The sequence below is a fragment of the Ranitomeya imitator genome, chromosome 8 (genome assembly GCF_032444005.1).
Source record: "Ranitomeya imitator isolate aRanImi1 chromosome 8, aRanImi1.pri, whole genome shotgun sequence".
NCBI classification, from domain to species: domain Eukaryota; kingdom Metazoa; phylum Chordata; class Amphibia; order Anura; family Dendrobatidae; genus Ranitomeya; species Ranitomeya imitator.
The window spans coordinates 173,320,806-173,464,984 of NC_091289.1; the positions used below are offsets into that span (position 1 = coordinate 173,320,806).

A 144,179-nucleotide genomic window follows, 5' to 3' on the forward strand; every position below is an offset into this window, starting at 1 on the left:
AGAAAATAAAACTTTGAATTTACAAAGATTACAAGAAACAAAAGAAACGGATATGTAAAATCAATTGTACCATTAGAGCGAGCCGGCGGCGAGGAGACCAGTGATGGAGATCTACTCATTTCTGCATTCTGGGCATCAGCAGACATTCCTGCACTGCAGAACGGACGGAGCGATGACAAAGAATTATCACAAAAGTCGTTATTCCTGATAAGAGACGAAGATCGATGCCATAAAAGCAAATACGGTTTTATAGACGTCATTCCTGGACTTCCTTCTACGTTGTCGCAGATTAGAAAGAGACTGGATCGTTAGTCCCATCCCTGGTGTGTACTGGGCGAAGGAAATAAATGACATCACATACAAGGAGCACAATGGAGGATTTCATACTCTGGAAATTTACTGAGCATTGGTAGTAGGAGGCCGTGTTTACCTTTATATCTTATCCCTTTCTGGAATGTTTTATTTCGTGTTCTGCCCATATTAAATTTATTGACATTTTCTATAATCCAATGTGACTTTGAGTCTGATTGTAGATGGTCAAATCATTTTACTTTCTTTTATCCTGTGTATTATAATCATACTGTGCTTTGTTCAAAATGGCAAAGTAAAGGCAGCATGAAACTAGGAGTAGGCACTGTCTTTGATAAAGACAAGGAAGGGCACGATCCAGCTCACCCGACTAAAGTTGACAGCAATCCTCGACCCGGATATAAAAAACCATTCCTGCTCGTTGGTGGCAGATGAAGTAGACGACAGTGAGAATCCTGGGTTTTTAATGCAAAATGTGCAAAATAACATAAAATGAGCTTTTTTCCCACGTTTCGGACCGAGTCATAGCCCTAACCAATGGATCATTAAAAAAGGTTTGATCCTCCAATGGGAAGGATGAAGGATCCTGTTTGAGTGATCCATGAGTAAAGACTATGACTTAGTCCGAAACGCGTCGGAAAAAGCTCATATATATTTTTTTCCATTACTGAGAAGATCCTTTTTGATCTGAAATTACAATAAAGTTTTTGCCCATTTTTCTATACAAGTAACAGCTGGATTCTCCCTATAGTCTACGTTGAAAGTGCTTTGTGCCTGATTATTGATGTACACGTAGTACAAGAGCCATCTATAAATATACATGTCGGGTTAGTCCTGTGGGTACAACCACAACGGCGCGGGTTAGAGCCTTGCGCCTTCCATCCGCTCGCCCTCCAAACTGGACAATTGCACCATTACGGTCTTCAAGTGAAGCGACCGCGCAGCATAACGGCAACGGTAGGAAATGATTATGTGCAAAGGAAAGGCAAGGAAACGGGACTGAAAAATAAGGACAACGAAGCGACTCCATTTGTGCGACGTCCTCCTAGGAATACGCTCAACAAGAAATTCCTGTTTGACGCACGGCCGCCATGCCAGGCACCGTCACTTATAGGGATCCTCAGCATGGCACTTTGCCAGTCTATACAGTCACTTCCCCATTTATCCAATTCCGGGTGATGACTCACGTCATATATGGGAGGTTAAGATAGGGCAACGCTAACGCAGGCAGGGAACGTGCTGCTATCCAGGCCAAAGTGTAACGTAAGCCGTCCCTCCACCCTGATCCCATCCCTAAGGCGTGTGACAGGTACACAGAACAGCGAGGCGCCATATAACACAGGGGTACCATGCTTGTGTCTTGTGCACTACAAGTTTCAGCATGTCCTGCTAAATACAAGCTTGCATACAGCAACAACCTCTAATTTGAAGTTTGATAAACTAAGGAACAAAGTGGCGGTCCCCAATCTCTCAGGGGGTATTTCTATACTGAAATATATGGAGATGATTTTTGCAGAATAAAGACACTGCATTCAAGCGTTGGTCTCATGATGGCGCTGTTGCATTCCTTTTTTTAACCCTGCTGTTCTGTTGGTCAAAAATGACCGACTTTGAACTTCAATATTCTTTAAAATATTCAAGATGCTGCTCTGAAACCCGTGGCCGACCGACCCATCCTCATTTAAGTCAATCAACCACAAGTTTCAGAACCGCATCTTGAACACCCCAAAAAATACCAAAGTTCAAAATAGGTCTCCCCAGACCGAACAGAACAGCAGGGTTAAGGGGTTGGTGGGACCCCTGCTAACAATGTAAAAGGCAAATACCTCTAAACTGAGTAGTGGTCTTTTATAGTCCCTGAAATAAATGAGTTATGGATCCCGCCAGGTGACCTAACACAGTATAGAGGGACGTTCATTGCTTCACGAGATAAGTTGTTCTTGAAAGGGATTTCCAAGATTACAAAAATAGCGCCATCCCTGTCCGCAGGTCATGTGTAGTACTGCCGCTCCGCAACCAGAGAAGTCTTGGTGGAAGAATATGGCCGGCCGCACAGATCCCGGACCTAAGCCCCATCCAACACTGACCAGTATAATGTAGACTGTGAGCTCGGCCTCCCCCCAACATCAGGGTCTGACCCAACAAATGTTCTGAAGAGGCAAAAATTCCCATTGACCCCTCCAAAATCTTGTAGAAATCCTTCCCAGAAGAGCGGGAGCCGTTCTATCTGCAGAGGGGCGACTCCATACTAATGTCTGTGGATGGAGAAGCTCCTGTGCTGTACTGTGGGGGGCACATACTTTGTCCATACGCCGCACACACTAACATTAATCCTCCTCATTGCTCCAGTATTAGGAAAAAATATGCGTTTTACGTCTAACAGTAACATAAAGGGCCACAATGGATGAATGAATTTACTGCGGACTTTTTCCCGCTGCTGATTTGGTATTTTTAGAATTAAACGCCCCGGACAGTTAACGTCCATCATTGTAAAATCGTCTTCAGCTCTGACAAAATATAGAAAGCAATAGAAAAAAAAATAGGCGCTAGGGGCTTAATTTTCAGAAATGCATGTCTAACACGTGTGTAATAACCAGTGCACATGCAGAAGGGAACAGCTCCTGCGACCTCCCAGATGCCCCATTTATCTGGGCAGCGGCGTTTCCCGGGCAGTGAACACGGATTACAGGCGCTTAATGGGTTTCCATTGAAATCTTCCCTCAGGTTTGTAATTAACTTTGCACACAAGCTTGTGTCATGAGTCACAAATTACGCTCTGTTCCTGCAACATCCCCTCTCTCTTCCTCTGCATGTTTCAGTAGACCTCTGCTGTATTCTTTTTTTTTTTTCTCCCATAGACTTGTATTAGTGCCGGTGGATTGCTCCGGACGACATTGCGTTTCGTCTGTTTTTCGCTGGATCCGGCAAATCTGCCGTTTCTGGAAAAAACATCCACAGCAACGTTTTTCGTCTCCGGCACTTCCGGCTGTTTGCTAGAATGGGAGCCGGAAGGTGGCGGATCCGGAAAATGACGGATTCCGTTTTTTTAAACTGAGCATGCACCAAATTTGTTTTATCCAATAATCTAGACATGCTAGCCAGATCCGTCGAAAAAATGGATTCGTCGCATCAGTTTTTCACAATCTGCGCCGGATCCGGTTTTTCCAACATTCGCCGGATTGTGCCTGATGCAAAAAACCTGATGTGTGAAAGTAGCATAAGGCACATTAGATCAGCATCCTGGGTCAGCTGGTGGGCATTAGTTCAGGAAGAAGGACCAGGGCATGCGCTGACCCTTTAAAAAAAACTGGGCCTCAAAGGGCAGCACCATCAAAAGTCCTAGCCAGATAAGCATATTGGCAACCATACAAAAGCAGAGGAGCGGGGCACAGAAGCTACAAAGGGGGTATGTGCACACGTTGCAGATTTCCTGCGGCTCCGCAGCGTTTTTTGCGGTGCAGAAACGCTGCAGAGCCACAAGTGATTTAGCATACAATGTAAATCAATGTGAAAAAAAAACACAAAACGCTGTGCTGATGGTGCGGAAAATTCCGTGCGGAAACGCTGCGGATTAAAAGAAGTAGCATGTCACTTCTTTTTTGCACCCATTCCATTATATAAATCCGCAAAAAAATCATCAGCAACTCTGCAACAAAAATGCACAAAATCCGCACAAAAAAACACGACAAATCCGCACCTGCGTTTCCTGCCAAGAGATGTAGAATCCGCACCAGAAATTCCTAAGCCTAATCAGCAACGTGGGCACATAGTCAGAAAGTGCACAACCTATGAAAAGGGGTTATCTAAAAGTGAACTGTCCCTTTAATTTTACTAATTGTCACAATAAAATATGTAATTTAATTTAGCAATAATTTTAGCTATGAAAGGGCTGTCTGTTGATGCGATATCATGGCGTAAATAATGCCGGAAATGTTTTCCTGCTTTTTTCACGCCATGTGATCCCATTAGCAAAAAGTAGTAATTATCATGTGTAAATGCAAATGCATAAAAATGTCCGGAATTAAAAAAAAAAATCACATTGAATTTTATTTTGTAATTGGCTACTATGGTTGCGGTAGAACTCTGCAGAAAAGCGGCGATATAAAGAGGTTCTGCAGAAGCTGCATTGCTAGTTTTCTGATATTCAATTCCACTTTTGTATCTGATCCGGATTCTTTAGATCCTCCGCTACATGCAGTCGGCGCTCTCCTGCAGAGTCGGCGCTCTCCTGCAGAGTCGGCGCTCTCCTGCAGAGTCGGCGCTCTCCTGCAGAGTCGGCGCTCTCCTGCAGAGTCGGCGCTCTCCTGCAGAGTCGGCGCTCTCCTGCAGCCCCAGCATGCTGTCACCAATGGAGCTTGCACTCTATGTGTAAGGATGTGAGTGGCACACAGCTGACGTCTACAGGGCAGGCTTCAGTCTGTACGTCAAGGTAGCTCCCAATCAGAGAGCTGTGAGAGGGCAGAGCTAGCCCTGCCCAAGCCTTGTGTGTGACAGTCCCTCAGTCCCCGCAGCTGTGTCTATCCTCTGCACTCCTCTAGAGAGACTGTGCTCAGTGTCAGGCCAGCAGCATGTCTAGAGATACAGGTGGAGGGTGAGTACTCTCTCTATATACTGACTATATGTACTGTGCCCACTCCAGCCTCAAGGGCCTGGGAAAGAAAGCAGAGCTGTGCACCCTCCAGCACACAAGGTGTTAACCCTGATGAATTTCCCTGTAGCGATCCCGTAATGTCTTCGTAGTTATTAATTTATTGCATTGCGTAATAAAAGCTGCGCTATATCCCTGAGCACAAGTTTATGTGGATCCAGTTATATAAACTCCGACACTGGGTAGAAGAGGCTGGAAATGGAAACTAGTCAACAAATGTATCTAGGAGGAAAGCTGGTATTTAGGATGTCGATCTGTTACTGCAAAAAAGTGTTCTATGTCTGCGACCAATGTGCACTGGATGAGTAGATTGCAAGCTCCATGGTCCACAAGGCTGCCATGTAGATATACGTAGGACTGTAGATTGCAAGCTCCATAGTCTACAAGCCAGCCATGTAGATATACGTAGGACAGTAGATTGCAAGCTCCATGGTCCACAAGGCTGCCATGTCGATATACATAGGACTGTAGCGCATTAAGTAGATTGCAAGCTCTATGGTCCACAAGGCTGCCATATAGAAATACATAGGACTGTAGATTGCAAGCTGTATGGTCTACAAGCCAGCCATGTAGATATAGATAGGACAGTAGATTGCAAGCTCCATGGTCCACAAGGCTGCCATATATAGATATACGTAGGACAGTAGATTGCAAGCTCTATGGTCCACAAGGCTGCCATATAGAAATACATAGGACTGTAGATTGCAAGCTCTATGGTCCACAAGGCTGCCATATAGATATACGTAGGACAGTAGATTGCAAGCTCTATGGTCCACAAGGCTGCCATATAGATATACGTAGGACAGTAGATTGCAAGCTCTATGGTCCACAAGGCTGCCATATAGAAATACATAGGACTGTAGATTGCAAGCTCTATGGTCCACAAGGCTGCCATATAGAAATACACAGGACTGTAGATTGCAAGCTCTATGGTCCACAAGGCTGCCAGATAGATATACGTAGGACAGTAGATTGCAAGCTCTATGGTCCACAAGGCTGCCATGTAGATATAGATAGGACAGTAGATTGCAAGCTCTATGGTCCACAAGGCTGCCATATAGATATACGTAGGACATTAGATTTCAAGCTCGATGGTCCATAAGGCTGCCATGTAGATATAGATAGGACAGTAGATTGCAAGCTCCATGGTCTACAAGGCTGCCATTTAGATATAGATAGGACAGTAGATTGCAAGCTCCATGGTCCACAAGGCTGCCATATAGATATACGTAGGACAGTAGATTGCAAGCTCTATGGTCCACAAGGCTGCCATATAGATATACGTAGGACAGTAGATTGCAAGCTCTATGGTCCACAAGGCTGCCATATAGATATACGTAGGACAGTAGATTGCAAGCTCTATGGTCCACAAGGCTGCCATATAGAAATACATAGGACAGTAGATTGCAAGCTCTATGGTCCACAAGGCTGCCATATAGATATACGTAGGACATTAAATTTCAAGCTCCATGGTCCACAAGGCTGCCACATAGATATACGTAGTTCCGCTCAGTTCGCTGCTTTTACTGTCATGCATGAAGTAGATTGCAAGCTCCTAGGTCTAAACTCTATAGACAGAAATGAAAGTGTTTGCCCTAATCTGTGTTTCTGATGAATACTGTAAATGTTGGTTTTCTTTGGTTTTCTGTCCTCTCCAGTCTTCGGAGAAGGTCTAAGAATTATCTTAGAAATGTACATTGTGGCCAATGCAAATACTCAGTTGTATAAATATTTACAGGTTTGGAAACAAAGTTGCATCATAAATAATAAATTAGTCTGATTTACCAACGATTGTTCCCAACGCACGCATATCTGATATTTTTTTTTTATGTATTTGGGGCTAAATCTTTGCAAAGTTAGAAACTTAAATGGATTCTCTCCATTTTTATTTATTTTATTTTTTTTTAGAGGAAACCTTTCACCATGTTTTCCCTATATAAATTATTTCTACCAAGTTTTAGACCTCTTTTATAGCACCAACTCCTGTATGAGAGGCCGGCAGCTCCACATAACTAGGAAGACGCATTTTATAATTGTCCTGCGCCATTTGCTAATTGGCACCGAGGAGTCCGATGGGCGTCTCTGAACCGTGCTCCGTGCCTCCTCTGTGCCTGCAGTAGCCGCGTCTCCTGCAGCCCGTTCAACCAGGGCCAACATATCATTGGTGCAACCTCTGCAGCCTCACAGGGGCCCAAGAGACAATGGGGCCACTACCACCTCAGTTGTGCATTATGGTGAGATGTTTGGCTGCAAAGGGCCCATATATTGTTTTTTGCACAGGGACCTTTACTGTCTGTGTCCACCAGTGTGTTCAACTCTTGCGCCTGCGCTGTAGGAACAAGATTTACGCAGGCGCAACTGACTGTGTGGACGATGTAGGAAATATAATCCACCTCAATTAAGTAGAGGCGGCGACTATTTACACTGAAGAGACACCAGGAGATGCCCAAGGTCAATGCTGATTAACATCAGGACAATTCTATAAAAGTTTTGTCCTACATCTGCAGGGCCAAGGTTGATGGAGTTTTCTTAAGGAAGTCTAAAAGTTGGTGGATACGTTTTTTTTCTTAATTCCTTTTTGTTTCAAGGATTCCCCAACAGAGTTTCCTTTTTCGGATCCGCCAGCAATCAATTGCAATCTGTAGAAGAGTCAGCAGTAGGTGTTTCCCGTAATTCTCCTACAGCACTCCCAGAGGAGAAATGAAGTATTACACAGTTCTCATTCAAATCAATGGATATGCAGGGTCCTCCAAAATAAGTTATTCTTAGATTTGACTTCCTTTAAGAGTTCTAGAGTCTTCATACAATCATTAATAAGTATAGCCTCTTTTTTTCTGTACTTTTTATACTCCAGCAATGCAATTATCCAACTTCAAATGGCCAAAATTGAGTGCATGGCATAAACTACAAGGGAATAATGTCCTTTTATCATGGTCTCGTTAAGAACCTACGCTTGGCGCTGTCCTGGTAACAGTTCCTGAGCTGTGCTCTCATGGTGGTGGGCGTATGTGGGCGCACACTTAGGAGTAATATTGTACATAAGTACAGATAATGATGAAAGGAGCTGTAGGGTCATCGGGTGCCGTCAACAGCAAGAGAAAATTGTCTGCGGTGACGAGAGCTCGCAGTGGCTGTAATAAAATTTGTACTGCAATGTAATTCACATATTAATCAATCGATGGTTTCGGGATATTTGTTTTTCCCAGCCGAATAAGTAAATGTTACATTAAATGCATAAATAATTTATAGATACATTTTAGGCAGGGCTTAAAAAAGTTGTCAATGTGTTAGGTCTCCATGTTGATTAATTATATACTTGCTGTGATCTGTTGGAAAACTTGGAAGCAAGTATTTCATTTTCCTACAGCACCCCCACAGGTGGAGTAAAGTATTACATAACTTTCAATTAAATCAATGGTTTGTCCTAAAAATGGATGGATGTGTAAAGTCCTCCGGACACATTTTGTTATTTCTTTCCGCTTACTTTAAAAGGAGAAAAAAAACTTTTTTGACTTTTTTTTTTTAAGAGATCCTTTAAAATAATCGAGTTACACAGGCGTCCTGGTAAGATGTGACCCCTGGGTTGTAATTTTTTACGTGCTTGTCTCTGGAGATACACACATAACTTGCCCATTTAATTGGCATAGATACATAAATCCTACATTCTCAGAGTTAAAGGGAATCTGTCATCAGGATTTTTCCACCTAATCTGAAAGCAGTATAATGTAGAGGCAGAGACCGATTCCAGTGATGTGTCACTTACTGGGCTACTTGCTTTTTAGTTTTGATAAAATCGCAGTTTTATCAGCAGGAGATTATCACTAGAGGACTAGTAAACCTGCTGCCATGTAGTCCTCCATATTCATGAACTGTGTATAACCCAGCCCCTATCACTGCTTTTTGCCTATGCACAGTGAACACAGCTGCCAATTAGCAGTGTGGGCTGGGTTTAAACACCTCTCAGCTTTCAGAGAACTGGTTGAGAAAACTTTTATCAAAACAAGCAGCCCAGTAAGTGATACATCACTGGAATCAGGATCTCTGTCCCTACATCAGATAGGGTGATAAAAACCTGCTGAAAGATTCCCAGGATGTGAAAATCTTAGCAATTAGTGCACATAATGGTAGAAAGGTGTATATTCTGCGGTTTTCCATAATAGTAATGTAGCAGAGCTGAATTTGTCACTTGCTCGTAACGCTCAGCCACCTTTTGTAAGTGCATCAATTCTCTGCCTTTTCCGGCTGCTGATAGTGAGATCAATACTGATTAGATGATTGCTGGACGTGTAGGCGAATGCATTAGCTGTGTACACTCCTGATATGTCCATATGAGAATCAATACATAAGACGCTGCTGCATCCTCAGACCTCCATGATCCCATCAGAGGGACCCCCGGAATCTGCTCTCCACATATGGGGCAGACGGAGCTGCTGCACCCCAATAGGGTCCATCATCTCTGCACCCACAATAGTTAAGCCTTTCATCACAGTCATCGATAAGTTTGGTAATATGGCACAATGGTTGACCTGTTATGGTCGACTCGACTTTACCAGGGAATGGAAGTACAGCGACGCTCCCCACTTTATGTATGTTTGCATTAGGATTTAACCTTTGTCCATTTTTACTTACAAGATGCAAGAGAAAAAAAAAAAGCAAACAATGCTCAGATCCTTCTACAGCTCACAAAGCCGGTGATTGGCAGGTTATAAGGAAGAGACTGACAGAAAAATAAAGATTAGACTCAGGGATCCTCCGATGTCCGTTCACTTAAGTATTGACAAATGTGGAAAAATGTCCACTGACAAAAGAGCAGTGGAAAAAAAAAGAGCAGGAGGGAGGAAGAATTATGCATTCACCTTTTTGTGTTTAGAAACTGAGAGTTACCGTAATCGCTTGGTAGAGATTTGTTTTCAGCGATGATGGAGTTAGAGTGGCGTTAGAGTGGCGTTAGAGTGGCGTTAGAGTGGAGTTAGAGTGGCGTTAGAGTGGCGTTAGAGTGGAGTTAGAGTGGCGTTAGAGTGGCGTTAGAGTGGCGTTAGAGTGGCGTTAGAGTGGCGTTAGAGTGGCGTTAGAGTGGCGTTAGTGGCGTTAGAGTGGCGTTAGAGTGGCGTTAGAGTGGCGTTAGAGTGGCGTTAGAGTGGCGTTAGTGGCGTTAGAGTGGCGTTAGAGTGGCGTTAGAATGGAGCCTTTTGTGTTTATTACTACAATGAATCATTTTGGCTAAACAATAAAACGTGAAAGTCAAACGAGCTGAATTCTTTTTATAAGCACGGTGTGATCCCGAGACAGGAGAAATGTTACGTAGCATCTGTGATACATCTACACAAGAGGGGACAGCTATGAGGAGGGGAATAGTGTCAGCGGATGGATAGATATTGGATACATACACACGTGGTCAAAATTGTCGGTACCCCTCGTTTAATGCCAGAAAAACCCACAATGGTCACAGAAATAACTTGAATCTGACAAAAGTAATAATAAATAAAAGATCTATGAAATTGAGCAAATGAAAGTCAGACATTGCTTTTCAATCATGCTGCCACAGAATTAAAAAAAAACAAAACTCATGAAATAGGCCTGGACAGAAGTGATGGTACCCCTGAAAACAATGTGACATAAAGGACATGTTAAATTGCGGTGTGTCCACTAACGAGCATCACAGGTGTCTACAATCCTGGAATCAGTGCGTGGCCGGTTTATAGGGCTACAGATCCTCACTGTGCAGTGTAGTGACACGGTGTGTATCACACTCAACATGGACCAGAGGAAGCGAAGGAAAGAGTTGTCTCAGGAGGTTAGAGAGAAAATTATACACAAACATGTTAAAGGTAAAAGTTATAAGACCATCTCCAAGCAGCTTGATGTTCCTGTGACTACAGTTTCACATATTATGCAGAACTTTATGATCCATGGGACTGTAGCCGACCTCCCTGGACGTGGCCTCAGGAGGAAAATTGATGACAAATCAAAGAGACGGATAATACGAGTGGTAACAAAAGAGCCCAGATAAACTACTAAACCGATTAAAGGTGAACTTCAAGCTCAAGGAACATCAGTGTCAGATCGTACCATCCGTCGTTGTATGAGCCAAAGTGGACTTCATGGATGACGACCAAGGAGGACACCATTGTTGAGAAAAAAATCATAAAAAAGCCAGACTGGAATAATGCCAAACTACATGTTGACAAGCCACAAAGCTTCTGGGAGAATGTCCTATGGACAGATGAGACAAAAATGGAACTTTTTGGCAAGGCACATCAACTCTACATTCACAGATGGAAAAATGAAGCCTATCAAGAAAAGAACACTGTCCCTACTGTGAAACATGGAGGAGGCTCTGTTATGTTCTGGGGCTGCTTTCTGCATCTGGCACAGGGTGTATAGAATCTGTGCAGGGTACAATGAAATCTCAAGACTATCAAGGGATTCCAGAGAGAATTGTGCTGCCCAGTGTCAGAAAGCTTGGTCTCAGTCGCAAGTCATGGGTCTTGTAACAGGGTAATGACTAGTGATGAGCGAATATACTCGTTACTCAAGATTTCCCGAGCACGCTCGGGGGTCCTCCGAGTATTTTTTAGTGCTCGGAGATTTAGTTTTCATCACCGCAGCTGAATGATTTACATCTGTTAGCCAGCATAACTACTGTACATGGGGGGATTCCCTAGCAACCAGGCAACCCCCACATGTACTTATGCTGGCACAGATGTAAATCATTCAGCTGCGGCGAAGAAAACTAAATCTCCGAGCACTAAAAAATACTCGGAGGACCCCCGAGCATGCTGGAGAAATCTTGAGTAACAAGTATATTCGCTCATCACTAGTAATGACCCAAAACACATAGCTACAAACACCCAAGAATGGCGAAAAGGAAAAATTGGACAATTCTCAAGTGGCCTTCTATGAGCCCCGACCTAAATACTATTGAGCATCTTTGGAAAGAGCTGTAACATGCCGTCTGGAAAAGGCCACCTTCAGACACGAGACAACTGGGAAAAGCAACTTTTATTTGATCATTTTCATACATTTTTTATTTATTATTACTTTTGTCAGATTCAAGTTATTTCTGTGACCATTGTGGTTTTTTTCTGTCATTAAATGAGGGGTACCGACAATTTTGACCACGTGTGTAGATATTAGATAGATAGATATTAGATAGATGGATGGATAGATAAAAAAGCATCGAGCAGCCCTGTCGGACATCTAGCTTGTAATTAGGATTTCTTCTAATCACAATTAGGAGCTCGATGTCCGGCTGTTCTTTAAGGGAAACTTGTGGCAATATTGTTAGAGGTGATCGCTTGTGGAACTACTGGTCTCAGCAGGAATTATAGCAACATCATTGATTGAACACACCGATGCTGAAATTCTTAGAGATGCCTCCAAATTCTTGTAGAAATTCTTCCCCGGAGAGCGGGAGATGTTATATCTGCAAAGTGGGGAGTAAGCCCCATATTAATGTGTATGGATGTAGAATGGGAGGTGAGAGACGCTCCTGTGTTGTAATGTGGGGGGCACATACTGTACTTTATCCATATAGTGTAATGTGGGGGGCACATACTGTACTTTGTCCATATAGTGTAATGTGGGGGGCACATACTGTACTTTGTCCATATAGTGTAATGTGGGGGGCACATACTGTACTTTGTCCATATAGTGTAATGTGGGGGGCACATACTGTACTTTGTCCATATAGTGTAATGTGGGGGGCACATACTGTACTTTGTCCATATAGTGTAATGTGGGGGGCACATACTGTACTTTGTCCATATAGTGTAATGTGGGGGGCACATACTGTACTTTGTCCATATAGTTTAATGTGGGGGGCACATACTGTACTTTATCCATATAGTGTAATGTGGGGGGCACATACTGTACTTTGTCCATATAGCGAAATGTGGGGGACACTTACTTTGTCCATATAGTGAAATGTGGGGGCACATACTTTATCCATATAGTGTAATGTGGGGGGCACATACTTTATCCATATAGTGTAATGTGGGAGGCACATACTTTGTCCATATAGTGTAATGTGGGGGGCACCTACTGTACTTTGTCCATATAGTGTAATTTGGGGGACACATACTGTACTTTATCCATATAGTGTAATGTGGGGGGCACATACTGTACTTTGTCCATATAGTGTAATGTGGGGGGCACATACTGTACTTTGTCCATATAGTGTAATGTGGGGGGCACATACTGTACTTTGTCCATATAGTGTAATGTGGGGGCACATACTGTACTTTGTCCATATAGCGAAATGTGGGGGACACATACTGTACTTTGTCCATATAGTGTAATGTGGGGGGCACATACTGTACTTTGTCCATATAGCGAAATGTGGGGGACACATACTGTACTTTGTCCATATAGTGTAATGTGGGGGGCACATACTGTACTTTGTCCATATAGTGTAATGTGGGGGGCACATACTGTACTTTGTCCATATAGTGTAATGTGGGGGGCACATACTGTACTTTGTCCATATAGTGTAATGTGGGGGGCACATACTGTACTTTGTCCATATAGTGTAATGTGGGGGGCACATACTTTGTCCATATAGTGTAATGTGGGGGGCACATACTGTACTTTGTCCATATAGTTTAATGTGGGGGGCACATACTGTACTTTGTCCATATAGTGTAATGTGGGGGGCACATACTGTACTTTGTCCATATAGTGTAATGTGGGGGGCACATACTGTACTTTGTCCATATAGTTTAATGTGGGGGGCACATACTGTACTTTGTCCATATAGTGTAATGTGGGGGCACATACTGTACTTTATCCATATAGTTTAATGTGGGGGGCACATACTGTACTTTGTCCATATAGTTTAATGTGGGGGGCACATACTGTACTTTGTCCATATAGTGTAATGTGGGGGCACATACTGTACTTTATCCATATAGTTTAATGTGGGGGGCACATACTGTACTTTGTCCATATAGTTTAATGTGGGGGGCACATACTGTACTTTGTCCATATAGCGAAATGTGGGGGACACATACTTTGTCCATATAGTGTAATGTGGGGGGCACATACTTTGTCCATATAGTGTAATGTGGGGGGCACATACTTTGTCTACATAGTGTAATGTGGGGGGCACATACTTTGTCCATATAGTGTAATGTGGGGGGCACATACTTTGCCCATATAGTGTAATGTGGGGGGCACATACTGTACTTTGTCCATATAGTTTAATGTGGGGGCACATACTGTACTTTATCCATATAGTGTAATGTGGGGGCACATACTGTACTTTATCCATATAGTGTAATGTGGGGGCACATACTGTACTTTGTCCATATAGTTTAATGTGGGGGGCACATACTGTACTTTATCCATATAGTGTATTGTGGGGGGCACATACTTTGTCCATATATTATAATGTGGGGGACACATACTTTGTCCATATAGTGTAATGTGGGGGGCACATACTTTGTCCATATAGTGTAATGTGGGGGGCACATACTGTACTTTATCCATATAGTTTAATGTGGGGGCACATACTGTACTTTGTCCATATAGTTTAATGTGGGGGGGGGGGCACATACTGTACTTTATCCATATAGTGTATTGTGGGGGGCACATACTTTGTCCATATAGTATAATGTGGGGGACACATACTTTGTCCATAAAGTGTATAATGTGGGGGACACATACTTTGTCCATATAGTGTAATGTGGGGGGCACATACTTTGTCCATATACTGTAATGTGGGGGGCACATACTTTGTCCATATAGTGTAATGTGGGGGGCACATACTGTACTTTGTCCATATAGTGTAATGTGGGGGGCACATACTGTACTTTGTCCATCTAGTGTAATGTGGGGGGCACATACTTTGTCCATATAGTGTAATGTGGGGGGCACATACTGTACTTTGTCCATATAGTGTAATGTGGGGGGCACATACTGTACTTTGTCCATCTAGTGTAATGTGGGGGGCACATACTGTACTTTGTCCATCTAGTGTAATGTGGGGGGCACATACTTTGTCCATATAGTGTAATGTGGGGGGCACATACTGTACTTTGTCCATCTAGTGTAATGTGGGGGGCACATACTTTGTCCATATAGTGTAATGTGGGGGGCACATACTTTGTCCATATAGTGTAATGTGGGGGGCACATACTGTACTTTGTCCATCTAGTGTAATGTGGGGGGGCACATACTTTGTCCATATAGTGTAATGTGGGGGGCACATACTGTACTTTGTCCATCTAGTGTAATGTGGGGGACACATACTTTGTCCATGTACTGAATATTATACCGCCAGACTGTACTCAGGGGAGATTGCTCAGTACGGTGGATCGTCCCTGCTTGGTTTTTCCTGTTATTTCGGGTTGGATCGGCACCGCCTGGATCTGTTTTTGGCCTCCATAGAAGACATGCTGTGTGTGTAGATACCATGTGATCCGTAGGTAACAGACAATATTGAGTTTTTGGGATCTGACTCTTAGGGTACCGTCACACAGTGCAATTTTGATCGCTACGACGGCACGATTCGTGACGTTCGAGCGATGTAGTTACGATATCGCAGTGTCTGACACGCTCCTGCGATCAGGGACCCCGCTGAGAATCGTACGTCGTAGCAGATCATTTGAAACTTTCTTTCGTCGTCTAGTGTCCCGCTGTGACGGCATGATCGCATGGTGTAACAGATATCGTATACGATGTGCGCATAGTAACCAACGGCTTCTACATCGCACATACGTCATGAAATTATCGCTCCAGCGTCGTACATTGCAAAGTGTGACAGCAGTCTACGACGCTGGAGCGATATTGTTACGATGCTGGAGCGTCACGGATCGTGCCGTCGTAGCGATCAAAATGCCACTGTGTGACGGTACCCTAAGTCACTTCCCTCTGGCGCTGGTTCCCGTCTTTGTGATAAGTACATATTATCTTTCTTACGTGTTTGCACACTTGATTTCACCGCAGATAATATATTTCTGGCCCATTAGTAAAGCCGATCTGTTCTTCCCAAGCCAATCCTGGGCAAACAGGTGCCGGTGTGCGGCCTGTACTGTACGCCCTAAGTGCTGACATCGGTAATGAGCGGCGGCACTCCAGATCAGTCTCCATCTACCGGCAGCCAGAGAGCCGCGGTCCGTCAGCCCAGTATGAGACGCACAATGTACCTCACCTCAAGTAAAGAAACCACAATGCAAAAATCTTGCTTATGAAATATCTGTCTTGTGTACACAGCTCCTATGCAGACCTATGTGTCTCCGTGGTTACAGACTAAAAACAATGATTCCCAGATGATAAATTAATCCTATGGGAGAGGTGGGATTTGCACGCCCGAGAAAATCCTCCATTCACTTTTATCTCAAGAAAACAAAGAATGTAAAGCTGTTTTCTAGTTCCGGAAACCCCCTGCTAACAAAGCAAACTCTGCTCTACTCACCCTCCCTGGGTCCAGTGTTAAGTCTTCACTGCTGCTCCCAGTGCCTGTTATTGTCTGCAATCAACAGCACTGCAGCCAATCACTGAGCCCCGCAGCTCTGTCAGCGTTGATGGGACGAGCCGCTGAGAGCCCACTGATTGACTGCAGCGCTGTCAGTGCTCATTTGTCATTGATTACAATCGTTTTCCTGTTTCACAATAACCCCTCTCACTCCAGCTAGACTTTGTTTTAAAGAAATAAAATTTGCTTTGCACCCCGTACCCTGGTCCATCTCTCAGTCTCCATCATTGCTCCCGGTATCTGTTATTGTCTGCAGCGCTGACGTCATGACAGTAGTTCTGCAGACAATCACTGAGTTCAGAGCCTCTGAGTGGCTCATGCCTTTAACTCGGGCAGATGCTAAAGTCACTGATTGGCTGCAGCGCTTTTTAGGTGACATCAGATCTGCAGACAATAACAGACACCAGGAGCTACGGTGGAGATTTAGCTTTGGACCAGAGGAGGGTGAATAGATCTTTTTTCTTTGTTTTTTTTTAAATAAACTTCCGCCTGGGAACCAGGTTTGCTGATGACGGATCTTGGATTATGTTTATTCTGAGTTTTTTGAGACGTTTAAAAGAAAAAAGTTTTTCAAGCGGATGTCAATTCACGAAATGCTCTTTTGTGGGGGAGTTTTTTTTTTTATCAGTTTTTCTTTTTATCAATCAGCATTGAAGAAATTGATTCCCCATAGAAATTAAATGTTTTCCAAGCTGAGTAGAACTTTCTGCAGTCTATTTATGTCAATTTGTGACAGTGCGCAGTGGGCACACAGACAGGACTCCGCTCTACGTCCACCGCGAGTGGGTGATCCCGTGCCATCTAGATTGTTATCTGCTTCTTCCGACAGCGCTACTGAAAGAAGCGGATGAGAATCTAGTTGGCGCATGACGAAGACAATGAAAATCACATATTTGCAGCCCACCCGTTCTGCAGATAGAGGGGAATCCTGACTGTGTATGTATTGCGCACTGTAACTGTTTGGCAATCTCTGTCACACAGATTCACTGCAAAAATTTCTGCTCACCTTGGAAAATCCCTTTAAGAAGATGAGTTATCCAAGTTTTTTTAAGCGTTTTTTTTTAGAAGGATTTTGGAGCTGCAAAGTAACTTAAAGGTTCAAAAGAGGAAAAAAACACAAAAAAAGTAAAATCCTTGATGACTGTTTTCATGCCGCAACAGATTTTTTCTACACCGCACATCAAGTTTGAGAGCCATATAAATGATGATAAAGCAGACAAGTTATCAAAGTTATATTTCCGAAATGTCACTTTTTATGTCTCGTCATCTTATTTCTCGCAGAATATTGATTCACAATGAGACGGATCCTGTGATGTCAGGTGACGCCTCATTAGCGGCCCAATTATACTTGTATTTTAAATGGCGTTGACATTTCTTCAGATACAAACAGGATCTTCATGTGACTCGATGTTTGCTAAATTTACAAGATAATTTCAACGTGCAAAAGATTGTGCAGGCTACCTCTGCAGCTCCTGTATTTGCCTTGGGGGCAGTAAAAAGCTCTCATAACTTCAGTTCACATAAAACTGTCATATAGTGCCAAGATAATATACCCAAATATAGACAAAAAAGCAGTATTCAAATAATTCCAATATATGTTACCAAAAAATATGTAGAATACAAATAATTTCACCATTTAGTGCTAAAATAATATGCGGCATTGTCAAAATACTGCCAAATAGTAGGCAAATAATATGCAGTAGTAAAATATCATCCTATTATTTCCCATATAATATGCAGTGTTCAAATAATATCACAATGTAATTTTCCACTAATATCTAATATACTGCCATTTAGTGGCCAAATAATATACAGTAGTAAAGTAATGCCATCATACCGCATCCAATTAATAGACCTTAGTCAAATAATACCACAATATAGTGTAGATGTAATATTCAGAATTGAAACAATACTAACATATAGTGTCCTTATAATATGCAATATTGAAATAATGCTAACATATAATGTCCATATAATATTCAATATTGAAATAATACTAATATATAGTGTCCATATAATTTGCAGTGTTAAAATATTTCCACTATATATTACCAAAACAATATGTAGAATTCAAATAACACCACCATATAGTGCCCAAATTATATATAGTATTGGCATAATACTGCCATATAATAGCCAAAAAAATGTAGCAGTAAAATAATGCCATCATACAACATCCGCATAAGATGCAGTAGTCAAATAATATCACCATATAGTGGCCACGTAATATTCAGTTTTTAGATAACAATGCTACAGTGCCAAAATAATATACAGCTTTCAGATTGGAAGTTTATGAAAACGAATGTTTAGGGGCGATCTTATTACAATGTACAAATATATGAGGGGACAGTACAGAGATCTTTCTAATGAGCTTTTGAGCATCGGGGCCTTTGATGGGGACAAGGGGGACATCCTCTACATCTAGAGGAGTGAAGGTTTAATCATAAACTCAGATTCTCTACTGTAAGAGCAGTGAGACTATGGATTCTCTACTATAAGAGCAATGAGACTATGGATTCTCTACTGTAAGAGCAGTGAGACTATGGATTCTCTACTATAAGAGCAATGAGACTATGGATTCTCTACTGTAAGAGCAGTGAGACTATAGATTCTCTACTATAAGAGCAATGAGACTATAGATTCTCTACTGTAAGAGCAGTGAGACTATGGATTCTCTACTGAAAGAGCAGTGAGACTATGGATTCTCTACTGAAAGAGCAGTGAGACTATGGATTCTCTACTGTAAGAGCAATGAGACTATGTTTCTGCCACATGATGCTGTAATGTTTGATTCCTGACAAAGTTCAAGAGGGGTCTGGATGCCTTTCTTGATAAATTTAATATTGCAGGTTATGGTCACTAGATTTTGTGCTGGATCGTTGATCCTGGGAACCAGTGTCATTGCCATATGGAGTTCTGAAGGAATTTTTCCCCTAATATGGAGCTACAGGTACTTCTCACAAAATTAGAATATCATCAAAAAGTTAATTTATTTCAGCTCTTCAATACAAAAAGTGAATCTCATATATTCTATAGAGTAATTACAGAGTGATCTATTTCATGTGTTTATTTATGTTAATGTTGATGATTATGGCTTACAGCCAATGCAAACCCAAAAGTCATTATCTCAGTAAATTAGAATACTTTATAACACCAGCTTGAAAAATGATAAATGATTTCAAAATCGGAAATCTTGGTCTACTGAAATGTATGTTCAGTGTTGTGAATTCTGTGGTCATGCTCCCTCCTGTGGTCATGAGTGGTACTTCGGCTGGTTCTGTCTATGAGCTTCCTCTGGTGGATGTGAGTGGGGCTGCGGCTTCTGAGTTTCCTTCCTCAGGTGACGAGGTTAAGTCGTTAGGTGCTGCTCTATTTAACTCCACCTAGTTCTTTGTTCCTGGCCTCCAGTCAATGTTCCAGTATTGGTCTTGCTTTCTCCTGGATCGTTCTTGTGGCCTGTCTGCCCTGCATGAGCTAAGTTTTGCTTGTGTTACTTTTGTTTGCTATATTTTTTGTCCAGCTTGCTATATTGGTTTTTCTTGCTTGCTGGAAGCTCTGAGATGCAGAGGGAGCACCTCCGTACCGTTAGTCGGTGCGGAGGGTCTTTTTGCCCCTCTGCGTGGTTGTTTGTAGGTTTTTGTGCTGACCGCAAAGCTATCTTTCCTATCCTCGGTCTATTCAGTAAGTCGGGCCTCACTTTGCTAAAATCTATTTCATCTCTTTGTTTGTATTTTCATCTTAACTTACAGTCATTATATGTGGGGGGCTGCCTTTTCCTTTGGGGAATTTCTCTGAGGCAAGGTAGGCTTATTTTTCTATCTTCAGGGCTAGCTAGTTTCTCAGGCTGTGCCGAGTTGCATAGGGAGCGTTAGGCGCAATCCACGGCTACCTCTAGTGTGGTATGATAGGATTAGGGATTGCGGTCAGCAGAGTTCCCACGTCTCAGAGCTCGTCCTATGTTAGTAACTATCAGGTCACTTTGTGTGCTCTTAACCACTAGGTCCATTGTGGTTCTGAATCACCTGTTCATAACAGTTCAGTAAATGCCCTCAATACTTGGTCGGGGCTCCTTTTGCATCAATGCGGCATGGCATGGAGGCGATCAGCATGTGGCATTGCTGAGGGGTCATGGAAGCCTAGGTTGCTTTCATAGCAGCCTTCAGCTCGTCTGCATTGTTGGGTCTGTTGTCTCTCATCTTACTCTTGACAATACTCCATAGATTCTCTACGGGGATAAGGTCAGGCGAGTTTGCTGCCAATCAAGCACAGTGATACTGTTGTTTGTAAACCAGGTATTGGCCCTTTTTGCAGTGTGGACAGGGGCCAAGTCCTGCTGGAGAATGACATTTCCATCTCCAAAAAGCTTGTCGGCAGAGGGAAGCATGAAGGGCTCTCAAATGTCCTGGTAGACAGCTGCGCTGACTTTGTTCTTGATAAAACACAGTGGACCTACACCAGCAGATGACATGACTCCCCAAACCATCACTGATTGTGGAAACTTCACACTAGACCTCCAGCAGCTTGGATTGTGGCCTCCACTCTTCCTCCAGACTCTGGGACCTTGATTACCAAATGAAATGCAAAATATACTTTCATCTGAAGACAACATCTTGGACCACTGACAACAGTCCAGTTCTTTTTCTCCTTGGCCCAGGTAAGACGCTTCTGGCGTTGTCTATTGGTCATGAGTGGCTGACACAAGGAATGCGACACTTGTAGCCCATGTCCTGGATACGTCTGTGAGTGGTGACTCTTGAAGCAATGACTCCAGCAGCAGACCACTCCTTGTGAATCTCCCACACAAGTTGCATGACCTTTTCTTAACAATCCTTTCAAGGCTGCGGTTATCCCGGTTGCTTGTGCACCTTTTTCTACCACACTTTTTCCTTTCACTCAACTTTCCATTAATATGCTTGGATACAGCACTCTGAACAGCCGGCTTCTCTAGCAATGACCTTTTGTGGCTTCCCCTCCTTGTGGAGTGTGTCAGTGACTGCCTTCTGGACATCTGTCAGGTCAGTAGTCTTCCCCATGATTGTGGAGCTACTGAAACAGACTAAAGGACCTTTTTACATGCTTAGAAAGCCTTTGCTTCCTGGGCTTCCATAACCCCTCAGCAGTGCCACAGGCTGATCGCCTCCATGCCACGCCGCATTGACGCAGCAATTGGTGGAAAAGGAGCCCGGACCAAGTGTTGAATGCATTTACTGAACATACAGTTCAGTAGACCAACATTTCCGATTTTGAAATCATTTATCATTTTTCAAGCTGGTGTTATAAAGTATTCTAATTTACTGAGATAATGACTTTTGGGTTTTCATTGACTGTAAACCATAATCATCAACATTAACAGAAATAAACACATGAAATAGATCACTCTGGTTGTAATGACTCTATATAATATATGGGTTTCACTTTTTGTATTGAAGAACGGAAATAAATTAACTTTTTGATTACATTCTAATTTTGTGAGAAGCTCCTGTATTAATGTCTTGGGCTTTTTTTCCTTCCTCTGGATTAACATGTTAGGCTATAGGTTGAACTCGATGGACTTACGTCTACCTTCAACCTTATACCTATGAAACTATGAAAGCTAGTACCAACATATAGTGCCCAAATAATAACCAAAATTCAAATAATACTGACAATTAGAGGTGAGATAATATGCAGTATTCAAATACAACCACATAGTGACCCAAAAATATCCAGTATTCAAGCAATACTGCTACTCTATGTGTGGCTCAGATAATATACAGTATTTACATACCACCAAATAGTGACCAGAAAATATGCAGTGTTCAAATAATACTGCCAAATGGTGCCTACAAATATGTTGTAGTAAAAAAATACCGCCATATACCGTAGTTCTCAAGTAATAATACAGTTTTATTTCCGTATTATACCAATAGCACTAAGTAATACTTGGTCAATGTAGTTTACTTGTAAAGTTTCCATTATTGGGAGCCCCTCACAAAATGGGGGGGCCCTGGGTATTTGCCAAGTTTGCAACCCTGTGGCCAACTAATAGAGGTCGTGTTTGGTTTGGATGACTAAACAATTAACGGCGTAATATGTGTATGTCTGGGCTGTCAGTGATCTGCGGCTCATCCTGCACTGACCCTTGTTTACCAACGGCTGGAAAACTCAGAAATACCAGAAGACTGATGTACAGTAACATTACCCTGATCTCTGGAGTGTCACACTGTGCAGTTATGAAAACTGGGCAAACTGGTTTTACTGGTGTTATTATTATACAGGAATGAGGAATATGACACACCCCTATATCCCGTGTGTGCAGGGTGAGGGCCCGACCGCAGCACCACTAGGCGGTATATACTACCGTTACCATATAACACCCAGGCCTTGGCTGCCAATTATAGACAAAGGCATGAGGAGGCGTAGGAGGTGACAGTTCAGGTGGCAGTGCCCCATTCTGCTATCTGGTATGACACATCACAGCTGCCGGTGTTCACACACACCCTGCGCAGCGCACCGCCTCTGTGACGTGTCACCAGGACAGACTGTGCAGCGACGGAGCGCAGCTGGGATTACTGCAGTGTCAGTGTTTACAGCAGACATCCTTCTAGGACTGCGACACATAGCACCACGGACCGTGATAATATGGCCATCTCATTGCTGCACGTTCTGCTCAAAACCGTCCACCCGATTATTTGTTCTAGGGTCTTAAGATACATTTTTCGGTTTATTTCGAAATTAATATTTGCAACTTGGAGGGCGGTGGCGACCAAGAGACTTCGGCCACACAGTGGACGTGGCTTGTGCTGTTGTGTGATATTGTTCCATTTTCCTGCCCCCAAAAAGAATGAGCACTTATCACTGGCATTTCATTTTTCAAATTTTTCAACAAGCTTCAGACACATTCCACAAATATCTACATTTTTAACTTGTGTAAATGTCCTAGTTCTGCTGAATCCGGCGATGTTCTCCTTTTGTTTCTGCGCCTCTCCTTTCCTGAGATATGGCCCCGTTTTCCCTTGTATATAAATCTATTCTTGTTAGACAACTAGGCGTGGTCAGCAAGAAGACGTCCCAGAAAAGAGATGAGGATTGCGCCCACTTGGCTAAATAGTCTAAACTTACATACAGGGAATAAGAGGCCGTATCTCAGGAACGGAGAGGCGCAGGAACAAAAGGAAAACATCGTCAGAATCAGGAGAACAGCGACATTTACACCAGGTAAAATATATTTACAGTTTTATGAAAACCTGTTTTTTTAACCCCTTCCCAACTTGTGATGTAATAGTTCAACACATGCTTAGGTGCCAGTGTATGTTGCAGGCTCAGGAGCTGAGCAGGCATGATACCTGAGGAGGTGCCAGCTGTGGAAGACTACTGACATTTTCCTGTATAATGGAGAAATCTCAACTCGCCGCGCTTTAATTATTGAAATGCCGCAGTCTATCGCTGACCGTGACATTTAAATGATGAGATTGGCAATGTGCATCTGCACCGGCTCCCGTTGGACCCCAACAATATGATCATGGGATGCCTATGTGTTATCATTGCAGCTAGGAGAGTGCCGAAGACCCCCATCACTGCCATCTTAGTCCTCCTGTGAAGCACAGCCCGTGGCTGAGCTTCATAGGAGAACGTCATGTCAGCAATATGTTGCAACACTACCATATAAATTAGTATTGCAGTATGTAGAAGAACCAATCAGATGCAGGCTCAAGTCCCACAGGGGGACTAAAAATAAAATATAGTAACAGATAGAAAAAATAAAAGTTTAAAAAAATCTATGACTTATTACACATTTCCTTCTTAATTATAAAGGAATGTAAAAATAATCATATTGGTATCATCACATCTGTAATAGTGCCATCTATCAAGTTATAACATTTATTAGCCCCTACAGTAAATGCCATTTTTTGGTCACCACATTTCCTTAAAATATTTCAGTACCCCAAAATTACAGCAATAAAAATATAGTCTTGCCAAGCAAAAAAGAATGCCAGAGGTTCATTCACAGCAAAATAGAAAATTACGCGTCTCAGAAAATGGCGATAAACCAATATATATATATTTTTTTGCAAATATTTGGCAAATATATATATATATATATATATATATATATATATATATATATGTGTGTGTATATATATATATTTATATATATATAACACAATACATGTTTGGTTCGTATCACAATAACTGTGCTGACATGGGAAAGCATATTGTCATTTAATTTTTTACAATGAACATTCCGAAAACAAAATCCAAAACCAAAAACAATGGCAGAATTATGTTTTTATACCTTTTCATCACATTTTTAATTTTGTCCCTTTTTTCAGTGCATAATATGGTAAAATGGTATGGTAAACAATGTGACAGCTCAACTCCTCCCTCTCCCTTCACAATCACCGTTGCACACGCTCATTAGTTGCTTCAATCTAAAGTGTAGGGTTTGGATCAGTCTGTTGCTGCTAATGTGCATGTCAATTTCCTGAAACAACAGGAAATACGAGTCTAAAAAAAAAATCCCTGGTGGCCATCCATTGTGAAAATTGCAAGATTTTACATTTTTATTTTAACACAGATCGTGATAAGGAAAAAAATAAAACATTGCTAAAATAATAACAAAAAATAATTTAAGACAAAAATCTCTTGCAACAATAAATAATTTTCTATGTCATATTTCTCTGAGCGCTTTGAGAATCTTTTCTCCAAGATTTACAGAAATGAGCTGATAATTTACTAATATCAGCATTAATGGTATGTGTGACACAAACCGATGTTCCCACTTATGCACGGCGTGACTAATTATATTACACAGTGTCAGTGATGCTGGGAGTAAGGTGGCCGGGGCAGGACAAAGCAGGTGATATTATTCTGTCCCATTTCTAGCATGACTTCTCCATCAAAGCAGAGATTTTGTACATTCTAGACTTTATTACAAAGCTGAGATTTAAAAAAAAAAAAAAAGGTCTGAAACAGCGCCATTCTATTCTGCTGGATGTGTCTGGTATTACAGCTTAGTCCCATTCAAGTGGCACAAGGACTTTTTTTCTTGGTGTTCTTCATATCCCAGTGTCTGATACAAGTCATTGACAGTTTACAGGTCTTGTCCAGAGAGGACTAGCAACTGAGAGTCATATTTATAAAACTGTCCAAAAAAAAAAAAGAAAAACTGTCTTTGTCACTCCATAGCAGACAATCACAATGTAGCTTTAGGTAGAGAACCTTCTTCCTATGAAAAGAAGTTCTTCAGCAGCTGCGCTGTGTAATATTGTGCTTTAGCTGTTGCTGCTCAATGGTGTACAGGAACATTAACGTTTATCTTAAAAAAATAATAAAAAATAAAGAAGTGCTGCAGCAACTGAGGTGTGCATTCTAAAGAATATTGCAACCTTTTAGGCTAGTTTCACACAACCACATTTTCTCTCTTCTGGTCCGCTATGATCACACTCTGAGTGTGACCCAATTTTTTTAAGATGAGAAAATGGAAAAAAATGTTTCCATCTTCTCCGTTGTGTCAGTCCGTGATGTCATCTGAGTGAAGTCTGATTTTCTTTTCACGGACTCTTTAGATCCAAATATGGGCTGCAAATCGAGCATTCTGCGACTTTTTTGTTGGACAGGCTCTGTCCGAAGAAAAAAATCGGACACCTTGAAATTTTGCATTTAGTCTCGTTGCTTTTATGAACAGAATGGTAACAGTCAAAATAACTTCGTCATCCCCAATGTAATTGTTTTTATATCTCCTGCTGATGACGATTATCATCCTCCGTTTAACAAAGCTTACGGAATTTTTTTAATTATTGTCCATGATGTTTCCAGAATTTAAAGGGTTCCTTTGGCTATAAGTGCACCTGAGACTGCTATTATTATAATGATTGTTACTAATATGATACATATTTACAAATGTGATATGTGATTGTTACTAATATGATAGTTAAAAATATTCTGTGATTGTTACTAATATGATATACAGTAGTTACAAATATAGGTGATTGTTACTATTATAATACAGATTTACAGATATAATATGCCATTGTTTTTAATGTGATCTGTTTACAAATACAATATGGAATTGTTGCTAATATGATACAAACATTTATATATCAGCTGATATGGTCTCACCTTTGACTGTCCAGGCAGGTAAACTCGGACTTGAAGAGCTCTCTGTCAGAATGTATGACCGCACTGGATATGTTTTTGAACAACAAGTTCCAGGAGGCCCTCTCCTTCCTCCAGGCCAAGTAAGTATCACAACCTGGGCTTCATCACAAGCTCGGTTATGTTTCAGGACTACTTCACGCTCTCAGTATTTGCCTTATAGGAATGCATATTTGGATGGGTTTTTTTTATCTGTTTTCCATTTTTTATCTTCAGCTTCTTCTCCAAATATGGGAGACATGAAGGCCTTCAGTAGGTTCCCCAGCTGCCACGACAGCACCATTGGCACACCACATTCATGTTACGAGGAGACTGATGACAGTGGCGTAACTAGAGTTTGATGGGCCCCCGTGCAAAATTTGGACCTGGCCCCCCATCCCTCATGTTGATCAGAGTATGGGCCCTTGTACTGTTCTAAATCCTATAAAGATTTGTGTCCCCACTTTATCATGTTGTAAAGTCCCACTTCCTGGGCCCCTTTAATTTATATATGTCCCCATCCCGGGCTACTGGTATATATGTACCCCATCCTGCACCCCCCCCCCCTTCCCAATATATATGTCCCTCCCATCCTGGTATATATGTTCACCTTCCTGGGCCACTTCCTGGTGTATATGTCCCCCATCCTGGACCCCTTCTTGATATATATGTCCCCCATCCTGGTATATATGTCCCCCATCCTCTGATTGGCCGGTGGTGTGTATTGCGGTGCAGGGACCCGGCGGGTGTCTACACCACAATGCATTTCAGCTTAATGTGAGGCCTCGGTCTCACATCCAGCTGACATATGCGTTGCCGTCAGCGGGCCCTTTTCCCGCATGGACCCAGTCGCACCCTGTGCGACCGTGATCATTCCATCCCTTCAGATGAGGATTAGGTCCCTCATTTCCAAACTCTTACATGTCGCTGTAATGGTATCAGTGGAATCTTAGAGGTTAAGCTGCTGTGATCGGAACTTGCTCTGATCACAGCAGTTAGGCTTGGCTGCCAGCTGTATAACACAGCAGACTCCCAGGCGGTATGGAGTGAGTTCAGCTTCTGAGCCTGCTCCATACATGACGGGCACACATCTGCCTTATATGAATGGTGAAACTTGGGCAGAGTGGACCTTGTACCCAGGCATTTGCCCAGGTGCTGACACCTGCACTAAATATAATGTAACCCACCTGGTTCACTTAATACCCATCCTTGGTCCAGAAAATATCTAATATGCGTGGAATAATTAACCCTATATAAGATTTGTTCTTCAAAACTTTGTGTATTTTTTGGGGGGCGAGTTACTATTCATAAAATATGACAGGGTCATTAGCCATTTAGGACATTTTTTCCTTTTTTTGTCTGGTTTATGAAAAGTGGGCATAGAGAAGTGTAGAGGTGGAATAATATAAGATATCTGCGCCCAGTTTTTCTTAAAACTTACACATATGACAAAAGGATGTGATGGGGGCGCTATTATGCCCATGGCCCATTTTTGGAGGGATTTTATGATTTATTTTATTGTATGAAATTATGTCATCCACTTGGTCTTGTTTGTACCGGATGAAGTACTATAATAATCGATGAGTATGCTCTTTTAATTACACAGGTCCAAGGACAGTATGTACCATATTCTCACCTATGCCATCATACTGGAGATGCAAGCCATGATGACATTTGATACTCAGGACATAATGAACGCTGGGACCACTATGAAAGCGGCTCAGGCAGTATGTCAGAGGTTGGTATACAAAGTCAGCTTTGTGTGACGTATAACAGAGGAATGATGGCAAACAACAGGCGCTGCAATGAAAGAACCTGTCCAGAGAGGACCGGACTTTGAGAGTCTTTTTTGGACTTCTTGGAGAGTCTTCCTGAATAAATCAGTAGACTGCACCTCTCTGCTGACCGTGATTCAATGGCGTATTTTTTTATGTAGAGAATAATGTGACATAAATCCAGTTTCCTTTTTTTTATCATAATTTTTTGACCTTATGAATTTGCAAAATCTTTAAAAAGCTTCACAAGACTAAACATTTTTGAGGAATCAAACCTTACAAGGGTTTGGAAAATGTTCTATAAGCTAGGATTCTGTTAATTAGAAATAGGATCCTCGGGGGCGGAGTTAAAAATACTTGTGGGTTGAGCTAAGATGTTAATAACATTTATGTTATTAAATCTCTTGGGCAGGGATTTTTTTTTGTAAATAATAAATGTTATCAGGTGGACTATATATAATGAATTGGCATAATTTAGTCCTTAAACAATGTAATAGATGTGCGTATATAACGTCCAAAAAAGTAAAGGATCCAGCTTCCATATATATATATATATATATATATATATATATATATATATACAGTGCCTACAAGTAGTATTCAACCCCCTGCAGATCAGATTTAGCAGGTTTACACATTTGGAATTAACTTGGCATTGTGACATTTGGACTGTAGATCAGCCTGGAAGTGTGAAATGCACTGCAGCAAAAAAGAATGTTATTTCTTTGTTTATTTTTTTTTTTTAAATTGGGAAAAGTTTTTTCAGAGGGTCATTTATTATTCAACCCCTCAACCCACCAGAATTCTGTTTGGTTCCCCTAAAGTATTAAGAAGTAGTTCAGGCACAAAGAACAATGAGCTTCACATGTTTGGATTAATTATCTCTTTTTCCAGCCTTTTCTGACTATTTAAGACCCTCCCCAAACTTGTGAACAGCACTCAAACATGGTCAACATGGGAAAGACAAAGGAGCATTCCAAGGCCATTAGAGACAAGATCGTGGAGGGTCACAAGGCTGGCAAGGGGTACAAAACCCTTTCCAAGGAGTTGGGCCTACCTGTCTCCACTGTTGGGAGCATCATCCGGAAGTGGAAGGCTTATGGAACTACTGTTAGCCTTCCACGGCCTGGACAGCCTTTGAAAGTTTCCTCCCGTGCCGAGGCCAGGCTTGTCCGAAGAGTCAAGGCTAACCCAAGGACAACAAGGAAGGAGCTCCGGGAAGATCTCATGGCAGTGGGGACATTAGTTTCAGTCAATACCATAAGTAACGCACTCCACCGCAATGGTCTCCGTTCCAGACGAGCCCGTAAGGTACCTTTACTTTCAAAGCGTCATGTCAAGGCTCGTCTACAGTTTGCTCATGATCACTTGGAGGACTCTGAGACTGACTGGTTCAAGGTTCTCTGGTCTGATGAGACCAAGATCGAGATCTTTGGTGCCAACCACACAGGTGACGTTTGGAGACTGGATGGCACTGCATACGACCCCAAGAATACCATCCCTACAGTCAAGCATGGTGGTGGCAGCATCATGCTGTGGAGCTGTTTCTCAGACAAGGGGCCTGGCCATCTGGTCCGCATCCATGGGAAGATGGATAGCACGGCCTACCTGGAGATTTTGGCCAAGAACCTCCGCTCCTCCATCAAGGATCTTAAGATTGGTCGTCATTTCATCTTCCAACAAGACAACGACCCAAAGCACACAGCCAAGAAAACCAAGGCCTGGTTCAAGAGGCAAAAAATCAAGGTGTTGCAGTGGCCTAGTCAGTCTCCTGACCTTAACCCCTTTACCCCCAAGGGTGGTTTGCATGTTATGGACCGGGCCAATTTTTACAATTCTGACCACTGTCCCTTTATGAGGTTATAACTCTGGAACGCTTCAACGGATCCTGGTGACTCTGACATTGTTTTCTCGTGACATATTGTACTTCATGATAGTGGTAAAATTTCTTTGATATTACCTGCGTTTATTTGTGAAAAAAAAGGAAATATGGCGAAAATTTTGAAAATTTCGCAATTTTCCAAATTTGAATTTTTATGCAATTAAATCACAGAGATATGTCACACAAAATACTTAATAAGTAACATTTCCCACATGTCAACTTTACATCAGCACAATTTTGGAACCAAAATTTTTTTTTGTTAGGGAGTTATAAGGGTTAAAAGTTGACCAGCAATTTCTCATTTTTACAACACCATTTTATTTTAGGGACCACATCTCATTTGAAGTCATTTTGAGGGGTCTATATGATAGAAAATACCCAAGTGTGACACCATTCTAAAAACTGCACCCCTCAAGGTTCTCAAAACCACATTCAGGAAGTTTATTAACCCTTCAGGTGTTTCACAGGAATTTTTGGAATGTTTAAATAAAAATGAACATTTAACTTTTTTTCACAAAAAATTTACTTCAGCTCCAATTTGTTTTATTTTACCAAGGGTTACAGGAGAAAATGGACCCCAAACCTTGTTGTACAATTTGTCCTGAGTACGCCAATACCCCATAAGTGGAGGTAAACCACTGTTTGGGCGCATGACAGATCTTGGAAGCGAAGGAGCGCCATTTGACTTTTTAATGCAAAATTGACTGGAATTGATATGGGACGCCATGTTGCGTTTGGAGAGCCACTGATGTGCCTAAACATTGAAACCCCCCACAAGTGACACCATTTTGGAAAGTAGACCCCCTAAGGAACTTATCTAGAGGTGTGGTGAGCACTTTGACCCACCAAGTGCTTCACAGAAGTTTATAATGCAAAACCGTAAAAACAAAAAATCATTTTTTTTCACAAAAATTATCTTTTCGCCCCCAATTTTTTATTTTCCCAATGGTAAGAGAAGAAATTGGAACCAAAAAGTTGTTGCACAATTTGTCCTGAGTACGCTGATACCCCATATGTGGGGGTAAACCACTGTTTGGGCACATGGGAGAGCTCGGAAGGGAAGGAGCGCCGTTTGACCTTTCAATGCAAAATTGACAGGAATTGAGATGGGACGCCATGTTGCGTTTGAAGAACCACTGATGTGCCTAAACATTGAAACCCCCCACAAGTGACACCATTTTGGAAAGTAGACCCCCTAAGGAACTTATCTAGATGTGTGGTGAGCACTTTGACCCACCAAGAGCTTCACAGAAGTTTATAATGCAGAACCGTAAAAATAAAACAAAAATTTTTTCCCAGAAAAATTATTTTTTAGTCCCCAGTTTTGTATTTTCCCAAGAGTAACAGGAGAAATTGGACCCCAAAAGTTGTTGTGCAATTTGTCCTGACTGCGCTGATACCCCATATGTGGGGGGGATCCACCGTTTGGGCGCATGGGAGGGCTCGGAAGGGAAGGAGCGCCATTTGGAATGCAGACTTAGATGGAATGGTCTGCAGGCGTCACATTGCGTTTGCAGAGCCCCTAATGTACCTAAACAGTAGAAACCCCCCACAAGTGCCACATATTGGAAACTAGACCCCCCCACAAACTTATCTAGATGTGTTGTGAGAACTTTGAGCCCCCAAGTGTTTCACTACAGTTTATAACGCAGAGCCGTGAAAATAAAAAAAAAAATCCCCCCAAAATTATTTTTTAGCCCCCAGTTTTGTATTTTCTCGAGGGTAACAGGAGAAATTGGATCCCGAAAGTTGTTGTCCAATTTGTCCTGAGTGCGCTGATGCCCCATATGTGGGGGGGATCCACCGTTTGGGCGCATGGGAGGGCTCGGAAGGGAAGGAGCGCCATTTGGAATGCAGACTTAGATGGAATGGTCTGCAGGCGTCACATTGCGTTTGCAGAGCCCCTAATGTACCTAAACAGTAGAAACCCCCCACAAGTGACCCCATATTGGAAACTAGACCCCCCCACAAACTTATCTAGATGTGTTGTGAGAACTTTGAGCCCCCAAGTGTTTCACTACAGTTTATAACGCAGAGCCGTGAAAATAAAAAATCTTTTTTTTTCCCACAAAATTATATTTTAGCCCCCAGTTTTGTATTTTCCCAAGGGTAACAGGAGAAATTGGACCCCAAAAGTTGTTGTCCAATTTGTCCTGAGTACGCTGATACCCCATATGTTGGGGTAAACTCCTGTTTGGACACACGGGAGAGCTCGGAAGGGAAGGAGCACTGTTTTACTTTTTCAACGCAGAATTGGCTGGAATTGAGATCGGACGCCATGTCGCGTTTGGAGAGCCCCTGATGTGTCTAAACAGTGGAAACCCCCCAATTATAACTGAAACCCTAATCCAAACACACCCCTAACCCTAATCCCAACGGTAACCCTAACCACACCTCTAACCCAGACACACCCCTAACCCTAATCCCAACCCTATTCCCAACCGCAAATGTAATCCAAACCCTAACCCTAACTTTAGCCCCAACCCTAACTGTAGCCTTAACCCTAACTGTAGCCTTAACCCTAGCCCTAGCCCTAACCCTAGCCCTAACCCTAGCCCTAACCCTAACCCTAACCCTAACCCTAGCCCTAGCCCTAACCCTAGCCCTAACCCTAGCCCTAACCCTAACCCTAGCCCTAACCCTAGCCCTAACCCTAACCCTAGCCCTAGCCCTAATGGGAAAATGGAAATAAATACATTTTTTAAATTTTTTTTTATTTTTCCCTAACTAAGGGGGTGATGAAGGGGGGTTTGATTTACTTTTATAGCGGGTTTTTTAGCGGATTTTTATGATTGGCAGCCGTCACATACTGAAAGACGCTTTTTATTGCAAAAAATATTTTTTGCGTTACCACATTTTGAGAGCTATAATTTTTCCATATTTGAGTCCACAGAATCATGTGAGGTCTTGTTTTTTGCGGGACGAGTTGACGTTTTTATTGGTAACATTTTCGGGCACGTGACATTTTTTGATCGCTTTTTATTCTGATTTTTGTGAGGCAGAATTACCAAAAACCAGCTATTCATGAATTTCTTTTGGGGGAGGCGTTTATACCGTTCCGCGTTTGGTAAAATTGATAAAGCAGTTTTATTCTTCGGGTCAGTATGATTACAGCGACACCTCATTTATATCATTTTTTTATGTTTTGGCGCTTTTATACGATAAAAACTATTTTATAGAAAAAATAATTATTTTTGCATCGCTTTATTCTGAGGACTATAACTTTTTAATTTTTTTGCTGATATTGCTGTATGGCGGCTCGTTTTTTGCGGGACAAGATGACGCTTTCAGCGGTACCATGGTTATTTATATCTGTCTTTTTGATCGTGTTATTCCACTTTTTGTTCGGCGGTATGATAATAAAGCATTGTTTTTTGTCTCGTTTTTTTTTTTTTTTCTTACGGTGTTTACTGAAGGGGTTAACTAGTGGGACAGTTTTATAGGTCAGGTCGTTACGGACGCGGCGATACTAAATATGTGTACTTTTATTGTTTGTTTTTTTTTATTTAGATAATGAAATGTATTTATGAGAATAATATATTTTTTTTTTTTTTTCATTATTTAGGATTTTTTTTTTTTTTTTTTACACACTTGTAAAATTTTTTTTAACTTTTTTACTTTGTCCCAGGGGGGGACAATACAGATCGGTGATCTGCCAGTTTGCACAGCACTCTGACAGATCACCGATCTGTCTGAGAGCAGTGCAGCGTTACCAAGTGCCTGCTCTGAGCAGGCACTTGGTAAGCCACCTCCCTCCCTGCAGGACCCGGATCCGCGGCCATCTTGGATCCGGGACTTTCTGCAGGGAGGAAGGTAGGAGACCCCCGGAGCAACGCGATCACATCGCGTTGCTTCGGGGGTCTCAGGGAAGCCCGCAGGGAGCCCCCTCCCTGCACCGCCGGCACATCACGATCATGTTTGATCGCGGTGTGTCGGGGGTTAATGTGCCGGGGGCGGTCCGTGACAGCTCCTGGCACATAGTGCCGGATGTCAGCTGCGATAAGCTGCTCCCCCCGTAAGCGCGGCCGATCGCCTATGACGTACTATTCCGTCCGTGGGAAGTAAAGCCCACCCCACACGGACGGAATAGTACATCTAATGGCAGAAAGGGGTTAACCCAATTGAAAACTTGTGGAAGGAGCTCAAGATTAAAGTCCACATGAGACACCCAAAGAACCTAGATAACTTGGAGAAGATCTGCATGGAGGAGTGGGCCAAGATAACTCCAGAGACCTGTGCCGGCCTGATCAGGTCTTATAAAAGACGATTATTAGCTGTAATTGCAAACAAAGGTTATTCCACAAAATATTAAACCTAGGGGTTGAATAATAATTGACCCACACTTTTATGTTTAAAATTTATAAAAATTTAACTGAGCAACAAAACTTTTTGGTTTGTAAGATTTATGCATCTGTTAATAAATCCTGCTCTTGTTTGAAGTTTGAAGGCTCTAACTTATTTGCATCTTATTAAACCTGCTAAATCTGCAGGGGGTTGAATACTACTTGTAGGCACTGTATATATATATATATATATATATATATAGATGGATGCAGTCCTTCAAGCTCATGGAAGTCACACAAAATATTAAATATGACTCTAATAGCACCACAACTTCATTCACCAATATTATGCAACATATATTTGTATTTTAAGTTAAATATTTGTTTTAATATCACATTACTTTCTGTGGGTGACAAAACTTTAGCCTTGCCAAAATCTGACCATTCTGTGTCCATTAACTGATCAATATTTCTGCATTGATGCCAATTTATTTTCTTAACCTAAACCACATTTCGGAGGGTTTCAGCTTTCAAAAGAATAATTTATACAACCAATGGATGAATTTAACGTCAGGTTATAAGCTTTTATTTACATAACATGGATAAGCGACATAACTTCTGTCATGGAGTGTATACTGTACGCAGCATCATGTGTGGCCATTATGCAGTATGGAGCATCATGTGTGGCCATTATACAGTATGGAGCATCATGTGTGGCCATTATACACTATGGAGCATCATGTGTGGCCATTATACAGTATGGAGCATCATGTGTGGCCATTATACAGTATGGAGCATCATGTGTGGCCATTATACAGTATGGAACACTGTGTGGCCATTATACAGTATGGAGCATCATGTGTGGCCATTATACAGTATGGAGCATCATGTGTGGCCATTATACAGTATGGAGCATCATGTGTGGCCATTATACAGTATGGAACACTGTGTGGCCATTATACAGTATGGAGCATCATGTGTGGCCATTATACAGTATGGAGCATCATGTGTGGCCATTATACAGTATGTACTGTGTGGCAATATTTTTTGTTCATAATTATTGTTTATGAAACAGTGTGGTCAGCAGTGCTAAATGGGTGTGGTTGGGGCGTGGACATGGGTGTGACTAGTTGTGAAATGGGTGTGGTCAGAGGCGTGACCTAAAATTTGCGTGCCGCAAACTTTGTCCCTCTTTGTTGGTGTCGGGGAACTACATGTCATTGATGGTATCATGAATTCACAGGTGTACTGCTCCGTATGCCACGATCACATCGCTGGTAGATGTGCACAATCATGGCAATTATCCAAAACACACATATATGTTGTATTTCTGAAGAAGAACAAAGTGAAAATTGTTCAGCGGCCGAGTGTCTCCTGATCTGACCCCAACCGGACACCAACGGGGCAGTCTGAAAAGACAAGTTGTCATTACCCTCCATCCATCATCCAGGCTCTAAAAGAGCTCGTTCTAGAAGAGTAGGAAAAGATGGATGCTGCAATATGTCGCCAACTTGTTCATTCCAGGTCTAGAAGACTTCGTGCTGTTTTTAAAAATCATGGAGGTCATAGAAAATACTAGATGTAGTAGATTTTATGTGGGGCGTATTCATTTTAGCATCAGCTAATTTGAGTAAAACTGAAGATTTTGTAATGAAAGTTATGTTATTAATCTTACTTGCGTGATATTGGTTAAAAAATGTTCTATGAAACTCAATATTGTCAAAGTTATGGAAATTGATCATGATTATTGGAAGATGTGAGTATATGTTTGTTTCCTTTCCTATATCAGCAGTCCATTTCTGCCAGGAGTCTCTACAGTTACTGGGTGATTACACCTGTGACTGAATCTCCAGCTGTTCGTGTTTTCCATGAGAAATCTTAAGAGAAAACAAAGTGATACAATATAATGATGTCATTCATTTCAAGGGCGATCATAAGCTCCAACATTTATTAAGCTACCCTTGACCAGCGTCAAGTTTGGTATTCTGTGACAGCCGGATCAGGGAACTGTTTATTCAGCCGTCGGCCAATTCTCTACCCGTCATCCTGGGCGTTCCAGCTGTTTACTAGACCTCTACGGTGTCATGACATTGCGGGGGTCAAGTCAGCACCAGAGGTGCCCAGAATACCCGGTGTAGATTTGCCAGCACAAAAGTGAACGCTGAGCTGGTCCGGCTGGAACGGAGGAAGAATCTGGACACCAGACCAGGGTAGTTGGACTCTTTTTAGCTCAGTTTCAATGATCCGCAGTAATTTTGGGGGAAACCTGGTTGCAAGTGTTCTATGGCAAAAACTGGATTACCAAGGAACTAGATATTTTCCAAATTTTTCGACATGTCTGTTAGAGGCAATCAAGTAAATATCCGGTGCCTTGGTGATTCAAATTTCCCATTCAATCAAGTGACCAAATTAAAAAAAATCACCTACAAAAAAACTGCAGATCCCCAGGAGAGATGCAGGGATTCCAATGCAGAACTAGCAAAAGTGTTCAAATTCCTTCCAGTGCCAGCACAGGAAAATTAAAAATGGTGTCCACTACTCAGACAACCAATCTCAATCCCTATGTTCACTCCCCTCAGTAAAATAATAACATATAGTCTCCTCTCCGGTGCCGGCGCCGTTCCAGTGGTGTCGGCACTGGCGTTCCCAGGGCTTGCATGACATAACAATGTCCCTGTGGTCAATGAGCGCTGGCTTCACTCTCCTAAAGACGTAATTGACATCCGGAAATAGGGAGAGATCATCCACACCTCTTACTTCCTCCGTATGTCTGATTTGTCCAAAGGCCGGGAGAGTGAAGCTAGTGTTTTTTGGCCTCAGGGATTGCATGACATAAAAATGTCACACAAGCCCCGGGAGAGACAGTGCCAACACCGCTGAAATGGCACCATCACCAAAGGGGAGTATAAGTGTTATTATTTTATTGGGGGAAACATAAGGAATCAGAAGGGGTTTTCTGAATAGTGGACGGCCCCTGTAAGTATCACAACTGATTTTAGAAGGTTTGCATAAAACATTATTATAGAATGTTAATAAAAAGGTTTATCTGCTTTGGATACTTTTTTTATGGAAAGCGAGCCTATCAATTAATGAATCATCATAAAAGTCCTGGTTGCATCCTATTTGTCTTTCGCTCCGGTGTCTCACGCTGTTTGTGGAAACGTCACTGTGTAAACTTCCCGCATCAATGTGACAACCTTGTGCTTCATCTTCCCACCAGATTCAGGAAGAAATCTACCGTTGCAGACTCTTTCAACAATTTAGTCCACGGCCAAAGTCTAGATCAGTTCACGGAAGGTATCAGTATTCTTCACGTCTTAAATCTCTCGCCAACCATTTTTGCTTCCCAGGTTTCCATTGACAATTAAAGAGGTTTTTCAAAAATTGGTAGCGTACCTTTAGGCTAGGGTCACACCACCGTATTTTCTCTCATCTGAGAGAATTGGGAGGATTATGCTAATCACAGTCTGATCAGAGTGCGAGCATAGCATAATCCCATTTTCTCGGATGAGGAAAGATGGAAAAAATGTCTTCATCTTCTCCATTTTGTCAGTCCGTGAAAATCTGACTGCACTCAGATGTCATCAGAGTGCAGTTCCATGTTTTCCACAGACTCATTGACTTGTATGACCGAGTGTCATCCGAATATCGGATGCAAGTCAAACATGTTGCCATTTTTTCCTCGGAAGGACTCTATTCAAAGAAAAAAATCAGACATGTGCATGGGTCCGAGTGCAATCTGATGTTTTGTTGGATCGCAGTCACACCAAAGATACGGTTATGTGAACGAGCCCTCTGCTAAGGCCATTGTTATCAGATTAGAGAAGATCCAACTTTTGCCAATAAATAATGATGGAGATGCCAGGAAATAACTGTATTTTTGGTGTTTTTTTGTTTGTTTTTTTACTGTTTTTCACTTATTCTTTTATTTTGCTAGTTTGTAAAGTCTGTTTCATAAGTGTTTGGGGCTTTTTTGTTTTCGCCATTGTAGGCGAAAGTTTAGGGGTTTCCAGATATATTTGGCTCATTCATCAATTTCTACTTAAATTTTTTGTTACCCGTGGACATTTTTAACGCTAAAATGTTGCAAAAAAAAAAAGTTTAAAGACAAAAACAAAGAGCGTTTTTGATTTTGGGTAAAATTCAGGAAGCAGGTGCGCCACTTTGATGACTTTTGCACAAAAAATGTCAACAAATATCACAAGGTAAAATAAGAAAAGTGACTTTTTAGAAAAGCCTAAGTGATGAATTGCTGCTTCAACGGATGATTCTGATCTGATTGTTCTGTGTTGCAGAGGAGATCCACGCAGAGGTGTGCTATGCCGAGTGTCTCCTCCTGAGAGCCGCCCTCACGTTCCTGCAGGTCTGACATGTCAGTGTTCTACTTTAGTCATTGCAGATAATAATGTTATATCCGTAATTGCTATCTAAGGTCATCGGAGTGTAAGGCTGTGTTCACACGCTGCAGTTACAATGTGGCTTTAAACTCGCTGCAGCTTTTACATTGTTTAACTGCACAATCGAGATTCATTGAAACAGTAGAAAGATGGCAGAAGTGCGGAGCCGCTGCGGTGTAAAGCCACATTGTGACCGCTGCATGTGAACACAGCCTAAGTACCGGCAATGAGCCCATAGTGCAATGATTGGCGTTCATTGTCCTAATGAGTTGTATCAAGATTTTCCCTATTCCTGGGAGGCAGCACCTTGCTTCAACGTATCGAAGAACTGTAGAACAAGACGAACGGTAAAATTAAAGATTGACAGATCTTCTCCCGTCTTATTAATTGAAAAGGGCAATTAAAGTCCAGACTATAACTGTCAAATAATTACTGCAGGATGAAAACATGGTCAGCTTCATCAAAGGCGGCATCAAGGTCAGAAACAGTTATCAGACGTACAAGTGAGTATCACTAGAACCTAGATATCGCTTCATATACAGCAATATATAGTCATGGGCGAAAGCGTTCAAGAAAATGAAGTATTTCTCCCAGAAAATTATTGCAATTACATCGTTTTGTTACACACATTTATTTCCTTTGTGTTTATTGGAACAACACCAAAAAAAAGAGTGAAGAAAAGGTAAATTGGATATAATTTCACACAAAACCCCCCAAAATGGGACTGACAAAATTGTTGGCACCCTCAGCTTAACATTTGGTTGCAGACCTTTTGGAATAAATAACTGCTATCAAGATGAGAGACACCAGACCTAACAATGCAGACGAGCTGAAGGCTGCTATCAAAGCAACCTGGGCTTCCATAACCCCTCAGCAGCTCCACAGGCTGATCGCCTCCGTGCCACGCCGCATTGATGCAGTAATTGATGCAAAAGGAGCCCCGACCAAGTATTGAGTGCATTTACTGAACATACACTTCAGTAGGACAACATTTCAGATTTTGAAATCATTTATCATTTTTCAAGCTGGTTTTATAAAGTATTCTAATTTACTGAGATAATGACTTTTGGGTTTTCATTGGCTGTAAGCCATAATCATCAACATTAACAGAAATAAACACGTGAAATAGATCACTCTGTAATTACTCTATATAATTTATGAGTTTCACTTTTTGTATTGAAGAACTGAAATAAATTAACTTTTTGATGATATTCTAATTTTGTGAGAAGCTCCTGTAGCTCCATATTAGGGGAAAAATTCCTTCAGAACTCCATACGACAATGACACTGCTTCCCAGGATCAGCGATCCAGCACAAAATCTAGTGACCATAACCTGCAATTTTAAATTTATCAAGAAAGGCATCCGGACCCCTCTTGAACTTTGTCAGGAATCAAACATTACAGCATCATGTGGCAGAGACATAGTCTCACTGCTCTTACAGTAGATAATCCATAGTCTCATTGCTCTTACAGTAGAGAATCCATAGTGTCACTGCTCTTACAGTAGAGAATCCATAGTGTCACTGCTCTTATAGTAGAGAATCTATAGTCTCACTGCTCTTACAGTAGAGAATCCATAGTCTCACTGCTCTTACAGTAGAGAATCCATAGTCTCACTGCTCTTATAGTAGAGAATCCATAGTCTCACTGCTCTTACAGTAGAGAATCCATAGTCTCACTGCTCTTACAGTAGAGAATCCATAGTCTCACTGCTCTTACAGTAGAGAATCCATAGTCTCACTGCTCTTATAGTAGAGAATCCATAGTCTCACTGCTCTTACAGTAGAGAATCCATAGTCTCACTGCTCTTACAGTAGAGAATCCATAGTCTCACTGCTCTTACAGTAGAGAATCCATAGTCTCACTGCTCTTATAGTAGAGAATCCATAGTCTCACTGCTCTTACAGTAGAGAATCTGAGTTTATGATTAAACCTTCACTCCTCTAGACGTAGAGGATTGTCCCCATCAAAGGCCCCGATGCTCAAAAGCTCATTAGACAGATCTCTGTACTGTCCCCTCATATATTTGTACATTGTAATAAGATCGCCCCTAAACATTCGTTTTCATAAACTTCCAATCTGAAAGCTGTATGATGTAAGATGGTGTGATAAAGTATTCTAATTTACTGAGATAATGACTTTGGGGTTTTCATTGGCTGTAAGCCATAATCATCAACATTAACAGAAATAAACACATGAAATAGATCACTCTGTGTGTAATGACTCTATAGAATATAGGAGATTCACTTTTTGTATTGAAGACCTGAAATAGAATATCATCATTAAGTGAATTTAATTTTGTGAAAAGCACCTGTTGCTCACTATCAGTGAGATAAGTAATGTCATGGGTACATAAAATTCCTAAACTTACTATAATGTATTAATATAAAACTATATGAAGGTGCTAAGATGAGAATAGACTTTCTATTATCAATATATATACGATCCACCAATGGGAAAAAAAGTGATCATTTATTTTTTCGCTTCTATTTGTTTCTGTTCTTTCAGGGAGCTCGATTCTCTGCAGAAATCTTCCAACCACATAACGGGAGAAAGTCACTGCCACTTTGAAGGTGGAGTGAAGTTGGGTGTTGGAGCTTTTAATTTGGTATGTAATTTTGAGAATCTGACCTGGACTATATGCGGTCAGTGTGCTCCCTGCGTCTGAGTGCATCATTCACAGTACTTTCTAATGGATTTCTCTATTCTACAGCCAAATCTTCTTTTATGAATTTCTACAATTTCTTCTGTACTATTGGACAAAGCATTAGATTGGTTTATTCAAGGGTGCTGCTCTTCAGACGAGTGATCGAATCAGGTTGAAATTTATTAAATGCTAAAAAAAAAAATATTTTGCCACTAGATGGCGCTCACTGTATGTGAATATAGTTTAATGGTAGATACATAAATAACTGTGCAGTGAGCTCCCCCTTGTGGCGACTGCAGGCAGCCAAAATTTTATCATGTAACCCAAAAGATGTGCAAAGAAGCGCTGTGTATTTGAGCTCAGTAGCAAAAAGACTCCGCGGTATGTGTGTTTTCCCGCCTTAGACTTGTATTTAGACTTAAGATGATTAATGAGAAGACACAATCAATCTATATAAATATATAACTAACCCGTGCAGTACAAGGAGGCGCTGTCAACTCCAACTGCAAAAAAATATTTTTTTTATGTATCTTATTATGGTCTAAACTCCATTTTTCTTATACAGTGAGGAAAATAAGTATTTGATACACTGCCGATTTTGCACGTTTTCCCACCTACAAAGAATGGAGAGGTCTGCTGTAATTTTTATTGTAGGTACACTTCACCTGTGAGAGAATCTAAAAATAAAATCCAGAAAATCACATTGTATGATTTCTACATAATTAAATTGCATTTTATTGCATGAAAATAAGTATTTTATAATAGACCAACCAGCAAGAATTCTGTCTCTCACAGACCTGTTACTTTTTCTGTAAGAAGCCTCCTACTCTGCACTCATTACCTGTATTAATTGCTCCTGTTTGAACTCATTATCTGTATAAAAGACACCTGTCCACACAATCACACTCCAACCTCTCCACCATGGCCAAGACCAAAGAGCTGTCTAAGGACATCGGGAAGAAAATTGTAGACCTGCACAAGGCTGGGATGGGCTACAGGACAATAGGCAAGCAGCTTGGTGAGAAGACAACAACTGCTGGCACAATGATTAGAAAATGGAAGAAACACAAGATGACTGTCAATCTTCCTTGGTCTGGGGCTCAATGCAAGATCTCGCCTCGTGGGGTAAAGATGATTCTGAGAAAGGTCAGGAATCAGCCCAGAACTACACGGGAGGATCTGGTCAATGACCTGAAGAGAGCTGGGACCAGAGTCTCAAGCATTACCATTTGTAACACACTACGCCGCCATGCAGGGCACACAAGGTCTCCTGCTCACATCAGCACAGGTCCAAGCCCGTTTGACGTTTGCCACTAACCATTTGGTTGATCCAGAGGAGACAAGGGAGAAGGTCATGTGGTCAGATGAGACCAAAATAGATCTTTTTTGGTATCAACTCCACTTGCCGTGTTTTGGAGGAAGAAGGATGAGCACAACCCCAAGAACACCATCCCAACCATGAAGCATGGTGGGGGAAACATTCATACTTTGGTGGTGCTTTTCTGCAAAGGGGACAGGACGACTGCACCGTATTGAAGGGAGGGACCATGGATGGGGTCATGTATCGTGAGATTTTGGCCAACAACCTCCTTCCTCAGTAAGAGCATTGAGTTTGGGTCATAGTTGGGTCTTCCAGCATGACAATGACCCAAAACACACAGCCAGCATAACTAACGAGTGGCTCCGTAAGAAGCATTTCAAGGTCCTGGAGTGGCCTAGCCAGTCTCCACATCTGAACCCAATAGAAATCTTTGGAAGGAGCTGAATCTCAATGTTGCCCAGGGACAGCCCCGAAACCTGAAAGATCTAAAGATCTATATGGAGGAGGGGGCCAAAATCCCTGCAGCAGTGTGAGCAAACCTGGTCCAGAACTACAGGAAAAGTCTGACGACCTCTGTAATTTCAAACAAAGATTTCTGCACCAAATATTAAGTTCTGTTTTTCTATTGTATCAAATACTTACCGTATATACTCGAGTATAAGCCGAGATTTTCAGCCCAAATTTTTGGGCTGAAAGTGCCCCTCTTGGCTTATACTCGAGTCAATGTGGGTGGCAGGGTCGGCGGGTGAGGGGGTGAGGGCGCTGAGGTATACTTACCTAGTCCCAGCGATCCTCGCGCTGTCCCTGCCGTCCCACGGGCTTCTGTGCTGCAGCTTCTTCCCCTCTTCAGCGGTCACGTGGGACCGCTCATTAGAGAAATGAATAGGCGGCTCCACCTCCCATAGGGGCGGAGCCGCCTATTCATTCCTCTAATCAGCGGTGCCGGTGACCGCTGACAGGAAGAGCTGCGGCACCGAAGACCAGGCAGAGGGACAGCGCGAGGATCGCCAGGACTAGGTAAGTATAGCATATTCACCTGTCCTCGTTCCAGCCGCCGGGCGCCGCTCCATCTTCCCGGCCGGCGCCTCCATCTTCCCGGCGTCTGCGCTCTGACTGTTCAGGCAGGGGGCGCGATGACGCATACAGTGTGCGCGGCGCCCTCTGCCTGATCAGTCAGAGCAGAGACGCCGGGAAGATGGAGGCGCCGGAACGAGACGCCGGGAGCTGCAATCAAGGGAGGTGAGTATGTGGTTTTTTTTTTTATTGCAGCAGCGGCGGCAGAGATTTCTATGGGGCACAATGAACGGTGCAGAGCACCGTATATGGCACAGCAATGGGGCACAATGAACGGTGCAGAGCACCGTATATGGCACAGCAATGGGGCACAATGAACGGTGCAGAGCACCGTATATGGCACAGCAATGGGGCACAATGAACGGTGCAGAGCACCGTATATGGGCACAGATATGGGGCACAATGAACGGTGCAGAGCACCGTATATGGCACAGCAATGGGGCACAATGGACGGTGCAGAGCACTGTATATGGCACAGCAATGGGGCACAATGAATGGTGCAGAGCACCGTATATGGCACAGCAATGGGGCACAATGAACGGTGCAGAGCACCGTATATGGCACAGCAATGGGGCACAATGAACGGTGCAGAGCACCGTATATGGCACAGCAATGGGGCACAATGAACGGTGCAGAGCACTGTATATGGCACAGCAATGGGGCACAATGAACGGTGCAGAGCACCGTATATGGGCACAGATATGGGGCACAATGAACGGTGCAGAGCACCGTATATGGCACAGCAATGGGGCACAATGAACGGAGCAGAGCACTGTATATGGCACAGCAATGGGGCACAATGAACGGTGCAGAGCACCGTATATGGGCACAGATATGGGGCACAATGAACGGTGCAGAGCACCAGATATGGCACAGCAATGGGGCACAATGAACGGTGCAGAGCACCGTATATGGGCACAGATATGGGGCACAATGAACGGTGCAGAGCACCGTATATGGCACAGCAATGGGGCACAATGAACGGAGCAGAGCACCGTATAAGGCACAGCTAGGGGGCACAATGAACGGTGCAGAGCACCGTATAAGGCACAGCTAGGGGGCACAATGAACGGTGCAGAGCACCGTATATGGCACAGCAATGGGGCACAATGAACGGAGCAGAGCACCGTATAAGGCACAGCTAGGGGGCACAATGAACGGTGCAGAGCACTGTATATGGCACAGCAATGGGGCACAATGAACGGTGCAGAGCACCGTATATGGCACAGCAATGGGGCACAATGAACGGTGCAGAGCACCGTATATGGCACAGCAATGGGGCACAATGAACGGTGCAGAGCACCGTATATGGCACAGCTATGGTGCACAATGAACGGTGCAGAGCACTATATGGGGCACAGCTATGGGGAAATAATGAACGGTGTAGAGCACTGTATGGCACAGCTATGGGGAAATAATGATCTATTTTTATTTTTGAAATTCATCGGTAAATGCTGCATTTCCACCCTAGGCTTATACTCGAGTCAATAAGTTTTCCCAGTTTTTTGTGGCAAAATTAGGGGGGTCGGCTTATACTCGGGTCGGCTTATACTCGAGTATATACGGTATTTCATGCAATAAAATGCAAATTAATTATGTAGAAATCATACAATGGGATTTTCTGGATTTCATTTTTAGATTCTGTCTCTCGCAGTTGAAGTGTGCCTACAATAAAAATTACAGACCTCTCCATTCTTTGTAGGTGGGAAAACTAGCAAAATCGGCGGCGTATCAAATACTTATTCTCCCCACTGTACATAAAGCACCAAATTCAACAGAGTGGAATGAACAAAAAAAGATTTGGATTCCCTGAAGTCACCACTAGAGGGAGCTTTACTGCATACTGTTTTTTTGGTTTTTTTTTAAATGGATTTTCCATTGCCCTTCTTCATTTTACATATATCTCTAGTTTAGTAAAAAAAAAAAAGAATAGCTTATCCCCCCACTGATCCCCCACCACTCCTCTTCCGGAGTGATCGGTAGTGACTGCTGCAGGCAGTCAGTCAGTGGCTAAATCTGTCAAGTGCTGATCATGCTGGAAGAGAAGTTGAAGAAAGGCGGACACAGGAATTGGAGGAGAGGAATGGCAGGGGATTGAAAGGTAAATATATGCTATATCTTTATCATACTGGGGCCATTTGTAAAGTTAAAAAAATAGGTTGAAAATACCTTTAAGTTTAATGTATACCAGTATGCAGTAAGCTCTTATGCTCCCCCTAGTGGTTGCTGCAGATAAACAGAATTTTATCATCTAGGTGTACACTGGGAATTTACTAAGCGCAATATTACACTGAACTTCTGACTCTTTTATTATTTAGTAGCATTGTAGGCAAGAAGTTGAATCCTACACTGTACATTGTAGGCTAGAAGTTAAATCCTGTAGAGGCGATCCACTGATCACAGATGGATGTCCCCTTAGGAGGCTAATAATTAAAAATGTCAAAAATATTTTAAAAAAGAAAAAAAAATGTATGTGTGTGTTTATTTAAATTAATTCTCTTTTGCCAAAAAGCAAATTGCAAACTGCAAAAAAAAATAAAATAAACAAAAATGCCACACTGCACTTGGTATTGTTGCTTGCCTACAAAATAGAAGAACAAACCAGCTCACCCAGGCTCTAGGATTGGTGCTGTTGCTTGCGTATCGTTACTCGAACTAACTGAATATGAAAAAATATTTATCCTATAATATGAAAAAAAAAATCAAAATGTGAAATTTGATGTTTCCCGATCAGTGCACTTCCCAGAAAAACTGCAATAAAAGGATAGATTCTGGGTGTCACAAGATGGCGGCACAAACCAATTTTTTTTATGTTCTACCAGGGGGCAGGGGGTTTAACATGATTAAATGCAAAAATAAAAAATTGCATATTTTGTGTCGTACATAGAATTCATGGGACCCCATAGCAAAAGTCCTAATTGGAAGAAAGGGAGGAAAAGCCAAAAGTGCAGAAATGAAAATTGTGCGCATCTCCGCAGGGTGAAGTCTCTAGAAGGCTCTGTGTATGCTGTGATGTCACCTCCATATACCGTGTGCACACATCACATGCTGTTGGTTTTTGTAGAACTTTAAACACAAGGTGACAGAGGGAAGGAAGATCTGGCAAATATTTACCGAGCCGGATAATGGCCGGTCGGGGCCTCGGGAGCCTCTGAGCTGTGACCTCGGCGTCTGCTGAGCATTAGGCAGCTTGTTTTTACTCTTTTTATGAAATGTATTTATATTATTTATTATTATTATTTATTTATATAATAATAATAATTTAGTGATCACATACTGCACCCACAAGTGTGTTCTATACAATAATGAAGCAAAATATTGAAGAAAAGTGAAGTGGGTCCAGTATGTGGATTGTTCCCCCCATTCCAGTCTATGGGGGACGGGCGGCATCACTAATGGAGGGAATGTAAACTATTTTACGATACCAGTGTAAACCAATGTAGAATAACTCGGCAGGAGTGTGAATAAAGCCGTATTCAGTCTGTAACGAAACCATCAGTAAAGGATTATTACACATGAAACCGTTTCCTGGACACCGACCTCTCTACAGCCGTGAGTGGGGAGCGCGCTCCTGCACCCGCATGGGTCGCCTGCTGATCGAAAGTCTCTGTGCTGCACTACGGCGGGTGCTGATTTGTACCGCCCAAGTGAAAAAAAAAATTTGTAAAAAAGCACCATCTAATAATACGATTTTTTTTTTCCATTCGTTTTTGAGATCGCTGTTTTTTTCCTCCTGTGTCCGCAGCTAATTACTATTAGAAGTCTGTGTACACAAGGAGGTAATGCGCAGTGAAAACCATCATTTTTAGTTTGTTATGAAAATGTGAAAGGGATTTTCTGGTTTTGGACTGAAAAAAAATTATACTGGGCTTCACTCACCCTCCCCAGGTCCGAAACCTAGTCTAATCCGCTGCTCCCGGTGTCTGTTACTGTCTGCGGCGTCACGTCATCAGCGCTGCAGCCAGTAACTAGGCTCAGCCAATAGCATGAGCCAATGAGATCACAGATTGTCTGCAGCGCTGCTGATGTCACATCAGCGCTGCAGCCAATAACTAGGCTCAGCCAATAGCATGAGCCAATGAGATCACAGATTGTCTGCAGTGCTGCTGATGTCACATCAGCGCTGCTGCCAATAACTTCAGCCAATAGCATGAGCCAATGAGATCACAGATTGTCTGCAGCGCTGCTGATGTCACATCAGCGCTGCAGCCAATAACTAGGCTCAGCCAATAGCATGAGCCAATGAGATCACAGATTGTCTGCAGCGCTGCTGATGTCACATCAGCGCTGCAGCCAATAACTAGGCTCAGCCAATAGCATGAGCCAATGAGATCACAGATTGTCTGCAGCGCTGCTGATGTCACATCAGCGCTGCAGCCAATAACTAGGCTCAGCCAATAGCATGAGCCAATGAGATCACAGATTGTCTGCAGCGCTGCTGATGTCACATCAGCGCTGCAGCCAATAACTAGGCTCAGCCAATAGCATGAGCCAATGAGATCACAGATTGTCTGCAGCACTGCTGATGTCACATCAGCGCTGCAGCCAATAACTTCAGCCAATAGCATGAGCCAATGAGATCACAGATTGTCTGCAGCACTGCTGATGTCACATCAGCGCTGCAGCCAATAACTTCAGCCAATAGCATGAGCCAATGAGATCACAGATTGTCTGCAGCGCTGCTGATGTCACATCAGCGCTGCAGCCAATAACTTCAGCCAATAGCATGAGCCAATGAGATCACAGATTGTCTGCAGCGCTGCTGATGTCACATCAGCGCTGCAGCCAATAACTAGGCTCAGCCGATAGCATGAGCCAATGAGATCACAGATTGTCTGCAGCGCTGCTGATGTCACATCAACGCTGCAGCCAATAACTAGGCTCAGCCAATAGCATGAGCCAATGAGATCACAGATTGTCTGCAGCGCTGCTGATGTCACATCAGCGCTGCAGCCAATAACTAGGCTCAGCCAATAGCATGAGCCAATGAGATCACAGATTGTCTGCAGCACTGCTGATGTCACATCAGCGCTGCAGACAATAACAGACATGAAGAGCAGTGTCGGAGAATCAGACCTAGACCCAGGGAGGGTGAGGAAAGCTATTAAAAAGAAAAAATTTGCAGTGGGTGAATAGGGGTTCTCAGACATTGAAAAAAATAATCTTTTTATGTAAAAAGTTGATTTAAACAATTGCTGATTTTTGATGATCGATCACTTCTCGGTATTTTTTTATTTTACATACATGATGATCTCACACCTACAATTCTCTCCTTCTAGACACTATCGATGTTACCCACCAGGATATTGCGACTTCTGGAATTTGTCGGATTCTCCGGTAACAAGGTGAGAGCCGCGTCAGTCACTTCTCAGAATCCTCCGAGGTGAAGAATGGTGGTATCTGCCCTCCGCTCGTTTGACAACTATGTTTCTAAACATCCAATATGCTGAGAGCAGTTGTCGGTGCCCTTCCCCCACTCAGGCAGGCCATACCTAGTGTGGGTTAGTCCAGGTAGTGTAGTACTGACTGTATACAGCGGTCTCTATATGTTTAGTGACTTCTCTGTCTATTGATGGTCCCCAGGAATATGGCCTGAGACAGCTCCAGGAGGGGGCCGCGGACCACAGCTTCCGGGCCTTACTGTGCACCCTGCTCCTTCTTTGCTATCACACGTTTATGAGTTTTGTGCTGGGTAAGCTGATCTCTTTCATACCGGCTGTGTATCTGCAACACAAAATCCACCTTGCATAGACGTTACCATTGTAAATTAAATTGAGTTCTCCATTTCCTGGTCCAGGTACCGGCAAAGGAAACATCGAAGAAGCAGAACAATTGCTAGAACCGTATTTAAACCGCTACCCCAAGGTATGGTCAGGGGGGATATCCGGGGTATGATCCGTAGTCACAGCCCACACTGCATGCATTGTTACATAGATCTCTTATTAGCCTCATCTCCATCCCCACCCCCCCAAAATAAAAATGTTAGGTGGGGTAAGGGCAGATAGTAGGAGTCACAGAAGTAAAAATACCCCACAACTTTTAAACTCGGGAAAGGGACGTGTTTTGAAGCACATACACAGAAAGTTGGTGTTCTCACCCACTAATGCCTAAAAAAAATGCCCCCACCCACAATATGATACCTCACAGTGAATCCCACCTCATAATTTGCTTTCATATTACCCCCCATGAACAGAATGACCCCACAGCAAGCTCCAACAGTATGTTGCCCCCACATCCCCCCATACAGTATGATGCCCCACAATATCTTCCTTTCGATTACCTGCGCTGTCTGGAAACTGGGGCTTAAATGCACAGGGTGAAAGATAAAGAAGGGAGCTGAGGGCCCCTAGTTCCACCATTATATTAAACAATATCTGTATCCTGAGAATGCAGATACTGTTGAGATCTGAATGCCCTAAAGGGGGCGGTACCACTTGGCATTGAGTCCCCCACAGCTAACATGACTCAGATTGGCCACGTTATCTGCCACTATGGACGGTACGCCCCTCTCCCCCCCAAACCCATGTCTTAGACCTGATGAGTCTGGTGTATTTACTTTGAAAAATCTGTGTCCTAATGGCTGTGTAATCCTGTTTTAATGATCAAACTCAGTCTTTACCCACCTAGTCTGATTGACAACTCAGTGTCCCTCCTCCCTGCTGCTAAATCTCCACCCACTTAGCCTGACTGGCAGCTCCTCAGTGTTCCTCCTCCCTGCTGCTGAATCTCCACCCACCTAATCTGATTGGCAGCTCGTCAGTGTCCCTCCTCCCTGCTGCTGCATCTCCACCCACCTAATCTGATTGGCAGCTCCTCAGTGTCCCTCCTCCCTGCTGCTACATCTCCACCCACCTAATCTGATTGGCAGCTCCTCAGTGTCCCTCCTCCCTGCTGCTACATCTCCACCCACCTAATCTGATTGGCAGCTCCTCAGTGTCCCTCCTCCCTGCTGCTACATCTCCACCCACCTAATCTGATTGGCAGCTCCGCAGTGTCCCTCCTCCCTGCTGCTGAATCTCCACCCACCTAATCTGATTGGCAGCTCGTCAGTGTCCCTCCTCCCTGCTGCTGCATCTCCACCCACCTAATCTGATTGGCAGCTCCTCAGTGTTCCTCCTCCCTGCTGCTGAATCTCCACCCACTTAACCTGATTGGCAGCTCCTCGGTGTCCCTCCTCCCTGCTGCTGCATCTCCACCCACCTAATCTGATTGGCAGCTCCTCAGTGTCCCTCCTTCCTGCTGCTACATCTCCACCCACCTAATCTGATTGGCAGCTCCTCAGTGTCCCTCCTCCCTGCTGCTGAATCTCCACCCACCTAATCTGATTGGCAGCTCCTCAGTGTCCCTCCTCCCTGCTGCTACATCTCCACCCACCTAATCTGATTGACAGCTCCTCAGTGTCCGTCCTTCCTGCTGCTGAATTTTAGCACAGATTTGAGCACAGGATTAAATCAGTGTAAATCTAGTAATTTACCGGCACTAATTTTATACAACTACATAACAAAGAAATGTTACATAAAAGACCCTTGGAGTGTGAAGATTATTAGATGTTGGCTCCTGTTTGATTTTATTGCCGTAGTTGTCACATCAGTTATTTCACTGTGCTGAGAATGATATTACTTTCTATCATCAGGCTTCCAACCCTTGTTTTTCTCCCTAGGGGGCCATATTCCTGTTCTTTGCTGGAAGAATTGAAGAAATTAAAGGCAATATTGACTTGGTAAATGAGTAACCTTATAATAAGACTGGGTGACAATTCACATGTATTATCAAGGTGGAACAGAATCCACCATCAACTATTATAGGAAAACTTGTAAAAATCATCTGCTCCTACTACAGTAATCAATATCCCCCTAGGGTGACAATCTCTACATCGAAGCAATGTCCCAATTCATTGTGTATACCTGTCCATTTTGCTCTCTCATTTTTAGAGCCCGTCCCCTTATATCTGTCCATGGACTATAACCTATATGTTGATGGACCCTCTTTTCTAATCCTTGATGATCCCTTTAAGGAGGACTTGAAACACCATATTATGGCTTGTATAGTCAAGAGTGTCCCTGTGCGGTTACCACTGCTGTCGTAATCAGCCGGCCATCTAAGACTATGTTCACATGTCCAGTAGTGATCAGTTAGAATGGATCCCGCAGCAAAAAAAAGTTGTGCAGACCCAACTTTTTAGTTTGTTTTCAAATAACTTCCCCATCGCGGTGGGTCCAGCCTTCGATCCTGAAATCCAGTGCTTGGAAGAGCACCATGTGAATGGAGCGACCTTGGATCATGTGCTCTTCGCTCCATTCATTCTTATGGAAGTGATGAAGACCACCCGAATGCAGCTCTTGGCAATCTCTGGTGGTCCCATTAAGAATGAATGTATTGGAGTTGCTCATGATCAACCACCGCTCTGTTCACACCGGGCTCCCGATTCTGGAGGTCAGTTTGGCACCTAGAGATTGGGAAGTTATTCCCTACCCCATAGAGAAGGGATGACTCTCAAACTTGTCAATTCCATCTTATGGGGTTTTCAAGATGGAGGAGCCATGATGAAGACATTTTTATCTAATCAGCAGTAGGGAAGCAATGGTCGTATCTCCTCACAGGGTGCCATGTTCTTCTTCTTCCAGGCTATTCAGAGATTTGAGGAATGCTGCGAGGCTCAGCAGACCTGGAAGCAGTTCCACCATATGTGTTATTGGGAGCTTATGTGGTGCTTCACCTACAAGCAGCAGTGGAAGATGGCGTATTTTTATGCCGATCTCCTTAGCAAGGAAAGTTCCTGGTCAAAGGTATGTAATCGACGAAAATGGAGAAACCAACCAGCATCTGTAGTCCTGGCCCAGATCTCATATGTACAAAGAGATGACATTCCCGGAATGGAAAGTCTATAGCTGCAATGGTGGAGATGTACTGAATATACTGACTGCGCAACCTCATCCAATACGTACAGTTACCTGGTTATGGTCTTTGATGTCTTTTTTTCCTAAAATATGGTGGGACGGGCCCATCAGAGGAACCTCAAAGGTTCAGCAGAGCATAACCCCAATTGGAGCCGATTGCCAAGGTCGCCGAATTCACAAATAACCATTACACCTTATTGATGACGTGCCCGGTTTGTGAACTCTCAGAACTCCATTGACATTGAAGCCCATGGACCTCAATGCAAGATCTCCAACAAAGCTCAAACGATCACGTTTCTTTACTAGTACTGTTCTCCACAAATGGACCAAATAAACCTCAAGTGACAGAGATGACTTAGCTGCTGCACCCATGATAGTCTCTCATCATCTCAGCTTCACATCCTGTAGAACTGGAAAGTGGCCACCCCGTCTAGGTAAATCTCCAGCCTATATCTACCTGTATGATCCAGATACTTACCCTCAGTAGCCGCACAACACCTGAAAATAATGGTTTCATATTTGCCGCTGGGCCCCCTTATTGTACCAAATTCTACCCAACACTCTAATTATTATGAGCCTAGGTATAAGCACAGTTGTTTCACCGGCTTCATCAGGGTAATCAGATCAGTGGCCGAATCCCCTGATGAAGCCCTGGGTGAACTCCGGTGTCGGGGGGAATATTTTAATCAGGATATACAGAAATTAGGCAGCGTTATGTAGGTGCTTACTTTACAAGTTCATCTTAATAAATATAGGAATCCCTTCAGGGATCCATTTAGTATAGCGACTATCTCCATTCTTGCATAAACTGACGATCTGGATAATTTTTATTGCAATTTGATATTTATTGGGAATACCCAGCAAATATAACAAGAGCGGTAAAATAAGGTATTGGTTTACCTTCGGGCAAATCTGTTTTCATCCATTTTGTGCAGGGCCTATAAGTCTCCTTACACAGGCATGTCATTCTCCATATGGAGAAATGTTACCTCTTAGACCCCAGTCAGAGGCCTCTCATACAGCCATGGTAGGGGCAACACCCCCAAAACACGTGTCTGCAAATTGAGATTATGGTTTGGCTTTTATCCGTAGTCATATGGCAAGGCTCGTTAAAAGGTATTGATTTTTAGGATTGCCACTTCCCATTGGTGGCACTGGAATTCAAGTCCTCTTCCTTTCTGAAGAGGCCATTTGCGCCATTTTGGTAGCAGACATGTAATAATACTAACATCTGGAACCTGGTGATTGCACTATGACCTGTCTACCTCCGCTAGATGGAAGAAGCATAAATCTTGACTGCTGGCCATTAGAGGAAGAAACCATTGGTACCCTTTTATTTCACGCCACTGCTGCGCCTTTTTTTTTTTTTTTTTTAATCCTGGACAGTCTGTCTACAAGTCAAACTCTGTCCATATATCCGATCAGGGTTTCTTTAGCACTAAAGAAAAGTTGGAAAGAAGGTTTCCGGATCTGATATATTTACATGTCTATTAATGACATTTTTATACATCTATTATCTCATGAATGATTGATAAAAAATGTATTTGCTGTGTAAATAAACCAGGAATAACAGAGCATTGTATTGAGAAGCAACTTTTATAGGACCATAAATAGTTGAAGTGATGACAAACTATAGAACATAGTGGTGGATTCTTTGTTCACTATCCATCACAACGTTGTGTATAGGATGTCTGATAATATATCATTTATAATTAACCCTGTCCTACCTGCTATTTTTACCTCCCAGGCGACATATGTCTACATGAAAGCTGCTTATCTCAGCATGTTTGAAGAAGACGACACAAAGCCTTTCGGGGAGGATGAAGTTAAACTTTTTAGGTTTGTTACAAAATAATCATTCTATTATTCTGGGATCATAAGTGTTGGATTCTGTTATTCTAGGATCATAAGTGTTGGTGGTGAGTGTTCACATGCCCCCTTTCCTTGGGTAAATTTGTACCCATTGCTGTAGCCTGTAGGAACAGTGCAAATACAATGGGGGATTATTGGATAATGAGAGTTGGTTTATTTCTAACTTTTGTTGGAAGGTGGAAATATCCCCTAAATCACTAATAGAGCTCATCCAAATAGGAAAAGAAAAGTTGCTTGATTGTTTTTTAAAGTAAAATTCCATTAAACTTGTTAATATAAAGTACAGACCAAAAGTTTGGACACACCTTCTCATTTAAAGATTTTTCTGTATTTTCATGACTATGACAATTGTACATTCACACTGAAGGCATCAAAACTATGAATTAACACATGTGGAATTATATACTTAACGAAAAAGTGTGAAACAACTGAAATTATGTCTTATATTCTAGTTTCTTCAAAGTAGCCACCTTTTGGTTTGATGACTGCTTTGCACACTCTTGGCATTCTCTTGATGAGAGGTAGTCACCGGGAATGGTTTTCACTTCACAGGTGTGCCCCGTCAGGTTTCATAAGTGGGATTTCTTGCCTTATAAATGGGGTTGGGACCATCAGTTTTGTGTAGCAGAAGTCTGGTGGATACACAGCTGATAGTCCTACTGAATAGACTGTTAGAATTTGTATTATGGCAAGAAAAAAGCAGCTAAGTAATGAAAAACGAGTGGCCATCATTATTTTAAGAAATGAAGGTCAGTCAGTCCGAAAAATTGGGAAAACTCCGAAAGTGTCCCCAAGTGCAGTGGCAAAAACCATCAAGCGCTACAAAGAAACTGGCTCACATGAGGACCGCCCCAGGAAAGGAAGACCAAGAGTCACCTCTGCTTCTGAGGATAAGTTTATCCGAGTCACCAGCCTCAGAAATTGCAGGTTAACAGCAGCTCAGATTAGAGACCAGGTCAATGCCACACAGAGTTCTAGCAGCAGACACATCTCTACAACAACTGTTAAGAGGAGACTTTGTGCAGCAGGCCTTCATGGTAAAATAGCTGCTAGGAAACCACTGCTAAGGACAGGCAACAAGCAGAAGAGACTTGTCTGGGCTAAAGAACACAAGGAATGGACATTAGAACAGTGGATATTTGTGCTTTGGTCTGATAAGTCCAAATTTGATATCTTTGGTTCCAACCACCGTGTCTTTGTGTGATGCAGAAAAGGTGAACGGATGGGGCTCTACATGCCTGGTTCCCACCGTGAAGCATGGAGGAGGAGGTGTGATGGTGTGGGGGTGCTTTGCTGGTGACACTGTTGGGGATTTATTAAAAATTGAAGGCATACTGAACCAGCATGGCTACCACAGCATCTTGCAGCGGCATGCTATTCCATCCGGTTTGCGTTTAGTTGGACCATCATTTATTTTTCAACAGGACAATGACCCCAAACACACCTCAGGGCTGTGTAAGGGCTATTTGATCAAAAAGGAGAGTTGGGTGCTACACCAGATGACCTGACCTCCACAGTCACCAGACCTGAACCCAATCGAGATGGTTTGGGGTGAGCTGGACCGCAGAGTGAAGGCAAAAGGGCCAACAAGTGCTAAGCATCTCTGGGAACTCCTTCAAGATTGTTGGAAGACCATTCCCGGTGACTACCTCTTGAAGCTCATCAAGAGAATGCCAAGAGTGTGAAAAGCAGTCATCAAAGCAAAAGGTGGCTACTTTGAAGAACCTAGAATATAAGACAATTTCAGTTGTTTCACACTTTTTTGTTAAGTATATAATTCCACATGTGTTAATTCATAGTTTTGATGCCTTCAGTGTGAATGTACAATTTCATAGTCATGAAAATACAGAAAAATATTTAAATGAGAAGGTGTGTACTGTAGTTTAAGTGCTACGATATTAAAATATCAGTGGCCAAAAAATATGTAGACAAAGCCAGCTCTTCTCTAATAGTAAATATATCGGTGCCGGATCTGGGTCCCGGCAGCGCCACTTCTGCATTGGGTTTTCCCATTGTTTTTAACATGTCTGAAGGGGGCTGACTATCGGGCACATTTCAATAGCAAAGCCAGCCTCCTTTTCCGTCAAGGCTGATGTATAAAAAGAGAGAGTAAGTTTCATCTAACTTCACTTTAAACACATTAATACATTTTTTTATCTAGCTGGACAATCGCTTTAAAATACCCCCAAATTTTAAATTAATGAGCAGAACACGATGGATCATTCTCAGGACCATGGCTAAGTTTCTAAGGACTTTTTTTTCTAAGAATATCATATTGATGGTAGCGCCAGGTTCTGTAGCTTAGCTTATAAAGCCACAGTACCAGGCACAGCTCCTTGCTCACTGTGTCGCATGCTGCAGTGAAGGGGCCATGGATAGTACATTAACTCAATATCCTCAAAAACACCTTCTCCATACAAAGAATTAAAAAAACAAAAAAACAAACCATAAATATCACATACTCGTCAATGCATTTTAATACCCCAAATCACATGTATCACGGCTATAGTGGTTAGTAATAGTCACATATCCATTAATGCTGGGGATTAAAATCCATCCCAGTTCCCACTTGTTAGGACCTGGGAACCATAATAATGTCCTTAATAAAGGGGTACAGACACCCGGTAATCCGTCAGGCTGTTTCGGCCTCTGACTTGGATATTTTCATAACACTAGATATCAGAGCACGAAACCCTATTGATTTTAATGGAGTGAAGCCTGTACCCATCCTGTCAGCCAGGACTTTTTTTTTTTTTCATAAAAGCTGGAACCGCAGCAAAATAGTTGAGGATTATTGTAAATGCCAGGAAGTCTAGGACCCGACGCCTCGCCCTGGATCTGCGCACAGTATGGTTATATTAGTAGAAGATGTCCAGCAATGTCTGATTCATATTAGTAACAGAACATATGCTTCTATTTCCTTCTCAGACAGGTGCCAAGCCTAAAAGTTAAAATAGCCGGGAAATCTCTTCCAACGGAAAAATTTGCTATTAGAAAAACTCGGAGATATCAAGCTCAGAATCCAGTGTCATTATCTATCCCTCCTTTGGTATGGACCCGATCAGTAATGTAACATTTTCTCTATATCTTCTTAGAACCGTTGTACCAGTATGACCTGTTACACTGGCACTTGGTTCCTAATGGCCACCATGGATGGTCAGATATTTCATCATTAAAAATTACTGTTCTATCAAGTAGGCCTCCACTTCAAGAGAACCTATCACTTGTCATAACTCTATAATGTTTGTACCTGGTGTAAATGCCGCTGTTCTCCTGAATCCGGCACTGTTTTTCTTTTGTTCCTGCGCCCTTCCGTTCCTGAGATATGAGCTCTATTAAGATGTATATAAATCTAGTCTTGTTTGCCAATTGGGTGTGATCTGCAAGAACACGCCCACGCAGAAGTTGATGGTCACGCCCACTCGGAACAAAGAAATCTAGATTTCTATACAGTGAAGGGTCATATCCCAGGAACGGAGAGACGCAGGAACAAAAGAAAAACACCGCCGGATTCAGGAGAACGGCGGCATTTACACCAGGTAAAAAATAAATAAATACATATTTAGGGCAAGAGATGGGTTCTCTTTAAATAGGTTGGCCCTTTTATGCTCATTTTTCAGTTACATGAAATTATGTTTAACGACGATAGGAATTCTAAAATGTGCCAGGGATTAATGTAGCGCATGCAAACAAAACTAGTGAACTTCATTTAACATAAAGTCAGACACAAATCAATTAGACTTCAAAAGGGCACAAATTAAAAGAAGAATTTGGAGCAAATAGAAACAGATGAAAAATGGCAAAAATTAGGCAAAAAAAGACGCAAATGCAATAATGAATCGTGCCCTATGACTCTGGCGTGAGGAGTTGTGACTGTTGTTCTCTTCTTTTTTGCAGGAAATGATGTATATCTGGAACGGTTATGCTGTTCTTGGGAAGCAGAGGGACCTCACCGAAAAGATGTTACTCACATTGAAAAGAGCAGAGGAGAATCTAAAGGGGCACGAAGGAGCTACAGGTAGCCAGTGATGTAGTCTAAGGCAAGCACTCACTTTTGGGGTGTTTTTGCATGTTGGGGCACGTGCCTCATTCTTAGGGGTTTCAGCTGATTTGTTAGTAAAATGTGTCATAATCCATCGTTAAAGGGATAGCTCATACATTTAAAGGCGCTGTTCCAAATTAATAGGTTATGCCCTATTATTAGGAAATAACTTGTCCTTCCCTAGAACGATGTTTCGATGGTCGAGCATGCCCACGGCCACTCCATCATTGCTGGAGATATCTGAGCCCTCCATTCAGACAAGGGTCTTCAGGTCCCTATTCTCAGGTTCGCTGGTGGTCTCATGGGTGGATCGCGGCAATCAATAAGTCATTTCCACACATATCGATTGGAAACGACTTATTAATTGGGTACACTCCCTTTCAGGCTTATCCATGGCATATACCATATATGCGTGAGACATACGGGTCTCACGACTGAGACCCACAATTGTTTCGAAAACTGGACCCCGTCACTTGATGCTATGGGGGCTCCAAACAAAGCAGAAAAACATTAAAGTATAACAAAACTTTTAAAAAGTTACTTTATATTTAGTAGTCCATTAACATTCTATAGAATAATCGGGTCACCCAGGACTATTAAATTCTGTTTTTCGTTACTATGGGCCAAAAATATAACAGGCAAGCAGTTCCTAACAGACGTAACTACTTGCCTGTTTTTACTCGCCGGTGGCTCAGAGCGGTCACTTGCCACTTCTGCTGGTGATTCAGCTGCTCCTCGTTCACAGAACAGCTCTTCTTCTTCTTCTTCCAGGCTGCTGTGTCGACGGGGCATCACTGCTGTTATACTGATTGATAGATGGCTCCCTGCAGTTAGGCAGCGGGGAGCCAGGGTGTAAATCAGTATAGTATCAGCAGAGACGCCCCATCAGCAGAGGAGAGTTGTGTGATGACAGAGGAAGCTGTAGGATCACCGGTAAGAGGAGTCTGTGACCCCTTTGTGCCAGTGGAGATTGGCACAAGCACAAATGTAAGGTAGGTGGCATTCACATGACTAGTCCTTAGGCCCATAGTAAAAAAAAAAAAATGTAGTCCTGGATAACCGCTTTTTCCTATGGGTCCTAAGACCCCCACCGATACCACTAGAGGCTTTGCAGAAGCACTATCCTCCCGCATGATCATGAGCTCAGTAGTGCACAGACCCCTAAACTTTCTTCTGCAAAGTCTTTTCAGTTATCTTGGGACCCCACCAATATTCAGGATAGTTAAGGAATTACATTTAATGAGCAAAAAAAATAAAATAATGCTTTAAAGGGCTTGTTTACATGCAGTGTTTTTGATGCATTTTTTCTTCTGCTTTTTAACAGCATTTTTTCCGCACTAAGGCTGGATTCACATTTGCGTTTTTTGCCGCTGCGTTTTAGCGCAAAAAAAGCATGCGTTTTTTTTCCTATACTTAACATTAAAAACGCATGCTTTTTTTGCATGCGTTTTGCCGCCGCATGCGTTGTTGCAGAAATGCAACATGTAGTAACTTCTAGCGGCTTTTTTTTGCCGCAAAAAAAAACGTATTGCTGTCTATGTAAACGCATGCGTTTTTAAGCACATGCGTTTTAATAGAAAAACCCTAACCATAAGGGATCCTAACCCTAACCCCTAGCTATTTCTGTTTATAGTGGGTTTTCTAGTTGTTTTTGATGATTGGCATCTGTCACACAACTCTCATCATGCGTTTCAAAAACGCAAACGCGGTAAAAAACGCATGTAAACGCGTCAAAACGCCGCAATTTTTTTAACACATGCAAAAACGCATGCGTCTAAAAAACGCAGCGTTTTAACGCGTTTACATGCGTTTTTTGCACCACATGCGTTTGCGTTAAAAACGCAGCGTTTAACGCAAATGTGCGTTTAACGCAAATGTGAAACTAGCCTTAAATACACTATAACAACATAGTAAGATTGTAGCCTTGTTGCAGTTTTTGTTTTTTTGCATTTTCCTCTTTTTTTTATAGCAGTGTTTCTGTTTTGTCACAGAAAAGCTTTGATTCTGCACTTAAAAATTAAATTGCTTCCACTGATCAAACCGATCGCGTCACATATCAAAAGTTTTTTTTTACAGTTTATTTACCATTTGTGTAAACCACCATCAGTGACTTTTGTAAAATGTCCATTCCGCTGGGCACGTCTGATATTTCCCGTAAGAATACGTTTCTTTCATCGTTATTATCCCAGACTTTATTAGCAGAATTTGTTCGATGCCTTTTTGGGGGCGCTGTTCACATAAAGGAACCTCGGCCATCAGTATTTACCGAGGAACAGTGCGATATTGAATGTCGGCATCTAATTCCGAGACATGATGGAAATAAATGTGTTCTGTTCTCTTTGTCAGAGAATGATTTTCTGAGGGACGATCAATGTCTGGTACAACTGCTAAAAGGCTTATGCTTCAAGTATTTGGACATGATGGACGAGGCTGAGGAGTGCTTCAAATACATCCCTGCAAAGTGAGTACGAAGGAAAGAGGCGAGGAGCATCCTACTGTAAATTAGTTCTCGTTTTGTCACCTATCCGTCATATATCACCACAGGTAAGCGGGGGCGGGACAAAGTCTCTGATTGGCCAAAGTTTTTGCATATGCTCCTCCCCCTCTGACCCATGATAGCGATTATCTGCTGATACAGCTGATGGCCAGCGGTGCAGAGTTAGTAGTCACTCCACAGTCCTGGCGCCTCTGGGAGCCCAAAGGCCCCTCTGCCATGTAACGAGACATCATTATTATGCAATAGGACCCTCTATCTACCTTGTGTCATTTATATTTTAGCAGACTTGATTCACCCATTTACATGCACATTTATGTGTGTAATGACCATCTATGTATATGTGACTGGGTCATACGGCGCCCATAAAATATGCCCATCCCCGTGGCAGGCTAGTAAAGTAGGTGGTGTGTATGACCTTCAGTTATTTTACACGTTCATGGTTCCTTTGTGTCCTCCCTGCGGAAGTGAAGGGCTCAGCTAGATACAAGGTGCTGCCATTCTATAGAATGAATACCCCCCTTTTACAGTGAGAAGAAGATTAAATATGACGAATACCTGATCCCCAACGCTCTGCTGGAGCTGGCTCTACTGTATCTGCAGACAGACCGGAGGGAAGAGGCCATCAAACTACTTGAAAATGCAAAGTAAGGAGAAATGTGTAATATTGGTGGTCGGTTTATATGATGCAAACTTCTTACACTGCAGTAAATGCCTAACCATGTACAAGACAGGTGATAGAGGTAGAGTCAGATCAAGGGGACCCCCAGCAGTCCTGACAATGGGGGCCCTGAATTCTTGGGTTGTTCAAATTTGTGACTATCAATTCAATGGCAGTCAGTTCATTCTGGCAGTTCCGGGCAGTATTCTGTGACCGCTGGATGGGAGCCCAGAGGACCACTTTCTACCTGACGGTAGCTGCGGCTCCTCTTGCATAGCCTTGCACAATGCCATCGTTGCAGCGTGCAGCACACACGGTCACAGCAGGCCGGCTAATCACAAGAGCAGCCGCCATGGATGCGGTCAGATAGAGGGCGGTTCACAGGGTTCCCAGGACACAGACCAGGTCCTACGACTTTATACGCTCATCTCTATCCAAGACTCATTGACGCGCAAGGATTTCTAAAGTATCTTTTTTTTTTTTTATTGTCTTGTAGTACATATTGGCTGTTTTTGCACCAAATTCATCAAAATAACGCACACATTTCATGAATTTTACACAAAACTAAAAATGTTTTTTGTTTTGAACCTTTGTAGAGCAAAAAAAAACAAACAAACTGCATGTTCTGCTATATATTTATTTTTTTGCAAAAATAAATTTTATCAACAAGAAAAAAGTGGAACAGCACAGAAATACTTATCTTCGGGTGCAAGGCCCCCAGACAACCAGTCCACCGATCATCCAAGTCTCATAAAGTTTCAAAAAAAGAGGCAGCACTCCATTGTTCCAATGTTAAAACGTGCAGGGTTTAATTTACCCACATATTCAGGCCTGAATATGTGGGTAAATTAAACCCTGCACGTTTTAACATTGAAACAATGGAGTGCTGCCTCTTTTTTTGAAAAAAAAATAAATAAAAAAAAATAAAAAAAATATATATATATATATATATATATATACACAGGTCCTTCTCAAAAAATTAGCATATAGTGTTAAATTTCATTATTTACCATAATGTAATGATTACAATTAAACTTTCATATATTATAGATTCATTATCCACCAACTGAAATTTGTCAGGTCTTTTATTGTTTTAATACTGATGATCTTGGCATACAACTCCTGATAACCCAAAAAACCTGTCTCAATAAATTAGCATATTTCACCCATCCAATCAAATAAAAGTGTTTTTTAATAACAAACAAAAAAACCATCAAATAATAATGTTCAGTTATGCACTCAATACTTGGTCGGGAATCCTTTGGCAGAAATGACTGCTTCAATGCGGCGTGGCATGGAGGCAATCAGCCTGTGACACTGCTGAGATGTTATGGAGGCCCAGGATGCTTCAATAGCGGCCTTAAGCTCATCCAGAGTGTTGGGTCTTGCGTCTCTCAACTTTCTCTTCACAATATCCCACAGATTCTCTATGGGGTTCAGGTCAGGAGAGTTGGCAGGCCAATTGAGCACAGTAATACCATGGTCAGTAAACCATTTACCAGTGGTTTTGGCACTGTGAGCAGGTGCCAGGTTGTGCTGAAAAATGAAATATTCATCTCCATAAAGCATTTCAGCCGATGGAAGCATGAAGTGCTCCAAAATCTCCTGATAGCTAGCTGCATTGACCCTGCCCTTGATGAAACACAGTGGACCAACACCAGCAGCTGACATGGCCCCCCACACCATCACTGACTGTGGGTACTTGACACTGGACTTCAGGCATTTTGGCATTTCCTTCTCCCCAGTCTTCCTCCAGACTCTGGCACCTTGATTTCCGAATGACATGCAAAATTTGCTTTCATCAGAAAAAAGTACTTGGGACCACTTAGCAACAGTCCAGTGCTGCTTCTCTGTAGCCCAGGTCAGGCGCCTCTGCCGCTGTTTATGGTTCAAAAGTGGCTTTACCTGGGGAATGCGGCACCTGTAGCCCATTTCCTGCACACGCCTGTGCACGGTGGCTCTGGATGTTTCCACACCAGACTCAGTCCACTGCTTCCTCAGGTTCCCCAAGGTCTGGAATCGGTCCTTCTCCACAATCTTCCTCAGGGTCCGGTCTCCTCTTCTCGTTGTACAGCGTTTTCTGCCACATTGTTTCCTTCCAACAGACTTACCATTGAGGTGCCTTGATACAGCACTCTGGGAACAGCCTATTTGTTGAGAAATTTCTTTCTGGGTCTTACCCTCTTGCTTGAGGGTGTCAATGATGGCCTTCTTGACATCTGTCAGGTCGCTAGTCTTACCCATGATGGGGGTTTTGAGTAATGAACCAGGCAGGGAGTTTATAAAAGCCTCAGGTATCTTTTGCATGTGTTTAGAGTTAATTAGTTGATTCAGAAGATTAGGGTAATAGGTCGTTTAGAGAACCTTTTCTTGATATGCTAATTTATTGAGACAGGTTTTTTGGGTTATCAGGAGTTGTATGCCAAAATCATCAGTATTAAAACAATAAAAGACGTGACAAATTTCAGTTGGTGGATAATGAATCTATAATATCTGAAAGTTTAATTGTAATCATTACATTATGGTAAATAATGAAATTTAACACTATATGCTAATTTTTTGAGAAGGACATATATATATATATATATATATTTATTTATTTAATAGAAGAAAAGGAACAGCACCACGCTTATACTTATCTTCAGGTGCAGGGCCTCAGGCAACCAGTCCAATGATTGCACCAGATTCACAGAGATTCAAAAAAGAGGCAGCACTCCATAATTCAAGTGAAAAAAATGTGGAAGGTTTTAATCAACCCACATAGCTGGGCCCACATTTTTTTCACTTGAATTATGGAGTGCTGCCTCTTTTTTGAATCTCTCTCTCTCTCTCGATATATATTCTGACATGCATATAATCCCTCAAAGGGGAACTGGAGTACATTCGTGCAAAAAAAAAAAAAAAATTAAGACTTTTGAAAAAGTTACAATTAATGAATCCACCGAAAACATAAAAAACAGGTGAAACACACATAAAAGACTTAAAAAAAGGCAAATTAAAAGAATAATAAGGAACAAATTAAAAACAAGCGAAAAACACCAAAAATAAGTTCAGAGAAAATAGGATAAATGATATAAAGAGCATGCAAAAAGCATGCACCATAAAAGTGTACCTCTTTAAAAAAAAATTAGTAAATATTTATTAGACAGACACCCAAATAATAGCACAAAACTACACATGTAAAGAGGGGGAACAAGAAGATCCCCTAAAAAAAACCAATAAGGCAGGAAGGGGAGCGATCGCCTACAGTATCTCCTTGAGACCCTAATACTAAATTGGATACAATCGGAGACTTCTAACTTAGACTATGAGCAAAGTATCTTTTTTTTACTTTAGATACATTTAGATAATTTAGATACATTGTAGCAATACAAGAATCTGTTGCAAATGTCTACACACCCTTAAAGTTACATGTTAAACTTACATTTTTATCTTGTGAATGTTCTTCCACCAGACACAATTACAAGAATTATTCCATGGAGTCTCGGACGCATTTCAGAATTCAGGACGCTCTATTACACGCCAGATCTATTCCGAACGGCTGCTGACGAATGTCCTCGCAGGATAAACCTTTCTAGTAGTATTTATTTTTTCAAGAACTGCTATTTCCCACATTGATGGGATAAGGTAAAAGGACAATGGTGGGCTGTCCGCAGGATTCTCTAAATTATTTGTCCACAGGTGATTTTCCTCGGGGCTTATTGTAGCCAGGATCCTAGAAGTGGCTGCTTCTCCCCGCTTTGATCCTACATTATAGTTAAAAATTTACCAGCGGGTAACGTGAGAATTTGAATGATCACCAATCAGGGTTTGGAGAATGTATTTATACTGTTTCCACATTGCATATAAAATGTCTATATGTAAAAAAAAAAAAAAAAAAAAATCAATTTACCTAAATACAAAATTTTACTAAATGCAACAAACAGGGATTCAGGTCAGGTTCATTTTAGTGTTCTACCACTAGATGGTGCTAGGTCACCCTAGCAGAGAAGACTGGACCTTGTCCAAGCCCCTCATTCCATTGTTATCATGGCTGGAGCACTGTGACACTTGTGTTATGCTCTTAAAGAGGACCTGTCACCACATCAAAAGTGTTGAGTTTTTGCTCTTATGTTATTCCCCCTACTCCACTGAGTATTGTTATGTTATTTATTTTATTTTTTTAAATCCAGAGATATAGACCCTTTTTATTCAGCGCTAATTTTTATGGTCTGTTCCGAGTAGGCGTGGCTCAGTGTCCTTATGCAGATCAGCCTAAAGACACGCCCCCGCAGAATCATTTCAGCCACAGCCCCTGGTAAGAACTGGAAAAAAATCAGCGCTACATAAACAGGCCCATATCTCTGGAAAAGGGAATTATCAGAGGGGCAACGGAAATAAAATAGGAGCAAAAACTGGGGACTTTTGACCGGATGACAGGTTCTGGGTTTTGCAAGGATCTACGTGGGTAGGACCGACAGGATGCCCGCTTAGAATTAAGGAAGCTTTGCAGATTTAAAGAGAATCAGTCAGCAGGTTTTCACTAACATGAGAGCTGCGTAATACAGGAGCAGAGACCCTGACTCCAGTGATGTGTCACTCACTTGTCTTGTGTGCTGTGGTTTTAATATAATAAGTGTTTAATCAGGAGGAGATTATCACTGCAGGACTAGGTATCTTGTGCTAGGCAGTCCAGCTAATCTGTGTAACCCCGCCCCCCACCAACAATTGGCAGCTTGCTGCTACTATACACAGGAAGCTGCCAATCAGGAGTGTGGGCGGGGTTATGCACAGCTCAGCATTCCTAGCAATACTACATCTACAGTAAACGGGGATTCTATCAAAACTACAACAAGAAGCCCAATAAGTGACACATCTCTGGAATCAGGCTATCTACCCCTTACAGCATGCTGCTCTCAGATTCCATGACAAAATCCTGCTGACATTCCCTATTAGCTGCACCCCAACACTCTTACCTCTTGCTATGGAGAAAGCTACAACACAGCAGTAGGTTCTCGTGATCCGCGGGATGTTTCAAGGGTCGGACCCTCACCAACTATATGGAAATACTGCGCCATTGTTATTCGTTGGCAATGTTTCCTATTGCCGCGTTCTATTAATACAGGCCGAGAAACAATCCCAGATCACTGGTGCTGAACGGAGGCAGCCATGTTCTGCAAGAAGCTTTGGAGCCATTACTGAATGCAAGAGGGAGATGAAGCCGAATGGGGACATTTGGATCACTCCTGCTGTTCGCACCATTCGCAGAATACAGGCTGCTGCACTCAGCCCTACCAAATCTCGTCCACCTGCCGCATGAAAAATCTGCAGGAAATGTACTTGTGGGACACTCAGCAAATGTTACACATAATGAACATATGCAGAGCAGCGTCAGAACGAGCGTCAGGCTTCAAAAGCCATGAAGCGGCTAAAAGTAGTGACGGCTCCTGCTTGTAGGTTACTACTATTTAATATGTCAGATTTAAAAAAATGCTGGAAAAGACGGCAAAACGTTTTAAAACCACTACTTCAAAAACTCAGCAGATTTTCCGCTGTCTAAGACGTCACGTGCAGTCACTGCTTGGAAAATTCTTCCTATTTCTATGGGAAATCCACGTTCCTTGGTTTTTTTTTTTTTAACCTCGTCAGAGTTCTACGGCGATCTAACACTGTCCCCAAGTGCCACCGGCCAGTCCATGCACTGCTATCCTTGTCAGAGATGTATGGCCAACTAACTCTTTCCCTAAGAGCCGCTGGCCAGTCCATGAAGTGCAATCCTTGTCAGAGTTCTACGGCCATCTCTTTCCCCAAGAGCCGCCGGCCAGTCCATGCAGTGCGATCCTCTACAGAGTTCTACGGCCATCTCTGTCCCCAAGAGCCGCCGGCCAGTCCATGCAGTGTGATCCTTGTCAGAGATGTATGGCCATCTAACTTTGACCCCAAGAGCCGCTGGCCAGTCCATGCAGTGCGATCATCGTCAGAGTTCTATGGCCATCTGACTCTTCCCTAAGAGCCACCGGCCAGTCCATGCAGTGTGATCCTCGTCAGATTTCTACGGCCATCTAACTCTTTCCCCAAGAGCCGCCGGCCAGTCCATGCAGTGCGATCCTCTACAGAGTTCTACGGCCATCTCTGTCCCCAAGAGCCGCCGGCCAGTCCATGCAGTGTGATCCTTGTCAGAGATGTATGGCCATCTAACTTTGACCCCAAGAGCCGCTGGCCAGTCCATGCAGTGCGATCATCGTCAGAGTTCTATGGCCATCTGACTCTTCCCTAAGAGCCGCCGGCCAGTCCATGCAGTGCGATCGTCAGAGTTCTATGGCCATCTGACTCTTCCCTAAGAGCCGCCGGCCAGTCCATGCAGTGCGATCCTCATCAGAGTTCTACGGCCATCTAACTCTGTCCCCAAGAGCCGCCGGCCAGTCCATGCAGTGTGATCCTTGTCAGAGTTCTACGGCCATCTAACTCTGTCCCCAAGAGCCGCCGGCCAGTCCATGCAGTGCGATCCTTGTCAAGAGTCCATCTGACTCTTCTCTAAGAGCCGTATGTACTCATGCTGCGCTCCCGATGTTGTTCATCATTTCAATACCCCACCCACAAGGAGTTTGGTTATTTCTAGTGACGAGCGAGTATACTCGTTACTTGGGTGACCTCCGAGTATTTATGACTGCTCGGAGATTTAGTTTTCATCCCGGCAGCTGAATGATTTACAGCTACTAGCCAGCCTGAGTACATGTGGGGATTCCGTAGCAATCAGGCAACCCCCACATGTACTCAGGCTGGCTAGTAAAAACGAGTATACTCGCTGATCACTAAGTATTTCCCAATTCCGGTTACTGAGCCGCAGACATGTCCAGTCTAATGAATTCCCATTGGTTTGGACCAGACCGGGAGCATCCTACTGGTCCGGCCGTCTTACTATAATTCTGAGCCTTGTTCCTCATTCAATTTAGGAAATTGTTGCCAAAAATATTCTAGAAACTTTGATAAGTTTTTTTTTTTTTAAAGTTTATATTGAATCTGATGTTTCTTAATGAGAAGGCATTCTGTATTTTTCTAATGTTTGCTCAGAATAAATGGTCCTTTTAATTAAAGATCCGTGTCCTGTGATATGTTTGTTACATTATTTTGGAGGGGGGTTTAGTCCCACATCAACCACAAACCAAATTCCAGTGTACCTGTGACTGTGAGCAAGATGAGTGCCAGCAGAGGGCGCCGTAGAAAACGGGCAGATTGTCCGGGAGCCCTGGTGCATCTACAAGCAACAATGAAAAATGTAGGAAATTGCAAAAGAGAGAAAACTAAGAATTTGGTTAACATTACTGTGAACCTTTTGTTTTTTTTTTTCATTAAACCCCTTCCCACACGTCTCTTTCCCCCCCTGTTGTGATGGACGGTGAAGTGCGGATTCCGAAGGATTAAATCATACTTAAGTGAACAGCTGATGTGAATGGACAAACTGATACTAATGCCTCCCACTGTCTCCGTGCCCAACTCTATATATACACACACATTATATGTACCGTATATATAATTAGTACGTCTATACACACACACATTATATGTATATATAATTAGTACGCCTATATACACACATTATATGTACCGTATATATAATTGGTACTCCTATGTACACACACACATTATATGTATATATATTTAGGACTCCTATACACACATTATATGTATATATAATTAGTACGCCTATATACACACATTATATGTACCGTATATATAATTAGTACGCCTATACACACACACATTATATGTATATATAATTAGTACGCCTATATACACACATTATATGTACCGTATATATAATTGGTACTCCTATGTACACACACACATTATATGTATATATATTTAGGACTCCTATACACACATTATATGTATATATAATTAGGTATAAAGAAGAAAAGAGCCGGCACTCACCGATCGTCCGGAACAGGTACCTTTATTGAAGTGCGGTTAAAACATCTTCACGGCCGGGGGTGCTAAACAAGGAGAGCGGCAAGCATGACGACGGCCGTTTCGCGCCTAGTGTGCGCTTCTATGGGTCTGCTATTTCTGCCAAGGCACCCGTGATCAGAAGTCTGAACCTCCATTGCAGGTGAGCAGTTCACACTGTGTTTGAGAGCGGTGGTGCGTCCAGCTGTCTCTACATTTTGTGTATATATAATTAGTACTGCTATTTATCACATATTTGCAGGGTCCCATGCACATTTCTATTAATTCTGGGCTGCTTTACACTGACCGATTGGTTTGGAATAACACAACAGGCATGAAATGTGTTAGAATGGATATATCTGGAGTAATAATGGTCACTTTCACCCAACAATTTTATGTATTATTATCAATAGTGATGAGTGAGCATGCTCAGGTGCTAACATAGGGTCTTCAGGGTTCTCGAAAAATATGTGCAGACAATGATTGGCTGTTCAGCTAAAATAATCTGCAATGCTTTAAAAAAGAAAAGCCAAACCAGAGAGACAGACAGAAGAAAACTGAAGACTACCATTCGAATGGATGGAAGAATAGCAAAGGCTCGGCCAATGATCAAAGACAGACTCCAATTACCTGTGGCTGTTAGAAGACGCCTGTGTGAAGCTAATCTCTTAGCAAGAAGTCCCCACAAAGTCCCATTGTTTAAAAAAAAACAAAAAAAAAAAACACGACATGTACTGAAGCGGATACAATTGGCCAAAGAACACATCAAGTGGACTAAAGAGAAATGGAGAAACATTTTATGAACTGATGAAAGTAAAATTGTTCCTTTGGGGTCCAAGGGTAGCAGACAGTTGGTCAGACAACCTCCAAACTCTGCATTCAAGCCACGGTACACCCTGCACACAGTGAAGCATGGTGGTGGAAGCATCATGATATGGCCATGTTTCTCTTACTATGGCGCCAGACCTATTTACCTCATACCAGGGATCATGGATCAGTTTGCACATATTAAAATACTTGAAAAGGTCATGTTTGCCTTACGCTGAAGAGCCGATGCCTTTAAAATGGGTGTTTCAGCAAGACAACGACCCTAAACACACCAGAAAACAAGCAAAATCTTGGTTTCAAAAAAAAAAAAAATTGAGGTTATGGAGCAGGCAGCCCAATCCCTGGACCTTAATCCCAATAGAACACTTGTGGGGTGACATCAAAAATGCCGTTTCTGAGGCAAAGTCAACAAATGCCAAAAAAATAGTGGGATGTAGTCCGAGAATCCTGGGCTGGAATAACAGGTGACAGGGGCAGAAGTTGGTTGACTCTATGCAATACAGATGTGAAGCAGCTCTTAAAAAAAAAAAAAAACAAGGAAAACTGGGTATACAACTAAATATTAGGTTAGTGAGTCAGAGGAATACTAAATAGTCATAAAAATAGTATATTGTGAGTTTGTAAAGACAGATGCAGACACTTTTTGTTAAACAGCCCTATGCTCATTGTTTGTTATTTTCTGAAAGTAGTTATCTACATTTCTCTTCATGTTTGATTTAGAAAACAGTGTGCCATGTCCTCAATGCATGGAAATAATTTAAATAGTGTGAAGATTTTGTGATTAACACTACTGTACACCCATGGAGGTTAAAATGGGCATCTACGGAAGCTTTCCTGTCTCAGATGAAAATATAAATAATGACACACAGTGAAGAGTGCTGGAAGCAGCTTGTGTCCTTCTGAACCCCGACACAACTTTTCACTGTAATTTTCAGTCGGGGAAGCTGAAATCCTTCTCCCTAGAAGACGAGTCTGTATATAAAACCACAGTTCCTGGCATCTGAGAATTTCCCGGCTTTCACAACGCAACCACTTAAGCAAGATGTGAACATGTAATTTCTCCAAATGTGATGTCATCCGGCAATCACAGTCTGAGGCTCTGAAGAGCTCTTACAATACATATCAATGTGGTCTGGATATCTGTGATGAGTCTACGGCTACAATCACATCAGTGCACATGGACCCATAGTAACACTTACCGGTAATCTGTTTTTCATGAGCCAATTCCTGCACCAGTGGGTGGGAGCCCTCCTAACCCACACAAAAAACAGGAACCGACCGTCTCCGGGATCTCTTAAATCCCTTGGAATCAGTCGCATTTCAGGAACTAGAACTTATTTTCTGGTTTACACACATACCTGTTTATTCGGCCTACTGCGTCCTAATCAAGAGTTGTCCTAGAAGCCGTCCGATGAGAGGCGGTCATCTCACTCCACCATCCGACGGGCACAGACTATTATGTACCGGCCCTAGGGAGAATACAAGTTTGTTTTCTCCCAGTAGCCGTCCTTTCAGACAGACCTTTTTAACACTATATACCGGCAGATTAATCCTATATTCATTAGGTTTTTTTTTCTTTAACATGACCGGTTCCCTTTAAATGGATCTTTCACTTTCAGGAAAGTGGACCCTAAATGCAGAAAAAAATACCTAAAAAACAATGGGTCCTCACTCCCCCCAGGTCCAGTGACCACTGTCCACCATCTGTTGGCATTGAAATGAGTCTTCTCACCCTCGACTTCATTGTTGGAAGACTGTCCAGACGGAGGACACCAAATACATTAGACAATCAATAAATTACACAGACACCGACAGTTTTGGCCGACTTATAAAAGTTTCAGATGTGAGTGTAAGATGACCCACTTGTGCCAGAGCGAGACGTAGACCCACTTGTGCCAGAGCGAGACATAGACGCACTAGTCCCAGAGCGAGACGTAGACCCACTAGTCCCACAGCGAGACGTAGACCCACTTGTGCCAGAGCGAGACGTAGACCCACTTGTGCCAGAGCGAGACGTAGACCCACTTGTGCCAGAGCGAGACGTAGACGCACTAGTCCCAGAGCGAGACGTAGACGCACTAGTCCCAGAGCGAGACGTAGACCCACTAGTCCCACAGCGAGACGTAGACCCACTTGTGCCAGAGCGAGACGTAGACGCACTAGTCCCAGAGCGAGACGTAGACGCACTAGTCCCAGAGCGAGACGTAGACCCACTAGTCCCACAGCGAGACGTAGACGCACTAGTCCCACAGCCTGCTTCTAGCAAAATATGGAAAAGGGTTTTTTTTTTTTTACACCCGTTAGGAAATTGTGCACTATAGCAGCTGCAATGATGGTCATGTGCCAGAGCGAGATGTAGACGCACTAGTCCCAGAGCGAGACATAGACCCACTTGTGCCAGAGCGAGACGTAGACGCACTAGTCCCAGAGCGAGACGTAGACGCACTAGTCCCACAGCGAGACGTAGACCCACTTGTCCCACAGCGAGACGTAGACCCACTTGTGCCAGAGCGAGACGTAGACCCACTTGTGCCAGAGCGAGACGTAGACCCACTTGTGCCAGAGCGAGACGTAGACCCACTGGTCCCAGAGCGAGACGTAGACCCACTTGTGCCAGAGCGAGACGTAGACCCACTTGTGCCAGAGCGAGACGTAGACCCACTTGTGCCAGAGCGAGACGTAGACCCACTTGTGCCAGAGCGAGACGTAGACGCACTAGTCCCACAGCGAGACGTAGACCCACTTGTCCCACAGCGAGACGTAGACCCACTTGTGCCAGAGCGAAACGTAGACCCACTTGTGCCAGAGCGAGACGTAGACCCACTTGTGCCAGAGCGAGACGTAGACCCACTTGTTGCAGAGCGAGACGTAGACCCACTTGTTGCAGAGCCTGCTTCTAGCAAAATATGGAAAGGGTTTTGTTTTTTTAAATTCTTGAAACACTGATTTTAAAGTAGCTATTTCAGGATTTTTTTTACGCCCGTTAGGAAATTGTGCACTAGAGCAGCTGCAATTGTTGGTCATGTATACAAGACAAAGATGATCCCTGTTCCACCAGTGCGGTTTATAGGTTTTAATCTTCCTATATGGCACAATAAACCATCAGTCCTATGGACGATATATAATACTAGTGATCCGGCCACAGTTTGTAGCTCTGACAGCTGCGGAGCCCACCAGGCAGCTAGACTGTGGGATGACCTCAACTCGCTGTACAAAATGCCATACACAAGGCATCTTATTGACAGGACAGAACTGTACTGTAACAGACGCATCAGAGCGGGTTGCAGAAGAGCTGAAATGCTGAGAACAGGGACTTTTCAGTGCTGGGTATTAGGCGTTTTGAAGCAGAGCCAAGTCAGGGTATTAAACCTTCAGTATACACAGCTTTAATCTGATGCTGAGCTAGCAACACCACTGTGAAAGGCCGATGAAAATACAGTCCAATTTTAGACAAAATAAAAAAAACAAAAAAACATATACTGTAGTGATTACATGTAACACAAATGAAGGTTAATCCCTCCAGAGTCAGCGGCTGCCCCAAGCCAGCGTATGGCTAGGTCCTCACTGACGGGGAAGGGGTTAATAAAGACAAAACATAAAAGCAGAAAAGGCGACGAAAAATCAGTCAATGTTCGGTTAATGGATCAAACGCCGCACAATTCTGCCTTGCAACACGAAACTGGTGCCGGCGGCCTATGGGTACGCAGAGCCGCACGGGTGAGGAGCCTGTCCTGCAATATCAAACTTCACGTTACAGAGACCTAAGGCCGTGAAATTCCATTTCCAATGGAAAGAAATAATAATAATTATAATAATATAATAAAAGGTGCAAATATCTCCTCCGCTCCAGGAGCCCGGCGAGGACATTTCTGGGAGCCAGAGGGTTAAAACTAGTTCTGTGCCAGTTCTTTGTCCGCCAGACTGATTTTTTTTTTTTTGGCACGGAGGCGCCCTTGACCCTGAGGGCCACAGTTTGTCTGTTGTCACACCCTGGCCCCATCACTATATATGTTGAGGGGTATAGTATGATGTGGAGGGGGGGGGATGCATCTACAATGGGTTTTCGCACCCCCTATAGGCTAGGTAAAGCAAGATGTTTGGATGAAGCTCCTCTTGTGAATGTCCACATCGGGAAACGATAAGACGGCAGTTCTGGGTCGATAGCACCACTACGGGCTGGATACTTGGCGCAGTGTTCAGAACAAGGCAAAGCTTCGCCCCCTACATTTATAGACACACACCTCCACGAATTCACTTTGGAACAACATAACAGGTCATTACAGGAGGGGGCGGAAGGCGCCGAGTATTTGTGGAAAGTAGAAGGCAGGGAAGGGAATCGCGATCAGCATTTTCCTTACTAGTCAGGACTTGCACCAACACTTAAAAAGACGGAGCGGCGTTTCTTGTGCACGGGAGGAACCAGTCGCGAGTTGTGTAATGGGATCTGCTGCTCGCGGTTCAGTCTGCGGTAAACGACGAGTCTTCTCGATATTCGGTGTATGCTCTGCTTCGCCAATGTCGGTAGTAGGGCCGGTGTACATTCTCCTATGGTGTGGATCTCGCTCCCCCAAACAGGCTGATCCCTCTCAGCAGCCATGTCTCCTTTGCCACCTCCGGAGACAAGCTCAGTTAGTCTCGTAAGAGGAAAGCAGCGCTGCATCCACCGGCTCCATGCAGGAAGGGCAAGTGAAGGAACGCATGAGCCAGTCGTCTATACAGTCCATGTGGTAGATGTGCATGCAGGGAAGGAATCGTATGGGGTCGCCATACACAAAGTCCATCATACAGATCACGCACCTGCGAACGACAGAGGAAGGAGAGCACGTTACAGATCGGGTATTATTCGGAGCCCTTTATTAGACCATGCAAACCGTAAGGGCCAAACGATACGAGACGAATACGGAGAGAGCCAGTGTCTTGCCCCACACCCTCCATTCCTGACCTTGCATTTATTTTACCGTATAGTCACTTTACTGCCACAATCCTCCCCGAGCAACAATATACTAGTCAGTACTGGTGTAGAGAAGATCCCGTCCCACTACCTAGTCCTCCTGGCAAAGCCTTGAAATTAGAGGGCGAGGCGGCCTCCTACACCCAGAGGTCTGAGACAGGGTGTTTGTGCCCGCTCCGTACTGCTGCTAAAGTGTTAAACCTGGCTCTGCTACATCTGTAAGTGATAAAGGCATAAACATGGTTTTACCGGCAGGACTATTCCCTGCAGACACGATGCAAGGGTGCACATCACACAGGAGACACCTAAGGTTGCACATCATACAGGAGACACCTGGCGATGTAGTCTCGTCCCGCTTTTGTGCCTGGGGCTCTGGTTCTGAAGGCCGACGTTCATCTATAAAAGTTATGTTTTAAAAGTGAAGCTTCTCGCGGCCATTAATGTCAACCAATCCTAATAGTTCTAGAGTAATGCTCCGCTCATGTGTACAGGGGGTTGTCAATGTGAGTTTTTACGACGTTTTGGGGGTGTTACGGATACCGGACACCTGTAGATTCAGGAGCCCAAGGCGATTTATTCGGTCGCTGTCTGAACCCACCCTGAGATAGCTGCCAGCTATACCTCCAGACCCTCTCATTACATATGGACGCTTAGGTGAGAGCGTCCTTAATAAAGACAGGCCGTAAGTCCTCGTCCAGGGTGAAGTCGGGACGCCACCATGAATATTGTATGGCCACCTTAACGCCAGTCCATGAAGATCTGAATTTCCCCTGCGCACATGGGGGAGATGTTACTATAGAGGAACTAAGGCTAAAACTGAACCCCAATATTTCTTTAGAAAGTGCTCTTGAAGTCAGACATTAGCCCATTTACCAGAAGTTTTTATTTTAAGGATTTTTTTTTTTTGAGGAGGCCAGGATCACGCTAGTGCAATAATTTCCTTTTTGAAGATGCCCTCCCAAAGTTATCCTATATGCATAGAATAAAGAATAACTTGCTAAATATATCCTGGGTGTCCGACCGTTGGGAACTATACACCCATCTTAAATGAAGATGGTGCGACCTCTGCTCCTTTCATTGTCTACAGGACTGCTGAAAATAATGAATTGTAGCACTCTGCTTTCTATGGCAGTCCCATATTCAATAAAAGAGGAGGTTGAGCATGCACTGTTGTATTCAAGACTGGGCTCTACCCTGCGCTCGGGTCTAATAGGGGTCTTGGTCGCCCACCAGTGATCTGCAAGTATTCTATAGATAAGGGAGAATATCAATGGATAGGGAATAACTCGTGACCTTGGGATTTGGACTTTAAAAAGGGTATTTATTTCCATTGTATACATTTATGGCATATCCACGAGATGTATACTGACCCCACCAATGGGACCTGCGTTCATCGAGAACGAAACCCTAGCTCTGGTAGAATAAAAGCAGTCAGGTAATGCGGAAACGTGGCAGCATGTCGCCATGATGTCAGTGTGAATAAAGCCTGTAAAAGATCCCGCCACGTTCTACATGTATGCGTGGGAGAACTCACTCTCTTATCTTCTTCTCCGATCCATCTCTGCCGGGATCGTACACTCCTTTGGGCAGGTGCTGAATGAGACCTATTCGTTGAGCTATTCTGATCTGCTCCTCTTCGGTCAGTTGAGTAGCTAGCCGGGTCTGGCTTGGCGTTGGGTGATACACGGGCACCGGAGCCTGCTCCTAAAAGACAAAAGGAAAAAAAAAAGATAAATGAAAAGGCAAATTACACCTATAGTAGAGACATTACTCAGCACCAAACACCATCAGTGTAGAGAAGAGGTTTGTTTTTTTTTATTCTGGTATCTCGCTATGTGTTTAGTAAGGAAAACAGTCTGAGAAAGCACCGGCTGCTGTAACCCGCTTGCTCTGCACTAATTATCCAGAATCGGAAAGTCCAGCATATTCCACAGAACAAAGTTTACCCCGGAGTTTCTGCCAAAAATTCTTAACCAATCGTTAACTTGGATTCATCATTACAGGTGCCAGCAGCACGAAATCTGCCATTGTCTTATCACGGGGTGATCTATTTATAATGAATCTGTCAGCAGGTTGTCATGTAATCCAAGAGCAGCATGATTTAGGGGCAGAAATCCTTACTATGCTGTGTCTTTAATACAATCAGTATTTTATCAGCAGATTATCACTGGAGGACTTAGGGTATGTGCACACGTATTCTGGAGGACTGCGGATTTTTCCGCAGCTGATTTGGAAAAACCACAGTGCAAAACCGCTGAGGTTTTTCCTGCGGATTTATCGCGGTTTCTACTGTGGATTCCGCTGCGGCTTTTCTGCAGTTTTCTATTGGAGCAGATTTAAAACCGCAGCGGAATCCGCACAAAGAATTGACATGCTGCGGAATGTAAACCGCTGCGTTTCAGCGCTTTTTTTTCCCGCAGCATGTGCACTGTGGATTTCGTTTCCCATAGGTTAACATGGTACTGTAAACTCATGGGAAACCGCTGCGGAAACGCTGCGGATCCGCAGCAAAATCCGCAGCATGTGCACATACCCTAAGTGTCTTGTACCTCCTGGTCCAACCATGCCCTCCACCGATCAGCAGTTGTCAATATTCAGTGTACACAGAAAGCTGACATCACTCCCGACCATCATTTGGCAGCTTCCTGCTGACCTTATTCTTTTTTTTAAAGGGAAGTAATCAGTCACATTGGTCTATAATAAAAATTTGTTAAGTGTGACACTCATTGCATTGTAGTTCGGCCACCAATGATACACTGCAGCGGTGGCTGGTAACCTAGGCAACGAGCAGTAAACAAAACCTCTCCATTCTATTTTTACAAGCATTTTGCAATTTTACCAAATACTACCCCTTTAACAAAACTTTCTGTCCCCATAAACCTTTGTCAGCCCTTGCGATAAGCCAATAATTGAGTGGCAATTAACATATATAGTGGTTAGTATAAACGGGTCTTTAGTCTCTTTTTTTATGGTCTTGTGCAGAGAGTTTGAGACAAGAACACCCCAATTTATTCCTAGGTTCAAGATGCCCATTGTGCCATATTCGCAGCTGCCGGTAATCAATAATCACTTGTATACATAAGAGTGGATTTCCCTTGGCGAAATTTCTGTAATGAAAATCTGCTGCTTGTGAACCACATTTACACGTTCAGAATCTGACTTGAGATTTTGAACGTTGATTTTGTGCGTAAATTAAATTCCAATCAAATCTGCTAATTCTTGCGCAGACTGGCAACAATCTCGTGTCGGCTGATTTGGATCAATTTGGAAAACATGGAGTGGATTTGCCATAGGATTGCATCAAGTCCCCGTTAGAATAGCGGTGCTCGGCTATGGATGCGTTACTTTCCATATAGGACGGTATACACGTTTTTCCGGGAACGAAGCGCGGCTGAGCCTTAGTCTGGGCTTTACGTGCCAGCTGCAAAGCGCAATCATCATTCAGCAAATATGTAGAAGACTGTGCTGTTCCCCGAGGCGCGGACAGACTGTCGGGTGCGATTCGATATACACCAGCTCAGAGTGTGCACTTTCTAATGGCCCACAATGGAAAGCTTTGCCATGCCTGCCAGTCCTGGCCAAGTAGGGTCATGGCATCAGTCGCCACCGAAGACAAGACTCAAGTCGGCGGGTAAGCCAGACCTAAGTAATCTATTGGATTAAGTTACGCATTCTCTCACTGCCGCTAATTAGTTTATTTAGCTGGAATCAATTGTTTTGGTCTGTCTTCAGCTGGAGTTGGATGGAGAGGTCTGACACATCCAATTATCCGGAGGAGTCTGCCCGGCCTGGGCAGCCTAGGCTTAAGATGTAAAGTGGCAGACAGCAGCGTCTCCTCCCAGGCCAGCTGTCTCCGGAGGCCATGCCAGTTGCTGCCGTCTTACACCATTAAATCACCAGAATGCTGACACACGTGCAATAAAAGAGGCTTCTGCTGCCATATCCCTCCCAGCACTCAGTCTCTCAAGAAATGCAAGCTCATTTCACTGTAAAACAGTTGTGTAATTGTCAAGCCCTAAGGAATAGCTTAAGAATGCTAGAAAGGATCTCTTCTTCTGGTAAGAAAAGTAATGTACATGCACCCCCCACCCAACGGAGAAACGGGAAGAAGAAGCTGGTAATGGTCCGCACGCCAGATGTTGCTGAAATATACACCTCGGACAACTCTCCATTATGCTGGATTCCTCCCGGACGTGCCCCACTTCCCTTCTACTGGCGTTGGTATCATGAGCCGCAGTTCACAGCTGCATACATAAAAATGAGAAGGAGCCTAAGGGTTAATCCACACGGGACAGAATTGCGGCAAATTTTACTTGCAGATTATGTGCAGAAAAAAAAAAATCTGCAGCGAGATACAGGAGCAGGAAAGCGGAGGGGATTTTATACAGATGGAAATTAAATTCCCATGCAGATTTTACCATCCGTATAGATTGCTGCTGCAGATTCTCGCCATACGTCATGTTCTCATACAGATTTTTTTTTTAATGTCAAATTAAGAGAAGATTCTGCTCCAAAATCCACTTCAAATACGCTTTGAATAAGCTCCGTAAATCATTTCAATGGGATAACGCTCTCGTAAGGCACAAGGGGCTTTTTTTTTTCCACGTGGGAAAAAAAAATTAAGGTCAATTCTTGGGGAGTTTCTTCTTGAAAAACTGCTCCAATTTTGACTTCTGAATCAACTGAAGAGGAAAAAAAAAATACTTTATACATAAAACACCAATGGCTGAGAGCGGCGCCCCGGCTGAGAGCGGCGCCCCGGCTGAGAGCGGCGCCCCGGCTGAGAGCAATTAAGGCCTCATTAAGAAGTCATTTTCTCGAGTATGAGAAAAATAGATTATTTTGATCCGAGTTTGGTCCGAGTGACATCAGTTTCTACCGTAAACCTCCAGTCTCCTTTCAGACAGTCCGTGAAAATAAGACCGCACTCTGATGTCATTTGAGGGTTTTTTTTATAGACCCATTGACTTGCATTACCAGTTTTGTTCCAGCCCTCGGATCAAAATTGGACAATTCTACACAATTTCTGAGCAGACAGATTTTTTTTTTTTTTTTTTGCTGAAGATAAAAGTAAAACCTGAAACATGAATAGTAAAAATTAGCAAGGACTAAAAATGTACAAAAAATTGATTCGGCACAGTGATGGAAAAAAAAAAAGTCCGTTGGCATGTATCTCTCTGAAGGTACTGGTTCTTCTTGGAAGAGATACCGCTGGTGTTGAGTGTCTTGCGTGCAATGCACCCTAGGACAAAAATATGCAAATTAGCTCCCCTCCAGAAGGATCAAACTGTCTGTAGTGCCACCTAATCTACTCTTTACAAAAAAAAATGCATTGTCACAGAAAGCTTCCCGAAACCTATCCTTATGGTGGGCCATAAATGTTCGGCTGGTAAATAAAGGGCGAGATTCTATAATCTGGGAAGAGGTTAATTGTGGGACTTGTGTCTTGTATAAGGCTACGTTCACACTAGCGTCAGACTCTGCCCGTCGCAATGCGACGCTAGCAGTGAATGCGCCGCACAACGGAGGCAGCGGATGCATTTTTCCTGCGCATCCGCTGCCCCATTGTGAGGTGCAGAGAGGTGGAGGCGGAGTTCCAGCCGCGCATGCGCGGTCAGAAAAAGTGATCCGTCGGCAGCAAAAAACGTTACATGTAACGTTTTTTGCTCCCGGCGGTCTGCCACAACACGGCGCAACCGTCGAACAACAGTTGCGACGTGTGTCAATGCGTCGCAATACGTCGCTAATGTTAATCTATGGGGCAAAAACGCATCCTGCAAACAACTTTGCAGGATGCGTTTTTTTTCCCATAAACGACGCATTGCGACGTATTGCAAAAAACGCCAGTGGGAAAGTAGCCTAATAAACCTAGACCTCTCGGCGCGGTCATAAAACGAGGAAGAGATCACATTAATATCCATTGAAACAGTTCAGAAAAAAAAAAAAAAGACTATTCCACTGTGCATTGACTTCTGCCAACTAGAAGCTGAAGTGCCGGGTTACGTAACCGGGAAAAAAACGCAAATAAACAAAAAGCGCTCGGAGGTAGTGTTTACAGCCGACCAGAAACCATCGCACTCCACCCTGACCCACAATAAGTGCTACTTATAAACTGTGCGGAGGCTCGATGGAGTCTGGCCGGCCCGGATAACAAGCATCGCAGCGTCACATCGGTGATGAGAAAACTACAGCAAGTAAACCGCAAACTCACACTGAAGTCTATGGAGCAAACTATCAGGGTGGGATTTTGTGATGGCCACGGGTCGGAACGAGACAATAGATATTCAATGTTCTGCCTCACGTTGTGGTGTGATGAGGGTCACCATGTAGTCCGAGTCTAAACCCAAAAGATCCCATCAGGCCTCAGACGTGGTGCACCCCTAGAAGAGGACGACGACCTGCAGGAATGCATTAGCTGAATTCTGCAGAAGCTGGAAGAGCGTCTAGTGAAAAACCGGTTTAATGAAAAAAAAAAAAAATGTTCAACCTTTTCTCGACTTAGAATATTCTAGATCTGTCAAACAAAACATGCTGGGGGTTGTAGTCTTGCAACAGAGCCGGAGTCGAGACATTTAACCAGTTCCAGACCAGGTCATTCCGCTTCTCCCCTTCGGGATTATACACATTTTTCAGGTTTCTCATGAATGCAGTTTAAAAAAAAAAAAAGTTGTACATTTTCTCTCATTCAAATAACGTTTGCACCTTTTTATTTGTGATACTTTTCACCCGATTTGTAGGTTAGATTCATGAACTGATATGCAGTCTAATATTTGTTCCCCCATTTCAAAAGTTTTACATATTGGGCAGTTTTTTTCCCCCAACCAGGACAAAGCTTGTAAAAGATTTGGAATGGTAGCACTTTTTCTGCTATTTCACACATTGTTCCCCAATATAACCCCCACCAAACCTCTGTAAGGGCATACGAGACATTTTGGGGACTACAGTTCAGTATTTATTTTTTTTAATCAGATTTTCCCAGTAACTGGCGCTGGTATATTAGCCTCAGTTACAGAGGAAACTCAGGCTCCTGTCTGCATAGTGGAATTGACCGAGTCTCCGAGAAACTCCTGCTCCCTCCATACACCCTGCGGTCACAACCACTGGGTCCAGAGGATGAAATGTAAGCGCTTCCTAATACTCTACACACTGTGCTGTGTATCCAGCGATCAGGAAGGCAGAGGTGGTAATAAACCATCTCTACCTTCTCTATGGAATGTCCAGCTGCCCCTCCTGACAGCCAGCTGCCCACACACGCATGATCTTGTGTGGCGGCTATATTGTGCCGTGATGTTTTTTTGGAACATCATTTCAGATTATAATTAGTTTTGAGCGAGCGTGCTGGGATAAGGTGTTATCTGAGCATGCTCGGGGCTATCCAAGTGTCATCGGTATGCTCAAAAAACATGTTCTGTGTCCCCGCGGCTGCGCTGCATGTCTCGTGGCTGTTGGACACCAACACATGCAGTGATTGTCTAACAAACAGGTAATCCCTGCATGTGTTGCAGCTGTCAAACAGTTACGAGAAATGAAGCCGCGGGGACTCGGAACATATCGTTTGAGCATACCGAAGACACTTGGGATAGCCCCGAGCATGCTCAGATAACACCTTATTCCAGCACGCTCGCTCAGCACTAATTATAATGCAAACTTTCTTGACCTTTTTATAGTCTATGGGCAGTTTGGAAGCATTTGAAGGGTCTAGGCAAGACAAAAAAAAAATGTACGCTCCCCTGCAAGTTAAGCAAAAGAGTTATCTGTAAGCTCCTATAACTGTGAATTAACAGTAAAATTGCAGCGTCCGTTTTGCAGATGTGCCAGAAGTATCCATAGGGACACCCTGAATACTAAGGCAGTGTTCTTTTAACCCCCATATGACTAGTATACGTTCCTGTACCTGTTTGGAATAGATAAGCAGCCAACATTATTCCATGCAACAATTACAAGGATGGGAGTCCACGATAGCAAAAACAGAAATCCAGCGACGTACTGCAATGTGAATAAGCCACGATAATAAAAACGTATGTGCAGTGAATGCAATGGGACCAATCTGACCGTACACCCGATTATTGGGGAATATTACCTATGGCCTTGTGATGCCGTTTGTCACATTCACGGCGAACCCTTTAATTGGAGAGCTGCCGATTGCTACGAATTTTGCTCCTGAAAAATGTCCAGGTCTTCTATCAAGAAAAGGAGATCAATATCACGCTTCGCTTCTGTGCGCGGAGCAGGAATTAAAAAAGCGGCAACCGATCTGTAACCACTGAGCAAACACAGACAAGGATCGATGAGATGATTTTTTTCCCCCCTTTGTTTGAAGGCTCAGAAGTCATTTACGTTGGTACAAAATACTGATTATGTGTCTGTCCTACTACAGTATAATGACGAAGCGTTGAACGGCCACAACAAGCTGCGAATGCGAAGCTCGACTGTCCAAACTATGACTAGGGCTTACAGATTACAAAGATCCAGGGCCAGAGAGGCGGAATATGCGATACATACAGAAAAAGAGGTCAATCAGTGTTGGATGGCGGCTCTCGGTGGTAATCCGGGGGATAAAGATTAGAGAAAGATTACAGAGCTCAGAGCGATTGGGAAAAAAAAACAAAACAAAACCAAAACACGATATAAAACCCAGTTCCGTTGTAGGAAACAACTTGTTAAAAATCCCAAAGCTTAAGTAAAAGATGCTGCAGCTGAGGAGATAAACTACACGAGGCTGCCCAAAATAAGTCCTATGCAGCAGTCGGAGGGAATGGACGGAGATCGGCATCTACGGGGCCCTAAATTAGCACAGTTCTAAAGGAAGGACTCCGAGTAATGTGGAAATTAGTCCTGTAGTACAAGATTTTACATGGCTGCATCACAATCAACAATATTATCTACGCACAGAAGAGAAGATAACCTGAGAATAAGCACTGTGTGAAGTGGGCAGTTGTGAGCATGTGCGACCACTACTCCTATAGACTTGACGCGATGGTGGTCGTACATGCTCGTTACTGCGCCAGGGACTTTGTGAAAAACCATCAGACCACTGCAGCCAATTACTGGCCACACTGGTGACTCTAAAAGGGGCACACCATGCAATTGTCAAGTGACTATTTGTCTCATCTTTACTGGATGCTGGAACGGAAAGCGGCAGGGGACTAAGCTATAGAGCAGCGAGCATCCTAGGCCCCCGTCAGATGAATGGGGTGGCTTATGGATATGTCTAACACATACATGGAGATTTTCCCGGCGGATACATTAAACCCATGACTCGGAAGTGACATTTTTTAATTTCTGACTTTTGTATATGGTCAGTATTACAATGGGTCTGTAGGTCACACCTCTAAATCTGTTCAGAATATAGTCTGATAGAGGCAGAAATGCTTATGAAAATGACATCTGGCGGCCCAGAGTAGCCAGAATTGGTGAGGTACTTGTCTCTCCATCCTGATCACTTAGGAACCCGAAACCATAAGCTGATCTACTAATAGATCACCAGTGATCGACTGAAGGAGGTCAGCAGCAACAGCTTCATTCCCCTGCAGTGCCCCCACTGGCAAAATGAAGCATTACACAGTTCCTAGTGAAATTAATACACTGTGTATTCGTATTAAGAGACGACTTACAGTCACTTTCCGCTCTGTAAATTAAACAGCGAAGTCCTTGAATGTATTAAGTCCGGATTATAGTTTTCAAAACCAGACAACGGTGTAACACAGATTAGGACTATTACAGGCACTATTATTAGCAAGTACGGACTGGCACCACGTCAGCACAGACCGGGTGTACCCACACCAGACTGCCAACGTCAACCATTCCTCTTCTCATTGTAAAAGCCAGTTATGGAGTCATGCCTTCTAAACAAAGGTCTAGCACCATGGCCTGGTGTAAATGTGTCACTAGCAAGGCCTGACATGTGGAGTTTTGTGAACTGCCTCTTACATGACGCCTATTTTTTGGACTGGCAAGTTGGAAAATGGCGAGTGTCAGACATTGGACAGGAAAGGATCTCGGTTCCCCCTCCAACATTTCAGCCGAGACACTAGACTGTGGCCTGATCCTGTAATTATTGATTAGATCCACTAACCACAGACTCTGATCAGCTTTATTAGTTTTAGAAAAGCCGATCTGGCAAACCGTGATCTGCTCAGAATTCTTGCCTCGTCCTCCAGGTAACGTCCTATACAAACAAGCCGGCATAAAAGCAGCGCAAAATAGGGATCAAAGAGCAGCGAAATCCGCTTTTCTGTAATTGCAGCTTCCCCTGGCTGTGCGCAATATGAAGGTGACATCAAGAACACAATTATGGGCTTGGCACGTCACAATTCTGACTATTTGTTATCTCCTTTTTGCAGCGGTGCCGGGATTCATCTACCTTTCGTGTGATCGTTATCCCGACCATCTATAGGACGGAGGCTTCTGTTAGTGCTGCTCTGCAGATACCCGGAATTCTCCCCAGCCGCTGCAGGAGGTTTGCAACTTTATGCAAAGTCAATAGTGTTAGGTACGAGCTCGGCATTATTTAAAGGCTTTGTCCAGGACTTTAACATTGATGGCCTAGGCTTAGGATCAATGTCTGATCCATTGGGCGCAACACGTGACACCCCCGCCAACCAGCTGTTCCTGGAGCAAGCAATGGCCAAAAATGTTCTGTTACGGAGCTGAACCGAACAGGACAGTGGCCACAGCTGGGTGCTACATATCCGCCCCAAGTCATATCAATAGGGGGCAGATATACAGCACACGGCCACTATTCCAGTGAAACTGAGTAGTTCCAATCAACGCCAGGAGTGCTAGGAGTGGATCGCCAGGAGTGCTAGTTGTCGCATTCCCACTGATCACCTGTGATAAAGAAAATCCATCAATGCTAAGGTCCCAGACAACCCCTTTAAGAAAGCTCATCCACTACATATGGTGGAAAAAAGTGACAAAGCGGATCATAATACCATCCAGTGTTCGTACTAAGGGTACCATGGTTAGGAATGGCTGGAGCTCAGCTTCACAGGACCAGAAGTTATACTGGGTGTAGGTCAACGTCTCAACTATTGTATCACAAAGGAATAGATCTCAGAAGTCAGAGCCCCTTGATTTTCCCTGGGTTCAGAATCTTCCATGTATACTATACATGTAGACTCCATAAAATGAGGTTAGAACATTCATCATGTTATAATTTCTCCAAAAAAATTCTAAGTTTTTTTGCACACAAAAAAAAGAAAAAAAACAAAACAAACAAACACAAAGAGGTTTTGATTGTTTCCCAAGATTTAGAAGTTTCCAGTGAACTGATTGATGTAATGGTGACTCTGCAGTCTCTGCTCACATGAGAAATAGGAGCTCAAGGGACGGTAGAACAAGAGCAGAGAGCCGTCCCCGTGAACCCTGCACGCGGCGGTGTACCCTGCACGCGGCGGTGTACCCTCCCGGCTGACGTCACCAGGGTAAAGAGCAGGAGATGTCATCGTTCTCTGGTGTCTCTACAGAAGTATAATTCAGATACACACCACTACTGAATACCAACAGTTTAAAGGGACGGTAACACGTCATAAAAACAACATGTCACATCTTTAAGCAATGAGGGTCTGGATGAGAGAGAGCTACTGCCCCTTTATTTTAGCTAAGACGTGTGCCCCTCCAAGTGATTGTCTCTCTGGGGTACCTGAGCAGTGCCAATGAACTAGTATTCTGCTCTCTTCCAGAGAAGAGACAAAAGGTGCACAGCTTTGGCCCGTGTTTTAAAGGGGTTGTTTAACATTGATGGCCTATCCTTCCTATACGTCATCAGTGCCTGACTGGTGGGGGTGGTGCAACAACCGGCACCCCCATCAATCAGCTGTTCCCAGCCAAAAGTGCAATGCTGTGGAGCTGCACAGCACCATCAAAGGAATAGTGCCGCTGCTGGGTACTGCATATCCGCCCCCTAGTAAACTGAGTAGGTGGCAGATGTGCAGTACTTGGCCACTATAGAGTCAATGGAGCAGTGCAGCTCCACATCTGAGCATTTCCGACCCCCTCTGGGAACAGCAGATCCTTGGGAGTGCTGGATGTCGCCCCTACAATGAACAGACATTGAGGACTTTGACATTGAGCACTCCGCCCTTCAGCATGTGGTGGATTTTAATTGCAGCAGCGTCCTAATTACCCATAAAATCAGACTTGGAAGAGACGTATTCACATCTACCCAGAAATTCAGACTTCAGTCTTAGGGTACCGTCACACAGTGGCATTTTGATCACTACGACGGCACCATTCGTGACGTTCCAGCGATATAGTTACGATCTCGCAGTGTCTGACACGCTCCTGCGATCAGGGACCCCGCTGAGAATCGTACGTCGTAGCAGATCGTTTGAAACTTTCTTTCGTCGTCTAGTGTCCCGCTGTGGCGGCATGATCGCATGGTGTAACAAAGGTGTGCACGATATTGTATACGATGTGCGCATAGTAACCAACGGCTTCTACATCGCACATACGTCATGAAATTGTCGCTCCAGCGTCGTACATTGCAAAGTGTGACAGCAGTCTACGACGCTGGAGCGATATTGTTACGATGCTGGAGCGTCACGGATCGTGCCGTCGTAGCGATCAAAATGCCACTGTGTGACGGTACCCTAAGAGAGGTATTCACATTAGACATGTTAGGACCCATCAGTTTGGAGACCACCTTGTTGTTGGTTGATGGCCATGCATGAAGAGTCTCATTTTTTCCTAGCACCCAGAAGCAGTTGTGCTATTCATATTTCATATATTTGACACTGACATACTTTATCGAGTGCAACTTTTTTTTTTTTTTAGTTTATTTTATTTATCCTAAAAATAGGCCATCAATGTTAAAGTCCCCAACAACCCCTTCAAACCTTTGTTGGGAGTCTCAGCACAAGACCCAAACTGATCTAAAGTACTGACTTATTACACGTTTTTAAGGGGCAAAACCTCCCTCTTCCTGTAATCTTTCTCGGCTTTTTTTTGCTGCTAGAGACTGATTACGCTTTACAACAGGCAGAAGTTGCACAAAAGCAAGATACCCAGTGGCCAAGGTATCGAAGTACCGTAATTATTCAGAGGGCAAGACCACAATTTTGAAATAGTGATTTGCCGATGGTCTATCACATTATTATATTAGATCAAGTAGTCTGAAAGTACAGCGAGTGCTTAAATCTTGCAAAGCTGCTCTTTAAGGCACGTTTCCTACCCACTTGGAAAACATTCTAGTGTTGATACGCCATAACATATTTCAATTACATTTTTCTTGCTTTTTAAAATTAAAAAAAAAAAAAAAAAAGACGAAAAAGAAAAGCTTGGTCTGGAAAACACCTCGGGTGTTTTACCCAAAACTGGCGAAAAATAGCATTTCAACAATACAAAGGGTATTGGAGTCATTTCCTTCAAGAGAAGTAGTTTTCCTAAAATATAACTCACTTTTACTTGGAAGCGCAGCAGCTGATACAAACCGTTTTGCTGGGTATATGACATTTAGCTGTAAGTTTTGTGCATAGTTAAAGGGACCATTTGCAATAAGATTTTTAATCACAGAATTTTTTTTTTTGAGCAGTCACCAAGTGAGTAGATCTGGAGCCGCTTCCTACTGAACGTATAGAAAGCGTCCTCAGCCAGCAAACTAGATATTTCTGCTTTTTGTCGGGATGGTGGTTATCTGGTTTGATTAAGCCTCTCGTGTTGTAGGCAAACAACCTGTATGTGTACATGTAAACTCGTCTGCCATTACACATGTCCTTGAATGATATATAGCAGATATATAGCCCCCGTACTACGCCTCCACTAGTCCAAAAAAAAATAAGCAAAACTACGGAGGAAATTGGAAGGAGACGTTGCATGTCTAATATCCTTTTACTAGAGGTGAATCATTGCTCGTGTTTTCTCAGTGCAGATTCGTCACAACACCTGAAGGGTTTCCGGATGCCAGCAAAGTGAATGAGAACCCTTAAATCTCATGCACACGTTGCTTATTCGTGACTTGCAGATTTGGAGCAGATTCAGTGTTTTTGCTGCTGATTTCACCCATACTAATGAGTGGGGAAAAATCTGCACCAAAAACGCACGAGAAAAACAGCAGCAAAATCAGGCGCGTTCGCTGTTGCGCCTTTGCTGCCAAGAGGTGCAGAAATCTCTGCACCAAATACTTAATGTGTGCCCATACCCTAAAGCAGTGCTCCCCAACTCCGGTCCTCGAGAGCCACCAACAGGTCATGTTTTCAGGATTTCACCTGTGTAATACTAAGGAAATACTGAAAACATGACCTGTTGGTGGCTCTTGAGGACCGGAGTTGGGGAACACTGCCCTAAAGGATAAATATTTACCCTGCTGTTGTCTTCGGTCTGGGGAAACCTATTTTGAACTTTGGTATTTTTTGGGGTGTTCAAGATGCGGTTCTGAAACTTGTGGTTGATTGACGTACATGAGGATGGGTCGGTTGGCCACGGGTTTCAGAGCCGCATCTTGAATATTTTAAAGAATATTGAAGTTCAAGGTCGGTCGTTTTTGACCGAAAACAACAGCAGGGTTCAAAGGAAAGTGTAGAAATAATTAAAATAAAAAATAATAGTTCTTTATACGTTAAGGTAACTTATTTTTTCTACATAAGGAAGTAGTTGTATGTCTGCGTAGGAGATTGTATTTATTTTTTTTCTTATCGTTTTCATTCATAGTTGTACACATTTACTTTTTCGCATCCAGAAATCACGTGATCGTCAGGTCCTGTAGAAGTAACAATGTTGCCCCTACCTCTATTCGCTACATAGCACGTATTAAAGGGAATCTGACAGTAGGATCCACCCTCCTAAGTAGTCTATATATAGTGTGCACAGGACATAGAAAGGTATAGAAAATGATACCTTTGAGATCTGCCATCTGATGTCTTATCTCAGAGAAATTCATGTTTTTCTTAATATGCAAACGAGCTGTTAAGATCTATGGGCTGGACATAGATCTCCCCCCAAAAATGTGAGCAGAGTGGTAGGGTAGTGTACATATCCAGCCGTCGCTCCATTTAGACATGAATAGATGATATTTTCGATAAGGCGAGTTTAAAACCAGTACCATGCCGTACATTTATGTCATATGGCGCGATACAGGTTAAAAGGTGTGGTGTCAGGGAAAAAAGGCAGGGGGCGGCACAGGCAAACAACCTCCATTATTACACCCACAGATCCAAGCTATAAAGCACTGTATAATAGACATACGTTTCTTTGATACTTCCAGTAAGGCTGTCATATTAGATTGTAATGTACACTACATAAGCAGGAAAGAAAAAAATACGGTATATATATTTAAAAATAGAAAAATAAGACTCTGGAGGTTTAAAAAAAAAAAAAAGGCACAAAAGCAAAGTCCACAGTCAACATCTTGAAAACAGGAAGTGGTAACAATGGGTGACATAATTCATGGGCTTATCGTCAGCCGCACGCCAGCCCGCAGTATCGCCACCTGTGATCCTGACGCTCTCCGCTTTTGTAGTCTAGAAATACTGTACAGAAAGAAAAGATCTTCTTAGATCAGAGTCCTACCCCAAAATCTCATAAATGGTAAATCCTCCTTTATACAAAGCTCCTTCTTTCGAAGTCCCACTACTTGACATGAAATAGGACTATAATTAACCCAAAAGCTCCCTGTGGCCCCAAATACCGGCACAACTGGTTCTTCCATTAGCCAATACTTCTGGCTCATCAGCAACATTTTAGTATCTATCTATTAGGACATAGGCAGTGTGCAATCACAGAGGGTGAGGGTGTAGTAAACCAAACCCCGTGCATATAGGCTATGGTGTAACACTATTCGGCACCGGAGTGTAACAAGTGACTCGTGTTATGGAGACAGTGCCTGATATTATCAATGACCAGAAGGGGCGTAAGGTAACACCCCATTTCATCCGATCACTTCTGGGTCCTCTTTGACAAAAGTAGTGTCTAGATTGATTCTCACGATCATTGATTAACCTTAAGGCCCCTTCACATTAAGCGACGCTGCAGCGATACCGACAACGATCCGGATCGCTGCAGCGTTGCTATTTGGTCGCTGGAGAGCTGTCACACAGACAGCTCTCCAGCGACCAACGATCCCGAAGTCCCCGGGTAACCAGGGTAAACATCGGGTTACTAAGCGCAGGGCCGCGCTTAGTAACCCGATGTTTACCCTGGTTACCAGCGTAAAAGTAAAAAAAAAAAAACACTACATACTTACCTACCGCTGTCTGTCCCCGGCGCTGTGCTCTGCACTCCTCCTGTACTGTCTGTGTGAGCACAGCGGCCGGAAAGCAGAGCGGTGACGTCACCGCTCTGCTTTCCGGCTGACCGACGCTCACAGCCAGTACAGGAGGAGTGCAGAGCACAGTGCCGGGGACAGACCGCGGAAGGTAAGTATGTAGTGTTTGTTTTTTTTTACTTTTACGCTGGTAACCAGGGTAAACATCGGGTTACTAAGCGCGGCCCTGCGCTTAGTAACCCGATGTTTACCCTGGTTACCAGTGAAGACATCGCTGGATCGGTGTCACACACGCCGATCCAGCGATGTCCACGGGAGATCCAGCGACGAAATAAAGTTCTGGACTTTCTGTTCTGGTAGACTGGGACAATATCCTCAGAAATAAGAATACAGATAATAAATGGGAAATGTTTAAGAAGATCCTAAATAGGCAGTGTAAGCGGTTTATACCTTGTGGGAATAAAAGGACTAGAAATAGGAAAAACCCAATGTGGCTAAACAAAGAAGTAAGACAGGCAATTAACAGTAAAAAGAAAGCATTTGCACTACTAAAGCAGGATGGCACCATTGAAGCTCTAAAAAACTATAGGGAGAAAAATACTTTATCTAAAAAACTAATTAAAGCTGCCAAAAAGGAAACAGAGAAGCACATTGCTAAGGAGAGTAAAACTAATCCCAAACTGTTCTTCAACTATATCAATAGTAAAAGAATAAAAACTGAAAATGTAGGCCCCTTAAAAAATAGTGAGGAAAGCATGGTTGTAGATGACGAGGAAAAAGCTAACCTATTAAACACCTTCTTCTCCACGGTATTCACGGTGGAAAATGAAATGCTAGGTGAAATCCCAAGAAACAATGAAAACCCTATATTAAGGGTCACCAATCTAACCCAAGAAGAGGTGCGAAACCGGCTAAATAAGATTAAAATAGATAAATCTCCGGGTCCGGATGGCATACACCCACGAGTACTAAGGGAACTAAGTAATGTAATAGATAAACCATTATTTCTTATTTTTAGGGACTCTATAGCGACAGGATCTGTTCCGCAGGACTGGCGCATAGCAAATGTGGTGCCAATATTCAAAAAGGGCTCTAAAAGTGAACCTGGAAATTATAGGCCAGTAAGTCTAACCTCTATTGTTGGTAAAATATTTGAAGGGTTTCTGAGGGATGTTATTCTGGATTATCTCAATGAAAATAACTGTTTAACTCCATATCAGCATGGGTTTATGAGAAATCGCTCCTGTCAAACCAATCTAATCAGTTTTTATGAAGAGGTAAGCTATAGGCTGGACCACGGTGAGTCATTGGACGTGGTATCTCTCGATTTTTCCAAAGCGTTTGATACCGTGCCGCACAAGAGGTTGGTACACAAAATGAGAATGCTTGGTCTAGGGGAAAATGTGTGTAAATGGGTTAGTAACTGGCTTAGTGATAGAAAGCAGAGGGTGGTTATAAATGGTATAGTCTCTAACTGGGTCGCTGTGACCAGTGGGGTACCACAGGGGTCAGTATTGGGACCTGTTCTCTTCAACATATTCATTAATATGCCAAGGCAAACAGGATCATGGGGTGCATTAAAAGAGGTCTGGATACACATGATGAGAGCATTATACTGCCTCTGTACAAATCCCTAGTTAGACCGCACATGGAGTACTGTGTCCAGTTTTGGGCACCGGTGCTCAGGAAGGATATAATGGAACTAGAGAGAGTACAAAGGAGGGCAACAAAATTAATAAAGGGGATGGGAGAACTACAATACCCAGATAGATTAGCGAAATTAGGATTATTTAGTCTAGAAAAAAGACGACTGAGGGGCGATCTAATAACCATGTATAAGTATATAAGGGGACAATACAAATATCTCGCTGAGGATCTGTTTATACCAAGGAAGGTGACGGGCACAAGGGGACATTCTTTGCGTCTGGAGGAGAGAAGGTTTTTCCACCAACATAGAAGAGGATTCTTTACTGTTAGGGCAGTGAGAATCTGGAATTGCTTGCCTGAGGAGGTGGTGATGGCGAACTCAGTCGAGGGGTTCAAGAGAGGCCTGGATGTCTTCCTGGAGCAGAACAATATTGTATCATACAATTATTAGGTTCTGTAGAAGGACGTAGATCTGGGTATTTATTATGATGGAATATAGGCTGAACTGGATGGACAAATGTCTTTTTTCGGCCTTACTAACTATGTTACTATGTTATTAATGATCTGGTAGAAGGTTTACACAGTAAAATATCGATATTTGCAGATGATACAAAACTATGTAAAGCAGTTAATACAAGAGAAGATAGTATTCTGCTACAGATGGATCTGGATAAGTTGGAAACTTGGGCTGAAAGGTGGCAGATGAGGTTTAACAATGATAAATGTAAGGTTATACACATGGGAAGAAGGAATCAATATCACCATTACACACTGAATGGGAAACCACTGGGTAAATCTGACAGGGAGAAGGACTTGGGGATCCTAGTTAATGATAAACTTACCTGGAGCAGCCAGTGCCAGGCAGCAGCTGCCAAGGCAAACAGGATCATGGGGTGCATTAAAAGAGGTCTGGATACACATGATGAGAGCATTATACTGCCTCTGTACAAATCCCTAGTTAGACCGCACATGGAGTACTGTGTCCAGTTTTGGGCACCGGTGCTCAGGAAGAATATAATGGAACTAGAGAGAGTACAAAGGAGGGCAACAAAATTAATAAAGGGGATGGGAGAACTACAATACCCAGATAGATTAGCGAAATTAGGATTATTTAGTCTAGAAAAAAGACGACTGAGGGGCGATCTAATAACCATGTATAAGTATATAAGGGGACAATACAAATATCTCGCTGAGGATCTGTTTATACCAAGGAAGGTGACGGGCACAAGGGGGCATTCTTTGCGTCTGGAGGAGAGAAGGTTTTTCCACCAACATAGAAGAGGATTCTTTACTGTTAGGGCAGTGAGAATCTGGAATTGCTTGCCTGAGGAGGTGGTGATGGCGAACTCAGTCGAGGGGTTCAAGAGAGGCCTGGATGTCTTCCTGGAGCAGAACAATATTGTATCATACAATTATTAGGTTCTGTAGAAGGACGTAGATCTGGGGATTTATTATGATGGAATATAGGCTGAACTGGATGGACAAATGTCTTTTTTCGGCCTTAGTAACTATGTTACTATGTTACTATGACTTTGTTCAGCGACCAACGATCTCCCAGCAGGGGCCTGATCGTTGGTCGCTGTCACACAGAACGATATCCTTAACGATATCGTTGCTACGTCACAAAATGCAACGATATCGTTAACGATATCGTTATGTGTGAAGGTACCTTTAAAGTGGTTTTCCAGGCTAGGACAAACAAAGCAATGTAACTCACCGAATTCCAAAAGTGTGTAATGTGCCAACTGTTAGGGTTTGTGCACACGTTGCAGATTTGCCTGTGGAATTTTCTGTGCAGATTCTTCCTTCTCTTGCCAGAAAACGCAGGTGCGGATTTGCTGCGTTTTTTACGCGTTTTTTTAACGCGGATTTGTCTGCATTTTTGTAACCTAAATAAAGCTAACATACTTCAAAAAAATAAAATTAAATTGTGATGTAATTTCTTGTCCAACCACTTCATTTACATAGTCCATTGAAGAATACTAGATAGATAGATAGATAGATAGATAGATACCAAGCCCAATGTTTAGGAATTAACATAATAAAATGGCACAGAGTTAAATAAAGACACACACACACAAAATCTGTGTTAGGCCGGGGTCACACTTGCGAGAAACTCGCACGAGTCTTGCACCTCAGTACCCGGCACTGCCGCCAGAACTCGGGACCAGAGTGCGCGGCTGCATGTATTTATATGTAGCTGAACGCTCCGGTCCGAGTGCCTGTGGCAGTGCAGGGCACCGTGGTGCAAAACTCGTGCTAGTTTCTTGCATGTGTGACCCTGGCCTTAAACGCAATATCTGTTTAAAAAAAAATAGAAAAAAAATTGCATGGGCTCCCGCGCAATTTTTAAGTCCAGAGTGGGAGGGAAAGCCAGCGACTGGGGGCCAATATTTGTAGCCTGGGCAAGGATCCAAAGAAAAAAAAGCAGACGCACTATCAGCTCCAAACCACCAATTATAAAACCCTCAGACCAGTCGGTGTTATAATAAGCCACTACGGAATGCGGTGCTCGTAGAAAACAGGTAAAAGTTCTGTAATGATGAAATGTATAACAAAACGAGCACTCACCATCCGTGCAAAAAGTGTCCTTCCTTTATTGAGGCTTTATATTAAAACAGCAGGACATAGCAGGGAGAACCTGTGGTTCCAAGACGACGGCCGTTTCGCTCTCCTGACCCGTAGAAGCTCAGGAGAGCGAAACGGCCGTCGTCTTGGAACCACAGGTTCTCCCTGCTATGTCCTGCTGTTTTAATATGAAGCCTCAATAAAGGAAGGACACTTTTTGCACGGATGGTGAGTGCTCGTTTTGTTTTACATTTGTAGCCTGGGAATGAGTTCATACCGATGGAGCTTCCCAGGCTATGAATATCAGCCGGCAGCTGTCTGCATAGCCTTTACTGGCTATCAAAATAGGGGGACAACCCCCCAAAAAAATGACGTGGGGTCCCCCTATAATTTATAGCCATAAAGGCTATGCAGACAGCTGTGGGCTGATATTCATAGCCAAGAGAGGGGCCATAAATATTGCCGCCCCCATAGATACTGCTTCTCTCAAATCACATACTCAGTTTCAAGTGACCAACCGCTTGGCAAACAAAGGTTTAGGATTCGGCAAACTACACCGCTTGCCAAAAATGTAATCTAGCTTGTAAAACCCTTTTAATATGGGGTCTGCACTTCACCTTTGTAAAGATGCCCATGCAAGAAGGAACAACTGTATGGTGTCCAGACTCTTCCCGAGTCCGAGTGGCAGATGTCAAGTGAAAGAAGGATGTGGCATGGTCTATTTCAACATGCCCAATCTTTTGCTTTCATGGGAGATAAGCCGACAACCAACATGAGAGAAATGTCTACCGATTTTTTGGCAGATTGCCTTCATTGATATGAGTGCTTGGTCACGCATTTAACCCTAACCCTAAGGTGATGCACACCATTGGTAGAGGTTTAGCTCTCCTGGAAACAATGATCGGGTGCTGATGTTTGAATGGCTTGATCCTTCTCTCCCAGAGATCAGGAAATGTTAAGAGGTCTGCCTACATATCAGTTGGACAATCAGTCTGTCGAATGCTTAGGGGGGCATCATAGGTCATTTGCCCAAACCAAGTCTGCATATGGGACTGAGCCGCGAGGTTGACTACTGGGACAGGCGGGTCCCCGACAGCTTCTCCCCGCCTACTGCCCTTGAGTGACAGGTCTCTCCCTCTACCCACACTGTGGCGACCCACCTGTCGGACTAGTCCAAAACATGGCTCGGTCCATGTCAGCTATTAAACGGTTTTTCTCTGAAACACCGCAGCATTTCAGGGTTAAAGCATATACGGCTAGAGTAATACAGCCAGCATCTGACACATGGTGCACGATCAATGGGCATAAAGTAGGAGTTACCAGATTCACTTTAATTGATAGGATTGTGATATTAAGAAAGAAAAGTATATGACACCAACTACTAATTAACTACTTATTAGCTCCCCGTTAATTAAGTAGAAGAGTTATGCAGACGTAGACATTCAGTGCATAACGATCCCCTGACTCAGAGTGACTAACATGGAGCAGCTGATGAAGGAGGACAGCCCTGTTCATGAACCCAAAATCCAATTATTCCCACCGCCCGGTAGGTACACAGAAATCATTCAGATACTGATTTATGGATTCACTAGACTGCGGTAAATGAGATGAGAAGCCGGTAACCTGAGCAGCAGCACTTTACGACACGCGAGATCTGAAGATGAAGGTGGACACGGCACGTACAGTAATGCGCTGTGTCATAATACAAGGAAATCTCTCCTAGGGATAAAGGGAGACGAGAGCTCGGCTGAATAATAAAGGATCACAAGAATCAAGATTTTACAGTGTAAAGATTTCCGATGGTCAGTGTTTTGATATGAACATTTTTAGTCGGTGAGATTAACAAGCGAGAGGATTATTTCTGCACATTCCCTAGTTAAACCCCAGTACATAATCCTGGTGGATTTTAGGGAGGAAAAAAAAAAAAGATCCTGTGAAATATTAGGACAAGGATTGACTGACCTAAAAGACAAGCCCCCAAAAAGTTCAACTACCATAAAAATGATCTGATTCAAGAAAATGTTGATTGAAAAGTACAAAAAAAAATTAATTCCAAAAGGAAGAAACAGAATCGTCAACACTGTTGTATGAAACGTGAGCAAAATAAGGTCAAACTGAACGCTAAAAAAAAAAAAAAAAAATGCATAAAAGAGGAATGCAAACATTTCAATCCTTTAAAGGGAACCTGTCACCCCCAAAAAGGAAGTTGAGCTAAGCCCACCCGCATCAGGGGCTTATCTATAGAATTCTGGAATGCTGTAGATAAGCCCCCGATGTATCCTGAAAGATGAGAAAGAGGTTATATTATACTCACCCTGGCGGGTGGTCCGATCCGATGGGCATCACGGTCCGGGGCCTCCCATCTTCTTACGATGACGTCCTCTTCTTGTCTTCACGCTGCGGCTCAGGCGCAGGCGTACTGTCTGTCCTGTTGAGGGCAGAGCAAAGTACTCCAGTGCGCAGGCGCCGGGAAAGGTCAGAGAGGTCTAGCGCCTGCGCACTGCAGTATTTTGCTCTGCCCTCAACAGGACAGACAAAGTACGCCTGTGCTGAAGCATGAAGACAAGAAGAGGACGTCATCGTAAGAAGATGGGAGGCCCTGGACCGGACGCCCATCGGATCGGACCACAGCAGGACCGCCACTGGGTGAGTATAATCTAACCTCTTTTTCTCATCTTACAGGTTACATCGTGGGGGGGAGGAAGGGGGATGGTGGTGGGGGGTGGGGGTGGTGGTGGGGAGGGTGGGGGGGGAGCTACAGAATGCTGTAGATAAGCCCCTGATGACGGCGGGCTTAGCTCAACTTCCATTTTGGGGGTGACAGATTCCCTTTAATGTCCTCCTTTTCTTTTATCCTCTTCTGCCTCACACATTTAAATCTGAGAAATATATAAAGACATTTTCTCTGTGTCTCAGAAGATCAGTCATGCCCTTCCTCCTCCTCACTGTCTGGTGTGTGGCGAAAAACAGCTGACTGCAGCAGGAGCCTCCCCCCACTGTATTGTCTGCAAAAGGGGTAAATAATCCCTTCCCCCAAGAGGGGTGTTGGTCAGTGAACAGTTGAAGATGAATCTCGTCAAGAGGTAAAACTTGATGAACCTGTTTGTTTTTTCAACCTATGTAACCCCCATCAATCACCCCCCCCCCCCCCCCCCCATGTACTCTGCAGGGCATCTACAATACTAGATTATTTCAGACAATACAGAAAACGCTGCAGACTACAAACAGTGAGGACAACTGGAGTTCTTGTACATGTAAGGAACAACCCCTTTTTGTGCGCTCTGAACTCTCTAATACATGTGCTGCCGAGAACGATCTTTTAAATAAACCAAAAGATCCTTTCACCCGACGAACAAGTGTTTTGCTCACCTGTCGGATGATCGACATTTATTTAAACGAAAATTATTGGGAATCAAGCATGCCTGGGAGCACGATAATCGGCCAATGTGAATGCATCCTTACTGAAAAACATGGTTGTTTTTCTACAAGTCTAGAATAGGGTATCGGGTACATTGTTGTTTTTGGTGGGGCAGTTTTAGTGCTCTCAGATCATTCAACATAAAGTAACAACACTAAACAGAATGAAGGCCAAATTCTACTCCATTTATCTTCCAGAGGGATTTGTTGGAATCCTTTGTTTCGGCTGTGAATCACAAAAGGAAAATGTGCCGACTGTGCATCCAGACCCATAAACTATACGGCCCCTATACACTCATCTTGTACACCAGGTTGCCTTACCCATGTCAGATCAAACAAAACCTTAAAAAAAAAAATCTAACAAGTGACATCAGATCCGCAAATGACTTTTTTTTTTATTTAATGTAACATCAGGGGTCAGTAACCGGGTCCCAGTGGTAACAGAAACTCACGTCTGCCTGGAATGGAGGAGACGTAGACAGTGAGATCACCATTTCGAGCATAACAAAGGAAGCTCCTCACAAGGAACAGCTAGGCCCCGGCCTGCACCCAAACACGGGAGGCATGCTGACCTCCCTGTCATTTCTCCTCTGACTAATGTGTTTGCAGATCACAGGGAGAAAAAAGAAAAAGAGCACATTATCTTTAATCAACCGATCCCATGCCGGGAAATGCAGAACTTCAGATTAATGTTCTGGGGGGGGGGGGGGGGGCGGAATGAGTCGATTAATAGGGGATGGAGCAATGACAATGAAGTCAAAAAGCAGGGAAGCGAACCAACGAGGATTGGGGCACGGACGCAAGTACATTTTGGAAAGAAAGCATGATAGGGTCGTGCGTTCCTCACTTTAAAGTGAAAAGCTGCAAAACTGCAATGTGTGAACAAAGCCTACAGTCCTCCTCTAGAAGAATGAAAGTCTTTAGTGTTGCCCCCTAGAGCACTGGCCGTAGGAGAAGCCTTGACACATAACTGGTGTTCTTGCCAGTATAGAGCATGTTACATTTGACCAGGTGGGTATCAATAGGTGGCGCCAGAGAGAAGATTCCTTCCTTCCGGAGGGGAGCCGATGGGGAGTGGTTTTCTGATCCCGAGAGATGGAAAACGGTCCAAAAGAGAGTTGCCATTTGTGTTCATCACTATTAGAAATCTGTCAGATAAGTGATCTGCTTCTGACGTCTCTCCAGCTGAAACCACAACTCCCACCATTCACCCACCTCCGTGCTAGGAGTTGCAGCACACAGACACTAATATTATTATTATTATTATTTATTGTTATAGCGCCATTTATTCCATGGCGCTTTACATGTGAGGAGGGGTATACATAATAAACACAAGTACAATAATCTTAAACAATACAAGTCATAACTGGTACAGGAGGAATGAGGACCCTGCCCGCGAGTGCTTCTTCCTTCCTATTATGACCACAAATGCTGCCCAGAAGATGCCATAATACAGGCAATAATCAGAGGCGGCACTGCACCCTCCAAGAACTGCACGGAGCAAGGAAACCGTTCAGTGTTAAAGGAATGACTTATTTTGTGTTTTTCGAGTGAATGTTCATTAACAGTGTGACGCCATACAACGGCCGGGGGTTATCACAAGTAACATAAATGAGGATTTTCCGTCAGTAAGTGCTGTGTCTAGCACAGCGAGCCCGGGACTGATCCGGAGGCAGAAGGCCCATTCATCGTGGCACAGTGCGCAGCTGTTTGCCTTTTGGGGGGCGCGGAGGGCAATGAAAGTCGCACATTGTTATGTATGATATTTACTTTATACATTTGCAGGCTTGCTGGATTTTACAGTCAAAAAGGACGTTCACATTCAGACAGGGAACAATAAAAGGAACATTCAATGACAACGTGAGCGGGCGGCAGCAGCGGGCACCAACCTCTCCGCTTATGTTATAGCATAACTGCCATTAATCTTCATACATACACTCGCTGCCAACCACACATGACTGGTCACACGTCACAACGGAGAAGATTAATTACAGCGGGCGCGGGGAGAGGTGGAGGACATGGACAAGGGAACCGGTCAGAACCAATCAGATTGCAGCAATCATCCTCCAAAGTGATAGTGAGCGCAGGTACATGATTGTTATAGTTAAAGGGGTATTTAAAAAAAGTGACAGCTCATTGCTAGGAAATGCCGTCAATATATGATCAGTGGGGTCTAATCATGGGAAACCCATCCCCAATTCTGAAAATGAAGGATGCATCCCTGACGTAGCATTGTCCCCTTCTTAGCTTTCCTTGTACATGGTTACCCATTAGCAGAGCCCGTGTCTGTGCACCGCCGAGGAACGCTCGCACCGCCTGTACATACGTGTTACGCAATCATGTGTTCTCATACCGTCAGGACGTCTACAACTGGTGCGGCCCAATCCATCACAATGTTCTGCAGCTGCCAGGATCCATCCGGCTGCAGCCTCACGCCCGACATTGCTGCAGTAATGGGGCAGTCAGGTTTAATGACTAAGTACCAGTACTCTCTATGGCAGTGTACAACAAGGGTCACAGCCAGAAATTTACGAGGGGGAAGTCTCGGCAGCAAAGGTTAGATAGATGTAAAGACTTCTTGTGACCCAAGGACACAGTTTCTTGTATTTTCTTTTAGGCCAGTGGTCTCCGGACGTAAACTAGCAGCATCATCGGCATAGAGGAAGGAGGTTGTTCCATCGGGTTAAGCTGACAACCATATTTACAATAGGAAAGTCCCTACGAGGACCATGGACCCTGAAGAACACAAGGATCACACAAGCGGGACACATTCACTTCTTGCTTGCTTTCTTCTGATATCAGCAGTGCTAGATTATTACGCATTAGTTATCCCCATAAGACCACGTTCACATGTGCAGTATTTGGTCAGTATTTTACATCAGTATTTGTAAGCCACAACCAGGAGTGGAACAATCAGAGGAAAAGTATATAAGAAATACGTCACCACTTCTGCATTTTTCACCCACACCAGGATTTGGCTTTTACTTATAAATAAATACTGAACATGGTCTAATGTATCTATAGGACAGGATCTGCGCTTCTCAGCATTGAATGGAACTGTGATGCCCTGATAAATCATCCAGAGATGATTGATGGTGATATAACACCCAGCAGCCTATCCTGAGATTGAAGAACTATCAATATTAGATGCCCAGACAACCCCTTAAAAAAAAAAAAAAAAAAAAAAATCACACTTCACTCCAGTGGTCTGTACCGTTCTTTACTTTTCTGCACACAAAAAAAAAAAAAAAGGTGTTGCACAAATCCATGTGACTGCAGCAGCCAATCACTAGACTCAAAAGTGACCAACTAAGGCAAGTGATTGGCTGCAGAGGTCATGTATATGCACAGCACCATCACTGCAGCAAGGAAATATAGACCACCTCATCAGTGCTGGAGCTGTGGAATACTTAAAGGGGTTGTCTTCTACTGGACATCCTCTTAAGTTTGCCACATAAGAAACACATTCACTTAACTCCTGAACCAGCACTTTACATCCAGTGGCGTGAGATTAGCTGCAGCGGTCACGTAACAATCAGCAGCTGCCCTTCTCTGACAGAACAGTGAAGGCTGCACCTGTTGGTGAGTATTGCTTTTTTCCATCTTTTTAATACATACAATATACAATATATATATATATATATATATATATATATATATATATATATATATATATATATATATATATATATATATATATATATATATATACACTTTTTTTTTAATACGTTTTCTGCTGTTAGACACTTTCTCCTAGAATGCCCCTTTAAGGCCTTATCGCGACACTTTCAGAAATCTGAGCTATGTATTTTTTTCTTAATTGGTTTTGCTGCAAAATCATGTTAGTAAGTCATTTTTAATCACAATGAACACAAATGTTAAAAAAAATAAATAAAATACTAGAGCAATTTATTTTTACTACCGTTTAATTTTTTTCCTGCTTTTAAAAATATAAAATTAATGATGTCCGACAAAACTATGACTTGTACACGAAAAAAAAAACCCTAATGTGTCTATGCTAGAGGAAAAAACAAAATAAAAAGTCATGATTCTTTGATTCTTGGAAGAAAAAGGCGCAAAAGCAAAAATTAGCCTCGGCAGAAAGGGGTTAAATTAGTCCCACAAATTGTAGAAATGGGTATGGTGAAGAACTGGTGCACACAGAGTCTGGGCCTTACTGGTCATGGTTATGCAAGCCATCATGCAGGGGGCCATCAGTGAGGTTATTAATGGCCGTCTGACGGTAGGTGCCCACAGTCAGTAATCGCTGCAGGTTGGACACTGCGTACTTGTGCAGTGACCAGAAGTTACAGCATAGTGGATGGGATTTCAAGAAATCCCATGCCCACTATGCATTCACAGACGCCTGCGGAGACGGACATGTGGCGTGTCTTTCCAGACTGCAGCATGTCTATTTATATTGCAGAGACACGAGCCTCTGCAAGAGAAATTTCACCAGTACAATGTATTGGACGCGGTGATTCCTCACAGTACAGTGAACGCATGCGGAATCACCTGCGTTCAATAGCCGGAGATATGCTGTGTGCACATACCTTAAGCAAGGCTCTGCCACGCTGAATGCACTTGGGCAAATCATCAAGATCCGCTGCTGGCAGCTTCCTTTGTAATTACCTTTTATAATCCTCCCACATGGCACGGTCCAGTAGGTGTTGCAGGTCGTTTGACAACTCCTCTCCCCGCAGTCACCGTCCTTCATGTAGAGAACACATCCTACGCCTGCCGCACAGCACCCACAATCCTACGCAGGCATACTACGAAGTGCTGAGGGTAGCACAAAGTACTGTAATAAGAATTTACGCTAGGAGAGGACAAGACAGCGCAGGCGACCCGGAAGTAAAGCCGGCGAATGATAGTACATTGCACTGCCTTACAGGGCAGAGTGAAGTACGCCTGAGCAAAAGTGAGATTAGAGGCGCTGTGCGGATGACGTAGGTGGTGAGCAAGACCAGCAACCCCCACTGGACTGCACTGTATGAGGGGTGGGTGGGCTTTCTAAAAGGAATTTTTGTGCCATGCAGAGGGAGTTAGGAGCTAGACTGCTGTAAAAAAGTGTTGATAAAGTTGGGGGCCAGAGTATAGTGTGAAAACCTAGTAACCTGTATATACACACACACATACACATTAAAAAATGCTTGTATACATGTAGTGCGAGTGTGAGAGTGTACACACACTTTCTGTATAACAAGTGTGATGTGTGAATGTACATACGTAAGCATACGTGAATAGTATATACAGGTCCTTCTCAAAAAATTAGCATATAGTGTTAAATTTCATTATTTACCATAATGTAATGATTACAATTAAACTTTCATATATTATAGATTCATTATCCACCAACTGAAATTTGTCAGGTCTTTTATTGTTTTAATACTGATGATTTTGGCATACAACTCCTGATAACCCAAAAAACCTGTCTCAATAAATTAGCATATCAAGAAAAGGTTCTCTAAACGACCTATTACCCTAATCTTCTGAATCAACTAATTAACTCTAAACACATGCAAAAGATACCTGAGGCTTTTATAAACTCCCTGCCTGGTTCATTACTCAAAACCCCCATCATGGGTAAGACTAGCGACCTGACAGATGTCAAGAAGGCCATCACTGACACCCTCAAGCAAGAGGGTAAGACCCAGAAAGAAATTTCTCAACAAATAGGCTGTTCCCAGAGTGCTGTATCAAGGCACCTCAATGGTAAGTCTGTTGGAAGGAAACAATGTGGCAGAAAACGCTGTACAACCAGAAGAGGAGACCGGACCCTGAGGAAGATTGTGGAGAAGGACCGATTCCAGACCTTGGGGAACCTGAGGGAGCAGTGGACTGAGTCTGGTGTGGAAACATCCAGAGCCACCGTGCACAGGCGTGTGCAGGAAATGGGCTACAGGTGCCGCATTCCCCAGGTAAAGCCACTTTTGAACCATAAACAGCGGCAGAGGCGCCTGACCTGGGCTACAGAGAAGCAGCACTGGACTGTTGCCAAGTGGTCCCAAGTACTTTTTTCTGATGAAAGCAAATTTTGCATGTCATTCGGAAATCAAGGTGCCAGAGTCTGGAGGAAGACTGGGGAGAAGGAAATGCCAAAATGCCTGAAGTCCAGTGTCAAGTACCCACAGTCAGTGATGGTGTGGGGTGCCATGTCAGCTGCTGGTGTTGGTCCACTGTGTTTCATCAAGGGCAGGGTCAATGCAGCTAGCTATCAGGAGATTTTGGAGCACTTCATGCTTCCATCGGCTGAAATGCTTTATGGAGATGAAGATTTCATTTTTCAGCACGACCTGGCACCTGCTCACAGTGCCAAAACCACTGGTAAATGGTTTACTGACCATGGTATTACTGTGCTCAATTGGCCTGCCAACTCTCCTGACCTGAACCCCATAGAGAATCTGTGGGATATTGTGAAGAGAAAGTTGAGAGACGCAAGACCCAACACTCTGGATGAGCTTAAGGCCGCTATTGAAGCATCCTGGGCCTCCATAACATCTCAGCAGTGTCACAGGCTGATTGCCTCCATGCCACGCCGCATTGAAGCAGTCATTTCTGCCAAAGGATTCCCGACCAAGTATTGAGTGCATAACTGAACATTATTATTTGATGGTTTTTTTGTTTGTTATTAAAAAACACTTTTATTTGATTGGATGGGTGAAATATGCTAATTTATTGAGACAGGTTTTTTGGGTTATCAGGAGTTGTATGCCAAAATCATCAGTATTAAAACAATAAAAGACCTGACAAATTTCAGTTGGTGGATAATGAATCTATAATATATGAAAGTTTAATTGTAATCATTACATTATGGTAAATAATGAAATTTAACACTATATGCTAATTTTTTGAGAAGGACCTGTACATCCATATGTGTACACACATATATACAGACCATACATAATATACATACACAAATTGCGATCTATACACATACATTTCTATATTACACGCTTGTATAGACTATACATTAAGACTCGCCATAATGTGTAATACATATATTATTGTATATAATAGATACTTGTATAGACTATACATACATTACACACACCTCACACGGACACACGCAGCCATGTCCTCCCCATTACACACATATACACACACAGATAGAGATACACTGTAGATTACACACACCTCATACGTGCACATGCAGCCCCATGGTCACACACTTGTATACACACTATACATTATATACACACACACCTCACACACAGCTCCTGTCGTCTACTATATGTATATACACACTATACATTATACACACACACACACAGCCCCCGTCGTCTACTATATGTATAAACACACTATACATTACATATATACACACACACACCTCACACGCAGTCCCGTCCTCTCCACTATATATACACACACTTGTATACAGACTATACATTATATACACACCGCCAGAAGGCGAGTATAACAATTTTTTATTCCCATAGCCCCATGCATAAAGTAAGCGGATCAATGCATTCCTGCACCTCACACATGCACACGCAGCCCCGCGCTCCCCCATACACACTATATACACGCACCTCACACGTGCACACGCAGCCCCCCGCTCCCCCATACACACACACTATACATTATATACACGCACCTCACACGTACACACGCAGCCCCACGCTCCCCCATACACACACACTATACATTATATACACACACCTCACACGTGCACACGCAGCCCCCCATACACACTATACATTATATACACGCAGCCCCGAGCTCCCCCATACACACACACACTATACATTATATACACGCACCTCACACGTGCACACGCAGCCCCGCGCTCCCCCATACACACACTATACATTATATACACGCACCTCACACGTACACACGCAGCCCCCCCATACACACTATACAATTATATACACGCACCTCACACGTGCACACGCAGCCCCGCGCTCCCCCATACACACACTATACATTATATACACGCACCTCACGTGCACACGCAGCCCCCCGCTCCCCCATACACACACACACACTATACATGCACCTCACACGTAGCCCCGCGCTCCCCCAAACACACACTATACATTATATACACGCACCTCACACGTACACACACAGCCCCGCACTTCCCCATATACACACTATTATATACACGCACCTCACACGTACACACGCAGCCCCCCGCTCCCCCATACACACACTATTATATACACGCACCTCACACGTGCACACGCAGCCCCCCGCTACCCCATACACACACACTATACATGCACCTCACACGTAGCCCCGCGCTCCCCCAAACACACACTATACATTATATACACGCACTTCACACGTACACACACAGCCCCGCACTTCCCCATACACACACTATTATATACACGCACCTTAAACGTGCACACGCAGCCCCCCCATACACACTATTCATTATATACACGCAGCCCCGCGCTCCCCCATACAGTATACATTATATACACGCACCTCACACGTGCACACGCAGCCCCGCGCTCCCCCATACACACACTATACATTATATACACGCACCTCACGTGCACACGCAGCCCCCCGCTCCCCCATACACACACACACTATACATTATACACGCACCTCACACGTAGCCCCGCGCTCCCCCAAACACACACTATACATTATATACACGCACCTCACACGTACACACACAGCCCCGCACTTCCCCATATACACACTATTATATACACGCACCTCACACGTACACACGCAGCCCCCCGCTCCCCCATACACACACTATTATATACACGCACCTCACACGTGCACACGCAGCCCCCCGCTACCCCATACACACACACTATACATTATACACGCACCTCACACGTAGCCCCGCGCTCCCCCAAACACACACTATACATTATATACACGCACTTCACACGTACACACACAGCCCCGCACTTCCCCATACACACACTATTATATACACGCACCTTAAACGTGCACACGCAGCCCCCCCATACACACTATACATTATATACACGCAGCCCCGCGCGTGCACACGCAGCCCCGCGCTCCCCCATACATTATATACTACACTATACATTATATACTCGCGCACACGCAGCCCCCCATACACACAGTATACATTATATACTACACTATACATTATATACACGCACCTCACACGTGCACACGCAGCCCCCCCACACACACTATACATTATATACACGCACCTCACACGTGCACACGCAGCCCCCCATACACACACTATACATTATATACACGCAGCCCCGCGCTCCCCCATACACACTATATACACGCAGCCCCCCCACATACACACACTATATACACGCACCTCACACGTGCACACGCAGCCCCCCCATACACACACTATACACGCACCTCACACGTGCACACGTACTATATACATTATATACACAAACCTCACTCGTGCACACGCACTATATACATGAACCTCTCGTGCACACGCACTATATACATTATATACACGCACCTCACACGTGCACACGCAGCCCCCCATACACACACTATACATTATATACACGCAGCCCCGCGCTCCCCCATACACACTATTATATACACGCAGCCCCCCCACATACACACACTATACACGCACCTCACACGTGCACACGCACTATATACACGCACCTCACACGTGCACACGCACTATATACATTATATACACGAACCTCACTCGTGCACACCCACTATATACACGCACCTCACACGTGCACACGCAGCCCCCCCATACACACACTATACACGCACCTCACACGTGCACACGCACTATATACACGCACCTCACACGTGCACACGCACTATATACACGAACCTCACTCGTGCACACGCACTATATACATTATATACACGAACCTCACTCGTGCACACGCACTATATACATTATATACACGAACCTCACTCGTGCACACGCACTATATACATTATATACACGCACCTCACTCGTGCACACGCACTATATACATTATACACACGCACCTCACTCGTGCACACGCACTATATACATTATATACACGCACCTCACACGTGCACACGCACTATATACATTATATACACGAACCTCACTTGTGCACACGCACTATATACATTATATACACGCACCTCACACGCACTATATACATTATATACACGCACCTCACACGTGCACACGCACTATATACGTTATATACACGAACCTCACTCGTGCACACGCACTATATACATTATACACGCACCTCACACGTGCACACGCACTATATACATTATATACACGCACTATATACATTATACACACGCACCTCACTCGTGCACACGCACTATATACATTATACACACGCACCTCACATGTGCACACGCACTATATACACGCACCCCACACGTACTATATACATTATATACACGCACCTCACTCGTGCACACACACTATATACATTATATACACGCACCTCACACGTGCACACGCACTATATACATTATATACACGCACTATATACATTATATACACGCACCTCACACGCACTATATACATTATATACACGCACCTCACACACTATATACATTATATACACGCACCTCACACGCACTATATACATTATATACACGCACCTCACACGTGCACACGCACTATATACACGCACCTCACACGCACTATATACATTATATACACGCACCTCACATGCACTATATACATTATATACACGCACCTCACACGCACTATATACATTATATACACGCACTATATACATTATATACACGCACCTCACACGCACTATATACATTATATACACGCACCTCACACGCACTATATACATTATATACACGCACCTCACACGTGCACACGCACTATATACATTATATACACGCACCTCACACGCACTATATACACGAACCTCACACGCACTATATACATGCACCTCACACGCACTATATACATTATATACACGCACCTCACACGTGCACACGCACTATATACATTATATACACGCACCTCACACGCACTATATACATTATATACACGCACCTCACATGCACTATATACATTATATACACGCACCTCACACGTGCACACGCACTATATACATTATATACACGCACCTCACACGCACTATATACACGCACCTCACACGCACTATATACATTATATACACGCACCTCACACGTGCACACGCACTATATACATTATATACACGCACCTCACACGCACTATATACATTATATACACGCACCTCACACGTGCACACGCACTATATACATTATATACACGCACCTCACACGTGCACACGCACTATATACATTATATACACGCACTATATACATTATATACACGCACCTCACACGCACTATATACACGCACCTCACACGCACTATATACATTATATACACGCACCTCACACGCACTATATACATTATATACACGCACCTCACACGCACTATATACATTATATACACGCACCTCACACGCACTATATACATTATATACACGCACCTCACACGCACTATATACACGAACCTCACACGCACTATATACATTATATACACGCACCTCACACGTGCACACGCACTATATACATTATATACACGCACCTCACACGCACTATATACATGCACCTCACACGTGCACACGCACTATATACATTATATACACGCACCTCACACGCACTATATACATTATATACACGCACCTCACACGCACTATATACACGCACCTCACACGCACTATATACATTATATACACGCACCTCACACGCACCTCACACGCACTATATACATTATATACACGCACTATATACATTATATACACGCACTATATACATTATATACACGCACTATATACATTATATACACGCACTATATACATTATATACACGCACTATATACATTATATACACGCACTATATACATTATATACACGCACTATATACATTATATACACGCACTATATACATTATATACACGCACTATATACATTATATACACGCACTATATACATTATATACACGCACTATATACATTATATACACGCACTATATACATTATATACACGCACCTCACACGCACTATATACACGCACCTCACACGCACCTCACACGCACTATATACATTATATACACGCACCTCACACGCACTATATACATTATATACACGCACTATATACATTATATACACGCACCTCACACGCACTATATACATTATATACACGCACTATATACATTATATACACGCACCTCACACGTGCACACGCACTATATACACGCACCTCACACGTGCACACGCACTATATACACGCACCTCACACGTGCACACGCACTATATACACGCACCTCACACGTGCACACGCACTATATACACGCACCTCACACGTGCACACGCACTATATACACGCACCTCACACGTGCACACGCACTATATACACGCACCTCACACGTGCACACGCACTATATACACGCACCTCACACGTGCACACGCACTATATACACGCACCTCACACGTGCACACGCACTATATACACGCACCTCACACGTGCACACGCACCTCACACGTGCACACGCACTATATACACGCACCTCACACGTGCACACGCACTATATACACGCACCTCACACGTGCACACGCACTATATACACGCACCTCACACGTGCACACGCACTATATACACGCACTATATACATTATATACACGCACCTCACACGTGCACACGCACTATATACACGCACCTCACACGTGCACACGCACTATATACACGCACCTCACACGTGCACACGCACTATATACACGCACCTCACACGTGCACACGCAGCCCCGCGCTCGCTCCCGGGCCCGGCCATTGTTCCGTACCTGGTAAGGGGGCGGCGGCTCCTGATCCCCGTCGGTGCCGTCCCCGTAGCTCGCCCGATCAGACTGCGATTCGTGCAGGAGGGAGATATCATCCGATGTCGGCGACTTCAGGCAGTTCCCCATGTCGCGGAGCAGGTTACACGGGGCCTCGGGCGCGGATACCTGGGCCTTGGAGGGGCTCCTAGCAGCAGGCTTGTAGGGCCTCGGTGTCTGTCGGGACGGTTTCCTGCCCCGGCCGCAGTGTCGGTCTCCCGGGCCGGTCAGCCTCTGTCTCCGCTGCGCTCCTCCGCTGAGATCCCGGCCGCCATTACTGATCCGAATCCCAGCGCTGCTGCTCACAGACACGGCGTGACGTCACCGCCAGCCGGGAGCTGACCACGCCCCAGTGTTTGTGTCTGGGAGGAGGGCGGGTCACGTGGCGCAGTACACCCTATCGCTGCCGGCTGGGCTGACGATGGCTGAGGGGTGTGCACAGGCCTCTGCCGGGCTGTGAGCTCCTGCTGCGCAGTCTATTGTTCACTGTTATCAGCCAGGAACTAGTGATGTGTTGTTCGTGAAGGATCCGATACAAAGAGCCGGCAGCTTACTGAACTGTGACTGGTGGGAGGAGCAGTGAGGAGAGAGGGGGAGTAAGTGCCTGTGAGTACTGGAGAAATGGTGCAGACAAGCACAGGGCAGGGTGGATGGGAAAAGGAAAAAAAGGGCTTCCTATTGTTAACCCTTAAGTGGCCCCAGACTGCAAGCATTAGGCTATGTGCACACGTTCGGAATTGCAGCGGAAATTTCCATGGCAATTCCGCAACGCCAAAACAAAAATCGGAATAAAAAGCGATCAAAAAATGTCATGTGCCCGAAAATGGTACTAATAAAATCGTCAACTCGTCCCGCAAAAAAAAACAAGACCTCACACGACTCTGTGGCTCAAAATATGGAAAAATTATAGCTCTCAAAATGTGGTGACACGAAAAATATTTTTTGCAATAAAAAGCGTCTTTTAGTGTGTGACGGCTGCCAAACATAAAAACCCGCTATAAAAACCCACAATAGTTAATCAAACCCCCCTTTATCACCCTGTTAGAGAAAAATAATAAAATAAAAAATATGTATTTCCATATTCCCATTAGGGTTAGGGTTGGGGCCAGGTACGGACTGGGGCTGAAATTCATCCCTGCCATTTGAAACCACACAGGCCCATGTTGTCCCCATCCCCAAGAACCAGATGAGTATATATCACTAATATTACCTTGGATGGTGGAAAGAAAGATTTACTACAAGACCAATTCACCGTCACAGCTCTTAACAGTATGGGAGTTTTGAGAACACAGATTCTGCTAACAATGTAGCAGACAAGGCAGCCCATGACCAGACAGGCCCTTCTGGCATTTGCCAGAATTGCCAGATGGCCAGTCCGGCCCTGGTTAGGGCTAAAGTTAGGGTTTGGATTACGTTTACAGTTGGGTTAGGGGTGTGTCAGGGTTAGGGGAGTGGTTAGATTTATGGCTAGGGTTGGGATTAGGGTTAGGAGTGTGTTGAGGTTGGGATTAGGGTTAGTGGTGTGTTCAGGTTAGGGGTGTGGTTAGAGTTCTTAGGGTTGGGATTAGGGTTAGGGGTGTGTTGGGGTTAGGGGTGTGGTTAGGGATTAGGGTTAGGGGTGTGTTGGGTTAGGGTTGCAGTAGGGTTGCAGTTATAATTGGGGGTTTCCACTGTTTAGGCACATCAGGGTCTCTGCAAACGCAACATGACGTCCAATCTCAATTCCAGCCAATTCTGCATTGAAAAAGTAAAACGGCGCTCCTTCCCTTCCGAGCTCTCCCGTGCGCCCAAACTGTGGTTTACCCCAACATATGGGGCATCAGCGTACTCAGGACAAATTGCACAACATTTGGTGTCCAATTTCTCCTGTTACCCTTCGGAAAATAAAACTTTGTGGGCTAAAAAATCATTTTTGTGGGAAAAAATGTTTTTATTTTCACGGCTCTGCGTTATAAACTTTAGTGAAACACCTGGGGGTTCAAATTTCCTACAACACATGTCTACAGCGTTTTGGATTTAAAATATAACTTTTAATGTAAAAATTCGCCCCCAATTTTTTATTTTCCCAAGGGTAACAGGAGAAATTGGACCCCAAAAGTTGTTGTGCAATGTGTCCTGAGTACGCTGATATCCCATATGTGGGGGGGAACCACTGTTTGGGCGCACGGCAGAGTTTGGAAGAGAAGGAGCACTGTTTGACTTTTTCAACGCAGAATTGGCTGGAATTTAGATCAGACGCCATGTCGCGTTTGGAGAGCCCCTAATGTACCTAAACAGTGAAAACCCCCACAAGTGACCCCATTTTGGAAACTAGACCACCTAAGGAGCTTATCTAGTTGTGTTGTGAGACATTTGAACCCCCAAGTGTTTCACTACAGTTTATAACGCAGAGCCGTGAAAATAAAAATCCTTTTTTTTCCACAAAAATTATTCTTTAGCCCCCAGTTTTGTATTATCCCAATGGTAACAGTAGAAATTGGACCCCAAAGGTTGTTGTCCAATTTGTCCTGAGTACGCTGATACCCCATATGTGGGAGAAAAGTGTATGGGCACACGTCGGGGCTCAGAAGGGAAGACGTGGCGTTTTGGAATGCAGAATTTGATGGAATGGTCTGCGGGCGTCATGTTGGGTTTGCAGAGCCCCTGATGTACCTAAACAGTAGAAACCCCCCACAAGTGACCCCAGTTTGGAAACTAGACCCACCAAGGAACTTATCTAGATGTGTTGTAGGAATCTTTTAGTCAGTGATATAATGCAACTAATCATATGTCAACAGCGTTTTGGATTTAACATATAACTTTTAATGTAAATCTACTAGATAAAAAAAGTATCAAAATACTATTCACCACAAAGTGCAAGGTGCATCAGACATACAACACTAAGAATGTGGAGTGCATATGGTCAATGGGGTACTCCTCATGTTCACCCCTTGCATGCAAAATGGGGTACTCCTTATGTTCACCCCTTATATGCAAGAGGACTAATTACTGCTATGCAGGGCCGGCGTTAGGGGCAGGCAGACCAGGCCGCTGCCTGGGGCCCACACTCCCCCAGGGGCCCCCAGCTAGCGGCAAGTCACGCAGCCGCTATGGGGCCCCTGTGAGGCAGGGGGGCCCGCCTGCCGCCAGCGCCGACTCCCCCGCCGCATTGAACTATACCGGCGTTTGCCGGTACAGTTCAAAGCAATGATGGAGGAGAGAGCGTCACCTGATGCTCCCTCTCCCATCATCCCCCACTCTGCCTCTGACACAGCGGGTGCGCATCATCGCGCACTCACTGTGTCCCAGGCAGTGCGGTGGCAGCCACCGACACAGGAGCAGGGAGCAGCGCGGGCTCGAGGAGAGGTAACATAGTAACATAGTAAGGCCAAAAAAGACATTTGTCCATCCAGTTCAGCCTATATTCCATCATAATAAATCCCCAGATCTACGTCCTTCTACAGAACCTAATAATTGTATGATACAATATTGTTCTGCTCCAGGAAGACATCCAGGCCTCTCTTGAACCCCTCGACTGAGTTCGCCATCACCACCTCCTCAGGCAAGCAATTCCAGATTCTCACTGCCCTAACAGTAAAGAATCCTCTTCTATGTTGGTGGAAAAACCTTCTCTCCTCCAGACGCAAAGAATGCCCCCTTGTGCCCGTCACCTTCCTTGGTATAAACAGATCCTCAGCGAGATATTTGTATTGTCCCCTTATATACTTATACATGGTTATTAGATCGCCCCTCAGTCGTCTTTTTTCTAGACTAAATAATCCTAATTTCGCTAATCTATCTGGGTATTGTAGTTCTCCCATCCCCTTTATTAATTTTGTTGCCCTCCTTTGTACTCTCTCTAGTTCCATTATATCCTTCCTGAGCACCGGTGACCAAAACTGGACACAGTACTCCATGTGCGGTCTAACTAGGGATTTGTACAGAGGCAGTATAATGCTCTCATCATGTGTATCCAGACCTCTTTTAATGCACCCCATGATCCTGTTTGCCTTGGCAGCTGCTGCCTGGCACTGGCTGCTCCAGGTAAGTTTATCATTAACTAGGATCCCCAAGTCCTTCTCCCTGTCAGATTTACCCAGTGGTTTCCCATTCAGTGTGTAATGGTGACATTGATTCCTTCTTCCCATGTGTATAACCTTACATTTATCATTGTTAAACCTCATCTGCCACCTTTCAGCCCAAGTTTCCAACTTATCCAGATCCATCTGTAGCAGAATACTATCTTCTCTTGTATTAACTGCTTTACATAGTTTTGTATCATCTGCAAATATCGATATTTTACTGTGTAAACCTTCTACCAGATCATTAATGAATATGTTGAAGAGAACAGGTCCCAATACCGACCCCTGCGGTACCCCACTGGTCACAGCGACCCAGTTAGAGACTATACCATTTATAACCACCCTCTGCTTTCTATCACTAAGCCAGTTACTAACCCATTTACACACATTTTCCCCCAGACCAAGCATTCTCATTTTGTGTACCAACCTCTTGTGCGGCACGGTATCAAACGCTTTGGAAAAATCGAGATATACCACGTCTAATGACTCACCGTGGTCCAGCCTATAGCTTACCTCTTCATAAAAACTGATTAGATTGGTTTGACAGGAGCGATTTCTCATAAACCCATGCTGATATGGAGTTAAACAGTTATTCTCATTGAGATAATCCAGAATAACATCCCTCAGAAACCCTTCAAATATTTTACCAACAATAGAGGTTAGACTTACTGGCCTATAATTTCCAGGTTCACTTTTAGAGCCCTTTTTGAATATTGGCACCACATTTGCTATGCGCCAATCCTGCGGAACAGACCCTGTCGCTATAGAGTCACTAAAAATAAGAAATAATGGTTTATCTATTACATTACTTAGTTCTCTTAGTACTCGTGGGTGTATGCCATCCGGACCCGGAGATTTATCTATTTTAATCTTATTTAGCCGGTTTCGCACCTATTCTTGGGTTAGATTGGTGACCCTTAATATAGGGTTTTCATTGTTTCTTGGGATTTCACCTAGCATTTCATTTTCCACTGTGAATACCGTGGAGAAGAAGGTGTTTAATATGTTAGCTTTTTCCTCGTCATCTACAACCATTCTTTCCTCACTATTTTTTAAGGGGCCTACATTTTCAGTTTTTATTCTTTTACTATTGATATAGTTGAAGAACAGTTTGGGATTAGTTTTACTCTCCTTAGCAATGTGCTTCTCTGTTTCCTTTTTGGCAGCTTTAATTAGTTTTTTAGATAAAGTATTTTTCTCCCTATAGTTTTTTAGAGCTTCAATGGTGCCATCCTGCTTTAGTAGTGCAAATGCTTTCTTTTGAGAGGTGAGGAGCTTGTGTGTTTTTTTTTTTTTTTTTACTGGACTGTACGGCCATTCTTGGGAGGAGGGGAGGGAAGGGGGGATGTGTGCAGTGCTGTATACTACTGTGTGGGCAGTGCTGTATACTACTGTGTGGGCAGTGCTGTATACTACTGTGTGGGAAGTGCTCTATACTACTGTGTGGGTAGTGCAGTATACTACTGTGTGGGCAGTGCTGTATACTACTGTGTGGGCAGTGCTCTATACTACTGTGTGGGCAGTGCTGTATACTGCTGTGTGGGCTGTGCTGTATACTACTGTGTGGGCAGTGCAGTATACTACTGTGTGTGCAGTGCAGTATACTACTGTGTGTGCAGTGCAGTATACTACTGTGTGGGCAGTGCAGTATACTACTGTGTGTGCAGTGCTGTATACTACTGTGTGGGCAGTGCTCTATGCTACTGTGTGGGCAGTGCAGTATACTACTGTGTGGGCAGTGCAGTATACTACTGTGTGTGCAGTGCAGTATACTACTGTGTGTGCAGTGCAGTATACTACTGTGTGGGCAGTGCTGTATACTACTGTGTGGGCAGTGCTCTATACTACTGTGTGGGCAGTGCTCTATACTGCTGTGTGGGCTGTGCTGTATACTACTGTGTGGGCAGTGCTCTATGCTACTGTGTGGGCAGTGCAGTATACTACTGTGTGGGCAGTGCAGTATACTACTGTGTGGGCAGTGCAGTATACTACTGTGTGTGCAGTGCAGTATACTACTGTGTTGGCAGTGCTGTATACTACTGTGTGGGCAGTGCTCTATGCTACTGTGTGGGCAGTGCAGTATACTACTGTGTGGGCAGTGCAGTATACTACTGTGTGGGCAGTGCAGTATACTACTGTGTGTGCAGTGCAGTATACTACTGTGTTGGCAGTGCTGTATACTACTGTGTGGGCAGTGCTGTATAGTACTGTGTGGGCAGTGCTGTATAGTACTGTGTGGGCAGTGCTGTATACTACTGTGTGGGCTGTGCTGTATACTACTGTGTGGGCAATGCAGTATACTACTGTGTGGGCAGTGCTGTATACTACTGTGTGGGCTGTGCTGTATACTACTGTGTGGGCTGTGCTGTATACTACTGTGTGGGCAGTGCTCTATGCTACTGTGTGGGCAATGCAGTATACTACTGTGTGGGCAATGCAGTATACTACTGTGTGGGCAGTGCAGTATACTACTGTGTGGGCAGTGCAGTATACTACTGTGTGGGCAGTGCAGTATACTACTGTGTGTGCAGTGCAGTATACTACTGTGTTGGCAGTGCTGTATACTACTGTGTGGGCAGTGCTCTATGCTACTGTGTGGGCAGTGCAGTATACTACTGTGTGGGCAGTGCAGTATACTACTGTGTGGGCAGTGCAGTATACTACTGTGTGTGCAGTGCAGTATACTACTGTGTTGGCAGTGCTGTATACTACTGTGTGGGCAGTGCTGTATAGTACTGTGTGGGCAGTGCTGTATAGTACTGTGTGGGCAGTGCTGTATACTACTGTGTGGGCTGTGCTGTATACTACTGTGTGGGCAATGCAGTATACTACTGTGTGGGCAGTGCTGTATACTACTGTGTGGGCTGTGCTGTATACTACTGTGTGGGCTGTGCTGTATACTACTGTGTGGGCAGTGCTCTATGCTACTGTGTGGGCAATGCAGTATACTACTGTGTGGGCAATGCAGTATACTACTGTGTGGGCAGTGCAGTATACTACTGTGTGGGCAGTGCAGTATACTACTGTGTGTGCAGTGCAGTATACTACTGTGTTGGCAGTGCTGTATACTACTGTGTGGGCAGTGCTGTATAGTACTGTGTGGGCAGTGCTGTATACTACTGTGTGGGCAGTGCTGTATACTACTGTGTGGGCTGTGCTGTATACTACTGTGTGGGCAATGCAGTATACTACTGTGTGGGCAGTGCTGTATACTACTGTGTGGGCTGTGCTGTATACTACTGTGTGGGCTGTGCTGTATACTACTGTGTTGGCAGTGCTGTATACTACTGTGTGGGCAGTGCTGTATAGTACTGTGTGGGCTGTGCTGTATACTACTGTGTGGGCAATGCAGTATACTACTGTGTGGGCAGTGCTGTATACTACTGTGTGGGCTGTGCTGTATACTACTGTGTGGGCTGTGCTGTATACTACTGTGTTGGCAGTGCTGTATACTACTGTGTGGGCAGTGCTGTATAGTACTGTGTGGGCTGTGCTGTATACTACTGTGTGGGCAATGCAGTATACTACTGTGTGGGCAGTGCTGTATACTACTGTGTGGGCAGTGCTGTATACTACTGTGTGGGCTGTGCTGTATACTACTGTGTGGGCAGTGCTCTATGCTACTGTGTGGGCAGTGCTCTATACTACTGTGCAGGCTGTGCTGTATACTACTGTGTGGGCAGTGCAGTATACTACTGTGTGGGCAGTGCTCTATACTACTGTGTGGGCAGTGCTGTATACTACTGTGTGGGCAGTGCTGTATACGACTGTGTGGGCAGTGCTGTATACTACTGTGTGGGCAGTGCTGTATAGTACTGTGTGGGCTGTGCAGTATACTACTGTGTGGGCAGTGCAGTATACTACTGTGTGGGCAGTGCTGTATACTACTGTGTGGGCTGTGCTCTATACTACTGTATGGGCAGTGCTCTATACTACTGTGCGGGCTGTGCTGTATACTACTGTGTGGGCAGTGCTGTATACTACTGTGTGGGCAGTGCTGTATACTACTGTGTGGGCTGTGCTGTATACTACTGTGTGGGCTGTTCTATATACTGCTGTATGGGCTGTGCTATATACTATGTGGCTGTGCTCTATACTACGTGGCTGTGCTATATACTACCATGTGGGTTGTGCTATATACTACTATGTGGGTTGTGCTATATACTATGGGGGTATATTATAATCTATGGTGGAGGCTGTGTTATATACTATGTGGCTGTGTTATATATTGGGGGGTACATTATACATTATATTCTATGGAGGAGGCTGTGTTATATACTATGGGGGGCTGCATTATATTCTGTGGGGGGCTTTATTAGATTTTATGGGGGATGATTGCATCATACTCTTTGATGGGGCTATATTATATTCTATGGGGAGGTGGGCTGTATTATATCCTGTTCGGGGCTACATTACATTGTATGGGGGGCTGTATTATATTTATATTCTATGAGGGGTGATTGCATCATACTCTATGAGGGGGCTACATTATACTATATGGGGGGCTACATTATATTCTATGGGGAGGTTACATTATATTCTCTGGGGGGTTACATTATACTCTGGGGTGGCTGTATTATACCGTATTTTCCGGCGTATAAGATGGCTTTTTAACCCCTAAAAATTGTCCCAAAAGTCGGGGGTCGTCTTATACGCCGGGTACGGTGTGTGCAGGGCGCGATCCTGGATGTTCCCAGGGTCTGAAGGAGAGGAGACTCTCCTTCAGTCCCTGGGATCCATATTCATGTAAAAAATAAAGAATAAAAATAAAAAATATGGATATACTCACCCCTCCGACGGACCCTGGCTCTCAGCGCTGCAAGCGTCTGCCTCCGTTTCTAAGAATGCAGTGAGTGAAGGACCTTCGATGACGTCGCGGTCACCGTGACGTCATCGAAGGTCCTTCACTCACTGCATTCTTAGAAACGGAGGCAGACGCTTGCAGCGCTGAGAGCCAGGGTCCGTCGGAGGGGTGAGTATATCCATATTTTTTATTTTTATTCTTTATTTTTTACATGAATATGGATCCCAGGGCCTGAAGGAGAGTCTCCTCTACTCCAGACCCTGGTAACCACACGCCGTATAAGATGACTGGGCGTATAAGATGACCCCAGTCTTATACGGCGGGTATATCCCAAATTCCATATTTTATATGGAAAAGTTGGGGGTCGTCTTATACGCCCAGTCCTCTTATACACCAGAAAATACAGTACTTTGTGGGGTGGCTGCGTTATACTCTGTGGGGTGGCTGCATTATACTCTGTGGGGTGGTGGCTGCATTATACTATATGTGGGCTGAATTATACTGTATCGAAGACTATGGGGAATACATTATACTATATGAAGAACTATGGGGTGCATTATACTATGGGAAGTGAATTGTACTACATGGGTGACTATGGCGGTGCATTATACAATAAGGAGCAACGCTGGGTATACACGCGCATTGACAGTGTCTTCCTTATGGCATGATCACACTGGCCCCAAAGTTATCCCCTGATGAGGACAACGAAACGCGTTGGGAACAAAGGGGGATGAGATCCACTGCCACGTTTGGAATGGAGGGCATTTGGTAGAGCCACAACCAAATGGGTGAGATCCTTCTAATTTGCCATATGTATTGAATATTGATGTTATGAAGTTTCCTGGTAGCCTGTAAGGAAACCAGTAGAAGTAGCTGAAAAGGTACTGGAATGACTTTTTTCATTAATATGCTACACTACCCGGGGATCTAACATTGTTAATATTTTAAGACCCTGACATTCTGCTATATGTTGGTCCTAATGGACGTCTGGAAGAAGGTCTCATATATGACTGACAGATGGACCTGACAAATGATGGAGGTTCTATTCTGTATCAATAAGTCAGTGATGCTGGTACAGTTGTGATACGTGGAGTAGAGGAAATAGATATAATATAAGCCGATGTATGATTGTCCACAGGAGTCTGGTCATAAAAAGAAGGCTATTTCATAGGCTGCATAGCAGTAATTAGTCCTCTTGCATATAATGGGTGAACATAAGGAGTACCCCAATTTGCATACAAGGGTTGAACATGAGGAGTACCCCAATGACCATATGATTGGTTGGATTATACAACTGGCTAAAAGATTCCTACAACACATCTAGATAAGTTCCTTGGGGGGTCTAGTTTCCAAAATGGGGACACTTGTGGGGGGTTTCTACTGTTTAGGCACATCACTGGCTCTGCAAACCCAACATGACGCCCGCAGACCATTCCATCAAAGTCTGCATTCCAAAACGCCACTTCTTCCCTTCCGAGCCCCGACGTGTGCCCATACAGTTTTCTCCCACATATGGGGTATCAGCGTACTCAGGACAAATTGTACAACAACCTTTGGGGTCCAATTTCTCTTGTTACCATTGGGAAAATACAAAACTGGGGGCTAAAGAATCATTTTTGTGGAAAAAAAAAAAGATTTTTATTTTCACGGCTCTGCGTTATAAACTTTAGTGAAACACTTGGGGGTTTCAAAGGTCTCACAACACAACTAGATAAGTTCCTTAGGTGGTCTAGTTTCCAAAATGGGGTCACTTGTGGGGGTTTGCACTGTTTAGGCACAAGTGTGTTAAACGGGCTGCTGTTAACGCAATGTGAACCCAGCCTAAATGTGGTTTTGAGCACCTTGAGGGGTGCAGTTTTTAGAATGGTGTCACACTTGGGTATTTTCTATCATATAGACCCCTCAAAGTGACTTCAAATGAGATGTGGTCCCAGAAAAAAAAATGGTGTTGTAAAAAGTAGAAATTGCTGGTCAACTTTTAACCCTTATAACTCCCTAACAAAAAAAATGTTGGTTCCAAAATTGTGCTGATGTAAAGTAGACATGTGGGAAATGTTACGTATTAAGTATTTTGTGTGACATATCTCTGTGATTTAAGGGCATGAAAATTCAAAGTTGGAAAAATGCGAAATTTTTGAAATTTTTCCCAAATTTCAGTTTTTTTTTCACAAATAAACGCAAGTAATATCAAAGAAATTTTACCACTATCATGAAGTACAATATGTCACGAGAAAACATTGTCAGAATCGCCGGGATCTGTTGAAGCGTTCCAGAGTTATAACCTCACAAAGGGACAGTGGTCAGAATTGTAAAAATTGGCCCGGTCATTAACGTGCAAATCACCCTTGGGGGTAAAGGGGTTAAAGGCATAGCAGTATTAGTGTATGTACACTTTTGAGTTTGCATTAAGTAAAAAAAAAGTCTTAAAACATTTTCTCTATCATTATTCTGGCATTTAGCAAATATTAATATTTATGATAATCCTTATTAGCCTAAAACGGAAAGATTTGTTCTGATTTCATGTCAGATATTGAGAAAAACATGCAGATGTGTCTTTTTATATAGTGTATAGTGATATATCCCCAATCCTGGTATATCTCACTTATCCTGTGCCCCATCCTGGTATATCCGTTATACCATGCCCCATCCTGTTATTTATATCCCCCATCCTGGTATATTTCTTCCCTGTTCTGCTGCTATTCTTTAAGGTATACAAAAAAATAAATCTTCATACTCACCAGCGGCGTACATAGAAGTCATTGGGCCCCATAGCAGAAGTAAAATGCACTCCCTATAGTCCTTCATATAGTAAAATGCACTGCCCATAGCCTTCCATATAGTATAATCCACCCATATAGCCCTCCATATAACATAATGAACTCCCTTAGTCCTCTATAGTATAATGCAGCTCATACTCCTCCATATAGTATAATGCACCCCATAAACCTCCATATAGTATAAAACATCCCATAGTATAATGCATCCCCATAGTCCTCTATATAGTATAATGCTTCCCCATAGTCCTATATTATAGTATAATGCACTCCCCATAGTCCTCTATATAGTATAATGCACCCCCATATTTCTCCATATAATATAATGTGCCATATAGTTCTCCATATAGTTTAAGGCCTCACATAATCCTCCATATAGTATAATGCACCCCATAGTCCTCCATATAGTATAATTCAACTCATACTCCTTCATATAGAATAATGCACCCCATAAACCTCTATATAGTATAATGCCACTTCTGGTGGTCCCAAACTTCTTCCATTTAAAGATTATGGAGGCCACTGTGCTCTTAGGAACCTTGAGTACTGCAGAAATTCTGTTGTAACCTTGGCCAGCTCTGTGCCTTGCCACAATTCTGTCTCTGAGCTCCTTGGCCAGTTCCTTTGACCTCATGATTCTCATTTGGTCTGACATGCACTGTGAGGTCTCATATAGACAGGTGTGCGCCTTTCCAAATCAAGTCCTATCAGTTTAATTAAACACAGCTGGACTCCAATGAAGGAGTAAAACCATCTCAAGGAGGATCACAAGGAAATGGACAGCGTGTGAGTTAAATATGTGTGAGCAAAGGGTCTGAATACTTATGACCATGTGATAGTTCAGTTTTTCTTTATTAATAAATTTGCAAAAATGTCCACATTTCTGTTTTTTTTTCCAGTCAAGATGGGGTGCAGAGTGTACATTAATGAGAAAAAAAATGAACTTTTTTGAATTTACCAAACGGCTGCACTGAAACAAAGAGTGAAAAATGTAAAGGGGTCTGAATACTTTCCGTACCCACTGTAAGTGCAGTGTGCTCATAATTAACTCAAAATGAGAGATTAAACCTAAGGCGGTGATGAATGAAAATCTAACCGCACAGGGTCACATGTGAAACGGAGAGTATACTTACTGCAGTAGAAGGTGAGCAACCTTGGCGTCCCTGTCGCCCCAACGCACGTTTCGTAAATCTTCAGGAGGCGGTCTAATATTTATATTGTGATTTATTTTTGTACTGTTTCTGTTACTTATTGTATATTGATCACTTGATTTAATGCTGCTCATTGCACTTTAAAGCAACCTTGTTACCTGTATTCTGGAATCTGGACTTTTATATTTCATATTTTAATACGTGATTTAATAAAGTTTGATATTCTTTGGATTATACTCCGGTTGTGATGGTCCAATTTTCTCCTCCACGTTTTGTGTCAATAAATGTTACATGTAGCTGACGAGTAGGCTCCCAGAATCAGTTACTGGTGGGTCACTGGTACCCTGTTCCAAAACTGCATCTCAGTAACATTAGTCATAACGGGAAGAATCATAAAGTTCTGTGGTTGAGTCACATGAAAGTCACCTCCTGTGACTCACTTTGTATATGTCACTATCTCCAGGGCATCACATGGCACAAGCTGGTTGTGCACCCACCTCCTCCTGTGCCAGTTCCAATAAAGAGGTAGGAACTTGTGATGAGCTTTTTTTTTCTTTTTCGACATTATAAATGGTTAAAATTGCAAAGTATTTGCAATCTTACTCATATTACAAACTTTCTTCTCAAATATGGAGAGATTTTTAATTGCATAGTTTGCTGCTCATTGCCAAACACTGCAGTATTTTAGAGGTAGCCACCTCCTAGGAAAAAGAGCGCAACGCTTACACGTTCTTTGTTATAGAGCAGTGGTGCACAACATTTTTGTTCCAAGGGCCACAATGCCATACTGAACCAATCTCAAAGGACGCACATTTTTTTTTAAGGTGTAGTTACAGGAATCACCATCTGTGCATTACTACATCACCAAAACCAAATTTTGAGGATTTGGAGAGTATCATCTCCAAAAAAAATCAGTTTGAATACATGCTAACAAACTGAGTTTTTTGGAGAAGAAACCCTCCTCCAAATCTCTAGGTTTTGACATTTATTAAGTTTTATCATAGCCATGAAACACGCTATGGATTGCTACATGTGTACAAGATCATAACCGCTGTTAGCACATGAGTGCAGGACCAGAACCACTATTGGTACATAAATGCAGCATCAGAACCATCATTACATAAATGTAGTGCCAGAACCACCGTTAGTACATGAATGCTGCATCAGAACCACTGTTAGTACATAAATGCAGCACCAGGAACACCGTCAGTATATGAATGTAGCGCTAGAAACAACATCAGAACAATAATTCTGCACCAGATCCGTCGTCAGTACATGAATGTAGTGCCAGAACCACCATCTGTACATGAATGCAGCCTCAAAACTACCGTCAATACATGAATGCAGCGAAAGAAACACCGTCAGTATATGAATGCAGCACCAGAAACACTGTTGGTGCATGAATTTAGTACAAGAAACACCGTCAGAACATGAATGCAGCCCTAGAAATACTGTCAGTACATGAATGCAGCAAAAGAACCTCCATCAGTATATGAATACAGCACGAAGCTATGTACAGTGATCAGTTGCAATGCCAGACCAGCCCCATATACATTTGGATTGCATGAACCTACAATTCCCAGTATGTCCTTAACAATGGTAAGGACTGGAGATACTGGGAGTTATTGTTACCAGTCATCATCAGACTACGGACCATACAAGAACCACAGTACTGATGAGACGTAGTCAGTTTCACAAAAAACATTTACATCCAGATACGTTATATAGTTAGTGACATCTTCTGTGATTGGAGCCGCTCCCATCCCTTTGGTCTCCAGGTAGAACAGACGCCATGATGAGATTTCATGCCCAGAGCTTCTTTCTCCAGACTTGCCTCTTTTCTGTCTTCATATCTCCTATGCTCTGTCCCTGAATAAATAATTGCCCCTCACTTTGCTTCCTACACAAAATACCCCTCAGACACATTGCTCTTCTCTTAAATATCCCCCACACTGCCCCTTTCCAAAATATCCCACCCACGCTGCCCCTCTCTAAATTACCCCCACATACACTGCTCCTCTCCAAAATATCTCTTCACTCTGCCCATCTGCATATCCCCCCACACTGCCCTTCTACAAAATATCCCCCACACTGACCCTCTATATAATATCTCCCTCCACACACTGCCCTTCTGCAAAAAATATCCACAAACTCTGCCTCGAAGAATAATATCCCACTCACTGCTCCTCTCCAAAATATCCCCCACACTGCCCCTCTCTAAATTACCCCCACACACACTGCCCCTCTCCAAAATATCCCCCACACTGCTCCTCTATATAATATCTCCCCCACACACTGCTCCTCTCCAAAATAACCCCCCACACTGCCCCTCTCTAAATTACACCCACACACGCTGCCCCTCTCCAAAATATCCCCCACACTGCTCCTCTATATAATATCTCCCCCACACACTGCTCCTCTCCAAAATATCCCCACACACTGCCCCTCTCTAAATTACCCCCACACACACTGCCCCTCTCCAAAATATCTCCCACACAGCTCCTCTATATAATATCTCCCCCACACACTGCTCCTCTCCAAAATATCCCCCACACTGACCCTCTCTAAATTACCCCCCCACACACTGCCCCTCTCGAAAATATCCCCCACACTGACCCTCTATATAATATCTCCCCAAACACACTGCCCTTCTACAAAATATCCCCAAACCCTGCTCAAAGTATAATATCCCCCTCACTGCTCCTCTCCAAAATATCCCCCACGCTGCTCCCCTATATAATATCTCCCCCACAAAACCCTCTCCATAATGTCCCCCCACATACTGTCCCTTTCCATATCTCCCCCAAACTGCCTCTTTCCAAGTTCCCCCTAATCCACTGTCCCTCGCAATACTATGCCCCCCTTTAACAATCCCCTCTAATTGCCCCATAATCTCCCCTATACTGTCCCAAATTGCCATATTATGTGCCCTCGTAGTAACACAACCCTTCCCTGACCCCTCATCTATAATAACATGATATTTAATCTTCTGCTCCTCTATGGATGGAGGTAAGCGCCCGGCGTCTCCTCTCCCTGTGCGGCACCGGTGTACGCTGCAGTGTGATGACGTCAGCAGTGTGCTGAGCTCATCCGTCTGCTGCACATCGGGGGCAAGGGCCGACAGGCTCTCAGTCTGCCCCAGTCCAGGCCTGTTATAGAGCTTGTAAGCGCTGCTCTGAGATCCGACCAGTTTTAGTGCACCAGCATTGCCATGATGCTTAGGAGGTAAATCTGCCTCTGCTTGCAGCATCAGAGGGCGCACAGTGCGGTCCAGTGGGTCAGCCATGCCGCTGCTCCTAACTGTCAATCATAAAGAGCTATGTTGAGACAACCCCTTTAAAGATTGCCTTGCGCCAGCGTGTACTACGGAGGACATAGAATGAGCTTCAATCCAATGTTGCGGCCAGCATGCAGCCAGTGGGTAAGGAAAGGGTGAATCAAACACCCGAAAACTCCGCCCATATGACCAAAACCTGGCCCCGCCAAATTCAGGTGACAGGTTCCCTTTAAAGGGATCTTGTACTTTAAATCGTTATGCAGATATGCTGTCATACTTATATGGGAGGCAATTTCCAACTAGTTAGCGAGGTTGTCCGGGACTTTACCATTGATGGCCTATTCTATGGATAGGTCATCAATGTCTGGTCAATGGAGGTGGGAAACCCAGCAACCCCGCCAATCAGCTGTTCCCGGACATTTTGAGCATGAAGACGAAGTGAGAGATCAGCTGCAGCCCGGATTTCCTCTTCATATTCATTTCCACAGAAGGCAGGAACATTAACGCCAGCACTAATTAGGCGTATGTATTATGTATGGAAACTTTAAGGAATTTTCCACTTTTAGGAAAGTGGACCCCAAACAATCAGATAGTAGTAAAAAAAAAAAAAACAAATGGAGAAAGCTTGCTGCTGCTCCCGTGTCTGTGTTTTTGCTGTAGAATTGACAACACGACTACAGCACTCTTTACCACTGCAGCCAATCACATCAGTGGCTCATGCTGTCAACAACAACAGAACCGCTGAGCCCAGTGATAGGCTGCAGCGGTAATGTGAGCTATGGTCCTGTTTTTTCTAAAAGTTGAAAACCCCTTTAAAAACAGATCTATTTGTGTAAAAGGGAATTGAAGAGAGCACTTATTCTAACATTTGTACAAGAGCGCTCTCTGGTGGACATAAAAAGAATTGACCAAAATGTATCACATTTTTAGAGAATGGCTTTATTAATAATCCACAAAATCATTATATGCTGTGTATATTCAGCATAGACATATTGGAGGGATATTATATGCTGCTATATAGGTAACCCATCCCTTACTGGTATTTACGCCCAAGCAATCTCCTGTGACATAGTGGTGGTGATTGACCAGTAAGACTGATCCATGAAAAGTCAAAATTTGGTTGATATTATTTTCCAAAAACAACGCTACATATTTGCACAGGTTATAACATTAGGACAAGTGTGTGGAGCTGTTTTTTTTGCAAGAAATCAAATATTTTTTTTAAATTCTGGACAGCACATTAGGTGGGGTTCACACAGTGTATGTGGATTGATGCCCAAAACTCATCAATATAAAAAAAAACTTAATCTGCAAAGGACGTTTGTTTAATTGCCATATTTTAAAACTATGTTTTTTTTAATGCATTTTTATTGCAAACTTCATATACCCTTAAAGGGGTTGTCAAGGGTGGCAATAAAGAGATATCTTCATGTTTTAATTGTATCAATAAATAATGGATTTTAACCTCTGAAGTCTAAACATCGAAAGCTGGAATATCTACAATATATTTTCACCATTAAATAGGCCTTTCCTGACATGGGGGCTGCATCTCTTCCTAGCATTTTTCTTTTCTTTTATCATTCCTCCTGGAAATGAGTCCAGTTTCTTCTGACATGCCTTAGTTTATATTTGGAAGATCATTTCCTAGAACTCGGCATTTTGCTATTCCACTATCATTCTTCCACTAAATGTATGCATCACTTGATGACTGAGTTATGTCCTTAAGATGTCAAAGACTATCAAACTTCAGGGGAAGGATAATATCCAATTGTCCGTTTATTCATACATTTCCAGGAGTAATAACAGAGGAATAACCCAACACAGAATTGTAGGCAAAGATGCTTTAGAATTGTTTTTTTTTCATATGTGATATATACAGCAGGTAAAATAGGTATTGAACACGTCACCAATTTTCTAAGTAAATATATTTCTAAAGGTGCTATTGAGTCGCCCGCCAGGGCCGTGGGGTACTCGGCACCGGGTCTGGTACTCACAGGGGGGATGTCACAGAGGCGACGACCCGGTCCGTGGCCCTGGGCGCCCATGTAAAAAGGGAAAGTCTTTAAAGGGATGTTAGGAATAAAGTTTATGTTCGTGACGCCACCTGTGGTATTCGGTCAGTGGGGAACGACGCTGCTTAAAGGGGTCCACTGGGGTGATGTTATGGCAGCAAAATGTTATAACTTCCCACAGGTGAAGTGTATCCCCAGGGCTCCCGGTGTATAGATGAGGATGGTGAACGGTGCAGTAAAGAACGAGGACACAGGTTTGCAGTCTCTTTACCTGGTTTGCTGAAGACTTCAGGCAGCCACAGTCCAGGGTACCAGATCACAGGGCAGGCAGGGGCCGGCCAGCTTGGAAGCGAGTTCAGAGTCCCCTTTACCAGGTGGAGTTAGAAGCCTTCCTCTATCACAGTGGTGTTGTAGTCCCTTACTGCCTATGGCTTCTGGTAAGGTCCTCACAGTTCTTCTCTCTGTCTTCCATAAAGGTGGGACACAAACCCGTATGACAGGTGACTCAAGCCTTTTTACAGGGACCCTATCACGCCCCGGGCTCTATGCGTCACTGTGTCTCCTGGGTATTGAGGCGGACAGGTAACTTGCAGTTCAGCTGTCCTGCCGGTCTCTGCTGTAAGTCGTAGAGTCCCTTACAACCTCGGTGTTCCGGCTACCGGTTATCTGCGCCTCAGAGGGAAGCAGCTCACTCTCCTGTGCTTCGCTCTCCTACACTCTCGCTGCAATCTGTTCTGCTTTTTGTATTATCTCTGTCCAGGGGCTGCAGCACTTTCTCGTGGCTGCACAGCCCCTCATACGTTCTTCCTGCCTCAGACTGCTCCAGTCTGCTCTCTGGCACTATCTGACAGAGCTCAACTCACTTTCCCTCCAAACCACAATATATATAGGGGAGTCACCTAGGAATAGGATCAAAACCTCCCCCTTGTGGCCTGGAGTGTGAACATGTTCCATGTTTGTGTTTACCTGGTGAAAGTTATCCTTCCTTGCCTCCAAGTGTAACATCACTCTCCCCGTGAGGAAAACAATGTCACTGTGACGACCAGGACCCTGGGGCGTCACACTATTGACATGAAATTCTCACCAGATGTTCGTAACAGCTCATCCAATCCACACAGGTATAGAATTCAAACCGTAGATGTCCGTAAATTGAGTTATGTGTAATAATGAGAAATGACACAGGGAAAAAGTATTGAACACATGAAGAAAGAGAGGTGCAAAAAGCCATGAAAAGTCCTGATACCAGTTGAAATCTATCAGTAATTAGAAAGCAATGCCTCCACTTAATGAAAAATAATATCAGCTGGTTCAAATGATGACCTATAAAAAGGTGTCTCATTACCAAGGTGCCACAGAAGAAACATCTCATGATGAGTAAAACCAGTGAGCTTTCTCAAGACGTTTGCAACATTATTGTTGCAAACAAACTGATAACGTTGGTTGCAGATGAATTTCTAAACTACTGAACTCTCCAGTGAGCATTGTTGGGGTCATAATCCAGAAATAGAAAGAACATAATTTCACCATAAACCAGCCATGACAGGGTGCTCCCAACAAGATTTCAAAAGAATTATCAGAAGAGTTGTCCAAGAGGCAATGACCAGCTGTGGAGAGCTACAGAAACACCTGGGATCAGCAGGTACAATTGTTTCAAAGAAAAAAATAAGTAATGTTCTCACCCTCCGTGACCTGTATGCACACTCACCAAGCAAGACACCATTTCTGAACAAAAAACCATGTTCAAGGGCTTTTAATGTTTGCTCAAGAACTTTTAGACAAGCTTGTCAAATATTAGAAGAATATAGTCTGGTCAGATGAGACCACAATTGAACTCTTTGGATTCCATAATATGTACCATGTTTGGAGGCCAAAAGACACTGTCTATCACCCCAAAAACACCATACCAACAGTGAAGTTTGGAGGTCGGAAGACCATGGTGTGGGGCAGTTTCTCAGCAGACGGTACTGACAAACTTCATCTAAATGAAGGAAGAATGAATGGACAAATTCAAGATAAAAATCTTGCTGCCATCCACCAGGATGATGAAGATTGAGGGTGAACATTTCAGCAAGACAATGATCCCAAACACACAGCCAAAGAAACTCTCAATTTGTTTCAAAGAAAGAAAATAAAACTACTAGACTGGCCGAGCCGATCACCGGACCTGAATCCAATAGAAAATGTATGGAAGGAACTAAAGCTCAGAGTTCATAGAAGGAGCCCACGGGACCTTCAGGATGTGAAGAGTGTTTGTGTGGGAGAATGAGCAAAAATCACACCTGAGCAATGCCTGCGACTAGTTTCTCCATACAGGAGGTGTCTTGAGGTTGTCATCCCCAACAAAGGCTTTTGTACGAAGTATTAATTACATTTCAGTAAGTGAGTTCAATACTTTTTCCTTGTGTCATTTCTCACTATTACACATAACTAAATTTATGGACATCTATGATTATGGTTTGGTTCCTTTGCCTGTGTGAATTGGATGGGTTGTTACCGACCATCTGTCTGTGCACATAGACATAGATAGACATAGAGACATGTCAAATTTTTTTAGATGAAAAAAGAAATCACCTATACAAGTCTATGGTTCTGTAAAAATCACGGACAGCACTCGGATGTGATCAGTTTGCCTTCCGTGTGATTGTTCATTTCGATTTATGTCCTGACATTACTGTTCGAAAGACCTATAAGACATGTTGGATTTTTTCAGCCAGATCATAACCACTGTCTGTATCAATCAAAAAAGTATTTAACGTGGCTGATGGATGCAATTAAAGAGGTTTTTTTTTCCGATGATGAATTACAAACCATTTGTCAGTTCATTTTTGTCTTGTGTATTGGGGTCTTTTACGTTGGCAATGCCCAAACATTGCAGACACAGCAGTACTAGTATGAAAGTCCCCCTTAAACTACTTACTACTATTTTAATAAGTACCGTATATACTCAAGTATAAGCCAAGATTTTCAGCCCATTTTTTGGGGTTGAAAGTACCCCTCTCAGCTTATACTCGAGTCATACGCAGGGGTCAGCAGGGGAGGGGGAGCGGGGGCTGTCTAATTATACTTACCTACTCCTGGTGCGGTCCCTGCTTCCCCAGCGCCGCAGCTTCTTCCTGTACTGAGCAGTCACATGGTACCACTCATTACAGTAATGAATATGCGGCTCCACCTCCCGTAGGGGTGGAGCCGCATATTCATTACTCTAATGAGCGGTAACGGTGACCGCTCAATACAGGAAGAAGCTGCCACACCAGGGAAGCAGGGACCTGCAGGGATCGCGCCAGGAGCAGGTGAGTATAACGGGGAGGGGATATTCACGTGCTGCTCATTCCGGCGCCGCTCCGTCTTCAGCGTCTTCTGCAGTGACGCTCAGGTCAGAGGGCGCGGTGACGTGGTTAGTGCACGCCCTCTGCCTGAGCGTCAGTGCAGAAGATGCTGAAGATGGAGCGGCGCCGGAACAAAGTCAGGTGAATATTGAAAGTGCCGGGGCCTGAGCAACGAGAGGTGAGTATGTGATTTTTTTTATCTTATCACAGCAAATGGGGCAAGTGTCTGTATGGAGCTGCAGCGCCCCAGAGTCCTGGTCGTTGCAGTAATGTCGCTCTTCCACCAGGGGGGGCGATGTTACGTCTGATGGCACCAAAGGAGTTCACCCTGCCAGGTATCACAGCCACACACACACTTCACACTCCGGTCCACCAGGGGGAGCTAAGGGTTCTATGTACTAGGCCACTCCTCACAAAGGGTAAAACTGGTGGGTTGGGTAGGAAGTCGGACAGTTGGAGCCAGGAGGAGGAGAAGGAGAGAAGCAGACTGGGCTCGGCCCAGGGAATTCCTGTCAGGCAGACAGAGGAACAAGAAAGAACATCAGAGGCCCAGGTAAAGGGAAAGAAAGACACGGAGCTGCGCCTGCAACCCATGCGGCAGCCTCCTAAGGAAGGACGCGAAAGGAAGTTTGCCGTAGTGAGTGAGCACAGAAGTCATAGCAACAGGAGTAAAACAACAGTGGGAGACCAGCTAGAAGCAGGCTGCCTCCATCTGAAGCGCAGATCCGGTGGCCGGAACACCGAGGGAGTAATAGACTCTACACTTTACTTCAGAGACCGGCAGGGCAGTCAATTCCAAGTTGGCTGTCCGACCTAAACACCTAAGCAGACAAGGTGGCAACGTGGAGGAGGGGCGTCACTAGGGTCCCTATAAAATAGCCTCAGGCCACGTCATACGGGTTATGTCCTATCCATCTGGGGGACAGAGAGAGAGAGAAGTAACAAGAGTGAGGACCTTATGGTAGCTAATGTAAGTAGGGACCTACTACGTTACTGTGTGCAAGGGGAAGGCTACTGATTTCCACCTGGATAAGGGGACTCTGGAATTACCATCAGACCGGCCGGACTCTGCCTACCCTGTCATCCGGCACCCTGGACTGTGGATGCTGAAGCCTCCAGTAAAGGTAAAGAGACTGCACCCATTGTGTCCTCGTTATTCGCCGCGCCTTGCACCATCCAGCATCACCATCTACTCACTGGGAAGCCTTGGGGAAACACTTCACCTGTGGGAAGGTATACCATCTAGCTGCCATTCCATCATCCCAGTGGACCCCTAAGCAGCGTCGGTCACCCTGACCGAATACCACAGGTGGCGTCACGAACACTACCGTTATCTACGAACTCTGCCTTTTATTGGGCGCCCCTCATAGGGCCACGGTCCGGGTCGGGCCACCGTGACATCCTCGCTGAGGGAACTGAAGGACCCGGTACCGAGTACCCCATTGCTCTTATGTGGGGGCGATCCAGAGCATCTTATGGGGCCATAATTAACGTTTGTGCAGCACTATATGGGGCAAATATCTTTATGGAGCATCTTATGGTGCCATAATCAACGTTTGTGCAGGATTAAATGGGGCAAATATCTTTATGGAGCATCTTATGGGGCCATAATCAACGTTTGTGCAGCATTATATTGGGAAAATGTGTCTATGGAGCATCTTATGGGGCCATTATTAACCTTTATGCAGGATTGTATGGGGCATATTTTAATATGGAGCATCTTATGGGGACCATCATAAACTGTATGGAGTATTATATGGGGCTCCTGATTCAATATGGATATTCAAAACACTTAACCTACTGATGTCTCAATTAATTTTACTTTTATTGGTATCTATTTTTACTTTTGACATTTACCGGTAGCTCTGGCATTTTCCACCCTAGGCTTATACTCGAGTCATTAAGTTTTCCCAGTTTTTTGTGGCAAAATTAGGGGGGTCAGCTTATACTCGGGTCGGCGTATACTTGAGTATATACGGTAAATGTCCATTATTGTTCTTGTGGCTGCAGATTTTTATTCTGTGGATTTAAAAACTGCTTTGATAAGTGACATGTTGGAAACAGTGATGGGTCCTTGCACCTTTCTAAGCCCCCAATGAACAGGAATAATCACCAAGTGGATTTATATAGTAGATTCCAATGAAAATAGCCTTTGGCATAGTCTTAATCAGTGTAAAAACACTATGGTAGGAATGATTACTTTTCTTACACAGGGGCTCAATCCTAGTACCCCCTTACCTTAGTACCCCCTTACCTAGTTCATGAGAAATAAATAGTTTTCTCCATAAATGATACTTATATTGTATCAGGCACGTGTATGAGGAATGCCAATGTTTTTACACATATATAACAGCTCAAACATGCCAAGAAAAGGCTGCACCCAGTGTATATTTAGAAATCTGGGTACTTTGGCTCTTTTGCCTGGAATGTGGCGTTATCTTTTTATTGGACTTGCTTCAAGTAATCATGTGAACTTGTATTACTACTGTGTAATTCGTGCTGCCGGTAATGCCAAAATAAAGTTTAAGACACGTCTTTGCCCCGTCATTGAACTCAAGTCTAGGTGCCTTCCATAACGTCTTGGGGAAAACAAACGAGGTGCTTTATAGATATATGTCGGAAAACCGGCGTGATACAAGAATATGGAAGATTTACAAGGTTTTTATACAGTATGTAGTCGACCCATTTTTACCATTTTTTTTTAGCTCCTGAAGTGTCAATATATCATGAATCTGGAAATTTAAAGGAGTAAGAAGTATCATCTTTGTTGGGGTTGGGATCCGTATGCTTCATCCTTTATGTCTGAAATAAAGAAGAAGAACCTGAGATTTTTGTTTGCGCTGTGACTTGTATGCCACAGACTAACATTGGGCCGAGTGCTTTCATGTTTTCTCGCATAGTACTCAGCCGTATTCTACAGTAGTGTGATTCCGGACTAACCATAATGCTTCTTAGGCCGGGGTCACACTTGCGAGAAACTCGCACGGGTCTCGCGTCTCAATACCCGGCACTGCCGTCATCACTGGGGACTGGAGTGTGCGGCTGCATGTATTTCTATGCAGCTGAGCGCTCTGGTCTGAGTGCCGGACGCTGTGTCGGGTATTGACACGTGAGACTCATGACCCCGGCCTTAAAGGGGTTGTCCGGTCCAAATCGATAAGTCTGCAGTCACTCTGTGTGACTGTAGACTTATGAATCCCCCATGCACACCCATTGCGTAAGTGCGGATTCGCCAGTTTATGACCCGAGACCGGAGGGTATGTATGAGTTATATATACTCCCGGCCAGTTGGCGCGGCCTCGCTCCATACACTTGTTTGGTGCAAGACCGCGCCTTCTAGTTGGACATGCCCACTGGACAGCGGCGTCACTATTTGGGGTGGAGCCTCGCTCAATACAAATGAAACCACACCCACTACTCGGGTTTTGGTCTGAAGTATGTATGACGACTACATACCCTACCGTCCTGGCTCAGATACTAGCACCTCGCAGCCACAGTATGGCAGCCTTCTTATCGATTTGGGCTGATAAACCCCTTTAAGTATTCTCTTTACATTTAATAATGTCCCCTGAGTCACTCAATGTAAAGCTCCTTAATACAGAGTATGATGTCCCCACAGCTCCCCTATACACAGTGTAATAGGCCCACAGCTCCCCCAAAACACAGTAATAATGACCCCCACAGTAGAATCCACACTGTATAATGGACCCCACAGTCATCACAATACTAGCCCCCAAACTGTATAATGGCCCCCACTTTAGCTCGCATACTGTATAATAGCTCCTACACTTCATGAGGACACCCACCCACAGATGTCACTACAATGTGTGAGAACCCCCACACTGGATGAGGGCCCCCACAGTAGTCCCCACACTGTATTTCATGAGGACACCCACAGATGTCACTACAATGTGTGAGAACCCCCACACTGTATGAGGGTGGATTGCCCCCAAGGGCGGCGGGGTACTCGGAACCGGATCCTTCGGTTCTCAGCGGGGATGTCACGGTGGCTGACCCGGTCCGTGGCCCTATGGGAACGTCCGTTGTAAATGGGGAAAGGTCTTTAAAAGGATAAAGTTTGTGATGCCACCTGTGATATTTGGTCAGGGTGACCGACGCTGCTTAGGGGTTCGCTGGGGTGATGTTATGGCAGCTAGATGGTATATCTTCCCACAGGTGAAGTGTGTCCCCAGGGCTTCCCAGAGTGTAGATGGTGGATGGTGGATGATGTAAGGCGCAATGAATAACGAGGACACAAGGTTGCAGTCTCTTTACCTTTACTGAAGGCTTCAGCATCCACAGTCCAGGGTAGGGACTACAGGGTAGGCAGAGTCCGGCAGGTCTGAAGGCAAATCCAGAGTCCCCTTGTCCAGGTGGAATTTAATAGCCTTCCTCTAGTGCCTGAGTGTTGTAGTACCTCCCTGCTGAGCTCCTCGGTGAGGTCCTCACAACTACAACTATCATATGTGTTAAGTCTCTTTCTCTCCCCGTATGACTGATGGCCTGAGGCTTTTTATAGGGACCCTAGAGACGCCCCAGCCCCACAAGTTGCCACCCTGCCTCCTGGGTATATAGTCGGGCAGCCAACGTGGAATCAACTGTCCTGCCAGTCTCTGAAATAAAGCATAGAGATCCTTACTCCCTCGGTGTTCTGGCTACCGGTACTGTGCTTCAGAAGGAGGTAGCCTGCTTCTAGCTGGTCTTCCCCCTGACGTTCCTCTCCTTTTGCTATGACTTTGTTTCTCACTCACTGCAACATAATTCCTTTCAATGTCTCTTTCTTTGGATGCTGCCGCACGTGGGGCAGGCGCAACTCCGTGAACCCTCGTTCTCCCACAGACCTTCCGTCTGCTCTCCTCTCCTCCTTCTAACTTTCTGTCCAGAATACCAGTTTTACCTAATTGTGAGGAGTGCCCTAATAAATAGAAGCATGGCTCCCCCTGGCGGCCTGGAGTGTGAAGTGTGTATTGTGGTTGTGATACCTGGACAGAAGATCTCCTTCATTGCCTTCAGATGTAACATCACTCCCCCTGGTGGAAGAATAACATTACTGCAATGACCAGGACTCTGGGGCGCTGCAAGGGCCCCTCACAGTAGTCCCCACACTGTATTATTGCCCTCACATTAGCCCCAAACTGTATAATGGCCACCGCATTATCCCTCAAACTTTACAATGGCCCCAGCATTAGCTTCATAATAAAAAACATCATATACTCACCTAATCCAGGACCCTGACGAGTCCTCCAGCACGGCTTCCGCAGAGCAACATGTGTCATAGGGCCGGGACACGCACAGGACGTCTGAGACCCGGCGCGGCGCTATGACATCACTGCATCGGGACTTTGACGTCCTGCACATGCATCGGCACCTAGGCCGTTCTGTAGACCACAAGCTTTAAAGCAACCTGCAGATCGGAGAGTAGTAGCGCAGGGAAGGCCGTATCTCCCTGCTCCACCGCAAGGCTTAGCTTACAGTTAAAGGTAGCCTAGCTCCTGGTGGGCTCCTCTGAGCGCGGGGTCCGGGCCCCCTCTCTCCCTTCAGGGTAAAGATGCTTTGAAAAACACTGCAAGGAAACAGACCTACAAAAAAAAACGTTCAAAAGAATGAACATATGTATTTTAATGTAAAAACAACTTGCTGTGCATATGTTTAGGCAGGCTATGTTCACACATTGCGTTTTTCAGTGTTTTTTTTTTTTTCTGCAGCCAAAACCTACTCTCTAAGGAGTAAAAACACCGCACTCAAAATACACGTTTTTCTTTGTTTTTGCAACTTTTTGGGAGTGCGGAAAACACGTGTAATTTGTCTACTGTACAAGTTTAATAAAGTTAGTTTTATTCACCAAAGTTTCAAAATTGCCATAGAAAAAGGATGTTGAGTTTTATGCAGTTTTTTTTTTTTTACCTTTTCATTGCTTTCTACGGCTACGTTCCCATGATGAGCTTTCGGTGAGTTTTTGATGTTGCAGATTTTCTACAGTATTTCTGCCCCAATTAGGCTATGTTCACACATTGCGTTTTTGAAGCATTTTTTTTTCAACCTTTTTCCTTAAGTAAACTGCCAAAGCTATGCACACGCTCGTTATATTTTCCTGACTTAATTGGAAAACTTTAGCATTTTTTTGTTAAATCTGCAGAATGTTAATTTTTTTCAGTGTTTTTCTCCCATAGAAAGCAATGCCAAAGTACCAAAACGTTGCAAAAATGCAACCATGCGTTATTGGCAAATAAAACTAACTTTATTAAACATGTATTGTAGACAAATCACATATATAAACTGCACCAAAAAACATCGCAAAGAAACTAAGCAAAAACACTGCAAAATAGGTGCACCAAAAAAAGCTGCAAAAAATGCAGAAAAAACAGCTTTTTGTATGCAACTTCTTTTCTGCCAAGAGAGCAGGTTTTGCATGTAGAAATAACCCTAAAAAAATGTAAGGTGTGAACATAGCCTAGAGAAGAAATGGTATTCAGGGATAGACATTCATTTTAAGCTAGGAATAGGTCCAAAGTTACCTGTGGCTTTACCATTAAAACTTCCTATTACCAGGATAATTTCCATTAATAAGTTATTCTATTAAATAAATAACCGGTGAGAAGTCAGGACAACGCTGGGAGATAATAGTCAGCAGTGCAGGAAGTTATTGAGAAGCAGTATGGCATCCTGGCGGATGTGGAAGTCCATGAACCGCATAGTAATTTATGAATTTATGTGGGATCCTGACATGTCGACTATATTAGCCGTTTAATAAGCCACAGGAAATAATTGGCCGACTGGTGAAACCGCTCCGAGCAACTGCAATATGTTCACAGTGAGATTAGCAAATTGCAAAAGACGATGAGATGAGAAATTTATATGTTTATGAGGTGCAATAAAACCTATAGACGGCAATGAGCTGCTACCAGACTGGCTGCGAGTATGCAAGACAGAGGTCTCTTATTACCTATGTAGCGCACAGCTTGGTGGTTACAGTCTATAGCGCACAGCTTGGTGGTTACAGTCTACAGCACACAGCTTGGTGGTTACAGTCTACAGCACACAGCTTGGTGGTTACAGTCTATAGCGCACAGCTTGGTGGTTACAGTCTATAGCGGACAGCTTGGTGGTTACAGTCTATAGTGCACAGCTTGGTGGTTACATTCTATAGCGCACAGCTTGGTGGTTACAGTCTATAGCGCACAGCTTGGTGGTTACAGTCTACAGCACACAGCTTGGTGGTTACATTCAATAGCGGACAGCTTGGTGGTTACAGTCTATAGCGCACAGCTTGGTGGTTACAGTCTATAGCGCACAGCTTGGTGGTTACACTCTATAGCGCACAGCTTGGTGGTTACAGTCTATAGCGCACAGCTTGGTGGTTACATTCTATAGCGCACAGCTTGGTGGTTACATTCTATAGCGGACAGCTTGGTGGTTACAGTCTACAGCACACAGCTTGGTGGTTACAGTCTATAGCGCACAGCTTGGTGGTTACAGTCTATAGCGCACAGCTTGGTGGTTACATTCTATAGCGCACAGCTTGGTGGTTACAGTCTATAGCGCATAGCTTGGTGGTTACAGTCTATAGCGCACAGCTTGGTGGTTACAGTCTATAGCGCACAGCTTGGTGGTTACAGTCTATAGCGCACAGCTTGGTGGTTACAGTCTATAGCGCACAGCTTGGTGGTTACAGTCTATAGCGCACAGCTTGGTGGTTACAGTCTATAGCGCACAGCTTGGTGGTTACGGTCTATAGCGCACAGCTTGGTGGTTACAGTCTATAGCGCACAGCTTGGTGGTTACATTCTATAGCGCACAGCTTGGTGGTTACAGTCTATAGCACACAGCTTGGTGGTTACAGTCTATAGCGCACAGCTTGGTGGTTACAGTCTATAGCGCACAGCTTGGTGATTACAGTCTATAGCGCACAGTTTGGTGGTTACAGTCTATAGCGCACAGCTTGGTGGTTACATTCTATAGCACACAGCTTGGTGGTTACAGTCTATAGCACATAGCTTGGTGGTTACAGTCTATAGCGCACAGCTTGGTGGTTACAGTCTATAGCGCACAGCTTGGTGGTTACAGTCTATAGCGCACAGCTTGGTGGTTACAGTCTATAGCGCACAGCTTGGTGGTTACAGTCTATAGCGCACAGCTTGGTGGTTACAGTCTATAGCGCACAGCTTGGTGGTTACGGTCTATAGCGCACAGCTTGGTGGTTACAGTCTATAGCGCACAGCTTGGTGGTTACATTATATAGCGCACAGCTTGGTGGTTACAGTCTATAGCACACAGCTTGGTGGTTACAGTCTATAGCGCACAGCTTGGTGGTTACAGTCTATAGCGCACAGCTTGGTGGTTACATTCTATAGCGGACAGCTTGGTGGTTACAGTCTACATCACACAGCTTGGTGGTTACATTCTATAGCACACAGCTTGGTAGTTACAGTCTATAGCACACAACTTGATGGTTACATTCTATAGCGGACAGCTTGGTGGTTACAGTCTAAAGCACACAGCTTGGTGGTTACATTCTATAGCACACAGCTTGGTGGTTACAGTCTATAGCGGAAAGCTTGGTGGTTACAGTCTATAGCACACAGCTTGTTACTTACAGTCTATAGCACACAACCTGATGGTTACATTCTATAGCGGACAGCTTGGTGGTTACAGTCTACAGCGCACAACTTGGTGGTTACAGTCTATAGCACACAGCTTGGTGGTTACATTCTATAGCGCACAGCTTGGTGGTTACAGTCTACAGCACACAGCTTGGTGGTTACATTCTATAGCGCACAGCTTGGTGGTTACATTCTATAGCACACAACTTGATGGTTACATTCTATAGCGGACAGCTTGGTGGTTACAGTCTATAGCACACAGCTTGGTGGTTACAGTCTATAGCGAACAGCTTGGTGGTTACATTCTATAGCACACAGCTTGGTGGTTACAGTCTGTAGCACACAGCTTGGTGGTTACAGTCTATAGCGCACAGCTTGGTGGTTACAGTCTACAGTGCACAGCTTGGTGGTTACAGTCTATAGCGGACAGCTTGGTGGTACAGTCTATAGCGCACAGCTTGGTGGTTACATTCTATAGCGGACAGCTTGGTGGTTACATTCTATAGCGCACAGCTTGGTGGTTACAGTCTACAGCACACAGCTTGGTGGTTACATTCTATAGCGGACAGCTTGGTGGTTACAGTCTATAGCGCACAGCTTGGTGGTTACAGTCTATAGCGCACAGCTTGGTGGTTACAGTCTATAGCGCACAGCTTGGTGGTTACAGTCTATAGCGCACAGCTTGGTGGTTACATTCTATAGCACACAACTTGATGGTTACATTCTATAGCGGACAGCTTGGTGGTTACAGTCTATAGCACACAGCTTGGTGGTTACAGTCTATAGCGAACAGCTTGGTGGTTACATTCTATAGCACACAGCTTGGTGGTTACAGTCTGTAGCACACAGCTTGGTGGTTACAGTCTATAGCGCACAGCTTGGTGGTTACAGTCTACAGTGCACAGCTTGGTGGTTACAGTCTATAGCGGACAGCTTGGTGGTACAGTCTATAGCGCACAGCTTGGTGGTTACATTCTATAGCGGACAGCTTGGTGGTTACATTCTATAGCGCACAGCTTGGTGGTTACAGTCTGTAGCACACAGCTTGGTGGTTACAGTCTATAGCGCACAGCTTGGTGGTTACAGTCTACAGTGCACAGCTTGGTGGTTACAGTCTATAGCGGACAGCTTGGTGGTACAGTCTATAGCGCACAGCTTGGTGGTTACATTCTATAGCGGACAGCTTGGTGGTTACATTCTATAGCGCACAGCTTGGTGGTTACAGTCTACAGCACACAGCTTGGTGGTTACATTCTATAGCGGACAGCTTGGTGGTTACAGTCTATAGCGCACAGCTTGGTGGTTACAGTCTATAGCGCACAGCTTGGTGGTTACAGTCTATAGCGCACAGCTTGGTGGTTACATTCTATAGCGCACAGCTTGGTGGTTACATTCTATAGCACACAACTTGATGGTTACATTCTATAGCGGACAGCTTGGTGGTTACAGTCTATAGCACACAGCTTGGTGGTTACAGTCTATAGCGAACAGCTTGGTGGTTACATTCTATAGCACACAGCTTGGTGGTTACAGTCTGTAGCACACAGCTTGGTGGTTACAGTCTATAGCGCACAGCTTGGTGGTTACAGTCTACAGTGCACAGCTTGGTGGTTACAGTCTATAGCGGACAGCTTGGTGGTACAGTCTATAGCGCACAGCTTGGTGGTTACATTCTATAGCGGACAGCTTGGTGGTTACATTCTATAGCGCACAGCTTGGTGGTTACAGTCTACAGCACACAGCTTGGTGGTTACATTCTATAGCGGACAGCTTGGTGGTTACAGTCTATAGCGCACAGCTTGGTGGTTACAGTCTATAGCGCACAGCTTGGTGGTTACAGTCTATAGCGCACAGCTTGGTGGTTACAGTCTATAGCGCACAGCTTGGTGGTTACAGTCTATAACGCACAGCTTGGTGGTTACAGTCTAT

General features: G+C 43.7%; 2 protein-coding genes across 3 annotated transcripts; one reads left to right on the forward strand and one right to left on the reverse strand.

The window, feature by feature from the left end:
• Positions 1 to 4,800: 4,800 nt before the first annotated feature.
• TTC39A (tetratricopeptide repeat domain 39A) lies at positions 4,801 to 65,812 on the forward strand. Of its 2 annotated transcripts, none has more exons than XM_069737926.1 (18): positions 4,801 to 4,900; positions 26,549 to 26,653; positions 28,156 to 28,287; positions 37,710 to 37,786; positions 38,785 to 38,852; positions 39,325 to 39,389; positions 41,395 to 41,494; positions 49,208 to 49,273; positions 49,512 to 49,620; positions 49,726 to 49,793; positions 51,589 to 51,648; positions 52,553 to 52,714; positions 54,573 to 54,664; positions 57,626 to 57,746; positions 58,595 to 58,715; positions 61,086 to 61,200; positions 61,764 to 61,880; positions 65,349 to 65,812. In XM_069737926.1, exons 1-18 carry the CDS (start codon positions 4,878 to 4,880, stop codon positions 65,440 to 65,442), a joined length of 1,695 nt encoding a protein of 564 aa, XP_069594027.1. In that variant the 5' UTR covers positions 4,801 to 4,877; the 3' UTR covers positions 65,443 to 65,812. The 2 variants fall into 2 exon arrangements, with proteins under 2 accessions (XP_069594027.1, XP_069594028.1); XM_069737927.1 differs by lacking the exon at positions 4,801 to 4,900 and adding an exon at positions 23,595 to 23,630 and having other exon boundaries at positions 65,349 to 65,584.
• Positions 65,813 to 74,011: 8,199 nt separating this feature from the next.
• On the reverse strand, positions 74,012 to 112,776 carry RNF11 (ring finger protein 11). Its single transcript, XM_069737929.1, has 3 exons — positions 112,213 to 112,776; positions 77,134 to 77,303; positions 74,012 to 75,445 (listed from the first exon to the last, which is right to left on the reverse strand). Exons 1-3 carry the CDS (start codon positions 112,333 to 112,335, stop codon positions 75,274 to 75,276), a joined length of 465 nt encoding a protein of 154 aa, XP_069594030.1. The 5' UTR covers positions 112,336 to 112,776; the 3' UTR covers positions 74,012 to 75,273.
• Between the last annotated feature and the right edge of the window lie 31,403 nt (positions 112,777 to 144,179).

What these genes read in the sequence shown, in the direction of transcription:
- TTC39A (XM_069737926.1), top strand. Translation starts at nt 4,878, where the DNA reads ATGTCTAGAGATACAGGTGGAGG. An exon ending in AACAGTTATCAGACGTACAA is followed by an intron (nt 39,390 to 41,394) that starts GTGAGTATCACT and finishes CTGTTCTTTCAG; the next exon opens with GGAGCTCGATTCTCTGCAGA. An exon ending in AAACTACTTGAAAATGCAAA is followed by an intron (nt 61,881 to 65,348) that starts GTAAGGAGAAAT and finishes TTCTTCCACCAG; the next exon opens with ACACAATTACAAGAATTATT.
- RNF11 (XM_069737929.1), bottom strand. Translation starts at nt 112,335, where the DNA reads ATGGGGAACTGCCTGAAGTCGCCGACATCGGATGATATCTCCCTCCTG. An exon ending in AGCCGCCGCCCCCTTACCAG is followed by an intron (nt 77,304 to 112,212) that starts GTACGGAACAAT and finishes TTTGTCTTTTAG; the next exon opens with GAGCAGGCTCCGGTGCCCGT. An exon ending in TCGGAGAAGAAGATAAGAGA is followed by an intron (nt 75,446 to 77,133) that starts GTGAGTTCTCCC and finishes TGTCGTTCGCAG; the next exon opens with GTGCGTGATCTGTATGATGG.